The 105,151-nt window shown below is 46.0% G+C and overlaps 2 protein-coding genes and 1 pseudogene across 5 annotated transcripts; 1 reads left to right on the top strand and 2 right to left on the bottom strand.

The window, feature by feature from the left end:
- Positions 1 to 17,708: 17,708 nt before the first annotated feature.
- Positions 17,709 to 31,968, top strand: CLK3 (CDC like kinase 3). 2 transcript variants are annotated; one of them, XM_061159001.1, is made up of 13 exons: positions 17,709 to 18,020; positions 21,681 to 21,832; positions 22,508 to 22,724; positions 24,564 to 24,660; positions 24,937 to 25,003; positions 27,276 to 27,392; positions 28,001 to 28,167; positions 29,391 to 29,485; positions 29,581 to 29,710; positions 29,956 to 30,038; positions 30,578 to 30,657; positions 30,830 to 30,920; positions 31,557 to 31,968. In XM_061159001.1, exons 2-13 carry the CDS (start codon positions 21,681 to 21,683, stop codon positions 31,731 to 31,733), a joined length of 1,473 nt encoding a protein of 490 aa, XP_061014984.1. In that variant the 5' UTR covers positions 17,709 to 18,020; the 3' UTR covers positions 31,734 to 31,968. The 2 variants fall into 2 exon arrangements, with proteins under 2 accessions (XP_061014984.1, XP_061014985.1); XM_061159002.1 differs by having other exon boundaries at positions 17,988 to 18,063.
- Positions 31,969 to 32,408: 440 nt separating this feature from the next.
- EDC3 (enhancer of mRNA decapping 3) lies at positions 32,409 to 90,001 on the bottom strand. 3 transcript variants are annotated; one of them, XM_061158998.1, is made up of 7 exons: positions 89,866 to 90,001; positions 66,001 to 66,211; positions 63,051 to 63,370; positions 53,853 to 54,188; positions 42,535 to 42,688; positions 37,297 to 37,514; positions 32,409 to 34,875 (listed from the first exon to the last, which is right to left on the bottom strand). In XM_061158998.1, the coding sequence occupies exons 2-7, from the start codon at positions 66,162 to 66,164 to the stop codon at positions 34,541 to 34,543; spliced, it is 1,527 nt and encodes a 508-aa protein (XP_061014981.1). In that variant the 5' UTR covers positions 66,165 to 66,211; positions 89,866 to 90,001; the 3' UTR covers positions 32,409 to 34,540. The 3 variants fall into 3 exon arrangements, with proteins under 3 accessions (XP_061014981.1, XP_061014982.1, XP_061014983.1); XM_061158999.1 differs by having other exon boundaries at positions 89,963 to 89,981; XM_061159000.1 differs by lacking the exon at positions 89,866 to 90,001 and adding an exon at positions 35,745 to 35,860 and having other exon boundaries at positions 34,738 to 34,875.
- LOC133068680 (small nucleolar RNA SNORA70) lies at positions 50,022 to 50,163 on the bottom strand (annotated as a pseudogene).
- Positions 90,002 to 105,151: the final 15,150 nt, after the last annotated feature.

Here is a 105,151-nt window from a genome sequence, read left to right as displayed (position 1 = left end):
GTACACCCATGGCTGATTTATGTGAATGTATGGCAAAAACCACCACAATATTGTAATTAGCCTCCAATTAAAGTAAATTTTTTTAAAAAATTAATTTTAAAAAAAAGGAAATCAGCCCTGAATATTCATTGGAAGGACTGATGCTGAAGCTGAAACTCCCAATATTTTGGCCACCTGATGTGAAGAACTGACTCATTGGGAAAGACCCTGATGGTGGGAAAGATTGAAGGCAGGAGGAGAAGGGGATGACACAGGAAGAGATGGTTGGAAAGCATCACTGACTTGATGGAGATGAGTTTGAGCAAGCTTTGGGAGCGGGTGATAGACAGTGAAGCCTGGTGTGCTGCAGTTCATGGGGTCACAAAGAGTCAGATATGAATGAGCAACTGAACTGAAGACAAAAGCGAAAAAGAGATTGAGCAGAGGGGGGAAAGTCATAAACAGGTGTTCTGCAGAAGGGGAAATAAAATGACTGGACATCAGTGATCAGGGAAACATACAGAAAAAACATTAGCTGTCATCAGATTGTCACAAGCTGTAGTCTTAAAATAGCAGGACTTGGACTTCCCTGATGGTCCAGTGGTCCAAAACAAGGGACATTTGATCCCTGGTCTCGGAAGAGTACACACACTAAGGGACAATTAGACCTTTGCTCCACAACTATGGAGCCCTTATGCTATAAGAGTGTGAGCACTGCAATAAGAAAAGTCAGCGCGAGAGTAGCCTCTGATCGCTGCAACTAGAGAAATCCTGCCGGCAGCAAGGAAGACCTAGTATGGCAAAAAATAAAAATAAAAAATACACCAGGCCAAGATGGAGAGCTATGGGAGCTCTCAGATTGCTGAAGTGAAGTGAAGTCACTCAGTCGTGTCCAACTCTTTTGCGACCCCATGGACTGTAGCCCACCAGGTCCATGGGATTTTCTAGGTATGCATACTGGAGTGGGTTGCCGTTTCCTTCTCTAGGGGATCTTCCCAACCCAGGTATTGAACCCGGGTCTCCTGCATTGTATGCAGATGCTTTACAGTCTGAGCTGTTGCTGGGGGAGTGTAAATCAGCCTAACTCTGAAAGACACTTTGGCTTTTCCTAGTAAAGTGGAACATGAACATGCCGTGGGGCTCAGCAATTCAGCTACCAGGTTTGTACCCCAGAGGAAATCTGCATGTGTGCCCCAGAACGTGGGACGTGTGTAGCTGGCAGTGATAAGGAGGCTGTAAAAGTCCCAATTACTGAACACTGGTGTGAGCCAGGTGTGCTTTTAAGTTCTTTGCAGGAATTAACTCATTTGCTCCTCCACACGTTTATGATATGGGAGGTACAGAGAGGTTGAGTAACTAGCAATGAGGTCCCAGAGAGAAGAGAGGAGCAGTCAGTGGCAACGGAGCCCAGGGTCTGGGCCCTAACCACGAGCGAGGCAAAGCACTCTGTACTCAAGTGTCTCATGTAACACTAAACCCACAGACGTGTGAGACAGTGACTTTGTTCATTCTGCGGATGAAGAAACTAAAGAGCAGAAATGTACACGAGGTCACATGTAGTGAACGGCAGGCTGGGAACAGACTTTTAACGCAGCTGTCCCACCTCTCCCGCATGTGCCTTTTTTCACTTAGGGCCGGGGTGACCCAGCGCGGTGATGAGAAGGAAGCAGAGCGTACAGAGTGGCTCTGGCCACTGTATCGCTCTGGCCCAATGGTCCCCACGCCGCGCACAGCAGGGAATCACCCGAGGGACTCCAGCTTCCCGAGGACCAGCTTTCCTGCCCACCACCGCACCTCCCTCGCCTCATTGGTCAGGGCTGGGTATGTGCCTTCCGCACAGCCAATGGGGTGAGGGGGCGGGGCGACTGGGAAAGTCGCGCGGCGAGCGGAGGGAGCCCCCAGCGCAGACCGCGTCTCCGCCCGAGTCCCTGCGAAATGGAGAGCAAGTTACTGCCCCCAGAGGAGGAGCTGGTGGCCTGGGGCTTCTGGAAGAGAAGGTTTGTAACCACCACGGGAAGGAAGGGGAGAAGGAACCAACCAGACCGGCAGGACTGGAAAGCGTGGGGCCACTCGGCTGCGCTTGGAGACGGTGAGTGCGGGGCGCTGCGGCAGCTGGGACACGACACACAAGAAGGCCAAGGGTGGTGGGCTGGTCTGTGCGGAGGGAACAAGCCGGAGCCGGGTCTGAGATAAGCCAGTGGAGGGCAATGCTCGGCCTCCAGGGAGGACCTTTGGGACAGGGGGCAGTCCTCTGGTTTGGAGGCATTGATGGTGTTTTCCCTGGTAAGGGATCCAAACAGGTCCATGTGAGCAGAAAGGATGGGTATTTACTGTCCGACTCTAGAATGTGTGGAGGTGCCCTAGGGTAGTGGGCCCTCAGGCTGGCCCCAGGAAGGGTCTGGAACCCAGAAGCACTGCCCATGGAAGGTATTTTTGCCCTCCCAATGACCAGCCCAACCTGCTGCCTGAGCTACTGAACAAAATGAGAGGACCAAACCAAAGGTCAAGTTTATATCTTCGGCATGCATGAGACCGCCTGGTGTGTGCGCTTAGTCGCTAAGTCTCAACTCTGCAACCCCGTGGACTGTAGCCTGCCAGGCTCCTCTGTCCTTGGGGATTCTTCAGACAAGAATACTGGAGTGGGTTGCCATGCCTCCTCCAGGGGATCTTCCCAACCCAGGGATGGAACCCAGGTCTCCCACATTGCAGGGGGATTCTTTACCATCTGAACCACTAAGGAAGCCCGAGACCACTTGGGCTGAAGCAAAATCTGTCCCAATTTAACTTTCTGGGAATTGTCAGTTCCATTTGCTCTTACTGAAATCCAGCTTTTTCCACAGAGAAAAACAGGGTCCCCAGTTTTATGTGTCCAGTCTTCAGCCTTGGATGGATTACTCTTTTGTCCCAAGTCAAGTGACCCTAGGAAGGAGACCATTGATTCAGTTGGGTTCGGTACCCAGTGCTGGATCTCTCAATGGAGAATTTGGCAGCCCCCACAGTGGCCTGTATATGGCAGGGAGGGCAGAGAACATTTTGCAGAGGATGTTGCTGGGGAAACAATCCCAGAGATGTTCTGTCCTGTCACCCTGCCAGAGTCCTTCTTGGCAAAACCCTGCTTCACTTAAGGCGGTTGATGGAGGGAGTGTTAAGTGACAGCATCGAGGAAGGGTCTGGGGGCATGTGGCCAGCTGACAGAGCTCTGTGAGAGAAGGAAGCATCCAGGAATGTAGGGAGGGAAGGTCAGAAAAAGAACAGCCAGATGACCTCGAGGGGGATGTAACCTTAAGCGGCCTGGCCTGTGGGCATTGAAGGTGGCCCTGCTATCAAGCTCAGAATAGTGTGAAATAAGAAACCACCCTTCTGGGACAGGTTAGGGAACCAGGGGGCTGACCTGCTGTTTTGCTGTGTGACCTCAGGCAAGTTGCTGCCTTTCTCTGGGCAGTTTCTTGTCTGTGAAATGGACACTGTAGAGCACAAGTAAATGAAAATTCACTGTGAAAAGTCAAAAGCCCAGTGCCAAGGCAGTGAGACAGAGGGTCCTAACCATCACTCAGCCGGCACAGGGGCAATGAGTGAGCCACCCAAGCCCCACACAAGGATCCCAGTATCCCCACTGGCTACTCCCTGCCCAGTTCTACTCTGAACCACAGGGTCCCCATGGGAAAGGGCCACGAAGAGTCAGGAACCTTATGCCACATGAGCATTGCAGGCCCTGTGGCAGGTGGGGGACAAAGACAGCCTCTGACTGCAGCTACCTACAATAGGCTGACAGAGAGCTTGTCCTTGGGGGCTAAAGGCAAAGCCACAGGGGCCTCCTCTCTCCCCAAGAGTCCTTGCCCACCCCCCCCCACCCTTGGTTTCCTGGGGCCTGTCAGTCAGACCCTCTGTGCCAGGACGGCCCGGCTTACTGGGGTTGGGCTGGGGGCTGACCTCGGTCGTGAGCTGCAGGGCGAAGCTGTGAACCTGTCCCCTGGTGGCTCTGGGCCCGTCTCCACACCACTTTTCTTCCCCAGCCTGGGCACTAGCCCTGGCTGCCAGATGTTCTGAGATACTCCTTTCCTCTGTGGTTCCAGGGCTGTGGCTGGGGTCTAGGAGCGGATAAGGCAGAGGCTTCTCCCCACAGAGGTCAGGGCAGGTACCAGATATGGAGTAGCCCCAGCCCTGTCCAGAGAAGGGCAAACAGCTGAGGAAGCCAGGCGAACCACACAAGGCCCGCACTGAAAGGACCCTTCAGGCCCCTGTTTCTCCCTCCAGTTTGCAGACAGAGAGACAAGGGCAGAGAGAGAAACTGGGCCTGGGTCCCACAGAGAGGTAGGGGGTGCCCCTCTGGAGAATCCCCAAATGATGCCTTCAGCTGAGAGCTGGCTGGAGGTGTCTGTCCTCCCAGCACTGGAGCCCCTGATGGTCAGAGCTGCACCAGCTCCTGTTTCCTGAGGACACAGTTCCCAGCCTGAGGGTCCACTGATGGACCTGCCCCGCTTTGCTCAGGATCCCCAGAGAGCAGCTGAGGCAAAGGACGGGAGCCCCCACCCAGCTCCTCCAAGCAAAGTCATAAGGGTGAGGCCTGATCCCTGTTAGTGCGGTATCCAAGCATGAACAGTACATAAGCTCCAGGCCGTGGACATGCTACATTGTCTGTCATTGGTGGCTGCTCATTATATCTGATTGTTTCCTGAACTTAATAAGAAGTGGGAACAATGCCTTGTTGGTGGAACAATGGATAGATTATGTCACTAACGCCCCCCTACACAGTTGATCTTGGGTCTCTGGTTTTATGGCTTTAATACTGACACCTGAACTGGACCCCAGGTATAAATAAGCTCAGGGGCACCAGAAATAGGCACAGTGCCCCGGGTCTTGTTTGATCCTCACATCTTCCTTTGAGGTAGGTACTGTCAGTATCTCCACTTTGCAGATGACGAAACAGAGGTTTAGAGAAGGCAGACTTGTTCTTGCTAATCTAGTCAGTGAGTGGTGGTCAGTTTTCTTCCCCTCCAAATTTTTCAGTGACTAAAAATTTCCCTGAATCCAAAAGTATTGATGGGTGATACTCCCTCAGTGCTTCCTGTGTGACTGATTCCACCCCATCTGAGAGCTGCCTGAGGGCAAGCCCGAGCCCCTAAATCCCCTTCAATCTCCACATCCTCCCTCCCTCCCTGCACCCAGCCCCTGTGCACCCACAGGTGCGCCAGGTCGGGCCCACAGAGCCTTGACCCTGATGCATCTGCTTTGTCCTGGTGAGGACTGAGTGCCTGGTCCCCACCCAGGGCCACCCCGAGACGGAGCAAGGGCCCCAAGGCTCAGATCTTGGCCCTCAGTAGAGAAATCCTGATCCTGATTCACAAGCCTTCCCCTCCGCCCCTCCAGAGTTCACCCTACACTCACCTCCCAGGTAGCCTCGGCCTCTGTCCCAGACCCTCTGTTTCCTGAGCACAAGGACTCAGTGTAGTCCTAGAGGGCCCGGCCCACACCATTGCATCCTCTGTCTGGAAGGCCCTACTTCCAGCCCCATCCCCAGCCCTGAGAGAGGGCAGCCAGGACCAGTCAGGCCAGCTGTCACCTTCTGTGAGGGTGGGCGGGGGCCTGCTCCCAATTTCTCCCCTCTGTCTCTGGGGGGACCCACCCTGGACACTCCTTGGGTTCCGTTGTGGGCCTCGGCTCTGGCAGCACCTGGGGCCTGGTGGGGACAGCAGGACCCTGGCCCCTGGCCTTCACCCCATTCTGAACCTCATTAACCCAACCAAGGCCGGTGGGCCACTCCACTGGGAAGCAGGCCATAAAGAGTTAGAGAGAGCATGACCCAGGGACAGCGGCCCAATGGGTAAACCAAATAGGGTCATGGTATCACCAAGGGTCAGAACCCCTGAGTCCCGCCAGTCCACTCCCAGTGCACAGAGGGGGACCTGAGCCCAGAGTCAGCAGAGGGTTTGTCCAAGGCCAGCAGGTCACAACCCATCTCTATGTTCTTGAAAGCCTGCTGCCAGGAGACCCAGGGAGAGTTCCACAGCGGCTTGGCCCACAGACAGTGGACAGGAGGCTGAGGGGAGTGGGCATTTACCACTCAGTAAATGCCAGTCTGGTCCCCAAAGAGAAGCCAAGCTGGGCCCAGACCTCCCACAGGCCTGGAGCCCACCTTGCCTGCACATACTCTTGAAGAAAGCCTGGGCTATCTGCTGGGGCCTGCACCTGTGGGAAGGGGGCGGGTGCCGAAGACTTGGGAACACCTGGGCTGCTGGCCTCCCTTCTTGGCTGGCTGCACTATCCTGGTTCTCACATTTCCGTCCTTAGGTGTGGGCAGACCTAGGTAACGCTCACCTGAGGGCACGGACCCTTGCCCCTAGTAGCTCACATTGCAGCTTCCAAGGCCAGCTGCTCCCAGAGTCCCGCTCCTGCCCCTAGTCATCCCGTTCAGCCTGGAGTGCGAAGCCCTTGTCCATTTGTGAGCAGAAGGGCTGCCTCAGTCCAGGAGGCTCTACACTCTGGACCTGAGCCCCCAGCTCTGCAGAGGCCCAGACAGGGAGTTTGGGACCTATTATACAGACAGGAAATCTAAGGCCCCATGAGGGGAAGGGCCTAGTCCTTATTATACAGACAAGGAGTTTATGACCCATTATACAGACAGGGAAGCTGAGGCCCCCATGAGGGGAAGGGGCTAGTCCCTATGACAGAGCTGGGGCTGTCTGCTTTTTTGCACTAGGTCCCTGGTTTCTGGCTTGGGGAAGTCTCTAGGGTCTTCAAGAAGGGTTTCTTGGGGGTCCTGACTCCAGGTGGGCCCCTCTTCCCCCGACCCCAGAGAGCTCCCAGCTCCTTCCACCTTCCACCTGGATCCTGGCAGCCCTCTGGTTGTTTTTCTTCTTCAAAGCCTGCATCTTGCTCCTGTCACTAGCCAGGGCCAGGCAAGGAAGGACAGATTGCAGCCCCATCTGAGGAGAGCCCCACCCCCATCCTCTAATGCCAACAGACACCCCCACATAGGCTCCTCCATCTGGGCAGGGCCCAGCATGCAGAGAGAATCCCAATTTCCATCCTGGACCCCAATCTGCCTCCCCCACCCCTCTGTGGATGAGGTGTCTGGGGGCTCACCACGTGCCCCTCCTGTGGACCTGTCAGTCTCTGCAGTTGTGTCAGGGTCCTGGGATTAAAGGAGGGGAGAAACAAGACAAGGAACAGCTGGGTCCCCAAGATCCCAAGTCACACCCAGTCCACCCAACAAGAAGGCAGCAGGGGGACTTCCATGGTGGTCCAGGGCAAAGACTCCAAACTCCCAATGCATGGGGCCCGGGTTCCATCCCTGGTCAGGGCTCTGGATCCCACATGCTGCAACTAAGACCCAGCACAGCCAAATAAGCAATTTTTTTTTTAAATAAAAAAAAATTCTTGCCTGGAGAAACCCATAGACAGAGCCTGGTGGGCTATCATTCATAGGGTCACAAAGAGTCGGGCACAACTGAAGTGACTTAGGAGGGAGGGGTGTAGCCCTAACAGGCTAACCCAGAGGGTATGTAAGATCAAAGGTCCATGGCAGCTCTTTGGCCCTAAAGGGACCCTGATTCAGAAGGACTTTTGCCTCAAAGCGGCCAGGCCTGCAGTAGCATGAAATGTGTAACAAGAGCAGCTAACATTTTAGGACTATGTGCCACGTGTCCAGAACAACACTGAGCCTTTTACAGGCTTGTCCAGTTTAATCCTCACAGCCAGCTGCTGAGGGAGGAAAACTGTTACTCTTCTTGATTTTTACAGATGAGGCCCAAAGAGGCTTCCCTGATAGCTCAGTTGGTAAAGAATCCACCTGCAATGCAGGAGACCTGGGTTCGATCCCTGGGTTGGGAAGATCCCCTGGAGAAGGGAAAGGCTACCCACTCCAGTATTCTGGCCTGGAGAATTCCATGGACTCTATAGTCCATGGAGTTGCAAAGAGTCAGAGCGACTTTCACTTCACTTCCCAGAGAGGTGGAGTACATAATGTGGGCACACAATAGTGTAATGTGGGGTCAGGATTTAATGAGCTAGTGGTCAGATTCCATAGCCCACAGTCTTTTTTTTTTTTTGTCTACTTGGGATTTTATTGTTGTGGTGCACAGATTTAGTTGCCCTGTGGTATGTGGCATCATAGTTCCCCGACCAGGGACTGAACCCATGTCCCCTTCGTTGGAAGGTAGATTCTTTGAGAGTTCAGAGTCTTAACCACTGGACTACCAGGGAAGTCCCGGAAGGTAGATTCTTAAGCTCTATTTTGGGGACAGTGACACCCACAGAATCCTGGGATTGAAAAGGAAGACAGACTGAGGTAGAGACTCTGAGAAGAGGAGGGTGGAAGGAGGCTGAGGTGGCGGATGGGGCTAGAGGTGGAGAGTGCTGGAGGCCCCGGGTGCCCCTCGCACCCCCTGCAGCCCGTCGCTGGTGCAGCATCAGGCCCTGTCCAGCTGCTGCCTCCCTCTCTGCTGTGCTTGGCCCGTTGGCTGCTCCACACAGGACCCCCATGGGCTCACATTCGCTCACAGGCGAGTCCTTGGAGGGGCCCCCAGGGACTGGAGAGAGGGAGATACCGCAGGACATGGGCACGGGGCTGGGAGACCCTAGTGCCAGGGCCCACGTCTGGTTACAAGCCATCTGCATAGTGTTTGCACAGGGCTCCCCAGGGTCCACCTCCTTCCTTCCCGGAGCCTGCATCTGCCCCGAGGGCCCAGCCCTCGGTCCCTGTGTTCTCTCGGACATGGGCCACTGCACACCCCATAAAGAGGAGAGTCCCTCCAGGCCCCCACGGAGACTTCTCCGACCCTCAGTAGTCTGGGCTGAGAAACAGACAAAAGCAGAGATTTTTTTTTGTACACATGTGTGGTGGCAGAACTGGTACTGCAAATTTGCTTCCTTCAGGAACTGACAGCCCTCTCAGAGCCCAGCACTGGACCCCAGTTTGAGATCCATTGATTTAGACCAACTCCACCTTCTCTGGGGCTTCCCTGGTGGCTCAGATGGTAAAGAATCTGCCTGCAGTGCGGGATACCTGGGTTTGATCCCTGAGTTGGGAAGATCCCCTGGAAGAGGGTATGGCAACCCACTCCAGTATTCTTTTCTGGAGAACTCCATGGACAGAGGAGCCTGGCGGGCTACAGTCCACGGGGTTGCAAAGAGTCAGACACGGCTGAACGCTGAAGCACAGCACAGCACAGCCACCTTCTCTGGGGCCTGAGGCCAGCTCGGCGCTGCGGCTGAGACCCCGTCCCTCTGCTTCAGTCACAGCAGCCGAGCGACTCTGGTCAGGCTCCTGTTACACGGCACACACCCCGTCTGGGTCCTTACAGTGCTCCACCCCGTGGCTCTCAGCCGTCCCCTCAACGTCTGTATCTGTTACTCTGTGTCTGTGTGTGCACACATCTGGGAGGATGTATCTGTTACTCTGTGTCTGTGTGTGCACACATCTGGGAGGATGTGCGTGTGTGTGTGTGTGTCTCTGGGTGAGTGTCTGAGGTGTGTCTTGGTATGTGCGTGTGTCCCACTGTCTGTCTGCCTGTGCACATGTGCATTTGGCCAGGAGACTAAGGGAGGATGCTGGTCAGGAAGAGGCCCCCTCCAGGAGGAGCTGGAGTTGAAATCAGGTGGACAGGGCCTGGGACCCCCGAGCCCATGCTCTGGCCCCGTCCCACCCTTCACAGCAACTCCTCACCTACTCCACTTTTCATCTGGATCAGGGACTATTCACAACATGCCCAGCTCCATGTCTCTCCTCTCTGGGCCTTTTCAGTAGCTCTCCCCTCTTGTTGAAATACCCTTAAAAAGAAAAAAACGTTTTCTGGCCATGCTTGATAGCAGGTGGGCTCTTAATTCCCCGACCAGGGGTCAAACCCACACCCCCTGCATTGCACTCAGAGTCTTAACCCCTGGACCACCCTTTGAAGTCCTGAAATGCCCTTTTTTCTTTTGCTCCTTGAAGATGCTTAGTCATCCCTCAGTGAGGATTTTGAAGCCCAGAAGCCCCCTCTCTGGGGAAGACTTTGCTCTCTGCCGCCCCACCTGCAGCTCTCAGAGTGCCTCTCCCCTCATCAGGCACATTAAATTCTAACAGCCCACCTGATGTGTGCCCCCTCCCATACCAGAAGCTTTTGGGGGCAGGGAGTGGTCTGCTCTGACTTTGGTTCTTCTATGTGTGGAAGAGGGCAGGTGTGTAGTGGGTGGTTAGTGCATGCACGCTGCATGGGGGAGCAGAGAATGACAGCAAGAGCATGATGAGGAAGAGACAGAGGGAAAGAAGTGGAGGACAAAGCCAGGGGCATCCTGAGAAGGGGAAGAGATTTATTGGCATGCCGGGGGAGAGACAGGACAGCGGAGATGAGAATGGGGAGGGAGAGGAAAGGGGTGGACAGACTGCACGGATCTGGGGATGCCAGGCCTTATTCTGCCTCTGAAGCCTCTGTGGTTCTTCCTCTGTAAATTTCAGGACCACTACTACCTCTTGCCAGCATGCCCTCCACTATTCAGCCACCTTCTCATGAAGCCTGGGATGTGATTCTTCCTCCTCCAACTCTTTCCTGAGGGGCACGGGTCCCTGCTAGACCTTGAGTGTGCTAGTAGTAGGAATGGGGTGGTCTGGGCGCCGCATGGACCTGAGATCACCTTGTTTTCACCCATGTTCAATGATTCCTGTCCAAGTCGCATGGATGTCCTCACTGTGTCCTGATGGCGGGGATGGGGAGTGGGGCAGACAACTCCATCATGCTTCCCTGCACACACGAAGCCCTCTGTCCTGAGTGCTTCGACTCCCAAGCATCCTGACTTGAACTCAGCAGCTAAGGTTACCTCACCTCCCTCTGGCCTGGCCCTGGGCTGGCAGGTGGGGCTCAGCCATGAGGAGGGGAGCCAGGACCTGTTGGCACTGACAGATTTCCCACATGCTCCCAAGAATGATCCAGAATGTGATATCCAGGAGTATTGATACCCAGGAAAGTGCATCTGGCCTTGGCCACATGATTTGCAGTTTGGGGCTCTGGTCTCCTCTCCTTTACCCGTGGTGACAGAGGTTGGCCCACCTCCTGCCCACAGTCCATCCCACCAGTGTCAGAAGAGAACCCCCTACCCGAGCCCAGCTTGATACTGAGGGGTGAGCCAGCCTCCTGGCCCAGGGCTGCCCCCAGCACTGCTAGCAGCACCAACTTCTCCCCAAGCAGCCAGACACACTTTGCTTCCAGGGCCACACAAGGCTGTCTTTTCACCTTGCAGCTGCTCTAAGCAGGCCCCTAGCTGTTGGTGGCCCTGGCCCAGTTCCTCTGAGAGTCTCTTGTTTGCCTGTGAAGACCCCCACTCTGCCCAGAGTCATGATTTGGCCTCAGGGTGGGGGAGGGGCTCCCCTGCGTGGGGTCTGTCTGCTTAGGCTAGCCCTTGGGCCTTTACCCATGCAGCTCCCTCCTCCCGAGTTCCTGACCTCCACATCCTCTGAGACTCAGCCCTTCCCGGAGCCCTCCTCTGACCATCCCAGCCCACAGAGGCTTCTCAGAACTCCAGGCTTCAACTCTGGACCAAATGGTTTAAGGCTGGACAGTTCCTCGATGCCCACCAGCAGAGGGCGCTGTTTCTGTGGACCTACAATGTGAACCGTGCTCACCAGAGTAGAACTGTGGGGGGGCCCTGCTCCAAGCTGTCCCTCCTGATCATTCTCTTTCCCATGGTGTCCTTAGGGCCGCTCAACCTCAGGATCCCCAAGGACAGGGCCCAGGCCCCCCTGCTTCTCTGCCCCCGGCACAGGTGGCCACAGCCTGGCTGAGTTAGTACCTGGATTCCCTGCAGGGCTGACAGGTTCCCTGTTGTGGCCCCCCAGGGTGAGCATCAACAGCGGCTTCTGCAGGAAGGTTGAGCCTGTGCAGGCATCTCAGCTGTCCCCATCAAGACTCCGTCTGGGCCCTGAGGCCCTCCCACCACGGCTCCTGGCCTAGTACCAGCATCTCCTGCAGGTACGCTCAGTCTAGAGGCCCCTCCCAGTCTTCAGACCCACTGTTAGGACCCTGAACAAGCTCTTCTCTGCCCGCTCGACTGTTTTCCCATCTGAACCTGGAGAGGAGTCAGCTGGATGATGGCAAGTTCTTCCCCAATGTAGGGAGGAGGTGTCCCTCTTGGGCTGAACAGCATCTCCTGCACCGCCCTCCTTCCCCAGCTACTGCTCCAAGAATGAAGACCTGGGAATGAAGCACGTAGGAGGGCTAGTGTTCAGGGCCATACCAGGCTCCCACTTGAAGGGGGCCTCTGGTCATCCCTATCTCAGGGGCCCCCAGGGCCAGGGGACCGTCGGCTCATCCGGTCCAGACACAGCTGGGCCTTTTCCACTTCTGTCTGCAGTAGCAGGAAACTGGGAACAGAAGGGACTCTCTGCCCATCCTCTGCAACTCCACCCCTCTCCCATCTCCCGGCACCATCACTTGTATTCTGTGTCCTTGTCTGGCCTCCTCCACTCCTTCTGTCCCTGTGATTCCTACAGCTGGTGCCTCTCCTGCTCCAGGCAGGCCACAGAGCATTCCACCTGCTGGGTTGGTGGGGTGGGGGGGCCGAGGAGGAGGGCTGATGGCAGCACCAGCCCCTGGAGAGGGCGGGTCCAGCCTCATCACACACATCCCCCACCCAGGCAGGGCAGTGTCTAGCCCCTGATAAAGCAGATCCTGCCTACCCCACCAGCTGCGATAAGCTGAGCTGGGAGCCCAGTAGGGACCTGTGCCCTGAGGCTCTGAGGAGCTGCCCAGCCGTTGTCACTGCCGGCTCCAGATGTGAAACCCTCCACCTCCAGCTGGACTCAACACACATCCCCTTCTCCACCCAGCTCCTCATGGTTCTGGAGCTCCAGGAAAAGTACAGGGGATGCTGTTGTGGGATGCTGGAGAGTTGGCAGGCAGGTCAACTGGGTCTCCAGGGTCCCCCCTGGCCTGGTAGAGAGCCATGGTTCTAGAAGGGCCAGTTGTGGGCTGAGACCCCCAGGCCACTAAAGGCTTAGGCACCTAGGCCATCATAGGTGGCTCACATGGGGCGGGGTGCTGGATATCTCCTCTAGAAGCCTCAGTTTGCATAACCCTCTCTCCCTCCCTGGGGACTGAAGCTTCCCCAGGGGTGACTGGGCTTCTGAGGAAACTCTCCTGTCCACTGAGCTGAAACCAACTACCTCCCTCCCTCTTACTCTTCTTGGGAGGGGAGGGACAGAGGTTCCCTGGTCCATCCTTTGCGTCTGTCTGCTGCTCCCAGCCTCACCAGGCAATGCACCAGACACCTCCAACGGGTCCATTCACAGATGACACTTTCAACAGGTAGCCCTGTTGGGGACTCCATTTTCCTCTGTCTCCTTTGGATGCCCTAGACCCTGACAAGACTTCTTCCTGAGAACGTGACATCAGGCATGGGCCCCAGCCCTGAGCATTCTGGGGTTTTCAGTCTAGTAAGGGGAGTTTGTTTGCTCAGGCGACATCCTTGGGGCTCTGGACTAGCAAGGAGGATCAGGGGGAAAGGATCAGAGTTTTACTTTCTGCTTCAGAGCCAGCAGCTCACTGGGCCCTGCTGAGTCCCAGCTCTCATTCCCACCTCTGCAGCACCTGTGCTTGCTCAGACAGGGCCTCCAGTGCTGCCTGCAGGCAGCCAGCTAGCTAGGCCCACTGCCACCTGCTCTCTGCCAACCACACCCATCTCTGCCTCCAGTCTTGCTCAGGGGCCCTGTCTGAGCACCTGCCAGGAAAAGAGCAGCCAGGCTTCAGCAGGGGCCCCAGAGCCTGGAACACCACTTCCCCTACATTCACCTGCATCCTTCAGTGGGGCTCAGTGGCAAGCACACTCCAGTGGCCAGGGGCGATGGGTGTGATGGGGACAGCAGGCAAGGCCAGGCATCAGTTCATGGGGTCCTGCTTCCATGGGTCCTGACAGCAGGACAGAGGGGAGGCCCTTCCTCAGATGTGGAAACTGAGCCCTGGGGCTGAGCAGGCACTTAAACCCTTCAACCCTAACCTTTCACCCAGTATGCTCCCTGGTCATTCAGATTTCAAATAAACACCAGCCTCAACCTCACTGAACAGTTTTCAATTTCAACAGATTCTATGATCTGTGAGTGCTGACTATGGCCTGGCCAATGCTGAACAACTGTGGGTTCATTTGATCCTCCTGGGTTTGGGGTTGGGGGGCCGAAGTTCAGAGTTTGGGATTCATTTGCCCCAGGTCACACACAGTCCACTGGGACCTGGACCCACGTTCCCCCACTCTGCTGCTCTCCTTCCTAGTGTGGGAGTATAGCAGTGGCAGGGGGCAAGGGCACATTTGGGGAGATGCTGTATTTTAGCTCTGATATAGGGGGTCAGAAGCCCTCAGTTCAAGTCCCTGCTTCAGCACCTCTCCTGCTTTCATGGCTTCAACTGTAAGATGGGGGCCTCACCCACAACTGACCTGCCTACTCCTCACATACATGCCCAACCTGCCCCAGCTCGGGATGTACCTCCAACCACCAGGACCTCTCCCTTCTAGACACCTTGACTCTCCTCTCCCAACTCCAGGCTCAGGTTCCTATAGCTCCCTCCTCAGCTGTCCCCCTCGGGTTCACCATCACACAAATCATCGCCAAAGTGGACCATGAGGACCTGCTCCTGCCCCCACCTCCCCCTGGCACAGCACCCATAATTCCACCCTGGCTGGGTGCTCTGTCTTTCCCACTTAGAGGCAGGGACTCTCTACAGGCAGCCCCCAGCCCTTACTGAGACCTTGAGCTTGCCTGGCTTGGCTTGAGGGTGAGGACTGAGGATTTATCACAGTGGGGAGTGGCACAGGCCAGGCTGTTGAGCTTGTGTGGCCTGCGCAGAGGAAGCACAGCCACCAAGGGCTGTGGGAGCAGACAGAAGGGTGCTTGACCCTCCCTGGGAACTCCCAGGAAGGCTTTCCCGAGGTGACCCTTGGGCTAAGGCCTGAAGGTGAATTAACTGTCCTGGAAAGGGCAAAGATGGATGTGGCAGACAGCAAGAACAGCAGGACAAGGAGGGGATCAGAAAAGCTGGGGTCTGGAGAGAGAGGTAAGCTGAGCCAAGAGCCCAGGGGGGCACAAGGGAGATGAAAGGGGCTGGAGTTGCTGTGGGGCTCCGGTGGCTAGTGGCAGGGTGTGGGGCAGAGGCATCTCCTTGGTGGCACAGAAAAGACTTGGCGGGCACATGGGTTGAGGCTCTGAGAAAGAGCTTGGACCTAACGGGTGGAGGATGTGGAATAAACCTTCTCTGCAGGTGTCCCAGGCCCTGAGCTTCTCAGCCATCCATTGCCAAGGTCTCAGCCATCCAGGACTAGAGGAATGAGGGGTGTGGGGTGGGTGAACTAGGGGTGAAGGGGTTACCCATACTTTACTTTTTCCAAGTGCCTGATACTCTGCCTCTCTTTCTTCTAGGTTCGAGTTCTTTTAGGAACAAAGAAACAAAAGAATGAGGCTCTAAGGTAGAATTTCAGGCAGGACAGCTGCTGGACTTAAGATTTTAGAGAGGGAGTGAGCCCATGGACTAGCCCACCAGGCTCCTCTGTCCATGGGATTTTCCAGGCAAGAATACTGGAGTCGGTTGCCATTTCCTTCTCCGGAGGATCTTCCCAACCCAGGAATTGAACCCATGTTTCCTGCGTCTCTTGCATTGGCAGGCAGATTCTTTACAACTGAGTCACCTGGGAAGCCCTCCTTTAAGTTAATTGCCTTCAATACTGCTACCAGAAAAGCCACATTCTGTTTGGCTGGGAGAGAATAGATACATGTATATGTATGGCTGAATCCCTTGTTGTTCACCTGAAACTATCACAACATTGCTAATTGGCTATACCCCAATACAAAATAAAAAGTTTAAAAAAATAAATTATAATGCCAACCCTCTCCAAAAGTATAACCAGAAATTGAAAAGAGAAAAGAATTTTGTTATTTTTTAATTCTTTGGTTGCACTGGGTCTTCGTTGCTGCATTCAGGCTTTCTCTAGTTGTGAGTGGGGGCTACTCTTCCTTGGGGTGCACGGTCTTCTCGTTGCTTGGCTTCTCTTGTTGCAGAGCAAAGGCTCTAGGTGCACAGGTTTCTGTAGTTGCAGTTCTGGGGTTCTAGAGCTCTGGCTCTAGCTCCAAGACATGTGGAATCTTCCTGGACCAGGGATTGAACCTATGTCCCCTGCATTGGCAGACGGATTCTTATCCACTGTGCCACCAGGGAAGTCCTCTATTTTACTTTTGAAAAAGAAAGCTCTGCTTTTTTCCTGGGTTCTCCATGGTAGGAGGGCTAGTGGGAAGAGGGCCCAACTTACCCCCTCAGAGCCTGGTGCCCACAGCAGGGCTAGGGACAGGAACCTCTTTGAGCTGCTCCTCCCTCAGTTGCCAACGTGATCCCGGCTTCTAGGAGCCACAGGATCTGCGGGCAACACGAAGAGGTGGGAGGAGATATCAGAGTCCTCCCACCGCGACTGAATGGATGAAACCCTTAGATGAAACCTGGCTGCTGTGGCCACAGGCCACAGGCCAAGCTTCGAGGCCCAGGCAAAAATGGCAATTTGGACTCCTAAAGGCGCAGGATCTAGGCGCGCAGGCTTCCGGGCTCTCGGTCACCAACTGCACACTAGAAGCGGTTCCTGAATTTCTATACTGGGGAGTTGGGTGCAGTTGGTTGAAGAGGGGCCGGGAGCCGGTTTTCAGGCTGCAGTAGTGTAGCAAGCACCCCGTTTTTACTTCGGTTGCTTACTTCCAGTAGGGATGGTGGAACTAGTGGAGATTTTTGGGGTACTAAGCCCTCGCTCAAGCCACGCCACCAGACGCCAGTTTAAAGAAGAGCCAGAGGTTAGACACTGGAGAGCTTCGTAACTCCGAGGGGGCGGCTCCGCTCGTACCGAGCTAGGTTGGCGGGGAGGCAGCGCCTCGCGTCAGGGGCGTGCCCAGCTCTCTTTGGGGCGGGACCGGGACCGGGCGAGGGAGAAGGCTGGCGGGTACCGGGCTTCCGCTGTGGTCTCCCGGGGAGGGGCGGGGTCTGGAGGGATGCTCTGTCCCTGGCGTGGCGCGGTGACAATTAGAGGCCGCTTCGCTTAGCGACGCCAGCGAGAGCTCGGGGGCGGGGAGTGCACGCTCACAAACCCAAAAGACTCGACCTCACTTTTGTCATCTGGAAAACAGGGCCTCGTTAACCAGCCCTGGCCGAGAGCGGAACTGTAGGTGGGCGGGGCTTTGGTGAGTCGCGGGAGAGAGGTTCATCGAGTGACTTGGGGAGAAATTGCAGCCCAGTCTGGCCGCGGAGGGGCTAAGGGCTTTTCTTTGGTGAGGGCTTATGAACTGAGAAACAATGCTGGTCCGCTTACTGCCATCCTCCAAGGATGCTCTAGGAAAAGGACACACACACCACCACCCCCTTTCTTCCAGACCCCGTCCCATCAGAGACCCCGCATACAAGACTGTCCGGTATCGGCTCAAACTGCTGTGCACCTACACTGGGACTTGGGTGTGCAGCCACGGCTTAAAGAAAATAAAAAACCTGCACAAAGAATAAGGTCTTATTTGCTTCTTCCACATAACCGGTAGTTGGGACCGTCGGCTCGAATCTCCGTGATCTTTAGCGCCCTCCTGGGCCCCGGAGCCAGGCCTTGCGCTCAAGCCCCGCCTGGTTTTCACGGAGGCAACAGCGAAACAATGCCCTCCTCCCGGCGCGCAGGAAGGGACAGACGGGCACGGGCGGGGTTGGGGCTCCACCTTTTGGCTCTCGGCGCAGTCCGCCGCGGACCGAGCCCCCGTCGCGTCTTTAGGGCCTACGTGCGACGCGACACGGCGGGAGGGCGGACCGCGGTCAAGGACTTCCCCTCGACCCTACAGGAACCAGGTTCTCTCGCTGCCCTACGGAGCCGCACAGAGAAGACAGGTCCTCCAGAGCCTTCGAGTCGGGGGTTAGAGCGGCCGGGGCGGGGGGCCGAGCCAGGTCTAGCCCCAGGCTGAGGACGGCTGCGTCACGCGAGGGGCGGGGCTGCCACGGGCGGAGGCCGGAGCCGGAAGCGGAAGAGGCGCTCGGAGCGGGGAGTGGGGCCTAGCAGCAGCCTGAGCCTGGGAGACGGTGAGTGTGGGGCCCGGGCCCGCGACGAGAGCAGTGGCGGGCGGTGAGTCGGCAGGGAGGGCGCGCTAGGTGTGGGTCCCGGGGCTCTTGGTTCGGTCTCGGGCTTCTCCCTTTCGTTTTCTTCTCTGCCCACCTCAGGCCGCGGCCCCGACCTCTCACCCCTGACCCGCCGCTTCTTCCCCAGAGGGCGATCACCACAGACCCCGACCGCTCGCTCCCGCGTGTCGGCGTCCGAGCAGAAGAGGCCTCGGAGGCCCCTGCTGGGATCCATCCGGTTTTGGCCCTGCAGCCTGCCCGCGGAATGGGGTCGGGGCCCTACCTGGGATACCCTGGAGGGGCTTTCAGACCCTCCCCTCCCCCTGGCTCGAGGCTTAGTTCGCAGACACCTCTTCCCCGCGCGGCTTGGAGTTTGATTCCGGCCCAAGCTGGCCTGCCTCCCCCGCCCCCCACCCGCCCACCCCAGGTCTCCCCTCGCCTCCACTGGCGGCGGTTACGGGGGACTGGGCTCTGAGATTTCTGGGACCCGAGCGTCAGAAGGGGACGCGAGCGAGGGCCGCAGGCCCCCTGCTTGTTTTGTTGTGATGATGGATCCGCTCCAGCCCTGAGGAGGGGCCAGGCCAAGCTGACAGTACAAATGCCCGGGCTGCTCCTCGCTCCGGGAGTCTCTGTGCTTTAGTTCCGGGTGCGGGTGTCCTGGTGTGGAGCTGGGGTGGGAATCGCCTGAGCCAGGGCTCCGTCGAAGCAGAGTTGGCAGCCTTCCAGCTTCCCTCCTCCATGCCCTTGAAAAGGAGGAGCGTTTCACCCGGTGGTGGCGGCTTGCAAGGTGGCAGGTTTGAGGTTGCAGTGGTGGGGCAGCGTCAGCCAAAAATAACCGTGGGGCGCTGGGGTGGCAGGGATCCGGGAGGGCAGCCGCTGACCTGGCTGGCTGCTCTTCTTGTCAGCCCAGTTCTCTGGCCAGGAGCAGCAAATGAGATGTAAGCCTGTGCTCAGAAAAAAAAGCTGGCATCCTCTGCCTGGTTTTCTTCGCATTACCTTTTTCTTCATTGTGCAGAGCAGAGCCTTCCAGAGCATAATTGTGGCCCTACCTTCTTTTAACAACCTGTTTGCAGAGGTCTAAGAATTAGAGATAATTGATGAGAAATGGGCCCTAGAGCCCTAGCTGGAAATAATGAGCATCTGGTATTTCCAATATTTCAGCTGCCTAGAATGTGTTAAAGGAAGTTATATTCTCTATGATTGCCTTGTGTGTGGTGTTTTATATAGCTCTTACACTTGTCCTCTCCTTTGCCAAATTGGCTGGGAGGTCGTGTTATCTTCATTTTCCAGATATGGTAACCAAGGCCCAGAGTGACTTGTATAAGGTTAAGAGACCAGTAAACAGCAGCACTGGGATTTTGTTCAGGGTTTTCTACCCAGAGGTCTCTCCCCTCTGGTTCCTTGGAAGGGACTTTTAAAATGTCCTTAGGTGGCGCTAGTGGTAAAGAACCCTCCTGCCAATGCAGGAGATGTAAGAGATGCAGGTTCCATCCCGGGGTCGAGATCACCTGGAGAAGGGCATGGCAACCCACTCCAGTAGTCTTGCCTGGAGAATCCCATGGACAGAGGAGCCTGGCAGGCTACAGCCCAAAGGGTCACAGAGTCAGACATGACTGAATTGACTTAGCATGCATACACACAATGCTCTTAAGGCATTTAACACAGACCCAGAGGTGTTACCTGGAACCTTTTTAATGTTGTTAGTGAAAAGCTGCCTTCAGTACGTCTTGTGTGCCCAGACCTGTGCTAGGCATTTGACCTTAAGGCATGTACTAGGCATGTTACTTAAAGGGTGGCATAATTTAATCCTCACGGAGCCCTGTAAGAAATTACTATCCCCGTGTTGCAAGAGGAAGCTGAAGGTTGGAGTTGTTTAATAACTTGCCTAAAGGCACAAGCTGGAAGTGGCAGTGCCAGGATTCAGATTGACTTCTCTCTGACTCTGAAGCTGTGCTGTTTCCATTAACATGACCATGTCTGTACATGAACCTTGTAGGTCTCAGGAGGGAGTCTTTGGCCTCTTGTGGACTAGACCAGGTCTGATGCTTTGCCCAGTGAGGATGGGCAGTGCCTTTGTTCTGGTCACTGGAGCATCTTCGTGTCACTTAGTGAGATGTGAGATACTGCCTTCATTCCATTACTTGGGGACCTGACCCAGCCATAATGGCAGGGAAACAGTGAAACATTAATCTGCTGGTCACCAAAACAGAACTGCAGTCTGAGCTCTTGAGCTGTTAACAAAGTATTTATCTCCAAGGGTTGCTGGGGCCTAGACTTTCAGGTAGAGGGCAGAAGACAGCTGCTAGCCAGGAGATTGAGGGCAGTGACTTTCTTGGGATCCCAGGAAAGCTCCCAGGTGTTTTGTCAGATATGCTTTGGTGACCTGCTCATTCACGGAGAGCTGTTCCATCCTTTTCTCCTCCAGACCCTTCTCATGAGATGGGGCAACCTCAATGGATTTGTCTAAAATGTGCTTCATCAGGCAAGCCCAGGACTGACCATCATTGGTTGGCTATGGCCAAGTGAAGGATTGGGAGGGAGGCTAGCTATAGTCTCTGACCAAGCCCTCCCAAGGGAGTAGTGTCAGGTTTGGGGGTATGGGTGGAACAGGGAGCTGGCCTCACATAGCTCGTGGCTGAACCAACCTGGCAATTTCCTGTGGTGAACATAAATTCCCACTGAACTAGAAATAGTGAGGTGGGCCCCTTTTGGCCAGCCTCTGTGAACACAGAGCTTGCCAGACAGACAACCTTCTGGCTCCTCCTGAGATGGGCACAAAAGAGGGTACTGGATCAGGGGATTTAGAAGAGGGAACAGTAATGGTCCTGTGGGGGTGAGGCTCTGCCTGGGCATGGCACCAGTGGCAGTTGGTCTAAGGGTGCTAAATAGGCTTCAGGCAACTCACTTGGTTGCTCTGAAGACGCCTGGCATCTTTACTGATTCTGAGACTGAATTTAGACGAACAAGGACTGGATAGACCCCCATGTCTGCTTGACCAGACCCTTAGGTGGGCTCGGGAATGTTTTGGGGCCCCTCTTTGTCCGAGGGATGGTCTTCTCATTTCTGCCTGTGGCTCCTCACACTGATTTGTGGTCCTTGCTCCCTTGAGTGGGGTACAGTTCAGGGCCTCAACCAGGCAACTTGGCTTCTCAAACTCAAGGTCTTTTACCCCTTGCTCCTGCGTGTTGGCTCCCTGCCAGCAGCCTTTTGACTCTGACCTCTGGCTCAACAGAACAGGCCCTTCATAGGACCCTACAGACAAGCAGGAGGGAACTGAGCACGAGGCTCCCTTTCTTCTTGGGGGTCTTCTGTGGGGGTGCTCACCAGCCCCTTCCTGCATTCTGCCTCAACACCGGTCCTGGCTCACCTGGTTCCTTGAGTGCTCAGGCCACGAGGCCAGTGACGCTGTGCTGGGGAGGCAGCTGTTTGTTTGCTCACCAGCAGAGAAGGGTGTTACCCATTGTCTGCTGTTTGACCAGTGTGACCTCAGAGTTCTTCATCACTTCATAAACCCCTGGGAGGGGCTGCCCCTAAACAGAACAATGGGCCTCTTCTTCAGGAGCGCCTAGGCAGCCCAGTGGCTGGCTGCGTGTTCAGCAGGGCTTTCTATTTCTTGTGGCCTAGATGCATCACTGTAAGCGATACCGCTCCCCTGAGCCAGACCCATACCTGAGCTACCGATGGAAGAGGAGGAGGTCTTACAGTCGGGAGCACGAAGGGAGATTGCGATATCCGTCTCGAAGGGAGCCTCCACCCCGGAGATCTCGGTCTAGAAGGTGAGAGGGAATTAGGTCAGAAGAAAGGACTCCTTACCCCTTTGGGCTAGAGAGATAGTCTGGAGGCTTGTGGCACCCTGGGCCTCTTCAGGTGACTGCTGCCTCTGCCGGGCTGCACCTGGATCACTGCCCTGTCCTCTTCCGTCTCCTTCTCGGATCTCACCTGCACTCCCTGGCCTCAGTTCACCGCCATCCTTGCCACCCCTTCTTTCTCTCTCTCCTTGAGTCTTCCTTCTCCTAACATGTTCCCCCGTTTTGTAGGCCAGCATCTCCCCTGCTAACCTCTGAGCCTTCCTCAGTGTGGGTTAGGAACATAATCTCAGCCCTTTCCAGAGGTTGATCTCTGGTCTTATCTCAGCCCTTAGGCCAAAATTACAGTCTCAGCAGGCCACAGAGAGTTCTGTGATGGGGGAGCCCTCAGAGGCCCTCCGCCATGCCCACCTTCCCCGTGCTCTGCCTCCTGCGGCCCTGGAAGGATGCCGTCAGGAGCCCGGGGTCTGGAGACTGGAGTTCACATACATGTGCTCCCCTTCCCCACCTCCCGTAGTCTGGATGCCTCTGCTCCAACAGGCGACCCTTGTGAGCCCTTTGCAAGGACCCCACCACACAAGTCTTGCCTGGCAGCAGGAGCCTGCTTGAGGGGGGGAGGAAATTCTGACCAGTGACTCTTGGCAGCCATGACCGCCTGCCCTACCAGAGGAGATACCGGGAGCACCGTGACAGCGACACATACCGGTGTGAAGACCGGAGCCCATCCTTTGGAGAGGACTACTATGGATCTTCACGTTGCCATCATCGCCGGCGGTCACGGGAGAGGGAGCCGTACCGGGCCCGCAAGCATGCCCACCACTGCCACAAACGCCGCACCAGGTCTTGTAGCAGCGCCTCCTCGGTGAGTGGTGGCCAGAGTGTGCTGCTGGGGCTCGAAGGCCTCGTCTCTTTCTAGCCTTCTCTCAGGTGGCTGGTCTGGGTGAGTACTGCCAGCCGTATGCACGCGCATTTGGTGTGTGTGTGTGTGTGTTGTGTGTATGTGTTGTCTGGTCCAGTTGCAGGGCTGAGCAGGGGCCCAGCTCCTCTGTCTTCTGGCCCACTGGCAATGGCAACTTAGGGGTTCTGGTTCCGGCGCTGGCTGGCCCCTGGCCTCCCTGTCTCCACACTGCTCCAGGCACAGGCCACGTGTGCGAGTGGCCAGGGACACTTCTTCAGGATCCTTAATAGGGTTGCTGGTATGTGGTCTGGAGCTGTTTGACCTGGTCCTTCCCACCCAGAGATTGTCCCGCCACCCAACTGAGTGCTCTGACTGGTGTGGACTGCATCCACCTTTGCAGTCTCCTCTCCACACCCCTCACCAAAGGCCTGGAGGCTGGAGTGCCCATGGGTGGAGGGCGGGGTCCGTCTGTCAGTGAGCTTGGACTGGGACCTGCACTCTGACCTGCAGGCACGCCCTCTTCAGCCTCACCTCTTCATGTGAGGGGCAGTCTAGGCGAGGGGGATGAGCTGCCTGTGGGGTGGGGCCTGTGAAGAAATGGCAGAAAGGCCCCCAGCTCCCGGCCGTGTCCAGTTGCAGGTCACATGCCCAGAGCAGGGCCTTGGAAGCATTCTTATTGTGGAGTGTTGTACAGATCTCTGCTCAGACCGGGAACCTGCTCTGCGCTCAGCTGTCTGGGAAGGAAGGCCAGTTGTGTGTCTCGGAGGGTATATGCTGTCTTGTCTTCCCTTCCCAGCCCTCTGCCCTCCCTCACTGGCTCCCGGCCGCGAGGCCCCTGAGGAGTATGGTGCAGCGGTGGAGGGGAGCCAGGTGTCTTCTCTGCCGCGCTTTCCCGTAACTTCTCTGAGTGGCTGTGAGTTGAGGGTTGACCAGGCATCTGGCATGGCCTGGTACCCTCTCTGCACACTGCCACAGGTGTGTGGCTCCGCTTCTTCTCTTTTTGGTGCCCTTTGTTGTCATGAGGCTCAGGTTGGGCCTGGCCTGTGAGTCGCCTCGGTGCCAAGGCCAGGGCAGGAGCTGGCTTGGGGCCTGTGTGGGCCGTCGTGGTGGTAGGCCTTGGAGAGTCGACCAGCCCAGAGGATCCAGCGCTCCTTCTCTGTTTGAGGCTGGTGGTGCAAGGGCTGCCGACGAAAGACTGGTTCTGCTGGTGATGCTGAGTCTGGCCACAGATGCTGTCTAGGGGCAGGTGGCAGCTGTCGGGCGTGTGTAGGACCGCGTGGGCAGACAGACTGGGCATTCTGCAGCTGAACCAGAGTGGCCTCTGACCATTCTGGATGATCAGACCGAGGCTTGGCCCGCCGTCTTCTTGCACCCTTCTCACTGCGTCTTCACCCTGGCCGAAGCCGACACGGGAGGGCCGGGAGGGGGAGACTCAGTGGAGGTGGGAGTCAGGCCTGCGACTCTCTACGTGGCCCAGCCCCTTAGCAGCAGAGGCTGGGCGTCTTTCTGAGCATTTGCGGCGCCTTTCTCTTAGATAATGTCCGAGTTTTCTTTACATACCTGTAGCTGTTTTTACTTTTCTGTTTTTGAAGTCAGTTTGTGTCTTGACGTGTCCCTTGCAATATCCCTATCGTTATATATGCTGTGTGCCTTATGAAATGCTGGGATCTGGAAAATCCAATCAACCAACCCACCGGCTCCTCACCGTCTCCACCTCTGCCTTTGACTGACACCTCAATCTGTCAATCGGAACCGCCTACCATGCGATTGGTCGGATGGCGTTTCGGGGGGCGGTGCATGCAGAGAAGCCAACAGAGCAGTAAGCGCAGCAGCCGGAGTGTGGAAGATGACAAGGAGGGCCACCTGGTGTGCCGGATCGGCGATTGGCTCCAAGAGCGATGTACAGCCACCTTTCGTAAAACTTTACCTCTCTACTTTCTATCCCCCTTGTTAGACGAGACCTCTCCTGCCCGAGGGGCCTCTATTGCGCGTGGTGCCTTAGAGGGGCCACCAGTAATTGCCTGAATGACACAGACGCTAGCAACTTCTGTTTTTAAGAGTGTAGCAGTGAGAAAGAAACCTTTTATGTTTTTGAGAATTTGAATGCTGTGAACTTACAGGAGCTGCCAGCCCTCCGCCCTCCAGGTTCTCATGCCCTGTTTCTTTTCTCTCCTAGATGAGATCGTGGGGAACCTGGGTGAAGGCACCTTTGGCAAGGTGGTGGAGTGTTTGGACCATGCCAGGTAAGCTGTCTTCCTGGGGCCCGAGGTTCTTGAAGGTGGTGGCAGAGCTTAACCTTTTTCTCTTCGAAGAGTAGCACCAAAGCTCCTATGCATGTTGGGTTTTTGCTGATCCCCTAAAATAGGGAGAAATTCCTGGGATTCATGGCATGTGGCATCTCTGCCTAAGAACTGATGGTTATTGAATGGTGCTGTTCCAGTTTCCCCACTTCCTCAGGGCTGTGGTGGAGATCAGAACAGGGCAAGACCCTGGCCCCGCCATGGTCTGGATCTGCTTCCTGTGAGCTCTTTTAGGGGCCTGGCAGGGGTTTGAGCATACTGCTGAGCCCAACTCAAGCATGAGCCTCCACCCTCTGGAGGTCTGCCTGAGAGGCCACGTAGGCCCCCGTTGAGAGGAACAAGGCCCTGGGCTTTCTCATCAAGCAGGCTGCTGCCTTCTGCAGCGTGGCTAGGGGTTGGGCCCCTTTGAATGTGCTCAGGTAGAGCAGGGGTACACCTGTGTGTGTCGGGATCCTGCTGGGGGTCCCTTGCTCCCTTATAGGCTGAACAGTGAAAAACTTTTTTGTCCCTTGCCATTCCTTGAGACCAGAACCCTTGCCTCCTCTCCCTTAGGCTGGGAGGCTGCCGCCTGCGAACCCACTGCCTTTGAGCCTTAAATGGCCTCTCTTTGGTATGGCGCTTTGGCCAGAAAGTGCTTGTGTCCTTGCTGTCTTATTTGAGCCACGTGCTGCCTGTACGTGACTCTTGTATGATTTTAGGGATGAAGAAGCATGCTCAGGGTCTGCCTGTATCTATCCCCCAGCTCGAATGGAGGAGCTGGCCACTGCTCTACTTGGTGCTCCCATGTTGAGGGGTGCCTGGAGAGGACAGTTAAACCTAGCAATTCAGCCTGCCATGTGACCCCAATCTAAGGTAGTGATTATTACCAGCGAAGCCTCCCTGGGCACCCAGTTCCCATTTAAACACTCTTCAGACCCCATGTGGCCCAAGAAGTCAGGGCTGGGACCAGTGGGCTTAGGGACACGTAGACGAGACAGTGGTGAGAGGCGGCAGATCTGAGAGCTGTGGCACGTGAGGGCTCCCTGGGCTGCCACTCTGAGCAGCTAGATGGGAAGCGAGCCTTTGAAGTCACTAAAGGGCAGGCCCAGGGCTCAGGGAACCTTTAGGGAGTCCAGAGGGAGTTGGCCAGTGGGCTTGTTGTGAGAAGGCAGAATTCAGCTCCATGAAAGGAAGGGCCGCCCAACTCTGGCAGTAGCTGTGTGGAAGTGATGAATTCATCTCAAGGGTCGGAATGCTACTAAGGGATGCTGTTCCAGGAGTCTGGAGTTATGGCTTTTCCTCTGAGGTCCTTTCCTACTCTGAAAATCTGGGAAAATGGACTGAGAAAAATGCACAGTGTTCTAGAAGATGCCTCTGCCCTTCGACCTGTGAACCTTTCTGGCACCAAGGCCAGCTTCCCAGAGGCCTTAGGCCACACCCTTGTGGACCAGGGCTTATCACTCTAGTTTCCCACTGGGCATCTGAGCACTGGCTCTCCCTTCCTGAGAGTGTTGGGCCTGACAGCCTAACCTCCCCAGTAATTCTCTGCTGGGCACCTGCTCATGGCATACAGGGGTGGTGCTGGGGGTAAGGTGGGAGGTGTGGAGCAGGAATTATTAAAATGCTCATTGGATGCTGAATAAGGGTTCCTGGTGCTCGGGGGTCTCTGACAAATGCCATGGCTGGTATTGAGGCAGGTGGGGCCCGGAGGTGTGCTGAGGGATCGGTCCTGGGGTTCAGTGAGGGGAAGAGCCTCGGCTGGCACCTTTCCCTCCTGCCAGGCTCTCACTCCCTTCTGGAACCCCAGGAGGAACAGTTTGTGTAGAGTTGGTGATGTGCTCAGGGTCAGGAGGTGCTGCAGAGGGTTCTGAGTGGGATGGTCTGGCCAGGGTCAGGACTGACTGGCCTCCAGGTCAGGTAACTGAGCAAGCTCTAGGGCTGGTGCTGGTCAGCAGGATAGGGCTGTGCTCCTCTGCCCACTCCTCCTGGGAGCTGGCAGCAGCTGAGATCATAAAAACCTAAGACTGGCACGGTTGTCAACAGTAACTTCATATTGCACAGGTAGAGGTCTGGAGTTGTGTGGGGCAGACTGGGCATCAAGAATCTGCTGTCTTCAGGGCAGCCCTGTTCCTGGAGTCCTAAGGAGCATTTGCGAGGAGTTGCTGGGTTGGGGTGGAGGGTGGGGGAGGGACTGCATAGCTTCTCCTGAGGACTGCTGCTTCCTTCCCCGGTCCAGAGGGAAGTCTCAGGTTGCCCTGAAGATCATCCGCAATGTAGGCAAGTACCGGGAGGCCGCCCGGCTAGAAATCAACGTTCTCAAGAAGATCAAGGAGAAGGACAAAGAGAACAAATTGTGAGTGTCGGCAGGGAATGGGCGGGAAGCTTCCTAGGGGTCAGTGTCTGTCCAGCCCAGCGGCCCAGACTCAGTGGGGCCGAGCAGTGCCCTTTTGCTGGGTCGGCACCATGCCTTCTCCCGACAGCCAGAGCCGGGGGGGTCTGGAGAGTGAGTCTTGCTGGAAGGAACAGCTGGGTTTCAGTCTAGGCTCCACTGCAACCAACTCTATGTTCTGAGGTGGCCTCCTTGCCCTGCATTTGTGAATTAGAGGCTTCACTGGGTTGTGGTGGGCATTAGACAAGATATAAACCCCAAACTGTTTGGGATGCTCACGTAGTCAGAGATATCCAAAGGAGCACACAGACACGGAGCATTCACCTCCGCCAAGCACTGTGCTGAGCCCTGCAGACTCAGGAAGCTCGGCAGAGGGCGCTTGTCCTATGGAGTGGCCTGGTTACTCCACCTTTCTGAGAGCAGGGACTGTGCCCATAGTTTTCTTTTTTGTGAATCTGCATCCTGTTTGTGACCCAGCAGCCTGGGAGGGAGTGGGACTGTCTTCACCTGAGGGAGCAGGTGGGCAGCCAGCCCCGCAGCACAGACCCTGAGCCCCATCCGTCCTTCTCCAGCCTGTGCGTCTTGATGTCTGACTGGTTCAACTTCCACGGTCACATGTGCATCGCCTTTGAGCTCCTGGGCAAGAACACCTTTGAGTTCCTAAAGGAGAATAACTTCCAGCCTTACCCTCTGCCACATGTCCGGCACATGGCCTACCAGCTCTGCCACGCCCTTAGATGTAAGTTCCCACCCTCAAGTGGAGCAGGGGCAGCCTCCTGTCTGCAGCAAAGGCACCTGGGGGCCCTGCCCTCCCATCAGTTGCTCCAACACATTGCTGACTGTTCTGCTGGGCCTGAGACACTAGGGCCCCTTTGGCTGAAAGGCCTTCAAGTAGGCAGCTGTGACGATGGAGAGGCTGCCGTCCCCTCCAGGGGCCTCTGGACTGGCCTCTGACCCCAGGCTCTCCGGAAGAGAAAAAGGGAGAGAGATGCTCTAGGATTAGCCCCGTATCAGCCCCATTCCTACCTTCCTGCATAGGATGAAGAGGTCACAGACTGACCTGGTAGATCCCACCCACAGACCCCGTCTGTCTCACCATTATTTCCCATCTGTCTGCCAGCCTCTAAGGTGGCACCTATGTTCAGTGCTGCAGGATTTGTAGTGGTTGAAACAGGTAGGAAAGGCTCACTGGAGAGGAGGCGGCTAGACCTAGAGCTAGACTGGCAGGGTCTGCATGGGTGACGGGACTGGGGAGAGTGTTCCAAGCCAGGTGAGCCACCCAGTGCTGGCCCAGAGCCTGGCGTGTGCTGCAGCTCACTGTGGTGAAGAGAGGGCCCATGTCAAGAGAGATGGGCTACACCGTTGGGAGGGTCTTGAGTACCAGATGGGAAAAGAGATGAGTGGCAGGGTACAACCGTCGGTGGGACAGGGTTGGAGGGAAAAGGAGGGAAAAGACTTCCCCCTGCTCAGGGCGGGGGGTGAGGGGAGAAAGGCAGGACTGGCTTCATCGTTTCATAGGGGCCCTGTGCTTGGTTTAATGCTCTCCTACTACCATCTTGAGATTCTAAGTAACTTTTGAATAAGGACCTACATTTTCATTTTGCCCTGGGCCTTGCAAATTATGTAGCTGGTGCTTGGGAGAGGGAACCACTCCAAGATTGATAATGCAGCTTTGGTTAGAGACCTGGTCCCCTGCAGACAGGTAGGAGGAGGTTTTCTAAATGGAAGGCATCTCCCCTGCCCCCTCAAGAATAAGAACCCTCTGAGTTCATAAGTACAGAGAACCCTTGAGAGGGAAGAGCAGAGACAGTGTGGTCCTCTCCCTCTGCCACTGCTGAGGTTAGGGGCTGAGGGCTCTAGCAGGCTGGCTCTGGAAGAGGGAGCTGGCCTAGCACTGGCAGGTGGGCCAGAGAGGAAGCCCAGGTTTTCAGTGTCTGCTTCCCTCCTCTCCTGCTCCCCCAGTTCTACATGAGAACCAACTGACCCACACAGACTTGAAGCCAGAGAACATCCTGTTTGTGAATTCTGAGTTTGAAACCCTCTACAATGAGCACAAGGTATTTATTGGTGGGGTAATGGTCGAGGCCCTGTTCCAGGAGTCGGTTACCCACCAGTACAGACTCCTGACCTGGCTCCCTTCCCTGCCCCCTAGAGCTGTGAGGAGAAGTCCGTGAAGAACACCAGCATCCGAGTGGCTGACTTCGGCAGTGCCACGTTTGACCACGAGCATCACACGACCATCGTGGCCACCCGTCACTACCGTCCACCTGAGGTGATCCTCGGTGAGTGACTGCAGCTCCCAGCCCGATAAAGCAGGCAGTTGTTGGCAGGCTATGAAAACAGGGAGTGTGGTGCCTGTTCAGGGGCCAGTGTCCTGAGTCTCTGTGGCTGTTGACTTGGTCTTAAGAAAGGGACTTCTACTGGGTTTTGGCCAGGAGTCTTGCCAGACAGCGTGGTAGTTGCCCTGTGACCTCTGGGCTGGGAGCACAGAGCTGAGTCTCATAGCCCACCCCATTCTGGCTTTCAGAGCTGGGCTGGGCACAGCCCTGTGATGTCTGGAGCATCGGCTGCATTCTCTTTGAGTACTACCGGGGCTTCACACTCTTCCAGGTAAGGCCTCTCCCTCATCACCCCTCTACCCTAAGCTGCAGAGGCCTAGTGTGGGAGGGACCCCCCACCCACTCACCAGCATGTTGTGAGATTAGACTCCTGAGGGTTGTAGGTGCTTGGGAAGGAAGAGGTCAGTCAGGGTAGCTGGAACACTTGGGGACTCTTGCAGTCAGTCATCAGGGAAGGACTGGGGTTGGAGGAGTGTTCCAGCCAAGGGGCACAGTGTGAGTGAGGGCATGGAGATGGGCTGGGGCAGGGCACTTTCTGGGGAGAGAGAACTAGCCAGAATGAGCTGTGTCATCATGCAGTACGCTGCACGGGTTGGGAAGTCTCACCCTGAGGGAAGAGGCTGGCTTCCCCCCTGGTCCCAGGCTGCCACCAGGTCAGAGAGGCTGGGGCTGCTGTCCCATTGGTAGGTTTGCATCTCCTGGGGCCGGGAGAGACCTTGACCATCTTTCTTATCCCTTATTCTCCGAGGGACCTTGAGGGGGCGGAGGCTGTCATGATTCCCACTTGCTGTGTCCCTCACCCTTCCACAGACCCACGAGAACCGAGAGCATTTGGTGATGATGGAGAAGATCCTAGGGCCCATCCCATCACACATGATCCACCGGACAAGGTAAGGATTGCTCCCTCAGGGCTTTCCTGCCTCGGAGTGACCTGGCAAAGCTGTTGCCCAGACCTTCCTGCTGGATCAGGCCAGGGCCCCCTGCCTTGCTTCGCTGCTGTTCTCCACACTGCTGCTGTCTTTCCCACTTTAAGGTTCCACCCTTCCTGTCTTTTGTTTTCAGGAAGCAGAAATATTTCTACAAAGGGGGCCTGGTTTGGGATGAGAACAGCTCTGACGGCCGGTATGTGAAGGAGAACTGCAAACCTCTGAAGGTCAGTTTCTGGCTTCCCCCAGCTCAGCGCATGCAAGGAGCCCACAGGCACTGGGCAGACACAGCAGAGGCCAGGCAGCTAGAAACAGCCGCCTCGTGCCGGCTCTGGGAGGCTGTGCCCAAGGCTGTCGGGTGCTGGCAGTGAGGCTTCTTGCAAACTGTCCTAGAGGGGCCCTTAGCTCTTCCCCTTTCCCACAGGGTGGCTCTGATGTAATCGGGGGGCATCCGAAGAGCCAGATGTCCAAGACCCTGCTACTTCCTGCTCCTTTTCTCAGTAGGCAGGACTGAGGGGAGGGTGGGGGAAGACGTAGACATGGCCAGGAAGCCTCTGTCAACTGCATTTGGTGCTTGGACAAGGGAATTTCACAGAGGTGCTGTCTACCCACCTGTCAGAACTTTGCACTTGGGGGCAGAGGCATCAAGCCAGCAAGACACCCGGTAGCCTGACAAGTTCAGAGCAGACATGATTACAGGCGTGAAAAGCAAAGAGCTGCTCCTTGTCCAGGAGGGCAGAAGTAGTCCTTCGGGGGGCATCCTGCCTCCTCAGCCGTGCAGCAAGGCTTCCCAGAGGCAAGGGGACCGGCTGTGGCTTCCCCCGGCCTGCCATGACACTGAGGCACCTTGTGTCCCTGAGCAGAGTTATATGCTCCAAGACACTCTGGAGCACGTGCAGCTGTTTGACCTGATGAGGAGGATGTTAGAATTTGACCCTGCCCAGCGCATCACACTGGCGGAGGCCCTGCTGCACCCCTTCTTTGCTGGTCTGACCCCTGAGGAGCGGTCCTTCCACACCAGCCGCAACCCAAGCAGATGACAGGCGTGCGGCCACTGCACCAGAGATGGAGAGCGGGACTGGACTGCCTGGCCCCTTTCCTCCAACCTCTACCACCGGCCCCAGGGCCAGAGCCACCCAGTGAACAGTGCAATGTGAAGGAAGGCAGGAGCCTGCAGGGGAGGAGACCTGATGCCCAGCTGCCAGAAAGCACAGATTTGACCCAAGCTATTTATATGTTGTAAAGTTATAATAAAGTGTTTCTTACTGTTTGTAACCCCTGGTACCAGTGTGTCCATCTCCAGGCTCCTTGCCTTCTCCCCTCCCTACCTTATTAATAAAGTTTTTCTTAGCAGTGCCGCTTGTGGAGAGCTACGTGTGAACTGGGCCAGGCCCGGAAAGGCTAGCCAGAAGCTCAGGTGTCCCCCTGAGCCCAGAAGAGCAGCGGCAGGTCTGCTCAACAGTCCGGAAAGGCACCTGGGCCCTGTCCTGCGCCCGCGTCCCTGCTGGCCCCTATACCTCTCAGCCCCGAAGAATATACCAGGAATGGCCCACGGGTTTACCTCTCCTTCAGCCCTGTCTCTGGCTGAGACTTCAGGCTGTGTATGCCCAATAACTGGCTGGTTGAGGTCAGGTGAGGATCAAAGCAGGTTCCTAGGGCTGGGGACGCAGTATCTCACTGCAGCCCACGGAGCAATGTACCACAGCACACAAGACTCCCGTCATTCAGCTTTATTGTAGTGCTGGTTTTTGGTTCCCCAAGAGCTGCATGAATGAGTTTTGGCCACCTGACTGGGGACCCGTGGGGACTGGGCACTGTGGGTAGGATACCTCTGAAAAGAGGTGAAGATGGAAGAATCATGCTATCTTTACCACCACTGGGGAAGGCCCAGGCTGAGGGCAGCAAGAGGCTCCAGTGCCACCTGGGGAGAAAATAGAGGCTTGGGCACCAATTCCCAGTGGCCCCTCAACACAAGGCCATCACCCACAGGGTCACCATGACTCACTGGAGCAAGCAGAGTCTTGTGGACCAGGGTCCTAGCTCATTTTTCACTGGACCCAATGGGGAGACCTCACTGCATAAACAGGCAGCCAGAGCCTGCTGAATGGTTGCTTACTAAAATGCCTGTAACCCAGCATTGCTCCTCAAACCATGGGCCCACTTCTAGAGAGGGCCTCATTCAGGAGCTTCTCGGCCCTGAGAGTGAGCAGAGGTTCAGGAAGGATACACAGCGCGGGATTCACAGTCGCTGGCCGCCATCCACCGCTGGAGACAATTTAACATCTGAGGGAGGCTGGGAGGGGAGGAGGGACCAGCCCTCTCTGCCCTGCCTAATCTGCCCCAGCTATGCTCCGATAAGGAAAGTGATAAGCATCCTGAAACCCAGGGTACCAGGGCCTACCCTGCATCCATGATCCTTGGCAGGCCCTTCCACTCACCCCCTTAACCATACTGGGTGGGCACAGAGCAGAAGGAAGCCTGAAGCCCTGAAAAAGGCTTTAAAGCACAAGCCTCTGCAAGGGCCCCAATCGGGAACTTTAGGACATGGCTCCTGTTCTGCCAACTTCTGGGGCCTGTGAACATCTGGGGGCTCAGTGTCTTAGGATCTGAGCAGCACTGTGTTCCTAAGGCTGAGTCCCACCAGCTAGCTCATCCAGAACTAGCCTCATTTTGGCATCTTAGAGACAGGGTGCTGGCCCTGAGCCTACACATCTAGAGAGGACAATCAAAGGGTTGAAGGCCCAGACACTGTAAAAGTTGGGGGGCTGGGGGAGAGCCCACGTGGGAGGGACATGCACCCACAGCTGCAATGGACCATTTCAGGGGAAGGGCAGAAGGGGCAGAAGAGAGCACGGATATATGTGCAGGCAAGGAGGAGGGGGGAGTGGTGGCTTAGGACAGAAGCACCAGGGAGCCTCTTCTGGCTCAGCACCAGGCTCCCCCAGGGGCCTCCCCAATACTGAACATTAAAGCTGCACCCTGAGGGGTCTGGCCCCAGACCAGGCAAAGGCTCAGTCCCCAGCTATAGAGTATGGGGTTGGGGGGCACTGCTGGCAAGATGGGCACTGTGGTTCTACAGTAACATAAGCTTATACTACCTGGGCTGCAGACAACAGAAAAACAGTTAAAAAAAAAAAAAAAATCCCAATACAGTAACACCATTCAGATGCAACCCTGCCCCCCTTCCCTGCCTCTCAGAGTGATGGAGTGGAAAGGAGGAAGGACCCTTGGGGAAAAAAAAAAAAAAAAAACCCTAGCACAAAACTTGATCAGCTCAGGAGAAAGGGTCAAAGCCCCCAAATCATCTTGCGGTGGGGCTCAGGGAAGGCCTCAAAGCCCTCAAACTGAACCGAGAATGCAAGTCTGCCCCCTAGTGGACAGCGGCAGCACAGCCAGTTCTACATGATTAGAGGAGGGGCTGCTTGGCTGGAGGAAGCAGGGGAGACAAAGCCACAAGCTCTGAACCAGAGCAAGCAGAGAGCCCCCAACAGGACTGCCCCACCCCGCGAGGCGTGGGCGCAGGCCCAGTGGCTGTAAACCTGCGAGCTGCCTGTGTCTGTAAACGAAGCCCCACCTGACCACGCAGGGGGCTGAGTGCAGAGATGCCTGGAGCCACTGTGCGCTTAGCCTGCCACTAGCCCCGTGCCCCCGGTGGGAAAGCCTTCCCTGGCTCAGGGCACGTGACAGGTCAGTTTTAAATATGATCTGTTCTTTCAAAGAAACAAAATGAAAAGAGAAAAAATTTAACAACAAGGTCCATGAAGCTTCACATCCTTAAGGCGTTCGCTGTCAAATTCAGTGTCAGGAGCAGCAGGGGACTACGAGGTCCAGCCCGCCCAGAGCCCTTCTAGGCAGAGTGCAGTGGGATGACAAACTTGCAGCCGAAGGGCGAGTGGTAGTTGATGCCCACCTCCTGGAAGACCTGCTGGGGAATGCCGATGTCGCACAAATAGACGCGACCCGCGTGCTCCCCCAGAGGCAGAGGCAGGCCCAGAGCCAGTGACCACTTGGCATCAATGCCCTGTTCACCTTCATGCACAGGAGGGTCTATGCTGAGTACTGGCGCCCGGTTCTGGTTGGCCCAGGCCACAGCTGCCTTGTACCAGGGCTGATCCCGCAGGAAGGCATTCTCAGGGCAATCCAGACAGTTGATCACCAGGTCCACAGGGCTAGTGGGCAGATCTGCAGGTGGAAAGAGTGCCATCTGTAACCCCTATAAAGTAGAAAGCAGTCCAGGCTGGGACAAGAACCTCAGTGACCCCAAGAGTGTCTTGTTCAGACACCACTCCAATGCCTCTGCAGAGGCCAGGCTTTTCAAGGTTGGGCCGGGACCCAGGCTCCGGGAGTTCCAAGACCTGGTTGGGCTGGGTGCTAGAGACCAAGGGTACATCAGCCCGAAGGGACCACTGTCCTCGTGGAGCTCCCAGGCTGAAGCACTGTCGTGGTGGGTGAGCAGAGAGTCTCAGGACATGAGGCCCCTGCCTCCTCTGCACATCTAACTTCCTGGTAAATTATAAGCTCTGGGAAGGTGGGCTCTATTACCAAGTCAGCCTTCGGAGGGAGGATGTGACCAGGGCCCAGGAGAATTGGGCTGACTGCCATTTGCTGTCTGGCCCTAGAAGTGTGAACAGGCAAGAGCGTGCTCACTCTACACCAGGCTGGCCTGCTCCCACAGCCTGGCCTTGCTGGTCCCCTCACGATTATAGAAATGAGTCCTTCTTGCAGCCCAAACTTAAGAATGCCGAAGGAATCTCTCACTTCTCCCAGGTGTTTAAAAAGGCTTCTTTGCTCTCACCAGGCCTCTGGCACAGTGTAAGAACAGATGGCTCAATAAGCACATAAGTCCTGACCAGCCTAAGAGGTTAAACTGAGACTAGCGGAAGTCAGACCAAACTCAAGGGTGAACATCCTGGAGCAACTGGGATAGGAAGCCTTGTGGGTAGCTGAGGAAGAATAACTGCCTGGAAAAGGGCATCATATTACAGATCTTAAGAGGGGGAACCCACATATGAGAACCCCTTCCCAGGTCTCAGCCTTAAGTAGTGACATACCTCAATTAGAGTCTCAGGAACAGGCCACTACGAGTGGGGATGGGGGTGTCCATATGAGCCCCGAGGTTTGAGAGTAGGAATGGCACTTCCCTTCTTCATGCCCACAGGAGCCTGACCTGAGAGTTAAGAGACTGAGGTTCTGGCCCCATCTTGCCATCTGATCCCTGGCAAGGCCCTTTTTCTGGGCCACACTTGCATGCTCCACTTCTGCCCTGTTCTCATTTAAACCCACTCCTATCAGACCATGCTTCACCATACCACTTGAAACTGCTCCTGTCAAGATCACCAGGGGCTTCCACACTGCTGGATCCAGTAGTCAAGTCTCAATCTTCATCTGAACTCAACCTAGGAAGGCCTGCTGACACAGCTGCTCACACCCTCTTTTCTTTACTCGTCTTTCAGGTACCAGACTCTCCAGGCTTTCCTTCTCCTTCAATGACCACTCTTTCCCTGTCTCTTAGCTGGTCCCTTAAACTTCTATCCAAAGAACCCACTCTAACATCCTATCTATTCTCTCTTCCTAGAAGATACCTTATTCAGGCTCATTACGGCTTTAAATACCACCTCTCCACACTTGTAACTCCACACTGGATCCCTTCACTTAACTCCAGACTCATCTCCATCAATCAGCATTTCCACCTGCCTATCCAATGGGCATCTCCAACTGAGCTCCTGCTCTTCTTCCCCAAACCTCCCTCAGCTCTTCCCATCTCAGTGATGGCACCTCCATCCTTCCAGTTACTCAGGTCAAGAACCTTGGAGTCGTTCTTTACCCTTCTCTTTCTCTTATCCTTTACATCCAGTCTATAAATTCTTATCTTCAATATTGCTTCAGAAATTAACCACCTTTCATCACTTTCATGCTGTCTCAGCCACCATCACTTCTCGTTCCAATTATTACAATAGCCTTAATAAATCTGTGTAAGTCTATAGTCTGCGCTCAAACAACAGACGTAATGATCGTCTGGAACCCGAGCTGGATTATATCTTTCTGCTACTTATTCCTAAAGTGACTCTCCATCTCACTCAGACTAAAAGTTCAAACCTTACATAAAGATCCACAGGCCCTTTATAACTGGGCCCTAAAACATCTAAGTCTACTGCTACCCTCCACCCAACCCTCCAACATTCACAAGCTCCCTTCCCTGTTTTATTTGTCTGCATAACACTTACTACCATCTGACCTGAGAGAAATGTCACTTGTCATCTGTCCTAAGCAGAATGTAAGCTCCACAAATGCATGGATTAAGAAAAAAAAAAAAGAAAATCTATCACCATATTCCCAGTGTCAGGAACAGTGCCCATTCTGTACTTATCCGTGAAAAAACTAAATGGATCCCCACCTCTCCATCTGAGTGGTGGGAGAAGGAAGAAGGTGAAGGGATGGGATGTAGGCAAGGAAGGTATTTACTTCCTTAAGACTCTAAGACTACTCATGAGCAAAGTGCTCTTTACGCTTGTGGTGCTTTTCCACCTGTCACCACTGGGCGGCACCAGCAGACCATGAAAGCACTGAGGAGGGAGCGGGCCCCAACCCTGTGCAAGGGCTCACCTTTGAGGCTAGACACTTGTTGGCCCTGGGTCTTGCTGAAGAGAGACAGCTCATTGGTAATGGATTCCAGCATCTTCACAAAGTTGGGCAGAAAGAGGATGACCTGGACATCATGGTTGGCCAGGTGCCTTCCACAACTGATACCCTGAGCCCCCTTCACGTGAGGCCCACACAGCAGGGCCACTGTAGGCCTCTGGTGAACGTTTTTGGGATTCAGCCTGGAACAGAAGGTAAAGAAGCATCATCAGCCGAGACTTGCCAATCCTTTGCCCCATATACCGGACACCTCCAGGCACCTGCTGCTCTTAGGGCCCAGGTTCTAGAGGGGATGGACAAAATCTACAGGCCAGGTTCACAGGGTGGCCTTCCCACTGTCCCACACTTCATCTTTGGGTCCTCTTAGGTGTAGCTAGTGATAAAGAACCCACCTGCCAATTCAGGAGACATGAGACCTGGGTTCAATTCCCGGGTCAGGAACATCCCCTGGAGGGCATGGCAACCCACTCCAGTTTTCCTGCATGGAGAATCCCATGGACAGAAGAGCCTGGTGGGCTACAGTCCACAGAGTCGCAAAGAGTCAGACATGACTGAGGCAACTTAGCACGCACTAGGTAGTTTGCTTGACCTTGTTCCGTGCAACACCGCTGCCAGAACACTGCTTTCTAACTAAGAACACTTTCTGTTCTCACTGTAGGACCTATTACATCAAACACTTCTCAACAGAGGTTTTTCTACCTCTGCAGCCTTCTTGACTCTTCCCCAATGTGCCTGCTCTGCTGCAGCAAGACTGGTCTCATCACTCTCTCTTGCACCTGACGGTTCTTTCTTGCTTCTGCTCAAACTACTTCACCTGCCCAGAAAGCCTTTCACTTATGAATCTCTGACCCACTCCTTCTAGGATTACTCTGGCTCAACTCCTAAGAGACTCACAGCAAGTACCAAAGAGGGCAGTTGTAAATCATACTCAATTAGTTGCCAGTCCAAGTTCTCTTCTCTGAGCTGCCAGTAAGCTAATAAGGGCAATGCTGGAGCTACTGTATTTCCTAGACTGCTGGGTGGATGAATGGATGCAAAGCACTCTGAACAGGAACTGACACTGAAAGTACTCAATTGATGCTGCTATCATTACAGTTCTGGTCACAGAGAAGGCAGAAGGCTAAGGGCTTCCTGGTGGGGAGCTGCCTTGGACACTCACTTCTGATGAAGTCACTTTCAGCTTTATGCCATTCAAAGTGAAGCCACCCCCCCACCCCAAAAGAAAGGCTGAGACCCCTCTGGTCTCAGATAAGCCGTAAATAGGGGGGTTAAAATTAGCCCTAGAGCTATGCCCAACTGCCAGGCAGTGCCGTCTGCCCCCAGGCAGGAAGGCAGGGGAGATGAACAGTCAGAAAGAGGCTTAGGTCCCTGCTTGGGGTGGAGCAGGGACAGTCACTTATGGGTTTTCTCCAAAGAGAGAAGGACAGATGTTGTCAAGCCAAAGAGGAAATCCTCACTCTCCAAATAAATTCAGGGGAATTTGGTGATGTACTTTCATATACACCAAGTCGTTAATTTCTCCCCACCATGTTTGCATCGTAAGGAAATATAGTGAGTACTTCTCCCTGCTCACAGATAACTGCAGAGTTCACATCAGACTCGCCCGGGTTTATTCCCTAAATGAACTCTTCCTCTCACAGAGGCATCCCCCATCCGAGGACTCAAAGCAGACCACGACACCCACAGACCCAACAGCAGGGGTCAGAGTCCAGGCACTGGAGACTGAGCTTCACCGTGAACCACCAGGGCCACGTGCGCCAAGTCTTTCTGCTCTCTTGAGCTCTAGCTTGCTCATTTTAAAACCTGGTCTACTATTTACCTTCGAGGTGAAGCAATGAGCAGCAAATTAAATGCTAATATGAAGACACAGTGAAAAAATGCATGATACTTAACATACCATGGTACTTAACATCACTTAACAGATGATGATGTTAACGAGTTGCGCTCAATATGCCAGCAAATTTGGAAAACTCAGCAGTGGTCACAGGACTGGAAAAGGTCAAGTTTTCATTCCAATCCCAAAAAAAGGCAATGCCAAAGGATGCTCAAACTACCACACAATTGCACTCATCTCACACGCTAGCAAAGCAATACTCAAAATTCTCCAAGCAAGGCTTCAACAGTACGTGAACCGAGAACTTCCAGATGTTCAAGCTAGATTTAGAAAAGGCAGAGGAACCAGAGATCAAATCACCAACATCCCTTGGATCACAGAAAAAGCAAGAGAGTTCCAGAAAAATATCTACTTCTGCTTTATTGACTATGCCAAAGCCTTTGACTGTGTGGATCACAACAAACTGTGGAAAACTCTTAGAGATGGAAATACCAGACCACCTGACCTACCTCCTGAGAAATCTGTATGCAGGTCAAGAACCAACAGTTAGAACCAGACATGGAAGAACGGACTGGTTCCAAATTGGGAAAGGAGTACGTCAAGGCTGTATATTGTCACCCTGCTTATTTAACTTATAAGCAGGATACATCACGCGAAATGCTCGGTTGGTGACGTACAAGCTGGAATCAAGACTGCTGGGAGAAATATCGATAACCTCAGATATGCAGATGACACCACCCTTATGGCAGAAAGCAAAGAGGAACTGAAGAGCCTCTTGATGAATGTGAAAGAGGAGATTGAAAAAGCTGACTTAAAACTCAACATTCAAAAACCTAAGATCATGGCATCTGGTCCCATCATTTCATGGCAAATAGGTGGGGAAACAATGAAAACAGTGAGAGACTTTATTCTCTTGGGCTCCAAAATCACTGCAGATGATGAGTGCAGCCATGAAATTAAAAGACGGTTGCTCCTTGGAAGAAAAGCTATGACAGACCTAGACAGTGTATTAAAAAGCAGAGACATTACTTTGCCAACAAATGTCCATCTAGTCAAAGCTATGGTCTTTCCAGTAGTCATGTATGGATGTGAGAGTTGGACCATAAGGAAGGCGCCAAAGAACTCATGTTTTTGAACTGTGGTGTTGGAGAAGACTCTTGAGAGTCCCTTGGACTGCAAGGAGATCAAACCAGTCAATCCTAAAGGAAATCAACCCTGAATATTCATTGGAAGGACTGACGCTAAAGCTGAAGTTCCAATCGTTTGGCCACCTGCTGTGAACAGCCAACTCATTAGAAAAGACAGATGCTGGGAAAGATTGAATGCAGGAGGAGAAGGGGACAACAGAGGACAAGATAGTTGGATGGCATCACCAACTCAATGAACATGAGTTTGAGCAAGCTCCGGGAGTTGGTAAAGGACAGGGAAGCCTGGTGTGCTGCAGTCCATGGGGTCGCAAAGAGTCGGACATCACTGAACAACAATTAACATACATGAAAGTGATTACGGAGGTATCTTTCTCAAAGAAAAGCCAGCAACTGTTGCAAAGAACAGTACTGTTGGCCCTTCTGAGAGCTCAGACACTGAGAGAACAGACAGGCACAAGGACAATCAACCACAAGAAGCTGACCAAAAAGGAATGGACTTGAGAAGGACATTCAGGTCCTGCCCCCAAACTGCTATTTCTGGGAAGCCACTTAATGGCCTCAAATATTTGCAGGAAGAGCTTATTCCAAGGGTTGCCCCAGTGGCTGCTCTCGGAGGAGGTTCAACGGTCAGCAGACCCAAGGGCATGATATATTGCAGAGGGCAACTTGCACCATGTCCTCCTGTGCGGTCTCCATTGGCCCGTCCCCAGCACAGGCCAGGCCAGAGATCCGGGTGGGAAAGCAGGCCTAAGTCAAGGGGCAAGGCGGATGAACGCAACTCTACAGGGTGAGAGGAGTGGAGAAGCAAGGAGGGGAAACCTCACTGTCAGTGTGGGTCACCTTAGCCACCACTCTCCCACAAGACTAACAATGTCCTCCTCTTCGCTGATAAATCCAGCAGACACCTATCAACCTTAAATGTGCTTGCTCGCTCAGCATCACCACTGCCAACCATCCCTTTATTCCTCAAACACCATTTCTTTGGTTCTTAAACCGTGCCCTCTTGGTTCTCTTACCTCTCTGGCTTTAAACTTTCTTAGCTATTTTGGAAGGCTCATCTCTTAACTAGGCTTTAATGCTGATGTTCCCCAGAATTCCACCCTAGGCCCTTTCCTCTCCTCACACCTTCTCCTTAACAGAGCCTGCCTATTCTTACACCACGTACCAGCTGATGACTTCCATCTCTATCTTCTGCTCAGACCTTTCTCTAAACTTCAGATCCAGACTGCTAATAGTCCATCTGCATGTCTCACAGTCCTAAACTCAACATATCCAAAACAAAACCTACCACCTCCTCCATGCCTGCTCCTCTTCCCACGTTCCTTATCATGGTGACTGCTATCACTGTCCATCCCAGTGTCCAGGCTAGAACGCTTTAAAGTTCAGGGATCACTGACACTTTATTTTCAATCACCTTTCATATCCACTCAATACTCTGCCCTCTTAATTTTACCTTAAAAAGTTCCCTCATCTACCCACTTCTCTGATCCCCTCTTCCCTACTTGGGACCACCATCACCTGGCCCCTGGCTCAGTTTCCTGTTACAATTTTCTAACTGGTCTCATGGCCTCCAATCTTGTCTCTGCTAATCTACTCAGCCAAAGTTTTTAAAACACAAAACTAATCATGCCATAGCATTACTGAAGTGCCCTCAGCTGTACTGTCTGAGTTCCCTATCACTCAGCTGTACCAAAACTGGGTCTCTGGAGGTTCTTAGAAGGCAAGCCTCTGGTAGTTGGCAGCAGTCTTAGAGTCAACAGCGACCAGAAAGGAAGAATCAAAGAGTGGTTTGTTGAAGAAGAGGCTTCCCAGGTGGTGCCAGTGGTAAAAAATCCGCCTGCCAACAATGCAGGAGGCATAAGAGACGTGGGTTCAATCCCTGGGTTGGGAAGATCCCCGGAGGAGGGCATGGCAACCCACTCTAGTATTTTTGCCTGGAGAATCCCCATGGACAGAGGAGCCGGAGGGAGGGCTATAGTCCATGGAGTCACAAAGACTCAGACATGACTGAGCATGCATAAGCACTGGGAGAATAATGAGGACTCCCAGGACAGGGGTGAGAATGGCAAACAAAAGCTGTGTAGCGTCCAGGAAAGTGACTTCACAGAGACTCTGTTGAGGAGCAGAAACGGAACCCCTGTGTGTGTGAGGCACCATGGTGGTGCCAAGGCAGAGCAGCGTCATCCCACACTCAGCCCCCACCCACCTGGGGGCATTTACCTGTTGGGTCCTCCGAGCAGGGTCAATGCCATCTGACTGGCACACACGCCTGTCATCTCCAGTCTCCGCTCCAGAGTCAAGCCATGCTTCTCAGCCACAGCCAACAGCTTTTTATGCAGCTCATAGGAAATACTTGGGACAACCAGGCCAGAGTCTGCAGTTTGAAAGGAGGTGAGGAAAAAGGAAAAGTGATTACAGGAAACCAGTTCTTCAAATGGTGGAGTTGATCTGCGAAAGCCAAGACTTTAAGACTGACCCTCTTCAGCCCATCTGCATAGTCCAAGACAAAGGCATGCTATGCAGCTCTCCAGAGCTCAAGCAGTGGATATGGAACTACGTAACAACTTGTTCAGGCTACCACAGAGCAGGGGTGAACTGAACCTCTCTTACAAGTTTACCTTTAGACCATGAAGGCCAAATCCACCAACATGTACCCGGTACTATCAAGAAAAGGCTGCCAACCACATTAAAACATACTTTTCTCAAAGTAGGGGAAATGCCACTCCTGGCTGTGAGGTTTTCCTCATAAGCAGACCCCTTATTCTTGCCTAGAGTGGAACAGACACTAGCTAACCCTCCTGATCCTCTGGTCCCCGCTATTCAATTTTCAGGAGGATGACCTGTTCATCCCACCTGCTCCCCACATCCTCCTCCTCCTACTCTCCTCTACTTAGCCATTCCGTTTGGCCAAAGAAATTCAACTAAAAACTTGCTTTCTCAAATAATTTGTTGTTTTCTCCTCACTCTGGGTGACTGTAACCTAAAGCTCTTACCAAACAGAAAGAGAACATGGAAAGTAACTATGGTTTGCTTTAAGCTACTCAGAAGAAATCTTTTACTCACCATAAACAAACTGCAACTCTATAAAGGTTAGGGAGAATCACAGTCACTGAAAGTACACCATCAAAAACACTTGGTTTTACAAAGTCAAACTCTTCAGCAGCTCGGCACACTTGAGGAAGTCTATAGCATTACATGTCCAGTAGCAAGGTGCCGTTTCAGAGCCCAGAAAACCAGGACAGGAAAGAAACAGCAAAGTCAAAAATCGTGATCTTTTGCCTTGACATCCAATGCCACCTTACAAAGGTTAAAGCCACTGGGCTGGCCCCAAGTGAGCAAACTGCCCTGGCTCACTGGCAGACCAAGAAACAGGTTCCAATCAGCAAGTTATCAAGGGATTTTGCATATATCTAGTTTTGTCTGGATGGATCACATGCCCCCCCCCCCCCCCAATCACTTTAAAAATTTATTTGACTGCTGGCATGTGGGATCCAGTTCCTTCACCAGGGATGTACTCTGGGGTCCCTAGATTGGATGCATGGAGTCTTAACCACTGGACCCTCAGGGAAGTCCCTCAGGTGCCTTTTTAGATCCTGTGTCCTCATCTGTACTGGACTGTAAACCCCTCGAAGTAGGGAAATAAGCCTCTTCCTTCCTCGACCCCCACCTCAGTTCTGTCATCTCAGCTGTATTTATTTACCAACAGAGGCAAGATTTCACTAGGTACCCAAACATATAAATGATGCAAATCAACCATTTCTTGGGTGGCTGAACTCTAAGGCAGAAGTTTTCATCAGAAAGTTCACCACCATCCTGTTGGTTCCAGAGCCCTGTATAGAAAAATTTCTCTTCCTCACTGACAACTTCAGGAGAATTCTATCAGTTATCCAGTCCTGCCTACATAGATCTCTGAAACCACAGAGAATCAGGCTGTGGTTATACATTTTAACAACAGAAACCCAAGCATAAAGACTGAACTTACAGTACCCACATCTGTATTCTCTCAAAGAAAGGCAAAATAATAATGTAATAATAAAAGCCATGTGCATGTCAAAATGAACACTATCTTGTTGGTTAACTGAGCTCCTCCACCTGTCTGAGTCCTAATCCTGCTGGAGGCAGACACGACAGGCAGTGAGCCGAGCCTCACCCCTTCTGAAATGTGAGCCGTTGATACCCCAGATGCCGATGCTGGGGCTGTAGCCTGATTGCATGTCAACAGCTGATTAAACAGCCATTTTTTATGGTCGGCTTCAGACATGCACATATTATCAGGACTAATTGGGAACCACTGATAGCAGTGTGAAAAAGCTGAATGAATTCTCAGAAATCCTAAGACACTAACAACCCTAAACCTGTCAGACAAGTCACGCACCTGCCTACTTCAAACACCCTCTTCACCTGCAGAGTCACGCAAGGCGAGCTTTCCCTCCAGTCTGTGCAGTTCTTTACCTACTTATTCCTTTTCTGGTGAATCTGAAACAGGTCAGGGCAGTGAATCTTGTGCCTGCCACTCCACTAATCAAACTTTCTTTCTGGAACTAGGTCTTGTGCTACACGTGCAGGTGCCCCCTCTCTGGTTTTGAGGGCTCTCCGGGGGCAGGCTGAGCATTTGCTGCTTTCTCCTCACAGTTCTTAGAGGTACAAGACTGATGGTACAGCGGGAGGAGAGCCTACCCCACTCTGGATGGCTGGCTGCTGCAGCCGGAAACCGTGTCTATTACATTTCACTGATTTGTACCAGGGCAAGAGGCCCTGATGAACTGGCAGATTTTGTAGCCCAGGGAAAGATCTGGCCAGGAATCCTCTCTGTTCAGTCTACCAGTCACGGAGTCCAGGACTTCACTGTACTCTACTCTCTATCTCTGAAAGGAATATCTCAGCACCACAAAATGTTCCTTTTCAACATTTACTCACAAAGTCCAACAGGCAGACTGGCTTATCAGAAACAGGCAGAGGGAATAAAATAAACTCCAAAGGAAGGACACCAAGAACATAGCGTGTGAAGTGCAAACAATAACACTGCCGAAGCCTGAACATGGGCCAAACCCAATTATGTTTGGGTTGGAAGGTGGATGTTAATTGTTTGGGAACCAAGACAATAACATTAGTGGGTAGGGCTTCTCTTAATATTAATATGTTCTTTACAGCTGTCGGTAAAATAAGAGAGATATAATTATAGCCAGTTCGTGACAAGCAGAGCCCTTCTTAGGATCTGATTAACCTTAGGGTATCAAGGAAAATGGCTTAAGCACACCCAGTACAGGCTGGGAGAGAAGACGCTTCCTCCCCGCACACAGCTCGCCCCGCAGATGGAGGCAGGGCCGTGAAGCCCTGAGGCCCAGCACCATGTATGCTGCCCCTTCTTCATGTCTCTGTCCCTTTCACACTGCTCCTTCCAGCACACACCATCTGGGCCCTTCCCTCCCTTACGGACACACGGGCATGTCCTCACATCCTCCATTGCACCTCCCCACCCTCAGAAGCCTTCCAGTGCCATGTCCAAGTCTTCCTCCACAGCCTCTGCATGTACATCCCTCCCACTCCTTCAAAGCTCCCAGCCTTTCTGTTGTGTAACAAGGCTCCCACGGCAAAGTGTCCTCTCCAATCCAAACTCAATCCTCACACTGGCAGGGCCTTAAACTTGGAAAGGCTGTGTGTATCCCATGTCTTACAAATGAGAAGCAGAACTTAATTACGGGCACAGGGATTTCTCCAGGACTATGAATTCTTATTCCACCCTGTGGTGGTCACATAACTGGGTAGCAATATCGTGAGTTCTTTTTTAGAGTATAAAACCACTGGTAAATTCACACCTTCAGACCCACAATGTACAGACAGCCCCTGTAGACTTATATTAAGGCGGCCATAAAACGCAATTTGGTGTCAGGTGTATCTTTGAAAGAAGAATTTGTTACAAGAAAGCTAAATAGTCCTAATACTCTTTATAAGGGTCCACAAGGCCTCCCATGTTCTGGCCCCGCATACTACAGCTCCTTTACCTTGGAACTCAACCCCAGAGGCTCCAGGCATTTGGCTGCCTTCTGGGTCCTGAGTATGCCAGGTTCCTTACAGGCTTAAGAAGCTCGTCCCCTCACGTGCTTTCCCTCTTCTGTCATTGCCCTCTCTTGTTCAATGCTCCTCCACACCACACATGGCTGACTCCTCCTTCTTCAGGTCTCAGTTTAAATATCCCTCAGTCTCAGCATGTTGCTTACTTCTTTCATTGTGCTTTAATACAATTTGTAAATAACTCGTGCCTTCCTCTTGGATTACCGACTTTGCTAGCCTGTAAGCTCCACGAGGGCAGTAACTCTGCCTGCCTTGTTCACTGCCATATCCCCTTTTCCACTGTGCCTTCAGTGCTAGCACAGTGCCTAGCGCAGGGGCTACAGAAGGATGTGTTGAATTCATGAATGAATGGGAAGGAAACCTGTACAAGAGCCTCGGGGCATTCCATTCTGCAGCTGGATAAGAGTCCAGCTGTAACCAAAGGCAAGTGTGGGTAAGATGTTTCTGACTCCCCACTTGTTCCTTTCCCCATTAACAATGAGATCAACCTCCTAGCCTCACTGGACCTCATTCCTTCAGGTTAAAGCTCTAGTGGAACAAGCTTTGGATTCAAGAGGTAAAGGACTTCCTGACAAAGATGATTCATTGATTACAAAGGGGAAAGTATCTTTACAAAGAAGAAATCTGTTGGACAACACCTTACCAAGTGATCAAACTTGCCTTAGGGACAGGACAAACTGATGCTGTGTCCTCTTACGATGTGATACCCCACAAGAGACAAAGTGCCACCAAACTCTGGGGAAAATGTTTAACACAAAACACATCGAAAGGAAACAATCAATATATCAAAACTAAGGGGTATTCTACAAATCAACTGGTCTAGACTCTTCACAAATGTCAGTATCACAAAAGACAGCAAAAGTTGTGGGAACTGTCCTGATTAAAGGACATGAAAGAGACCTGACAAATAAATGTAACATGCAATGGTTGATTAAAAATACAACTATAAAGGATGTAATTGGGACAACAGGAAAGCTTTGCATATGAAATTAGATAATACATCTGTATTAATTTTAAGTTTTCTGAGAGCAATCTTGTAGTGTGACTGAAGAGAGCAACATCCTATTGAATACATACATAAGTAAGGGTGAAATGCAAAAAAAAAAATATAATGAGTTCAACTAAATCTCAAGTTGTTCAGGGGTGTGTGTTTATGTATTTCTATAAAGTAAATGTAGCAAAATGTTAACTGGTGAATCTAAATGAAGGACATACATTTGTTCATTATATTATTCTAGCAACTCTTCTGCAATTTTGAATTTTTTTCAATATAAAAGGTTGGGGAGGGACTTCCCTAGTGGTCCAGTGTGGCTGGGACTCCATGCTCCCAATGAGGAGGGCCCAGGTTCATTCCCTGGTCAGGGAACTAGATCCCACAGGGCCACAACCAAGATTCGACACAACCACAAATAAATAAAAAAATTTTTTTAAAGTTGGTGAGAAAACAGAAAGATCCAAATATGATCAACAAATGTTTACAAATGTAATAATACATCAAGCCAGTGGTAGGGTGGGGAATGGCAGGAAACAAAATAAATAAAAAGAATATGAGAACAAACCACATTCTTAGTCTTACAATCTAGCTGGAAGAAAAAAACATATATGTGCAAATAACAGAGAACACAAAACTGTGTTATCCTGACCACAAGTGTAAAATGTGATTTCAAGCCAGGAGTTGCAGGTAGTGTCAAATCCTTAGTCTGAACCACGCTTGAAAGACAGGCAGAATCCTTGTCACAATGATAAAGAAGACAGCACGGGGCGCGGGGCGGGGGGAGAGGCTATGAACAAAGCTCCAGGGGCTGGAATGGGTGTGACAGGAGCAGATGCCCGGAGCCCAAGGCCTACGGGAGAACTAGCTCAGAATGGTGGGCGGGCCAGACGTCAGAAGGCATTATAAGCCAGCTTGTTTCATACAGGATGATGTTATACAGAATTGATTTCAAGAGACAAAGGGAGCCTGCAGGGTAGCACCATAAACTAAAAGATCATGACAATTTCAAGGGCCACACATGAGCAAAAGAGAATCTGGAGTCAATGAATACTGAGGATAAAGGTAAACTCCTTGTCAAAACTGCTGCAGAAGGAATCAGTGTGCTATTAAATTAGAAAAAAATGGCCTCCAGGGTTCTTTCTAGTCATGAACTTTTATGAGAAGGAAGAGGCAAAGATGGCCACAAAGTTTCACGCTGGACACTTAAAAGAATAGTGATTCCACTGAAAGAAATGGGAATGCTAAGGAGTCAAAGATATGGGTGGGAGTGAATGACTAACTTAGCTTTGATATATTGAATTCAAGCAGGATGGTGGATACACTGAAATCAAACTCGTTCCTTGCTCTGGCTAGACACTTGTGGCCGTGAAAAGGTAAAGAGTGTATAATAGCAAAAAGGTCACATTTGCAGAGACTAATTCAGTTTTTAAAATGATGAACTGGTACCTTGATCAAAACTCAGGTGTCAGGCCATAATGTGATGGCTCCAGATCCCCTAGCCCTTAGTTTGAACTTAAACTCTTAAAACTCTGGGGCTTTCCTAGTGGCACAGGGGATAGAAATCTGCCTGCCAATGTTGGGGACATGGGTTCGATCCCTGGTCTGGGAAGATCCCACCTGCTGCAGAGTAACTAAGCCCGCAACTGTTGATGTCTGCACGCCTAGAGCCCCTGCTCCACAACGAGAAACCAGCCAATGAGAAGCTTGCACATCACAACAAAGAGTAGCCCCTGCTTGCCACAGCTAGAGAAGGCCTGCACACAGCAATGAAGACCCAGCGCAACCAAAAACAAATACATTTTAAATATATATACATAAAAAGAATACAACAGTGTAACCCCAGAGATGCTACGAAAACTGTGATAAGCATGTGAAGAGCTTAGAATGGTGCCCAGGATACAGTTGATATCCCCGAACATCGAATACTACGACATCGATCATAATGTTTCTCCTTCCCCTCCCCTTTCTGCCACCTCTAAATCTTGCATACACTTCCATAATTTACTTGTTTACACATCTGGTTACCCTATATTCTAAGGCCCCTGAGGTGACGGACAATGACTTACCCAGAGGATCCAGAATGGCGTCTAGTATAAATTTTATAAATGTTGATGCTTTGAAGTAACTTTACTGCGAATGTCTCTGCAATTCACTACTGACTGAACAATAATTATAAGCTGGGCACTACACTAGCTGCTTTCTACATGATCTCATTTTTTTTCCTCAACAGGAAAGCAGGATTTGCTGGTGAGCATGAGTAAAGAGGGGCAGTGCGAAGGCTCTCACAAGTGCAGGGCCCACCGTTTGTCCAGAGGCCACAGTGAGGGATGTATTTGACCCCACAACCATTCCAGAAGAGCCGCTTTTCTGCCACCACGTTTTCAAATTCATCCACATTAAACTTAGCAAGTCCCCAATTCTTGGAGATATGGATCTTCTGGCAGCCAAGGAACTTGAACTTGGTCCTGCAGAGGGCCTCCATCACATGCTCCTTGTTCTGAAGCCTGGTATGAATGGACATCATGACTTGGCCAGTGTGGACCCTGGTCACTGTGCCCTGGGGCTTTCCAAAGACACCTAACATACAAGTCTGGAGCCTAGACTGATGACGGCATGGCAGTCATGAGCATCCACTGCAAAGGGCTATCTCCAAGGCCCCTGAGGGCAACCTGTGCAGGCAACAGACTGCATACACTACCGAGGAGGGTGCTATTTGCAGCCACTGCGCACCAGGCCCCCGTGTGGAAGTGGGAAAAGAGCGCAGTCAGCGTAACTGGCTGCAATCACATAACCTCATTTAAATGACAAGCATTATCCCACTGTAGATAAGGAAATAGGTTCAGGAGTCCTCACGCAGCTGCATAACTCAATTCTCTGATCCTACAGAAGCCTCCGCATGGAAGCCTTTAATGATTAGTAGGTCCCTTAGTGTGGCAACACTACTATTTGCTTTCTTAGGGCTCAGCCAAAAAGCAATGCAGGAAGAAAATCATAAAACATATAGACTTGGCCTGTTCTGAATTCATGCAATCTAACTACAACTAGACACTCATTGCCATTCATGCCCCGCACATACTATGCCTTTTTCAGAATCCTTCAGTTGCTCTTCATGGTCATAAAACAGGGGACAACATTAGCACACAAGGCTCTGCTCTGGTCTAAAGCTGTTTTCAACTCCTACTCCTCCCTCCACCCCCCACAAAAATCTCTACCCTGGTCAAACCAGCCACAGCCAATCTCCCACACAGCCCTTTACTCACACTATGCACCAGCATCTGCCCAGCCTACCCATAAATATCTTCCTCTTCCTCTCTGATGAAATCTTGCCCATGTTTCAAGGCTTCTGTCCTGCTCCTTCTATGAAGCCTTCCCCGATCACCCCACCTTCAGGACCTCTCCTGCCTCTCAACACCCCATGGATTTAAAGTCCACATTCTCACTGGACTTCAGGCATATATGGTATCTTTCCATTTCCTAGTACATCTTAATAGTATGGGTGCAAGGACTGTCTTAGAGTGACTTACACATAATAAGAACAGCATTTTGACTGGCCCAAACTATCTTAAACACTACTTTTACAATATTATTAATGTTCAGCAAAGATTCTTCTGTGAAGACTTATCACTCTCCTAACGTGTTCTTTGGGGACCTCTCACCTCTGAACATAGACTGCTCACACACATCTTGCATTTTATAGCCAAACTTAACCAACACATCTGCAACTACTGGATACCATCATTTAGGTAGGTCCAAGCTGGAGGAATGTCCGACAATCTGCTGGAGACAGCAGCACGGTTAAAGGACCCAAAGGGGCTTTCCAGAGAGAAAAGATTTGGGTGAAACAAAGAGCTAAATTTAGTTGCTTCCTGAATGTGTTTTCCCAATCAATAGACCTTTCATAACTGCCCCCACCACACACACAGTTGGCAGACAGTCTTGCCAAGAGGAATATGAGCAATGAGAGAATAACAGCTTAGAGACTGTTGACACCACTTAGCATGCAGCCAATGTGTAGGATACCAGCAGCAAGCTGCCAGATTCCTGACACCCAAACCATTACCAAATGGGTAGTAAACATGCTGTTCTTTTGCAACTCTGGGTATTAGAGGAAAATAGGTTTGGAGTTCTAGGACATGAATGCCACAAGGCTAGACTGGGGAGCAAGCCAAGTCACTCTCCACAATTGTTGATCTAAGTTGGTCTACTTTTAAGGGAAGTAAAGAGAAAAGACTATATTATAATCTAAGTGCCATTAAACTATCCTTCTCATATCCTTCTTTCTCTTTAATTTACCTACATTCAGAAAAGGAAAAGAAAAGTGATAGATAAGGTTTGTAAGTACCTTTGCCTCTCTGGACCTCAATGTCCTCAACCTGCATAAATGATAAAATTACACTAGGTGATCAAGTAACCTAACTTTTTTGGTCCTAGCTTGTTTCCCCACATTTTCCATATAGTTTGCCTTATGATACTAACATTTGGATAGGAGATCCAACTAGAAAAGTGCCCCCAGCCAGGCACTACGTGAATAACACTGAGTAAAAACCTGCTTCAACGCTTGTGCCTTGAAGCTGGAGCAGACAAAATCACTTGTGGGAGAAGCTGCTCAGCAAGATAACTGCATGCCCGCTCTGTTTTCAGCAGAGATCCTGCCTGACAAAACGACTTTAATTCCACTCCTATCACTGCTGAGAACAAAGAGAAAAACCAGACAGATGACGCTATAGGACTTCTTCTCCCCTCACTGTCAATGCTCCAGTGAAATCCAGCTGGCTGAGACATACCACAAGCGGCCATACCCGAGTTCCTGGCCAACGTCTAGCACATGTGCTTTGTAGTATGTCTGTTAATCACAATTGTGATTAAAAAATATGAGAGGAGGGAACTTTCATTTCTTTCATTAAATTAAACAAAGTATGAAGACTAAGCTGGGAAAACGGAGTACATAGTAAAAAAAAAAGTTCCCACCTCTTCTGTTGTCTACTTTGGCAAATGTTTTTTTAGGGTCTTTTGGATTTGAGAATCTTTCCTGATTCTTGCTGCTACTGTCTCCCTTTAAGCCACTTCATTCTGAGGCAGGCCATAATCTCCCCAAGCTTAGGAACCTCCGGGAAGTCACAAACAGCATGAGCCAACCACCTCAGCTTCCAGGAAGTTACCAGTAGAAGCAGCTTATTTTGTCACTGAGGGTAGTAAAAAGGAGAGCAGTCAAAAGTGGATGGATGTCAAGATCTGAGTATACTACCAGCCTGCTGAATGACAGCTGCCTTTGAAAAGCTTAAAACCTGACAATTTAAATGAAGTCTGATTCTGAGTTACGTTATTTGCCTTAGCACAGGTGGTAAGAAAAAAAAAAAAAAAAAGAGTCCAGCAAGTCTACGTTAGCAAAGAGGCATGACTACCAGAGTCTGAAAGGTTAAGAAAGAATACTAATTTCTGTCTTCTACTGACAATCTGCTTATTTTCTTTTCACATGGAACCTTTTACACACAAGCAAAACCAAATACAACAGAGCCCCGCTGATGTCTACAAAAATGCCATGCCATATCTGATTTTCCCTAAAATGAAATTAAGCTGTCTCCATAAATCTCCCTGTAACTGCTACTATTTTTCAAGCTACTTCTACCCTATTTTCAAGACTTGAAGCCAAAACGATTATTATCCCTATTAAAATGATTATGATTCCCCCTTTAGCTCCTAAATCACTCAATAATGATAGTTTCTATTTGTATTCCAAGAAGCCCAGTCAATAAGTTTGGAGGGGAAGGGACAGAGACAGAGATGACACAGACCACCTGTCCCATGGCTGCCTCAAAGGCCACGTTTGAAGAAAAGATCCTTATGCTAAAAAAGAGAGAAAGAGTTTAAAATTACTGAGCTAACAGACTAGGCTATCATACATGGACGGTGACCTATACATAACTACCAAGGTACTACTGTCATTGAACTTTATGACTAGCTCCTTATTGACCACAGCTAGCAGGAGATGAGGACAGTACAGTAAACAAACGTAATTTATGTAATTTTAGCCAATGGTTTCAACCACTCAGCTCTGACTATTTCTTACCCCAGCAAACAACCAGTGCAACAGAGCTGAACCTCTGGTAAAATCTACAGGCAGTAATAGGAAAGCCAAAGTGAAAACAAATCTAACTATGTCAAGCTAGAGAGTTAGCCTCTATGCCTTTAGTTGTTAACCATAACCTTCTTAATAAACAGTAGACCAGATCCTGCCAGGCGCAGGATATAAATGGACATGTAGAAAAATCAGCCCCCATCCCAATCGAGTGGTAAGCAGGATGATAAACTGGCCACTATCTCTAAAAGACAATATAATGGGCCAACGACCATGCCACTTAAGCTACTTCCTACTACAAGACTCTGACTCAGAATCTGGATCATTCTGTTTCAAGTACCAAAAAAAAGTGTGTGTGGGGGGAGGGCATGCCAGTGGGATGTGGGGTTAACTCACCTGTGCAGAACTCCTTGCTCACACCGTGGGGCACTGTGATCCGACGGTAGACGATGGGCTCTGACTCCAGGATGTTCTCATCGTGGCGGTACCGAGCAGGCCTCTCACTTGGGATGCCCCGGGAGCGGGTACCGCCTCTCCTCTCATAGGTGTCAATCTCCTCGAACACAGCTGCCTTGTCAAAAAGGGCCAGGTTCCCTTCAAAATCAAAATCTGTGTCTGGGATCTCCTCAATATCATCCCCAAAACACTCATCATCTTTATTCTTCATCTGGCCATTCTTTAAGCCACTTTTCTTTGGAGTTGCCTGATTTGGGTGCCTGCTACTAGATGACCCTGCAGAAAAAAACAGGAACTAAAGTCAGTATACTCACAGAAAGTGCTCAGTGGGGAGCACAAATTACCACAAATCTCATGGAATAGTAGATTTCATAAAGTACCCAAGTAACAGTGAATATGAAATAAGCAGTACTCCTGAAAATCTGAAGCGCTGCCCTTCATAAGGGAATTGGTAAAGATTGAGGCTTTTTTGACAACTGACTATATCAAAAGAGTGGAGGGCAAGAACACAGCAGTCTCTCCACACAAGTCCAGGTGGTCTGATTCTGAATGTCCAGCTATTGATTAAGAGAGAAACCACCAGAGTAAAAGAAAGCCAAGTCCTCGTCACTTGAAGTTCAAAGAAAGATTCTGTCCAAGTGGCTCTGAATTCCATGCTTACCAAGCAAGTCATTTTCTGATTTAATTCAATCTCAGGCTAGACCTCAGTAGAAAGGGAATCCCTGGGTTTAGACAGATTCCAGATCTTGGGACGGATATACATCTGCCACTTTAAGTTGATATATTTTGACTTACAGGCCTGTTTTTAGATCTTCTGGTTAATGTGATCTCTTTTCTTAAAATTTTATCACTCTGGGTTAGCAATTCCTGAACCATCAGATGATGACAAGGACCATACTGACATAATTCTGTAGAGGCCACACCAAGGTGTGTATCAACACCATAGCACTCAAGTCACTCTCTGTCTCTGAGACTCTATCTGGCCACCACACGTCAGTCAACTACTCCTCCAGCAGCAGAGACCCCACAGAATTCTCCAAACCACGCCTTCCCAGAGAATCCTGAACTGAATTTATAGGTTGATCCCCATCTGACCACCCCGAAAGGATGAATCAGGTGACTGGTATGCCAAACGGAACCTTCAACACAGTCTGAATAAACATAATGTACTTCCTTTTGTGAAATTGAGCTCCTCAATTTTCAAAACACTCAAGCAGAGGTTAGGATGATCATGAGCAAACCCCCTCATACAGATTATCCCAACTATACTGCTCTAACTTCTCACAGCAACTCCTTTCTGTTCAGTGGACCATGAGTCAGGAGACCTAGGACCTAGTTTCAGTTCTGTTATTAACATGTTGATAATCTATCATCCAACTTCTCAATTTTCTTGTATGTAAAATGCTCACTGTGGTACCCCTAACAGGGTTTCTAGTACACAGCAGTCCGTCAATAAATATTTAACAGATAAATCAACATCAGCCAGATTAATTACAATAATTATTCTGAAAGATGTATACTATGCGTATGTAACTCATGTCTAAATCTTCCTCATGCCAAATACTGATATGGAAAAGGGCTATGCTGGCAGTAAAGATGAGATTTAGGCCTCAGAGAAAAATCTAAGGCTGACCAAAATTATAAAAGGAAGGAAGAGTTGGCTGATTCAGCTTTTTATAAAAAAAGTCAGCTTTTTTTTTTTTTATAAAAAGTCAGCTTTTTATAAAGCTGAGATTACGAACCACTGAGAAGCTTGTCGAAGTGTGGGTGAAGTTCTAGTTTCAATAATTTGACAAAAACATTTAATGAGAGCATTTTGTGTGCCACAGCTAAGTACCTGGAATACAGTACATAATCAAGACAAGTTACCCAAAAGGAAGGAGAGATATAATAGTTAAAATACAATATAATGAGAAGTTTATATAAAGTGCTATAGAAACACGGATGAGAAAACAGGGCTGGATTAGGAATGGGAGAACAAGCATGAAAATACATGGTCAGGATAACACCATTAGTAATACATGCAGGCAAGCAAAGAAACAGAGAAAAAGTCCAGTTTGCAAGGTTATCATTGTACTGCCTCAATATTAAGTCAATATTAAATCAATATTAGGAAATAAGTCTTTGGCCCAGTGGTCTCTCTCCAGTGGTTGTGTGCCCACCCAGGAGGGCAAAGGATGACCCACCGATGATCCACAAAGGATGATGTGGGGAAAAGATACTGAATATTTTATTTACTTTTTCTTCTAACAAAAAAAGGAAGAATTTAAGCCTTATGAACTTAAGGCACAGATGGAAATCAGCACCCTTAAGAAGTTTCATGCTACCCAGTCACTGGCAGTATTTGAGCTGCCTGAGGAATGAGTGACAGTCCATAACAACAAGTGGATTCACATCAAAATGTTTAAACTGTTGTAAAATATACATAACATACAATTTATCATTTAAACCATTTTGAGTGTACAGTTCAACAGCATTAAGTACATTCATATTGTACAACTATATACATTTTTAACTACTGAAGCACACAAAAATAAGTGGCTTTAAAAGATAACTTAAAAAAAAACCTGTAATAAAGATAATACCAATAATGCACTCACAAGTGAACAAAAGAATGGCAGAGGTAACACTTCCTCTATTCCTCTTACAGGCCTTCTTTAACCAGAGTGTTTTTAAAAGTTAACCAGACCTAAAAAGATAGCCTCCAAAATTAAAAAATAAACAAAGTTATTCCAAACATGAATCGATATGGATTACCACTTCACCCTAAGTGTATACTCTTTATCATAGTCCTGGGGCCAAATCCAGACCAAACATCACCTGCTTCTGTAAATAAAAGTTTTATGGGTACCTGGTCACATTCCTTTGTTTATATATTGTCTAAGGCTACAAAGTTAAATGTTTGAGACAGAGACCTTATGGCCTATAAACCCTAAAATATTTTATATCTCACCCTTTACAGAAGAAGTTTGCTCACTCTGCTCTACATCATGCCTCTCAGAGGTATTTTCTCCAGCTAAGACTGCCGTTAAAATTAAAAAGACAAAAATGTTTTTCCTGAAATTAACTGAACTTAACCAGAATTCTTTGAATCTCTGTTTTACTCAAGGTGTTAAGTCTGTCACTTGTCATTCAGATCTGCCAGCCAGCACCATGCCTACACGATAAGCATACAAAAAAAAAAAAAAAAAAAAACCTCTGATGAATTAAAAATTCACAACAGCCACATCAAAAAACAAAAACCCCCAAACAAACAAAAAAACTCTAAAGAGGTTATAAAAGAAAGGGCAACTTGAGACTAACTTATGAGAAAGAAAGGGAACCATTAAAAACTATGCCAGGCATGTTGCGTGACTGAAAAGGACAGAAAGATGAGTTGTCAACAATACAAGAGGGAGCATGAGGCAAGGACTTCAGAGGAAAGGAGTTCAGTCAAGTCCAGCGTGAACTGACAATAAACTGTCCTGAACCTATCCCAATGACAGATGAAGACAAGCAATTAATCAATGGGAAAGAAGACAGAGGAAAAGAAGCAAAAAGGGAGATCATTTGTGGCTTGACCACAAACTACAAACATAACTCACAAACCCACAGTTCTTACTTCAGAAAGTATCAGGTATTTTCTCATGTTGTCACTGAATACAGAACTTCCATTCGTTCATTTGACAAAGATACACTAAGGATCAGCTATGTTCCAAATACTTTTAAGAAAGCAGACAGCGAAAAAAAATTTCCTTCTAAGAGGAAATACTGACATCACATATCAGCAAGAAAAAGATAAAGAGAATGTAAGGTAAATTAAAGGCAGGCTAACATGCTTAGTTGTCTCTTATTCTTCCCTTTCCTCATAGTTTAAAAAAAATATTGGGAAGTCCTAGGTGAATAAGCTGTCTCAAAACTTGGCTTACTCACCGCAAAGGGCCTGGCTCTGCATTAAACTGGCCTTTGGCCCCTGGAAGAGAAAAGCACTTCCCTTGGAAAAGATAAACAGTGCTTCCCAGATTTCTTTACCTTTCAATTACCAGGGCCAAGTGTGTGTTAAGACTAGAGGCTGGCCGCCTTCCTGTGCCATTTTGCTGCCAGCCTTTGGCACAGAGGCTCTTTGGCCAGGATAACTTACAACAAACCCATTGTTGTGTAACACTCAGTGCTACTTATTTATTGGCGTTTGTCACACACATATTGTAAAGGGGAGCTCTGTCCTGCACTTAACATGCTAAAGGGCACTTGAAGGTCAAATTGCAAACGTTTTAGTGCCAGTCTCAATGGGCTTTATGAGGAGGTTCCTAAGAGTATCTAGTGCCTTCTTTTCAACTCCCAATTCTAGACCCTAGTAATCAATCAACCTCTTGGGTTCCAGCAAGAGCACCCGGGTTTTCAAGTTTGTTGGCTATATGAAGCACATCCAAGGAGGTAATGAAGTCACATTAGGACCTCAGAAGGACCATGAAAACTTAGCAAAAAATAATCTTAGGACCTGAGATGGTGGGATCACTGTTACATTAAACAGACCATATAAGAGGATTCAAGAGGCTTCCCTCTGTTCCCTGGAACTGATATTCCATTCACCTACTTGACAAATACTCTTTTGAGTGTTAGTTCAGTGACCAAGGTTATAGAAACTATTCTTTATAACCACCCTCCCAACTCCCAACCTAAAAGAAGAGATTAAAATCTGCCTGTGCTAAATCTCACATCAATGTTGGATCAGGTAACTAGAACCAACAAATCCTTCAACAACTCATTACTAACTTTGAAAGACAATTAAAAGCCAGAATTTGTGAGAAATTATATTCTTATAGCTTTATCAATCTACTAGTCTCAATATCAATCTACACACACCAGAGAAAATCTGATTTATAGCTCTCTAATGAAAAAAATACTTAATCTCCATTTCTCATCCATCAATGGAAAAAAACATTAATAATCTACATTACAACTGTGGTGGGAAGAAACCAATATACTTCCTTGGGGTCCTTAGAATGCTACATAAATGCTAATCAGTCAACTCTCAGCAGACCTTACTTCTTATTTTACAGGGTTCGCTGATCAAATAAATAAATTTACTCTGCTTTCCATCACAAACCAATTCTGAGTCACATCCAATCACCAAACTCCCAGGCCATGGCCATCTTCCACACAAATCTGGATTAAAGAGAAATTTTTGGAAAAAGAACCCAACATTTTACTGTCCATCATCTCTTAACCTTATTTACATGCAGTAATAATCTAGAAAATGAGAATTGATCAAATAGCAAAAGCAAAAGAAGCATCAACCAACCAGAGTATACTTCTGAGAGTGACCCCACTTTTTACTATATCAGAGTGACTTGTTAAAGATCAAATAAATTACTTGTTTTGAAGTTAACTGTACTCTTTCAAGAATTCCTATAACTGTTAGTATGGGGGGGGAGGAAACAAAGTGACAGTTTCACCATACATCCAGCAATCATACTCATGCGTGTTTACCCAACTCATCTAAAAAGTCTTGTCCACATAAAACCTGCACACAAATATTTACAGCAGCTTTGTTCATAATCATCAAAAGCTAGAAGCAACCAAGATGCCCTCTAAAAGGTAAATGGATAAACAGTTTTATACCCATACAATGGGATACTGTTCATCAATAAAAGGAAATGAGCTATCATGCCACAAAAAGACATGGATAAATCTTAAATAAATAATGTTAAGTGAAAGACGCTACTCTGAAAAGGCTATATACTGTGTGATTTTAATTATGTGATTAGAAAAGGCAAAACTACAGAGGAAGATGGTAAAAAGGTCAGTAGCTGTTTGGAGCGGGGTTGCGACAGGCAGTCAGGGAAGGAAAAAGGGAAGGACTAAATAGGTGAAACAGGGAAGTCTGCTTAGTATTGTAAAGATATTAGATATAAGATATATATTTGTTAAAACCCACAAAACTTTTTATAGAGTACAGAGTGAGCCTTAATGTATGCAAAAGAGTGAGGAGGTTGGAGGATCCCCAGATGGGATGCAGAATGCAAGGAAACAATCTTTTATAAATACATGAAACAAATCAATGAAGGGAATGGGTTATACCTTAGGGTTAGTACTGTAATTCTGATATGTATACTGGAATTGAATAATTTAAGTCAGGTGGCAGATAGTATGGGTTTCTCACAGCTGGAGGGAGAGGTCACAGATGAGGAGGAGGCTAGAATGATCCATGTGGTAATGGATTAGACTTGGTCACATCATGAACTCATTTAGCTTAATATAGTAGTGATGGTTACATATAGAAGTATTTATAGATATATGTATCTACACTGTTAAGTATATACATATATATTTCCTTGCTCTGTCAGCTTTTGAAAGGGTGACACCCAGTAGCAAGGAACACATCTAGTACCTAGACAGCGGTTTGTAATACCATTCTCCAATAAAAGGAGACAGGACCCCTTGGAGACATGGCTGAGTCTAGAGCTGGAGCAGGAAATACAGAAGATAAACCTGGAGCATCTTGTAGTGCTAGATAGTAAGGAAGTACTGGGGGAGGGGGAACCCATCCACAATGATGGGAGCATGTCCAAGGGACACAAGAGCCAACTGAAAGAGCTCACAGTGGCCAAAGTTGAAACAATTTGATTACCAAAATAAAGTGGTATTGAATTATAAACCAAAGTATAAAATAAACACTTGTAAGTCCATGTGTTGTAGTTCAGTTGCTAAGTCGTGTCCGACTCTTAGCCACCCAAAAAACTGCAGTCAGCCAGGCTCCTTCCGACCATGGATTTCCCAGGCAAGAACACTAGAGTGGATTACAGTTTCCTTCTCCAGGGGACCTTCTCCACCCAGGGATCGAACCTACATCTCTGGCATTGCAGGTGGATTCTTTACCACTTAGCCACTAGAGAAGCCCTTTAAGTCCATACTGATAAAAATAAATAACTGAACAAATAAATGAGAAAGAAGAGACCTATCTCTAGTAGAGAAGGATTCCAAGTAACTTATGTAGACACTCTGCGTAACTCTCCACTCCTTACGTGTGGCTGCACATACTGACTTCAGAAGAGAAATCTGACACACACCACCTCAGTCAGGCGATCATTGTTAATGTCAAAAGAAATACAATGTGGGACTTTCCTGGTGGTCCAGTGATTAAGAATCCACCTGGCAATGCAGGGCACACCAGTTCTACCCCTGGTCCAGGAAGATCCCACAAGCCATGGGGAAACTAAGGCCATGAGCAGCAACTACAAGCCCATGTGCTGCAGCTACTGAAGTCTGCATGCCCAAGAGCCTGTGCTTCACAAGAGAAGCCACCACAATAAGAAGCCTGCACAAAGAAACAAGAGAGTAGCCCCCATGCTCTGCAACTAGAGAAAGCCTCCATGCAGCAACAAGACTGAGGGCAGCCAAGAAAAAAGGCACACCATGCTGACAGTACACACTACTGATACAACGCAATGAAAACGACACTTTATCTCTGTGTGTCTTCCTCCCCAAAATACATAACCCCAGTCTAATCATGAGAAAAAAAACATCAAATACCAACTGAGGAATATGCTGCAAAATATCTAACCAGTACTCATCAAAACTGTCTAGATCATCAAAAACAGTGAAAGTCTGAGAAACCCTAAGAGCCAAGAGAAGACATGACTACTAAATGTAACGTGGCATGCTGGATGAAAGCCTGTAACAAGGACATTAGGTAAAAACTAAGGGAAGCTGAATAAAATATAGACTTTGGTTAATGTATCAAAACTGGCTCATTAAATGTAACAAATGTACCACAGTAATGTAAGATATTACTAATGGGGAAAATATGTAGGAAGAAATAATTTGCAAATTGCTAATGAAGATTATCTTCCTCCATGAGAGATTATAAACTGCTTGGACATTCAAACTTTTAACAAACAAGTCAATTTTCTAGTAAAGAAAAAAGGTGTCTTTTTGTTTGTTTGTTTTGTTTTAAAGTATAAAGCAACACAGAGAAGGTTAAAGTCTAAATGGAAAAAGTCATTTTCCATCCAAGCATTATACAGTTTTTCAAAGGAAAGAGAAGAACTAACAATTCAGTTTCAGTCTCAGGTCAATTCAGATAGTTATGTAAGAAGCACTGAAGGCAAAAAGTGCCTTGAAATACTTTATTTTTTTAAATTTTTTTTCCCAAAATTTCAATAGTTTATACTTATGGAAATCAGGCATCTTCAAAACTTTAAAAATGTTGGCTTCTGAAGGGCCACATAAATTTCTAGTGAATGTTATAATTCACTACTATAACATTATTCTAGTAAATGTTAAACAGCATACCTGACTCTGGTGAATTAACTACAGTTCTGTAATAAGCAAACGGCACTCGACAATTTGTCAGTAACACACAGAACTGAGCATCAACACACATCAGTGTAATGCTCTCCTTGGTGGGCTGGCAGGGATAGTGAACACAGTAAATTTAAAACTGTCAGTCTGTCAGAAACTGTAAGATCACAGAGATGTCTAGGCCCATCCCATCCTCTCCTCTAACTGAGGATGGGAGTTAAACCACAAGAACAAAACTTATTCAAGAACCCCCTAGAAATGTTCTGAGAGAATAGCTTTGAAACAAGTATACTATCAAGGGTGAAAGAGATCACCAGCCCAGGCTGGATGCATGAGACAAGTGCTCAGGGCTGGTGCACTGGGAAGACCCAGAGGGATGGGATGGGGAACACATGTAAATCCATGGCTGATTCATGTCAATGTATGGCAGAAACCACTACAATACTGTAAAGTAGTTAGCCTCCAACTAATAAAAATAAATGGAAAAAAAAAAAAAAAAGAACCCCCTAGAACAGCTTGAATGCTGGTTCAACTTAGACATCATTACTACCACCATTTACCAGATCAAAACCAACATCACTTTTGTCTACGTGAACTGGAGCCGATCACAGACATTTTCTGAAGGAGAGGAAGCAGTGGGAGAGGGATCGGGTGTGAGTCTCAAACAGCTTATTTCCTTTCCCTTTAACATCTTGAGGAAACAGCACCGGAATAAAAGAACCATGCTATATTTCTGCGAAATCCTGCCAACATCTTTTTTTATTAGGGTAATAAAGGACTTATTTAAAGAACAGCAGTGGATAAGTGGACATGAGACATCAAGTTAAGAAAAAACATTAACTTAATCCAACTTACAAGAGTTGTGCCGACGACGGAAACTTTTGGACTGACTCAAGGATTCCACGTGCCTGTCCACATAGCTCTTTGAGCACTGTTGCTGCTGGGGAGAGATGGCAACATCTTGGCTCTTCACATCTGTCCTCTTGGGGATGTTCTGAGGGGCACTGCTCGAAGAGGCTGGCTTCCTGACCAACTTGCCTGTGCCATTTTGATTGATACCAACTTGGCAACCAATACCAGAGGAGCCTAATTCTGTCTGATGAAGGTCTCCAAAATGTTGGGTTTCTCCAGGGCCTGGTATCTCCAGAATTTTTAATTCTGTAATGTCGCCTGCCCTGAAATACATAAAAAAGTCCAAGTCTCAAAACTATAATAGTGATAACAGTGATGAAACTGAGATCAACAGCAACAAGCCACACCTTTGGAGGGCTTCATTTCCGTGAGTCATCAGAGGCAAAACCTAAAAAAGATGGTGGCATACTTAAAGACAAGACTTAGCCACCAACATTCAATGGACACAGCACTGACCTTTAAAAGAGACCTACTCTTATATCGTATACCAATGCATGTATATGGAGTCTAGAAAGATGGTACTGATGAACCTATCTGCAGAGCAGCAACAGAGACACGGACATTGAGAACAGGCATATGGACACAGCTGAGGTGGGGAGGAAGGACAGGGTGGGATGTGTGGAGAGAGTAACATGGAAACATGTATTACCACATGTAAAACAGACAAAATGGGAATCTGCCGTGTGGCTCAGGGAACTCAAACCGGGGCTCTGTAACAACCTAGAGGGGTGGGGGGGGGGGGGGAGGTCGGCGGGAGGTTCAAGCGGGAGGGGACATAGGTAAACCTATGGCTGATTTATGGTGACATTTGGTAGAAACCAATACAATACTGCAAAGCAATTATCCTTCGATTAAAAATAAATAAAAAATAAATAAATAAATTTTTAAAAAAGAAACAAAGAATAAATTAAAAACTTAGAAAAGGAAAACAAAAAAGAGACCTATTGTTAAGGGAGTAGGAGACAGATGGACTGGGCATTTGGGGTTAGTAGACACAAACTATTACATATAGATGGATGGACAAGATCCTATTGTATAGCACAGGGAACTATAGTCAATATCCTGGGATAAACCATACTAGAAAACATTAAAAAGAATTTGTGTGTGTAACTGAGTCACTTTGCTGTACAGCAGAAATTAATACAACATTGAAAATCAACTATACTTCAATAAAGAATAAAGAGACCTATTGTTAATCATAAAACCATCATTAATATCTTAGATTTCTAGAATGCATAATGGCTTTTTTCATTCATTTACCTACCTGCTCACTCAATAGGTATACACAGATTACTTACTATGTGGTAACCCCTGCAGTAGGAGTGGGGTATATAAAGATGAAAAGCAATACATGCTCACACAGGACTCAGGACTCAAAGTCTGGTCGGCAGAAAATTCAAGTAGGTAATCAAAAGTGTTCAATACTATGACAGAGGTGTGTACTGGGGACTACAGCCCCCCAAAGCAAAATACATGTTAGTTTGGTAGAGATGGATGAAGCACTTAAGCTAAGTCTGGTTGGAGAGGGAAAATAAGAGCTGGCCAAGCAGAGTATGGGAGGGAGAGGAGCACCTTAAGCCAAGGCTCAGAGGCCGAGGCCATGTGAGGAACTGCAAATGTTACTGTTGTTACTGTAAATGTTGTAGTGTTACTAAAGAGACAAATGCTTGTAGCGGGCCATCAAGAGGTGAGGCTGTAGAGAAAATCAGGGATCAGATCATAATCACACTGGATTTTTCTGGTGGCTGTAAGAACAGTGAAGAAACTAGAGGCAGGGGCAGCAGTCAGGAGAGGAGGCAGAAATAAGAGGGGGTGTATATAGCAAATGACAATGCAAAGAGAGAAAGGAGGATGAAACCAAAAAACATTTGGAATCCAACGAATTTGGTGACTAACTCAACATGAAGATCAAGAGAATGAAGAATTCATTATGATTCCTAAGTTTCTAACGGGTGAAAGGTGTCATTAGTCAGGGCAATACCTAGTGGCAAATGCAAGGTGTGTGCAGTGAGGGGAGGAGTGTTTTTACTATGGGGGGGCCTGGGGAAGTTAGAAAGTGACGAGAAGAGAGACAGTCTAAAGGTTGAAAGTGAAGACACAAAAGAAAAGGGGTAGGGTCTCAAAGGATATAGAAAACAATAATACATAAAGCATATGTGATAAGGTTAGCCCTGAACATAAAGGGTATATCTTCTGTGAAGACTTCAGAGGAGGTAAGCAATAAGATGGATACACACCTACAGAAATGGTTAGGTCTGGGTGTTGTTTACGAAGTCAGGGAAGCTCTTGCCAGAAAGTCTTTTTTTAAAAAAACATTAAGAAAGGAAGGTTTCTGTGAAACTTGTGAAAAGAGGGATGTGAAGACAACATCTAAGCTTGAGATTTGTTGGCAAACACTAAAGAAAAATACATTCCTATAGCTAAGGACTTTAGCTACTAGCTAGAGTGTGTCTCTGGAGATAAATTATACTACAAAGATTTGTATTATATCTTTGTATTATAGCAAAGAGAAACAGTTATGTGGGGGGATGGGCGGGGGGGAATCAATAAAGGCCTTAGATATAAGAAAACACAAATAATACAAAACTGTGAGAAAGGAAATCTGAAACCATAAAAGAAAACAGAAAGATGATTCTAAATTTGACATATTTAAATATAATATTGCATGTCTGACAGAGATAAGAAAAATGTTTCACAAACCCTGAATCATCAGCTGAAAGCTAATTACTACACAAAGTCTCTGCTAAAACAGCAGTAGAACTAGAAGATCTAAGGTTGTAAAATCTCCCCCCTGACAAAAGTAGTCCTATGCAAGAGAATACTGGCAGTGAGACCTAGGTCAAGCTCCACAGATCACCAGACTGGATTTGAAGAAATCAGTTAGGACGCTCACCTGAAAGTGACTTCTGGCACAAGGCACTTCACTCCATTGTGGAAAGGCCGGGTGAGAGAAATGGTCTGGCTGACCTGATCCACTGCTGACACTCTTCCCTGATACACACCCAAGCTATCTCCACAGTTGATGGACACAATACTGCCCAGCCAATCTGTAGCCATGTTTCAGATGTGAGATTACCGTGGAAAGAAGCAATCATGCAGTGTACCTTGAGAAACAGACAAATCTTCAGTTAAATTTAGCAAACATTATATCAGGTTATATAATAGGTGCTACTTAATAACAAATCTTCTATCATAACCTTAACTGAGGTAATAAACCATTAAAAATAAAGCTTTTTTTTCCCCACTAGGAGTAAGCATACTGATGAATAAGCAATATCGTTATGTATACAGTTCTTTTAAGTACTTTCAACCATTATGTACCAGATATTTACCAAGACATCACTTAAAAGATAATGAAAAATCCTGGACACAGTTTTTTTTGAAAAGCTGACTGAAGACATTACAGAACACTAAACCTACCAACTACGGGAATACATTCTTTTCAAGTTCACCAACATATGCTGGGTCTTAAACTAGTATCAGTTCATTTCCAAGACTGAGATCTGACAGAGTATACTTTTTGTCCATAACCAGAATTAAATTTGAATTCAATAGTAAGATTTTTCAAATGTCTCCAAATAACTGTAAATTAAGCAAAGTATCTCTATATAACCAATGAGTCAAAGAAGAAATCAAAAGGACAGTTAGAAAATAGTCCAAAGTCAATAAAAATGAAAATAGAACATATCAACATTTGTGGGATGTGCTTAAAAAAGTATTTGAAAAGAAATTTATATATTTATATTTTCTAATATAAATGCTTATATCAGAAAGGAAGAAAGGTTTAACACCAATGATTGAAGCTTCCCTCTTAAGAAGCTAGGCAAAAAGGAGAAAATTAACCAAAGTTATTAGAAAGAGACCAAAGAGTAGAAGTCAATGAAATAAGAAACAAGAAATATACAAAAAACCAAAAATCAGTTCTCTTGAAAATATCAATGAGGCTGATAAATCCCTAGCTAGACTAACCAAGAAAAAGAGAGAGAACATATATTTTCAATATCGGGAATGAACAACAGGACATCACAGGCATTAAAAAGATAATTTTATGCCAGTAAATTTGACAACTCAGACAAAACAAAGAAATTCCTTGAAAAACAAGTTGCCAAAAGTGATACAAGTGTAAGATAGATACAATCACTAGAACAAAAAAAGCCAGAAATAGACCCACACAAATATGCCTAACTGATTTTTGACAAAGTGGAAAAGTAATTCAAAGGAGGTAATGCAGCTTTTCACAACAAATGGTACATGGACAAAAACTACTAGAACTGATAAAACAAATTCAGCAGGGTGACAGGACACAGTTAACATACAAAAACTGGCTGCATTTCTTTACACTAACAGTGAAGTATCAGAAAGGGATGTAAACAGACAATCCTTTTAAAAAAATCACATCAAAAAAGATTAAAAATAAAAACTTAGGAATAAACCTCATCAAGGAAGTGAAAGACGCTGAGAACTACAGAACACTAATAAAGTAACTGAAGATGATTCAAAGAAATGGAAAGATATCCCATGCTCTTAGACTAAGAGAATTCATACTGTTAAAACGGCCATAATTATCCAAAACAAACTACAGATTTAACATGATACCTAGCAAGTTACTCACGACATTTTTCAAAGAATTAGAATAAATAATCCTAAAACGTATATGGAACCATAAGAGACCCCAAATTGCCAAAGCAATCCTGAGGAATAAGAAGAAAGGAGGAAGCATAACCTCCCAGACTTCAGATAATACCATGAAGCTACAGTAAGCAAAACGGTGTGGTACTGGCACAAAAACAGACATATGGATCAATGGGAAAAAAGACAGCCCAGAAAAAAAGCCCACACACCTATACTCAATTAATCTTTGACAAAGGAGGCAAGAATATACAACAAGGAAAAAACAATCTCTTTGGAAAGTGGTGTTGGAAAAGTTGGATCAGTTCAGTTCAGTCACTCAGTCGTGTCTGACTCTTTGTGACCCCATGAATCGCAGCACGCCAGGCCTCCCTGTCCATCACCAACTCCCGGAGTTTACTCAAACTCATGCCCATCGAGTCGGTGATACCATCCAGCCATCTCATCCTCTGTCGTCCCCTTCCCCTCCTGCCCCCAATCCCTCCCAGCATCAGGGTCTTTTCCAATGAGTCAACTCTTCGCATCAGGTGGCCAAAGTACTGGAGTTTCAGCTTCAACATCAGTCCTTCCAATGAACACTCAGGACTGATCTCCTTTAGGATGAACTGGTTGGATCTCCTTGCAGTCCAAGGGACTCTCAAGAGTCTTCTCCAACACCATAGTTCAAAGGCATCAATTTTTTGGCGCTCAGCTTTCCTCACAGTCCAATTCTCACATCCATACGTCTGACCACTGGAAAAACCATAGCCTTGACCAGACGGACCTTTGTTGGCAAAGTAATGTCTCTGCTTTTTAATATGCTATCTAGGTTGGTCATAACTTTCCTTCCAAGGAGTAAGTATCTTTTAATTTCATGGCTGCAGTCACCATCTGCAGTGATTTTGGAGCCCCCAAAAATAAAGTCTGACACTGTTTCCACTGTCTTCCCATCTATTTCCCATGAAGTGATGGGACCAGATGCAATGATCTTAGTTTTCTGAATGTTGAACTTTAAGCCAACTTTTTCACTCTCCTCTTTCACTTTCATCAAGAGGCTTTTTAGTTCCTCTTCACTTTCTGCCATAAAGGTGGTGTCATCTGCATATCTGAGGTTATTGATATTTCTCCTGGCAATCTTCATTCCAGCTTGTGCTTCTTCCAGCCCAGCGTTTCTCATGATGGACTCTGCATATAAGTTAAATAAGCAGGGTGACAATACACAGCCTTGACATACTCCTTTCCCAATTTGGAACTAGTCTGTTGGTCCATGTCCAGTTCTAACTGTTGCTTCCTGACCTGCATACAGGTTTCTCAAGAGGCAGATCAGATGGCCTGGTATTCCCATCTCTTTCAGAATTTTCCACAGTTTATTGTGATCCACACAGTCAAAGGCTTTGGCATAGTCAATAAAGCAGAAATAGATGTTTTTCTGGAACTCTCTTGCTTTTTCTGTGATCCAGCGGATGTTGGCAATTTCATCTCTGGTTCCTCTGCCTTTTCTAAAACCAGCTTGAACATCTGGAAGTTCATGGTTCACGTATTGCTGAAACCTGGCTTGGAGAATGTTGAGCACTACTTTACTAGCATGTGAGATGAGTGCAATTGTGCGGTAGTTTGAGCATTCTTTGAGATTGCCTTTCTTAGGGATTGGAATGAAAACTGACTTTTTCCAGTCCTGTGGCCACTGTTGAGTTTTCCAAATTTGCTGGCATATTGAGTGCAGCACTTTCACAGCATCATCTTTCAGGATTTGAAATAGCTCAACTGGAATTCCATCACATCCACTAGCTTTGTTAGTAGTAATGCTAAGGCCCACCTGATTTCACATTCCAGGATGTCTGGCTCTAGGTGAGTGATCACATCATCATGATTATCTGGGTCATGAAGATCGTTTTTGTACAGTTCTTCTGTGTATTCTTGCCACCTCTTCTTAATATCTTCTGCTTCTGTTAGGTCCATACCATTTCTGTCCTTTATCGAACCCATCTTTGCATGAAATGTTCCCTTGGTATCTCTAATTTTCTTGAAGAGATCTCTAGTTTTTCCCACTTTGTTGTTTTCCTCTATTTCTTTGCATTGATCGCTGAGGAAGGCTTTCTTATCTCTCCTGGCTATTCTTTGGAACTCTGCATTCAAATGGGAATATCTTTCCCTTTCTTTTTGCTTCTCTTCTTTTCACAACTATTTGTAAGGCCTTCTCAGACAACCATTTTGCCTTTTTGCATTTCTTTTCCACGGGGATGGTCTTGATCCCTGTCTCCTGTACAGTGTCACGAACCTCTGTCCATAATTCATCAGGCTCTCTGTCTATCAGATCTAGTCCCTTAAATCTATTTCTCACTTCCACTGTATAGTCAAAGGGGATTTGATTTAGGTCATACGTGAATGGTCTTGTGGTTTCCCCTACTTTCTTCAGTTTAAGTCTGAATTTAGCAACAAGGAGTTCATGATCTGAGCCACAGTCAGCTCCCAGTCTTGTTTTTGCTGACTGTATAGAGCTTCTCCATCTTTGGCTGCAAAGAATATAATCAATCTGATTTTGTTGTCGACCATCTGGTGATGTCCATGTGTAGAGTCTTCTCTTGTGTTGTTGGAAGAGGGTGTTTGCTATGACCAAAGTTGGCTGTGGAAAAGTTGGATAGCCACATGTAAATCAATGAAGTTAGAACAAACCCTCACATCATACACAAAAATAAACTCGAAATGGCTTGAAGACTTAAACCTAAGACATGACACCATAAAACTTCTAGAAGAGAACACAGGCAAAACATCCTGACATAAATCATACATTCTTAGGTCAGTCTTCAAGGCAACAGAAATAAAAGCAAAAATGTACGACAAAGGAAACCATAAACAAAACAAAAAAGACGACCTACAGACTGGGAGAAAATATTTGCAAATAATGTGACTGATAACAGCTTAATTTCCAAAATATACAGACAGTTCATACAACTCAATAACAAAAAACAAACAACCCAATAAAAAAAAAAATGGGCAGAAGACCTAAATAGACATTTATCCAAAGAAGAAAGAGATAACCAACAGACACATTGAAAAGATACCATCACTAACTGAGACATGCAAATCAGAACTACAAGAGGTACTGCTTCACATCAGACAGAATGGTCATCTTCAAAAAATCCACAAACAATAAATCCTGGAGAGGGTGTGGAGAGACAGTAACCCTCCTATACTGTTGGTGGGAATGTGCATTAGTACAGCCACTATGGAGAACAGTATGGAGGTTCCTTAAAAAACTAAAACTAGAGCTACTGTATGACTCTGCAATCCCACTCCTAGGCATATAACTGGAGAAAAACATGATCTGAAAAGAAGCATGCACCCCAATGTTCATCACAGCACTGTTTACAATAGCCAAGACGTGGAAGTAACCTAAATGTCCATCGACAGAGGAATGGATAAAGAAGATGTGGTACAAAAATACAATATATTAATCAGCCATAAAAAAATAAAATAATGCAATTTGCAGCAACATGGATGGCCCTGGAGAGTGCCATACTGAGTGAAGTAAGTCACACAGAGAAGGAGAAATATCATATGACATCACTTGTATGTGGAATCTGAAAAGAAATGATACAGATAAACCTACTTAAAAAACAGAAACAGACTCACAGACTTCAAGAATGAGCTTATGACTGCCAAGGGGAAGGACGAGGGGAAGGGATAGTTAGGGAGTGTGAGGTGGGCATGTATACACTGCTATTTTTAAATGGATAACCAACAAGGACCCATTGTATAGCACATGGAACCCTGTTCAAAGTTATGTGATGGCCTGGATGGGGGGCCATCTGGGGAAGAATGGATACATGTATATGTGTGGCTGAGTCTGGTCGCTGTTCACTGGAGACATCACAACATTGTTTGTTAATCCACTATACTCCAATACAAAATAAAAAGTTAAAAAACCCAGTTGAAAAATGGGCAGAAGACCTAAATAGACATTTCTCCAAAGAAGAAACAGAGATGGCCAACAGGCACATGAAAAGATGCTCAACATCACTAATTAGAGAAATGCAAATCAAAACTACACTGAGGTACCACCTCATATTAGTCAGAATGGCCATCAGTTAAAAGTTAACAAAAAATAAATGCTGGAGAGGACATGGGGAAAAGGGAACCCTCTTGCACTATTAGTGGGAACTTAGGTTGATACAGACACTATACAGAACAGTATGGCGATTTCTTTAAAAACTAAGACTAAAACTACCATATGACTCAGCAATCCCACTACTGGGTATATACCCTGAGAAAACCATAATTCAAAAACACACATGTACCCCAATTTTCACTTCAGCACTATTTACAATAGCCAAGACATGGAAGCAACCTAGATCCATCGACAGATGAATGGATAAAGAAGTTGTGGTACATATACACAATGGAATATTACTCAGCCATTAAAAGGAATGAATTTGAGTCCATTGAACTGAGGCAGACAAACCTAGAGCCTATTCTACAGAGTCAAGTAAAACAGAAAGAGAAAAACAAATATTTTATATTAATACATATCTGTATGGAATCCTGAACATGAAAGAGGAGAGTGAAAAGGTTGGCTTAAAGTTCAACATTCAGAAAACTAAGATCATGGCATATGGTCCCATCACTTCATGGCAAATAGATGGGAAAACTGTGGAAACAGTGGCTGACTTTATTTTTCTGGGCTCCAAAATCACTGCAGATGGTGACTGCAGCCATGAAATTAAAAGACGCTTGCTCCTTGGGAGAAAAGTTATGACCAACCTAGACAGAATATTGAAAAGCAGAGACATTACTTTGTCAACAAAGGTCCATCTAGTCAAGGCTATGGTTTTTCCAGTCGTCATGTATGGATGTGAGAGTTGGACTATAAAAAAAGCTGAGCACCGAAGAATTGATGCTTCTGAACTGTGGTGTTGGAGAAGACTCTTGAGAGTCCCTTGGACTGCAAGGAGATCCAACCAGTCCATCCTAAAGGAAATCAGTCCTGAATATTCACTGGAAGGACTGATGTTGAAGCTGAAACTCAAATACTTTGGCCACCTGATACAAAGAGCTGACTCATTTGAAAAGACCCTGATGCTGGGAAAGAGTGAAGGCAGGAGGAGAAGGGGATGACAGAGGATGAGATGGCTGGATGGCATCAACGACTCAATGGACATGGGTTTGGGTGGACTCCAGGAGTTGGTGATGGACAGGGAAGTCTGGTGTGCTGCAGTTCATGGGGTCACAAAGAGTCAGACATAACTGAGTGACTGAACTAAACTGATATGGAATCCAGAAAAATAGTACTAATGAACCTACATGCAGGGCAGGAACAGAGACACAAACATAAGAGAACAGACTTGTGGACACAGGAGGGGAAGGAGATGGTGGGAATTGAGAGAGAAGCAGTGAAACATACACATTACCATATGTAAAATAGTGGAAACTTGCTGTGTAACACAGGGAGCTTAACCTGGTTCAGTTCAGTCGCTCAGTCCTGTCCGACTCGTGGCAACCCCATGGACTGCAGCACGCCAGGCCTCGGTGTCCGTCACCAACTCCCAGAGTTTACTCAAATTCATTTCCATTGTGTCTGTGATGCCATCCAACCACCTCATCCTGTTGTCCCCTTCTCCTCCCGCCTTCAGTCTTTGCCAGGATCAGGGTCTTTTCCAATGAGTCAGCTCTTCACATCAGGTGGCCAAAGTACTGGAGCATCAGCTTCAGCATCAGTCCTTCCAATGAATATTCAGGACTGATCTCCTTTAGGATGGACTGGTTGGATCTCCTCGCTGTCCAAGGGACTCTCAAGAGTCCTCTCCAACACCACAGTTCAAAGCATCAATTCTGTGCTCAGCTTTCTTTATAGTCCAACTCTCACATCCATACATGACTACCGGAAAAACCACAGCTTTGACTAGACCGACCTTTGTTGGCAAAGTAATGTCTCTGCTTTTTAATATGCTGTCTAGGTTGGTCATAACTTTTCTCCCAAGGAGCAAGCGTCTTTTAATTTCATGGCTGCACTCACCATCTGCAGTGATTTTGGAGTCCAAGAAAATAAAGTCTGTCACTGTTTCCATTGGTTCCCCATCTATTTGCCATGAAGTGATGGGACCAGATGCCATGATCTTAAGTTTTCTGAATGTTGAGTTTTAAGCCAACTTTTTCACTCTCCTCTTTCATTTTCATCAAGAGGCTCTTTAGTTCTTCTTTGCTTTCTGCCATAAGGGTGGTGTCATCTGCATCTCTGAGGTTACTGATATTTCACCCAGCAATCTTGATTCCACCTTTTGCTTCATCCAGTCTGGCATTTCGCATGATGTACTCTGCATGTACGTTAAATAAGCAGGCAATTGCAGCCTTGACATACTCCTCTCCCAATTTGGAACCAGTCTGTTGTTCCACCTCCAGTTCTAACTGTTGCTTCCTGACCTGCATACAGATTTCTCAGGAGGTAGGTCAGGTGGTCTGGTAATTTTCCACAGTTTGTTGTGATCCACACAGTCAAAGGCTTTGGCATAGTCAATAAAGCAGTAGATGTTTTTCTGGAACTCTCTTGGTTTCTTGATGATCCAACAGACATTGGTGATTTGATCTCTGGTTCCTCTGCCTTTTCTAAATCCTGCTTGAACATCTGGAAGTTCACAGTTCACATACTGTTGAAGCCTGCCTGGCTTGGAGAATTCTGAGCATTACTTTGCTAGTGTGCGAGATGAGTGCAATTGTGCACTCTTTGGCATTGCCTTTCTTTGGGATTGGAATGAAAACTGACTTTTCCCAGTCCTCTGGCCACTGCCGAGTTTTCCAAATTTGCTGGCATATTGAGTGCAGTACTTTCACAGCATCATCTTTTAGGGTTTGAAATAACTCAACTGGAATTCCATCACCTCCACTAGCTTTGTTTGTAGCGATGCTTCCTAAGGCCCACCTGACTTCACATTCCAGGATGTCTGGCTCTAGGTGAGTGATCCCACCATTGTGGTTATCTAGGTCATGAAGATCTTTTTTGTATAGTTGTGTATTCTTGCCACCTTTTCTTAATATCTTCTGCTTCTGTTAGGTCCATACCATTTCTGTCCTTATCGTACCCATCTTTGCATGAAATGTTCCCTTGGTATCTCTAGTTTTCTTGAAGAGATCTCTAGTCTTTCCCATTCTATTATTTGCCTCTATTTCTTTGCTTTGATAGCTGAGGAAGGCTTTCTTATCTCTCCTGCTATTCTTTGGAACTCTGCATTCAAATGGGTTTATCTTTCCTTTTCTCCTTTGCCTTTAGCTTCTCTTCTTTTCTCAGCTATTTATAATGCCTCCTCAGACAACCATTTTGCCTTTTTGCATTTCTTTTTCTTGGGGATGGTCTTGATCACTGTCTCTTGTACAATGTCACGAATGTTAGATCCATGAATCAAGGCAAGTTGGAAGTGGTCAAATAGGAGATGGCAAAAGCAAACATCAATATTTTAGGAATCAGAACTAAAATGAACTGGAATGGGTGAATTTAACTCAGATGACCATTATATCTACTAGTGTGGGCAAGAATCCCTTAGAAGAAATGGAATAGCCATCATAGAAACAAGAGTCCAAAATGCAGTACTTGGTTGCAATCTCAAAAATGACAGAATGATCTCCGTTCGTGTTCAAGGCTTAACCTGGTACTCTGTCACAACAGGCAGGGTGGGGGTGGTGGCATGTTCAAGAGGCAGGAGACATTTTGGGAGCTTAACCTGGTACTCTGTCACAAATAGTGGGGTGGGGGTGGGCAGGAGTTTCAAGAGGGAGGGGATACATGTATAACAGATGATTTACGCTGTTGTACGGCAGAAACCAACACAACATTGTAAAGCAATTATCCTCCAATTAAAAACAAATTTTTTTAAAAGTACTTCCAATATTATCTCCTAGAAACAGTATTATCACTATTAGATTACTTATCACATTTTCTTTATTGATTGCTTTTTGTTCCCATCTGCCCACTGCACACATCATCTCCCAATGTGAGATGATGTATGAGAAACTCCTTTAATAAGAACTCTTAATGTTATTACTAATGTGAATGACTAAATTTCTGATTATTTTGTTAAAATGTTATGAGTAATAACCAAATTATCCACATTATCTTTGGGTATAAAATGCACATTTGTGCCCCATCTGTGTTTCTACTTTTTTACATTAAAATCTCAAAAGAAAAAAACAGATGTTAAAATGTATGTGTATATACACAAACACACACATACACATTACTCATATACAGCTGAATGTCACTCAGCCATAAAAAGAATGGGATAATGACATTTGCAGCTACATGTATGGACCTAGAGATGATCAGACTAAGCAAAATAAGTCAGAGAGAAAGACAAATACCACGTGATATCACTTGAATGTGAAATCTAAAATACGCTACAAATGAACATATCTGTGAAACAGAAATAAACTCACAGATACAGAGAACAGACTTGTTGCCAAGGAGGAGAGGAGGTGAGGCAGGGAAGAACTGGGAATTTAGGATTAGCAGATGCAAACTATTAGATATAACAAAGATAAACAGCACAAGGAACTATATTCAATACCCTGTGATAAACCATAATAGAAGAGAAAATTAAAGAGAATGTATAATATGACTGGATCACTTTGCTGTACAGCAAACATCAACACAGCACTCTAAATCAACTGTAAATAAAATGCTTTTAAGTTGAACAAATTATGTAAATAAAAGAAATGAAAGGGTTGCAGTAAAAACATCAGATAAAAGATTAAGGCAAAAACATTAAAAGAGTTAATTCATGCCTAAACAATATATATTATTACTGAGGATACAACTCACTAATAATATATATTGCTATAATTTTCCACTTAGGCAATTTGATTATGTCAAAACATAATGTAGAATACAAACAAGTATATAAAATATTCAAAAATAAATTTTTAGAAAGTCAGTAGAAGAGAATTAATACAATCTTCTGCAATGAACCAAGCAAACAAATATTTTTAAAAATAAAATAATATAGATACTGAGTTTAATAATCTTATCAGGCTTTGTATCTCCAGTTAAAGAATACAAATACTGCATACCTTGCTTCAGTTGTTAAGACAAGTGGTAATGGATATTCATCAGTAGAAAGTCAACCCTGATCTAAGTTTCATAATTTATATACTTGTTTACTCAAAATGGGTCATAGACTTAAATGTAAAATGTCAAACTATAAAACTTTCAGGAAAAACGTAAGAGAAGCCTTCAGGATCTAAGGTGAGGCAATGAATTCTTCAACTGGACACCAAAAGCACGACCTATTAAGGAGAAACTGATCAGACTTCTTGAAAATTAAAAACTTTCATTCTGCAAAAGGATCCTGATTAGGAGGATTTAAAAAAAAAAAGTTACAGACTGGGAAAAAATATTTACAAATCACACATATGACAAAGACTAACGACCAGTATCTAGAATACATAAAGAACTCCCAAAATTCAGTGATGGAAAAAAAAAAAATCCAATCCATAGTGGGCAAAAGACACAAAAGACATTTCAACAAAGAGCTATACAGATGGCGAATAAGTACATGAAAAGATGTTCAACATCATTACATTAACCACTAGGGAAATGTAAGCTAAAACCACAATGATACACTACTAATGCCCACTAGAACAGCTAAAATAAAGAACGCTGACACACCACCTACAAGCTAAGGATGTGGAAAAACTGAATAACTCACACATTCATGCACTGCTGACGGAACTACTAAACGGTGCGGCCATTTTTTAACTTAAAAAAAAAAAAGAAGTCTAAACATGCAGACATCTCTGGTGGTCCAGTGGTTAAGAATCTGCCTGCCAATGCAGGGGACACGGGTTTGATCCCTGGTCCGGGAAGATTCCACATGCTGTGGGGCAACTAAACTCATCTCCACAACTCCTAAGCCAGCACAGTGCAACCACAGAAAGCCTGCACGCAGCCAACAAAGATCCAGTGCAGCCAAAAATAAATAAATAGCCAAAACGGAGGCTATTAAAAAAAACAACAACTAAACACGCAACTCTTACATGACCCAGCAGTTGCACGACTAGTCATTTATCTCAGAGAATGGAAGACATAACTCACGAAAAAACCTGTGCTTGAATGTGTCTATCGGGTTTACTTCTAATAGCCTCAAACTGGAACAGGCTAGATGACTTTCCACGTGTCAAAGGTTAAACACAAACCGTGGTATGGAGAAAAAGTGAAAAAAGCCAACCCCAAAAGATTACATTCTTTATGATTCCATTTGTGTAATACTCTTGAAATGACAGCTATAGAAATGGAGAAAAGAAGAGTGGTTCCCAGGAGTGATAGAAGAGGCAGAGACACAGGGAAACAGGGATGGCTATAAATGAGCAACATGAGGGATGCCTGTGGTAAGGGAACATTCTGCATCTTGACCATATGATGTCAATATCCTGGTAGTGACACCATACTATTGTTTTGCAAGATGTTACCAATAGGGAAAATCAGTCACGGTATAAGGAATCTCTCTGTATTATTTCTTATAAGTACATATGGATCTACAGCTATCTCAAACAAAAAGGTCAATAAAAAAAAAATCAATGTCTTCTACCACATTAACAAAACAAATGGGAAATCATGTATGATCATGTCAACAAATGCAGAAAGATAATCTGACAAAATTCAACATCATCCATGATATAAAAAGGGAGCAGTGGCATCTATAAAACAATTATAGATAACATCATATTAATGGTGAAACAATGAATTCTTTCCCCTGAAGACTGGGACAAGGCAAGAATATCTACTCTCACCAGTTCTACTTCTTATTCAACATTACATTATAGGTGTTAGCTACTGCAATAAGAAAAAGAAATAAAAAGCATAAATATTGGAAATGAAGATGTAAATTTATTTTTATTTGTAAATTTTATTGCTGACTGTGCATGTAGAAAACCCTAAGGAATGCACCCCCTCCCCCCCAAAAAAAATCCTACTAGTATGAAACTTTAGCAGGGCTTCCCAGCTGGCACTAATGGTAAAGAACTGCCTGCCAATGCAGGAAACATAAGAGACATGGGTTCGATCCCTGGGTCGGGAAGATCCCCTGGAGGAGGATATGGCAACCCACTCCAGTATTCTTGCCTGAAGAATCCCATGGACAGATGAGCCTGGCAGGCTGCAGTCCACGGGGTCACAAAGAGTCGGACACGAAACAACTGAGCATGACTTTAGCAAGATCACAGGATACATGCTCAATATAAAATAAACAACTGTATTTTATACAATAGCAACAAACAACCAAAAATGAAACTTCAAAACACTATTTAAAATAGTACTAAAAAACACAAAAACTTAGGAACATATCTAATGAAAACTGTGCTGGACCTCTATGATAAAAACTACAAAAGATTGCTGAGAAACATTAAAAGAAGATCTAAATAAATGGAGAGATGTACACACTCACAGACTGAAGAGCTTAACGTTATCAATTCTCCTCAAGTTGATCTGCAGATCAAATATAAATAAAGATCCCAGTTGGCCTTTTTGGAGAAACTGGAAAACTGGTCCTAAAATCTATATGGAAATGCAAAATACTTAGAATAGCCAAAACAATCATATAAAAGAAAAACAAAGGCCGTTGTTTTACACTACCGTATTTCAAGTTTTACTATAAAGCTATAGAAATCAATGTGGTATTGGTGCGAGGAGATAACCAGATGAACCAGAGTTTAGAAGCAGACGTGTACACACATGGTTAACTGACTTCTGATCACAAGGTATCAAGATAAATCAATGGAAAAATCAAAAAGGATTTTTCAATAAATGGTGCTAGAACAACCGGATATATACGAGAAAAAAATATCTTTCTATTCCTATCCCATATCAGATACAAAAAATTAATTCAAAATAAACTAAACATAAAAGTTAAAACTAAAACTACTAGGGGGAAAAAAAAACAGAATATCTAAGTGACCTTAGAGTAGAGAAAGATTTTTTAGACAAAACAGAAAAAAGTACTAATCATAAAAGAAAAAAATTTGATGAGTTCGATTTCATCAAAATTTAAAAGTCCTGTTCATCAAAAATCATCATTAAAGAATACAAATTGGAAGAGGTGTTAAAAAACAAGACGCTGGGAGGCAACTAGAGCAGCCTATTTAAGAGATAGTGGCAAGATGGAAGAGGTAGAAGCAATGGAGAAGGGAAAAAGTTGAGATTCAAGACCAAGACTGATACAGGTGATGGTCTGAATTTGGTAATGATTTAATACAGTAATAGGTAACAGAAAGGGCGGGGGGGGGGGGGAGGGCGGGGGGGGGGGGGAGGGCGGGGGAATCACCATTAAGAAAATAAAAAGTGAATGGAACACATGTAATCCCACAGCCTTTACACACATACTATTATACTGTGTAACAATAGCAGCAGCTAGTAATTTATTGCTCATTTTACTATGTCTCAGGACTGAGTTAAAACTTTAGGGGCCTTCTTTAAGGGCCTTCAATCTTCATAACAACCCTATGAGACAGCTACTCTACTAACCCATTTTACAGATGGGGAATTTACAGCAGAGATTATAATGGATATTTACATACTTGTAATCAGAGCATAAAGGCAGCTTCTTAGTAAAATAGCATATTTTCCATGTGTATGTGCTATTCCATTGCATTCACATATCATTTTTTTCCTCAGTGGACATTTAGATAACTCAATTTTTCACAATTATAGTTAATGCAGCAATGTTCAATTTCATTCTGTGCTTATCTTGAATAATTTTCTCAAGATAAAGCCTCAGTCAGTCAAAAGGTAAAACCATCTAGCTTTGATTACAATACACCATAGTAGAAAACTATCTTTTTTCCAAAACAAATCATTTTCAATTTTTTTTCAAACCAAATCATGCTCTAGATGGGTTAAGATAATCATACATTTAAAACAAAGGTACTGTTAAAAAAAAAATATTTAGGGAGGTATTCCATATAATCTAGCCCCATCTCAACATCATCCCAGTGAAGGCTACCTCCAAGGATCAAGCATTTCAAGAAAACTCCCAGATTTATGATGGCAAAAAGATGTTTCTGCCCTCTATTATAAGCACACCAAAACAAGAAAAGAAAAAAAAAAAGAAAAGGAAAGCCACAATTAAGGAGAAAATATTCACAAGAGATAGAATCCAGAATACTTACAAATAAGAAATAGGGAGGGGGGGATCGGGATTGGGAATACATGTAAATCCATGGCTGATTCATATCAGTGTATGACAAAACCCACTGGAAAAAAAAAATAATAATAATAAAAAAATAAAATAAAAAAAAAAACAAATAAGAAATAAAAAGAAAACATCAGTTTTTTAAAGCAGGCAAAAGAAGTTATATGAATAGTCAATAAACATATGAAAAGCTGTTCAACATCATTAATTAACAGGGAAATGTGAACTGAAACACAATGAGACACCCAAAAGTCCAGGATGGATGAATGCACAAACACTCCATAAAAATGCAGTATCATTCAGTCTTAAAAAAAGGAAGGTTTAGATATATGTTACAACATAGATGAACCTTGAAGACATTAAGTGAAAGTGAAATAAGACACAGAAGGATGTAACTTGTATGATTCCACTCACATGAGGTATCTAGAATAGTCAACCTCACAAGGGCAGAAAGTAGAATGGTGGTTTCCAGGGGCTGGAAGAGCAGGAAATGAGGTGTTACTATTTAACAGGTACAAAGTTTCAGTTTGATATGATAAAAAAGTTCATGATAGTGATGGTTGCATGACAATGTGAGTGAACTCAATGCCACTGAACTGTACACTTAGAAACTGTTAAAATGATACATTTTATCATTTTGTATGATAAAATGTATACTTTACCACATTTAAAAAATTATTAGCTTGTGAAAAGACCGCCATAGACACTATATCCACACTACAGACCAAAAATGAAAGCACCAAATGTCTGTGACAATGGAAGCACTGAAACAACCTGTAACTGCTGACAGTGTAAAATGATACATGCACTCTGGAAAAGAGGTTGGCAGTTTCTTATAATATCAAATATATATCTGTGACCCAAAATTTCCTTTCTAGGATTTACCCAGGAGAAATAAAAACATATATTAACAAAAAGACTTGTACACAAGTGTACAAAGTACCTTTATAACAACAGTCAAAAACTGGAAACAAGGAGAAGAGAGGAAACAAATCATGGTATTAATTATACCATAGAACACCACTTAACAATAAAAAATAACAAACTACTTATGCTACTAATACAACAGAGATGATACTCAAAAACTGAAAGTCACACAGATACATTTATATGAGTCTATTTATAAGAATTTCTACAAGAGTAACTATAGTGAGAAAAATCAGAAGTCTTCCACCTTTAGGGAGGAAAACTGACTAGAAAGAGGCAGAGGGACTTGAGGAGTAATGAAAATGTTCTTTGTTTTTACTGATGCTGTAGTTACAAGGTTATACACATCTAGCAAAATTTACTGAATTGGGCATTTAACATCTATGCATTATTACTGTATGCAAGCTATATCTTAATTTTTTTTTAAAAAAAGGAGGAAAACTATATGCAGCCAACATAACCAGTATAGCATGACACAGAATATTGTCATTCTTTCAATAAGAAGAGATTGATTTCCCAGAAAGGTTTTCCATAAAACATAAAGATGAAAACTCACACACTGGACAATCCCCGCAAAGATTAGGCATCTCATAAATGTCCAAAACAGAATTCTTAATTTTTTCAGCCTAACACTCAACATCCCCCAATTTGTTCCTTCCCAAGCTTTTCTCACAGCTTTTCAGGTGGCTCAGAAGTAAAGAATCCACCTGCCAAGGCAGAATATGTGGGTTAGATCTCTGGGTTGGGAAGAGCCCCTGGAGGAAATAGTTACCCACTCCAGCATTCTTGCCTGGAAAAATCCCATGGACAGAGGAGCCTGGCCGGCTACAGTCCTTGGGGTCACAAAAAGTTGGACACAACTCAGCGACTGAGCCTCAAGCTTTTCCCATCTCAATAAATGGCATCAACATACACTATACTGCTTAGACAAAGGGGAAAAAAAGTCAGGAGTCTTCTTGAGTCCTTTCTTGTCCTTCATCCCATACATTCAATTCATCAATAAGCCCTATTGTCACTACTTCAAAGGTATGTCCATTTCTCTCCATCTCCCCTACCACTTACCTACTCTAAGTCACTATCATCTCATAATTGCAGCAGTCCCCTGTTACATCTCTGCTTCAATTTCTGCCCCTTCAATTCTTTCTCTACACTGCAGCCAGAGCAAATTTTAAAATGTAAATCAGTTGTCATGATTCTGCTTAACTTCCTTTCCATGGACTGCAGGCCCTACAAAATCTCATTTCTACTAACCTCTACAGACAACTTCATCTCTTACCACTCCTCTTCCTGTTCTCCAGACAAACTGACCTTGTTACTGTTCCTCAAATACATCAAGCTTGTTCTCTCCAAAATTCTGCACCATGTATTTTCAGAACACTTTTTCTGCAGTTATAAGAACGGCTAGTACTATCTTGTCTTTCAGTTACCTTCGAAAATGTCACCACACCAGAGGCCTTCCCTGGCTACCCAATTTAATGCAGCTAACTCCCTATCACTCTCCAACACTTTCTGTTATAATTTCAAAATGACTCACCATATGAATTATCTTATTTATATTGTATGTGTCACCCCAATAGAATGTAAGCTCCACGAGGGCAAGGGACCTTGTCTGTTTTGTTCAGCCAATAAGATTGCCTAGGATGTAAGAGGAACTCAGTAAATATTAATTCAATCAAAGGAGACATAATAAACTTGACAGAAGTTAATCCCTCAAAATCTAGAGTTATCTAAATATTTATATATAAATGCCTTAGCTCTCCTTGGAAATGGTTCCAAAAACACAATATCCCTAAGCATATTCTATGTGAAATTCTATGTAAGACATGAAATCTAACACTGTTCTACACGCAAAAGGAAGTCAGCAAACAGCAGGTGACATAGGGGCTTCCCTGGTGGCTCAGCGGTAAGGAATCCCCCTGCCAATGCACCAGACCAGAGTTTGACCCCTACATCAGGAAGATCCCCTGGAGAAGGAAATGGCAACTCACTCGAGTATTCTTGCCTGGGAAATCCCATGGACAAAGGAGCCTGAGAGGATACAGTCCATGGGGTTGCAAACAGTCAGACACAACTTAGCGACTAAACAACAATAACTTATAATACTAAGCAAAAAATGAAACACTGGCTTAGTGTTTCCCACAAAAAATAGAAAAGAAATAGAACAGCATTTTAAACAGTTTTCAAATATTAATTTCAGAAATATATCTACATAAAACATAAGTCTAAAAAAGGAAAAACAGCAAAAATATATTTAAAGGAGCACAAAAAGCACTCCTTCAGTTTAAAAAAAAAAAAAAAGAGGAGTGTCTCATTAGAAACACAAAAACCTAAGGACAAACTCCAGTAATTCTCTATTATTTAACTGAGCAAGTATCACAAAACTATGCTGACAGAACAGACAATAAAAGAAACAATGCATTAGCAGGCTCATCCATAATTTTTTTTTTTTTTTTTTTACTACAGAGTATTTCAAACATATACAAAGGTAGACAGAACAGCATAATGAACCCCACACACCCATCACTGAGTTGCAACAATTATCAATATATCTCAAAGAATTTAAGAAATCAAGTGAATTTCCAATGCCACACAAATTCCACAACACTGATGATGGAAAAAAGGCACAAAATACACATGATTTTATGCTTATTTTCCCCTTCCTGATTGACCTTTGTCTACTTAATGTGACAAAATTATGAAGTTCCTTTCCTATCATTTATACTCCATCATAATCCTACTCTGATGCTGAGATTGATGCAAAATGAAAAGCTGTAATAGGAATTTTAGAAATGCCAGAAATCAATCAGATGGGAAAAGACTTTTACTTCTCCATTCAACATATATCTTTAAGGCACTGATATTACACATACAAGTTTATATTATGTTAATAATAACTAATAAGTAGGATTTTTAATAGTTTCAAAGAAAATTTCTTTATTAACTGAAAACAGTAAATCTAAAACAAGTGGAGTGCCAACATATGGATTTCTAGTCAGATGAACACACTAAGGGAGGACACACCCAAATCAAGACACAGTATTGTGAATACCCCAGAAGGTCCCACTGTGTTCCCACAAAGGCAGCCACTATTCTGATATCTATCACAAAAGGTTCATTTTCCCTGTTTTTGAACTTCATATAAATGGAATCTTAAAAGTTCTCTTTTAAAGTATTTGGCTTCTTTTGCTCAATGTTACATCTGTGAGATTCACCCTTGTTGCATGTAGCAGCAGTTCATTCTCTCTCATGGCTATATAGTATTCTATTACATAACTATGCCTCAATGTATTTATCCATCCTACTCCTGATAGACTATTTCCAGTTTGGGGGCTATTATGAATAGAGAATTAAACAGTTTTGTATATGCCTTTGTAGTGGACAAATATACCCATTTATGCTGGGCATATTACATAGGAGTAGACACAGGTTCAATCCCTGGGTTAGGAAGATCCCCTGGAGGAGGAAACAGCAACCCACTCCAGCATTCTCGCCTGGAAAAGTCCATGGACAGAGGAGCCTAGCGGGCTACAGTCCATGGATTGCTATGAGTTGGACGCGACTGAGCAACTGAGCACACATGCTAGACACAGGATGATTTTGCTCAAATGCTAATAGGACTTCCAGACTACCAAATGCCACACTATGAGACTCTGGTGAATCATTTCTCTTGTAAGAAGCCTTTAGATAACAAAGTCAGGAAGACCTAAATGGTCTTCCACTCATCATGCAGTTAAGGTAGTCATCAGAAATGATTCAAAAACAATTAGCCAATTACAGAGCTACAAACTTCCATCTCATCCACATCAGACAGAACTCTCAGCATTCAGATCCAATAGTTTGATATGCTAAGGACAATTAAATCAATAATTATGGATGAGTGGTTAGTTATGGATTTCTGAAAAACTAGATATTTTCCTATATATCTATATAGAAACATGTCTGTAGAATCAAAAGCTTGGAAATGACAAAGATCTTGAAAGAAAACAGCTACTAGTACAATCCTAGTACTAAGTCCCTATCTTCTACAAAAGGCAGCGTAGTGAAAAGGGCATGGACTTCTGAAGTCAGACATCAAAGGCCAGAATTATGAGCAAATTATTCTAATCTGAGTCTCAACTGTCTCAATTATAATGGGAATTAGAGTTGACTCTCAAACAACATGGGCTTGAATGGCGCAGGTCCACTTAAAACACCCATTTCCTTCACTAAATACAGCAGTACTACATGATGGGCAGTTGCCTGAATGTGAGATGCAGAACTGCAGATACAGAAGAACCATGTATATGGAGGGCTGACTATAGGTTATTCTCAGATTTTCAACTTTGCAGATGGTTGGAGGCCCTGGCCCCCAACTGTTCAAGAGTCAACTGTATACCAATTAAACGATCTCATAGAACCATTGTGAAGATTAAATGAGATAATCTATATAATTTCTACCATGTAACAAATTTTATTTCAAATGTCTCTCTCTTTTTTTTTTGGTGCAGCTTGCAGGATTTTTATTCCCTGATCAGGGATTGAACCCATGCCCCCTACAGTGAAAGAGCAGAGTCTTAACCACTGGGCAACCAGGGAAGTCCTACAAACACCTCCTTTTCACAGAAGGAATACTGGCCAAATAGGGGATTCGAGTTATGGCCCTAGAAAATTATACTACGAGGGTCACCTTCTGTCTCACCTGAACAAAACTATAAAAATGCCTAAATTACCTTTACAACATCTTGGAAATGAAGTCTCAATCTTCAAATTGGAATACACACATCCTTAGGAGTACACAAAGATATGCAAGCAAGGGAATCAACTTCCACCCCACTCTATCATAAACCTGATCTGCCTAGATAACAAATAGACTTTTAACCATAAAATGTATTACCTTAAAACAGGAGTCAGAAAACTACACCCATGTACCAAATCTGGCCCACTATTAACAAAGCAGTATTGGAAGAGAACCTCGTACAGCTCTCTGCTTACTGTCTGTGGCTGTTTCTGCACTTCAGTGAGAGAGCTGAGTAGTACTAATGGAGACCACATGGCCCACAAAGCCTACCATCAAGCCCTTTACAGAAAAAGTTTGTGGACTCCTGTTTTAGGATACAATTCTGTGGGCTGGATACAAGCTCAAAAAGAAAAAAGAAAAATAAGAAATGGACAAATTCCCAGAAGGATAAAATTATCAAAACTTATAAAAAATTATCATAAAGTAAAAGAAAACCCAGATAGACCTATATCAAGTAAAGAAACTGAATGAGTAATTTAAAATCTTCCCACAAAGAAAAGTCCAGGCCCAGAGGACTTTGCTGGTAAACTCTATCAAATGTAAAGAAAGAAATAATTACCAATCCTACATAAACTCTTTCAAAAAACAGCAGAGTAACGTTTTCCAACTCATTTTATGAGGGTAATTTTACTCTTGATACTGAGTCCAGTCCAAAGACATCACAAGAAAAGGAAACCTCAGACCAATATTCCTCACAAAAATTTTTAATATCAGCAAATTGAAAACAGCAATATATAGAAAGTAGGATACACCACTACTCAACAGAATCCATTCTAGGAACACAAGATTGGCTTAACATCTGAAAATCAGGTAATGTAATACACCATTTATACATAGCCATATCTTCAAGGGCTTTTTTTTTTTTACTATAAGAAAGGTTATCTATATACTTTTAAAGCATCAAATTGCTATTAGATTTATAAAACTTTGTATTTATTTTTTAAAAGTCAATATTTACAACCTAACAGAAATTACACACTAAACCATTTTCAATTAAATATTTAAATTACTAAAATTTATGATGACCCTTCCATTTCATTAAACTACACTGGGCAAATCTTGAGATTAACCAGATGATACTTTCTCTCTTCACTTCATTAGGCAACAAATTTGATAAGAACACTCTTCAGACAAGGCTTCAAATACACACTGCATATAAGAAAGTGACAGACCCTCAATAAGTTCCCAGCTGTACCTGAATCCATAAATCAAATTCCTACAGACACAGACGCCCAAAGTCATGACGTCACCTAATTTAACCACAATAGGGCAAATCTCCCACCCCATCTCACCCACCAGGTCATCAGAAAAGACTCAAATGCCTTGCCAAAATTCAGACACATTATCAATACAGATACTGTACTCCTTTGGGATACTAATATGGACGTCCTGTCCTGTTGTTCTGATTGAAGAATTCTAATAACCCTGTTCCTGTGGTTCATAAGAACAGAAAAATGCCATATTTTCCACCTTGCATTACTTACAAATCTCAGACTCTCAAGCATCTTAATTAAACATTTTCCAGTCGAACCTTTTTCAAACTACAGGTCTTTAGCAGTCAGATCCAATATAGGTGAGAATCAGTTTAGTGAGTTACAATCAACTTTTTTTTTTTCTTCAATCAAATAGAAAATGTTTAGAGGGTACCACACACATAGAAGGCAAACTTCTGTTTCCTGTGTACACACTTTACGCATGCAGGCGTCACAAAGAGTCAGCATGCAAAATACATTAACTGTGGGTCACAGGTCACAAAGGTTAGAGACACTATTAGTCCCACAGTCCTCAAGAAGGCTTCAACAAAAAATTCTTAGCAAATACATCTGAATCAGTTCTAATGAGGTGGATGAAACTGGAGCCTATTATACAGAGTGAAGTAAGCCAGAAAGAAAAACACCAATACGGTATACTAACGCATATATATGGAATCCAGAAAGATGGTAACAATAACCCTGTATGCGAGACAGCAAGAGACACAGATGTATAGAACAGTCTTTTGGACTCTGAGGGAGAGGGCTAGGGTGGGATGATTTGGGAGAATGGCATTGAAACATGTATATTATCATATGTGAAACGAATCGCCAGTCCAGGTTCCATGCATGATACAGGGTGCTGGGGGCTGGTGCACTGGGATGACCCAGAGGGATGGGAGGGGGAGGGAGGTGGGAGGGGGGTTCAGGATGGGGAATACATGTACACCCGTGGTGGATTCATGTCAATGTATGGCAAAACCAATACAATATTGTAAAGTAATTAGCCTCCAATTAAAATAAATAAATTTATATTTAAAAAAAAACAAAAAATTCTTAGCAATCAAAAAGCTATTTTTTTGTAACCATTTCCATTTCATAAAGAGAAACCAAAAAATAAGAATTCTGTGCTCAGTACACTTAATCTTCCATTAATAAATAAAAGACTAGAATCCATCTGAAGTTTCCAGTTGAAACAGTGACCTGCTCAGAGGCAGTCACTTAAGTTTTGATGGGATTAAGACCTCTATTTGACAGACCAGAAATCAGTTTAGTCTGTGGCTAGGAAAGAGAACAAAAACCAATCTGGGTCTCGAGATCCTCATCTGTAACGGCAGGAGTGGGCTGTCTGGACTCCTACCTCTGGAACTGGGAGGTTTGTTGACAACCTACTGCCCAAGCAGGTGAGGACTATACCTCCCCCACACCACAACACTTGAACCATTCAACAAGTCAATTACTGATCAATTCAACCAATATCACACAAAGTGTACTGATAATAAAAAACTAAGACGTACACCAACAACAGTAAAGAATCAAGGGGGAGTCTCCAGGAATAGCAGAAGCTGACCCCTGTCAGGTATCACTAATTTCTCAGCCACCCTTCCCTCTCAGACTCCAATTCATCTCCGTCCCCCAGCTATCTGTCATGGATGTGGCACTAGCGTTCTTCCCTGCCACCGTACTCCACTGTGCAAAAGGAAACTGAGGCAGGGAGCAATGAGGGGGTGGGCTGCAGGAGCCATTAACAGGCTAAGCTAAGAGCCTAGGCCGCTAATGCCTCACACCTCCCACAATTCCTCCACTGTTGAGAGTCCCGCTCACTCGACCTCCACCTCAAACCATATCCCGGAGGCAAGTCCTAATAATGGGCCCCCGCGCACCCGAAGCGGCCCCCATCTCGAACCCACCGCTCTAGAAGTCTGCAAGGCCTGGAACCACGAAGCCTAAAAGCAAACTCTCCCAGCAACCCCGGAAGACCCCTCCCACGAGCGCCCACCAGCCACCCGCCTCCCCGTCGGGCCTACCTCTACGCGACCGAGCCTGCGCCTCCTCGGTTCACTACATCAAGCCTGCCCCGAAGCCCCGCAAGACCCTGAGACTAAAGGTCTTCTTCACACCCACCCCCACAGCCGCGGCCGCCGCCGGAAGCGCCCTGCGTCTCCACGCCACCGTCGTGAGGTCACTTCCGGCGCGACGCTTCGGAACCCGGGGGCGGGGCGCCCGGGAAATTTGAGAATTTGGAAACAATAACTTTTGAGACCAGCTGTGTGGCGTTCCAGAACAGCGCCTGCTAGGCCTGGTTCCCCGTGCCCCGGCTACCTATATCGGGTGGAGTCTGGGTTCGAGTTGGAGTCTTGCCTGCGTCCCAGGCGCGGTTGCTGGGGAGCTCTCTTCCCTCTTGTAGTACTGATGGAAAGCTCCGACTTCCCTTCCAGTTCCTGTTATGCTAATCGCCGAACCAGAGCGGAAGACTTTGGCTAGGAGGCTGCCTCTGTTCTCGTGGCCCCTCTCCTCGATCAGTTGCAGCTGTGGGATGCAATTAGTAGGCTCCCATGATGGATTAAAGGGGGGGAAATTTCCTTCGTGGTTGATCTTCAAAGTTTAGCAGCTTCAGCTCGTTTTGGGCATAGTGTCAGCTAATCTGTGCTTGAATACCTTTCCCCACTCCCACCCCTAGTTTTCAGCACACGGGAAAGTGCCGCTCTCCTTCCTGTGGCATTTTAGAGTCTCGTCGTCTTGATTTTGAAAAAAGCAGCCATTTAGGATCAAGACTGAATGTAATGAGGAAGTTTATAGTTTGCAAGGTCATCTTGAAGCCTGAAGCCTGACAGTGGTTTAGGAACCACTGCTTGAGCAGGCAGCATAGAGGAGGGCAGGGGTTCCAAATTTGGCTCGGCAAAATAAGTTGAAGAACTTTAAATTTTTTTCTGGTTTCATGAACTGTCCCTTTCCTTCCTCCAACACTAAAGATTCTGTTTTAGTAGGTCTGGAGAGGCCATGGCATCTGTTATTTTAAAGGTTTCTTCCAGTCAATTCTTAGCAAACCAAGGTTTGGGAACCTCTGCTGTATCAGACTCAGAGTTGAATCTTTGCTCTACCTTTTCTTTTTAATTATTATTATCCCTTTACAAAGGAGCTGTGCCTCTCTGGAGATAATAGCTAACAGTTACTGTGAAGTTAATGAGATTCGCTGACCATGATTGATATTCCACACACATACACACACACAAAAAGGTTGTTAATTCTCTTGTGCCTCCCTTTGGTTATGGTTCTATGCATGTGTGCTACATCACTTCAGTATAGTCAACTCCAAATTATTTTTTAAACTCACAGGAGAATCAACCTTTCATCTTGTTCTCTGTAGCAAACACTGCTGTAACCCCAGAGGTCAGTTGGATCCTACTCTTGCATCCCCATCACCTTGCACAGTGCCTGCCAAATAGTAGGTGCTAAAATAAGTGTGTATTGAATGAATGAAAGGATTGTCCAGAGACCCTCTATATATACTTTCCCTGGAGCTCAAACTGGGAGTCTCTATTCAGATCTGAAGTCTGAGTTGGTCAGCCACTAAACTTTGGAAAAGAGATCAACAACTGCCTTAATTCTACTAAATGAATTGCTCTGCTTAGAGAATTCTGCTGTATTGTTTTGGAACTTTGACCTCATTAAAAGATCAATCACCCAGACTTTTAAGTTTCTTAAAGCTTTTAAGCATTATTGAGTTTCTCCTTTGATCTACAGAGAATGGCAAATACATTCAGAATTGGAACAGAGAATCATTGTTTCACACAGTTTTACACAAGTGGTATGTTCTCTCAAAAGAATTGGGGATGTTCATTAATTGCACAAAAAATTCAGATTAAAGATCAGCATCTTATAGAGTTAGGGAAGCCGGGGAGTCCTGCTATAATGTTGTTCCAAACTCCTTGTCTTTGCTACAACCACCGTATATACAGACTGACTCAGTGTGTTAAAACTGAACACTAACTGGGACAAGGAATACCCACTATGTGCCTGAAACATACTGTTGTACAAAGTAGCAAAGAAGCTATCAAAGACTGCTACATTTTTGTTAAAATAACTCAGATGCTAACTTGAGGCTCCCACTGGTCAAAAGTAGGACAGTTTGGGCATCAATAATAACAAAAGAAATTCATCAAATATATTAAGATCCATGTGTCACTAATGATAATTTTTGAAAACTTAATTGGAAACATATTTAACCGTACACCTAGTGCTCTCACTCCTATTCAAGAGAAATGAAAATCTATATTTTTAAAAAAACAGTACATGAATATGCATGGCAGCCTGAGACTAGCAGTAGGCATTACCATCCCAGGACAACATTTTGGCATCCAGAAAAAGTTACATAGAGTTTGGAAGAGGGGGAATCCAGGCTGATTACAACAGAGGCACTTTTTATGGTTACACCCATTTAAGGATTGTCATCAGCAAAAACCGTATTAGAAATTGATTTCAGAACTCCTCTACCTTATAGCAATTGATAGTATATAAAATTGCTTATTAATAGCATAGAGAAACAGGATTTTTTTTTTAAAGTTCAGAGACTTTCCTGGTGGTCCAGTGGTTAAGAATCTGCCTGCCAATTCAGGAGATAAGGGCTCGAACAATTCCAGGGAAGATTCCACATGCTGTGGGACAACTAAGCCCATGCACCACAACTACTGAACCCACACTATAGAGCCTCATGCTCCACCACAAGAGAACCCCCGCAATAAGAAGCCCCCGAAATGAGAAGCCCACGCACCGCCACTGCAGAGTAGCCCCCACTTGCCACAGCCAGAGAAAGCCCACACACAGCAATGAGGACCCAGCACAACCAAAACTAAAATTAAAATTAAATTTTAAAATGTAAATAAAATTTTCATTCCATAGTTCTTTGATTGGTTCAGTAAACATTTGTAGAGGAGCTATGTACTAAGTGCCCTGCACTGTGCTAGGTACTGGGATAGGAATAAAGCCCTGCTTTCAAGGTGCTTCCATTCTAGAAGGAAAAACAAAGAATTACAGATAAGCATGGTACAAAAGCACAGAGCACCATGAAAGCACATATGATGAGGAAGTGGGAGAAGCAGACACAGACAGGGGAGCACAGGGGTTCCTAGATGTGACATCTAAGCTGATGTACAAAAGACGAACAGGGATTCATTAGGTGAAACCTGGAGAAAGATCATTTCAGCAAAGGGAGAGTTACACAGAAGGCCAAGGGAATGTGTGTTAGCACAGCCCACCCAGGGAAACACAGGGAGTTCAGCTTGGAAGGAGCATAAATGGGGGGATGCATAAAAGGGGGGAAGTGATGATAGATAGATCCAGAAAGTTAGGCAGGAGCCAGATCCCAGAGAGCCTTCCATGCCATCAGGAGCTTGGGTTTATGCCAAGGGCAATGGGAAACAAATGCAGAGTTTTAAGCAAGGAAATGTCCTGGTCAGACTGATGTTATGGAGAATGGACTTAAGAGAAACAAAACTGGTGGGAGTGAGATCAGATGAGAAATGGCAATAATTCACACTAAGGCATTAGCAAGTCAGGCTGATAAGGAGAAGACAGTTTATAAAGATGTTTAGGTGAAGTAGAATCAATGCCTAGGTTTATGGCTAAGACTGAAGATTGTTTGATGGTGCTGTTTGCTCAGATATGGAATAGAAGAGGATGAATGTCTTATAGATAAGCAGTAAGATGGTAAATTCTGGTCTGCTTATGTTGAGTTTAACGTACTGTGGGAGCAGTTAAAATCCTTAGATTTGGGACACTGGTGGCCTTGCCTTTGACTCACTCTGTAGGTAGTTTCCACTCCTTAAACTCCTTGAACCAAGACTTTTCTGTGGTGTTCAAGTGACCAACTGCTCAGAGCTCACACCCCTCCTTCCATTTTGCCTTCCTAGGATTCCCTGTCTCCCAAATGGCTCCAAGCCCACCTGCAGCCTGTAGACAAGGCTCTTCCCCAGGCCTGTCCTCCTGATGGTGAACCTCACCATCATACAATGCCCCCAAGCCCAAGGAGGAGCCAAAAATAGGACTGCTTGGGAGGAGTGAGACTGAAGAGTGGGAATTCAGGCTGAGGGGAACACACGTGTGAACCTGTGAAACCCCTCACCATAGAAGGGAGCGGGAAGGAAAGAGGAGGGGGATAGGGATCTCCGTGTGTCCTCTGACCCTGGCCATGCACATGCCAGGAGTAGGTCATTTTATAGTCTGGAACGTGTGGCCATCTGGTGGGAAACTGGATATATAGATCTGGAGCTCAGGAGAGAGATATGAGGTTTAGAATTCATCAATACTCAGGCATTAATTGAATTTCCAATAATGGAGTATCCAAGGATAACACATAGCATAAGAAGGGTCAAAGGCCAAAGACAGAACTTTGAAGGACACCAACATTTACAGGATACACACAGGAAGTAAATGTTTTGTAGATAATGTTTTGTAGGTAAAACCACCCACTTGCCTTTCCTGACTATAGGAAGGAGCAATTGTTTTAACAAGACTTGCTTCTGCCTTAATGTGCTTTTGGCCACCCTAACAGTCTCTATTAAGGATATCAACCATCAAAGAATCAAACAAAGTCTTAGGTCAGTAACAGCACAATACTCCTCTATAGTTCTTGACTTGACAGTACCTGTCATGGAGTTCTAGAATGGCAGAGATGAAAGGAAACCTTTGAAATTATCTACTTCACCCCCCATTGTATGGGTAAGGGCTTAGCAAATTAATGGTGGATTCAACACTGGGACTCGGGTCTCCATGACTTATATGTAGGCAGAATATGTCCCAGTCTGCCTAAAACAGTCCCAGTTCACACCTATTACTCATAATAATTATTATCACCTACCTTTATCCTTAAATATGTTCAGCTTAGACAAAAAATTCCATAGTCACCTTATTTATATAGCATAAATTTTAGGGCCAGGCAAGCATTGCTATTTATTTATATGATTATTTATCTTTTATGTGATCTCAAACGTTTAAGTGTCTTAAACTCTTACACATCATTTTATAAGTGAGGTAACTAACATGTGAAAACAGGTTCCAGACCATAAAATGCTAAACAAAGATCAAGATTAAAAATAATAACCTTAGATTAGGCAAGAGTTTCTTAAATATGATACCAAAAGCCCAACAACAAAAGTCAGTCAGTTCAGTCACTCAGTTACATCCAACTCTTTGATTGCAGCACGCTAGGCTTCCCTGTCTATCACCAACTCCCAGAGCTTGCTCAAACTCATTCCCATCGAGTTGATGATGCCATCCAACCATTTCATTCTCTGTCGTCCCCTTTTCCTCCCACCTTCAATCTTTCCCAGCATCAATGTCTTTTCCAATGAGTCAGTTCTTTGCATCAGGTGGCCAAAGTATTGGAGCTTCAACTTCAGCATCAGTCCCTCCAATGAATAGTCAAGGTTGATTTCCTTTAGGATTGATTGGTTTGATTTCCTTGCAGTCCAAGGGACTCTCAAGAGTCTTCTCCAATACCACAGTTGAAGAGCATCAATTCTTTGGCTCTCAGTTTTCTTTATGGTCCAACAATAAAAGTAAAAATAGATAAGTTGTACTTCATCAGAATGTAAAAAGATGTCCCACAGAATAGGGGAAATATTTGGAAATCATATATCTGACAGGGATATAGTGTCCGGAATAAATAACTCTCACACTTTAACAACAAGAAAATGAACAACTCAATTTAAAAATGGGCAAAGTACTTGATAGACACCATCAAGTCTATCATGGAAGTTAATGGGGAAATGGATTTATCTTATAGGACTTTATCTCACCCTCAAACTTGTTGTAATTTCCTCACTTCATTAAACAAGAACCCCCCAAAGAAATGAATCCAGATTTGTCAAGGGATAGTTTTGCATTTTGGCTGAAATCATCTGAGAATTGCCTTCCCCTTCTATTTCATTTTGATGAAATCAACCTAAATAGGAATCACTGCAAATGAGGTTGGACTTGGAGGATCATCCCAAGGAGTCTGTGGTCCACCCCCACAGCTAGAAACCTCTCTCCCTCAATGCAATGTCCTCTCTCCTCCTACACCTCTCCCACCACACCCTGTAATCCTTACCATGTCCTTAGTTTTCTCTTTTAAGCTTCTTTCCCAGTGTCTAAGCTAGAAAGAATTATCTTAATTTTTTTAATGGAGCAGGGATAGATATTAAGCAAAGAACAGAGGGCATCTAGAACTGTGCTGGATAATAGGGGAAGGTGTGTTGCCCATCTGAAAGATGTTCAAGAAGAGAACAGACAGCAACAGTCACTGGCCAGGCAGCAGCTTTACCAGAGGCCCCTCCCAGCTCCAGCCCTCAGCCTCTGTGTCCTCCCCTTTCTTCCGTTTCTGGGATCCTCAGAGAGAAACCAGCTCAGCAACAATTGGCCTTTTCAGATGCTGCCACTGAGTTGCCACTTCTTCCTCCAGTCCTGGGGCTTTAAATAGTTTCAGGAACATCAGCTTCACAACTCTCAGGTTCCCAGGCAAGATTGAAGGGTTGCGTGCCGACACACTCCTGATTTTTCTCACCTGGTCCTATAAGCCAGCTATTAAAATGTTCAGGGGAGGCAATTCCACTGTGCAGACACACAGGTGGACCCAACAGAAATGTTGGTAGGGAGGGGGTTGAATGGGAAAGCCTCCCAGCTCACCAGGTCTAACAGTCCACAGTCTGGGCATGCTTCCAGGTTTGTTGTGCTCCTGGGGACTTAGAAGCTAGGTGTCCTCCCCAAGCATATTTCAAGAGTCAGACTACTGTGCAGAATGTTTAGGAGTTCAGGACACTTGCGCATGTCCCCCATGTCCCAAATAAGTGAACACTGCAAGCTGGCTGTTTCTTGCTCTCTTGCTCCCCTCCTGACTACCACTCACCTCACAGCCGTATCCTGACACATCTGATGCTCCCCTTGCAAAGGAAATGCTAGGAAAAGCGGGAAGTAGATGAATAATTTCACATACAGGGTAAAAACACTTGCAAAAAGTGATAAACCCAAGAATGCTCTGGGCTGTTTCACAAGTTTGCATTTTCTTTTTTGAAAAATGTATTCATTTATTTATTTGGCCGTGCCAAGTCTCAGTTGCAGCATGTGGAATCTTCAACCTTTGTTGCAGTATGTGGGAATTTTTTTAGTTGTGGCATGGGAACTTCAATGGCAGCATGTGGGGTCTAGTTCCCTGACCAGAGATCAAGCCCAGGCCCCCTGCATTGGGAGCTTGGAGTCTTAGCCACTGGACCACCAGGGAAGTTCTTCTTTCTTTCTTTTCTTTTTCTAAAGTAGATTGAGAGTATTCTGTGAAGGAACCACCAAGAGATGCTCAGGAAAAGTCCCAACAGGGAAATATATCTTTACTCAACACCCAGTCCTTTGGAAAGATCAGATAGAGGTGTGAACAAGAGAAAAGTAAGCCCAGAGAGGAAAACAAGATGCTCCAAGTCACCCATAAAGTTATCAGAGAGGGTCTGACTAATGAACAAGTATTTATGGTATGCCAACCATGTGCTCAGCCCCAGAGCTAGAAGCTGGGATGGAGGCAACAAAGAAATAGGCCTGCCCTGAGGAAGCTTATTGTTGAACAAGGGAAACAAAATTAACATAGTGTATCAGTTATTCATTGCTGTGTAACAAACTCCCCCAAAATTTAATGACTTGAAATAACAATCACTTATTTAGCTCATTACTCTTTGAGTTAGTTGGGTTATTCTGCTAATTAGACTAGGCCTGGTTGGTCTTGGCTGGATTCACTCAAGGAAGGTTGACTAGGGTCTGGCTGCTTTAAGGTGGCCTTTACTTGGTTAACTTCCTGTTTCATATAGTCTGTTATCCTCTGGCCAACTAACCTGGATTTGTTCTCATGGTGGTGGCAGGATTCCAAGAGAGGACAGACATGTTCAAAGTTTATTGAGGCTGGGCTCAGAACTAGCATACCATCACTTACAATGCATTCTGTTGACCAAAGCTGGTCATGAGGCCAGCCTAGATTCAAGCGCTGGGGAAATAGACTATACCTCTTTACAAAAGGAGATATAGAAAGTCACTTTGCAAGGGACATAGATATAGGAAGGAAAGAAAAATTGGGCCACCATTAACTGACCACTCCTAAGAAGTAACAAGAGAAGCAAAATAGTAAATGGCTAAGGGCTACTCTGTGCTTAGGGGTAGTTGACCAGGTCCCAGGCCTGGGACATGGACACGGCTTTTAGATGGAAGTAGCAAACCACTAAAGTTCAGTTTCACACTACTGTGTGGACAGGGTCTTATTGCTATTGGTTTGGGTACTTTCAGTGATTTATAACCCAGAAGCCCAAGCCAATCATTGTTGCAACCAAATTTGTTAAAATGCTAAGACACACTTTTCAAGTGGCTATGCACTTGGAAAGGATACCCCAAGTTCTACATCCCAGACAACACTGGCCTGGCTTGTAAGCTCACTGCTGGAGGTGACATCACCCCAATCCAAGGCCTTCCTTGAAGTTGGAGATGTCTTTACCCCTGTGCCCAAGACAGCTTCACCCCAGATGCTAAAACCTCCACCCCAGCAGAGTTTATGGACTGCCTCTCCTAAAACACATACTGGACACAGGACATTTCTGCTTTTCTTTGGTACTAAGGATTTCTATTATATTCCTCAAGTCTTCTGTCTGCTTAGCCCATGATCCTGGTATATTCCTTGCCAAAACATAGACCTCGTGTACTCTCAAGCTTAAAGAGAAATCTGATAGAGGTTAATACTGTCTGTGCCATTCTAAAGCTTAGTGGACATTATGGAGGCAGCTGTCTTAGGTCAGTCAACTCCAGGGCCCCGCTGGGAAGAGAAGCATTCACTCCCCAGTGCCTCCTCCTGCTATTCTCCTCCAGCTTTCCACCACAACTTTCTGTCTTATGTCTCTGACACTACAACTATTCCTACCCCTCCTTATATACAATACCACTAACCTTTATGTTTACTTTGCTAATTTATCAGATCATATCCTCCAACAACATGACTTTCAGACCTACCATCTTGAACTGAGCATATTTCTAATATACTCCACAATTCCACCAAGATATTGCTACAAACTCCAAAAAGTTCAGATCTGTGTTTGGCTAATGCCATATAAATGGGAAACTCAGTTATGGCCAACCCACAAGGATTCCTTATAGTTCTACCTGTGTTCCTCCTCTCTTATCCCCATAATAATAGGCTTTCTGTGCTACTTAGGCAACTCATGTCCTGTTCTCTAAGTTCTCTATTATCATTACTACAATGTTGCCTTAAAATGATGACAAAAAGCCACAGAATCAGTTGTTCTGCATTTTCTTAGATTCCATATCTTTCTATTTGGCATCCATTGGTTAATTACATTAACTATATTTTCTTATATTCTGTATTATTGATGCTCTGTCATTTATGAGCCTTATAGACCCTGGGAAAGACTGCACCTCCTAAGGATAATCAATTCTTACAGATAGAAAAGGGCTTGACCAAAGCACATTTTTCACATACAGACTAACCAATCCAGGGTCCATATCCCACAACTATTTTCTTATCTAACTCTCACACACCAAGGAAATATATCTCCAGCCCTAAAACACTCCAGGACCAGGTACGAAGCAATTAGAGACCACCCTATGCCTTGAAGCCTGCTGGAATTATTCAAAGGAGCCAGTCTTAAGACATTTAATTTGTCCAGCCCTGTGTTTTCCCTGGAAACCAAAATAAAGACTCTGGCCTAGGCTTCTGTGTTTCTGTCTTCTGCACCTGGACAAAGCCTAGCACTTCCCCTGTGGCCCTGAGGGACCTCCTCTCTGGGACCCATGGGGGGAGAAAAAGCTTGTTTCTTTCAAGTCTTGTTATTGAATAGTCTTATGGCCTCACCAGCTTTACCATAATATAGCCACATTCTTAGAATAAGTAAGAAGCATCTCATTTTGTAGTTAAGAAAATGTAACATGAGGGGACTTAAGTCACTTACTGAGGATCATACAGTAAGTGAAGGAGCAGAGGTTTGACCTCAATTCTCAGGACTTGGTCTTGGAAAAACCTTAAATTGTAGTTTAGAGGTATTTCCCAAACCCTCCTTATAGTACCAATTGATATTTTTACCTCAGAGTCTTAAAAGCTACTGTACAACCACTATTTTGAAAACTTATTCATCAAATGACATTGCAGACGTATCAAAAAGATCAGTTATGGGATCATCTCAATATAAATACACCTGATGACACCTGGACACAAAGAAGGAATATACAGAGCTGTGAAGATCTGGGGACCTAAAGCAGAATATTGTGGTCTTTTCTTCTGTTAGATTAAAAAGGTTCAAAAGGGAGATTTTAAGAGAATTCCCTGATGGTCCAGTGATTAGGATTCTGCACTTCCACTGCCAGGGGCCAGGGTTTGATCCCTAATTGAGGAACTAAGATGCCACAAGCCACATATGGAAAAAAAAAAGGGGGGGGGGGTGAAATGGACAAACATGGTGCTTCTTCAGTTATCAGTATCAAGGGTATGATATTAGAAATCATGTTCATTGGAATTATATCAACATCAAGTACAGTGCTAAGGAATATTGTTCTTTTAAATAATAAGACCCTGAGAAATTTTGCTGTTGGAAGAGATGGTTGGATGGCATCACTGACTCAAACTTGAGTTTGAGCAAACTATGGGAGATGGTGAAGGACAGGGAAACCTGGCATGCTGCTGTCCATGGGGTTGCAAAGAGTTGGACACAACTGAGCAACTGAACAAAAGCAAAATCCTATCAGGGAAAGAGAAAAATAAAGTTGGAGGAATTACACTTTCCAATTTCAGTACTTGCTATAAAACCACAATAGTCAAAACAGTGTGTGCTGCCATAAAGACAGACATATAGGTCAATGGACTACACTTGATAGTCCAGAAATGAGTCCCTACATCTCTTGTCAATGGATTTTCAACAAGGAAAGGGGAATGACTACTTAACACAAGCCATGTATCTATGTGATACATTATATAAAGCAATGTAATGCTTTCACCTTACATTTCTATTGACTTCTCTAATGCTGTACGGACAGGTGGATTCGACAGTACAGATCAAAAACAATCCTTATGGACATCATCGGTATCTAAATATGCCCGACCAAATACAAGTATCAAAATTAATGGTAAAAGATTTTCTGGCCTCCTTGACACTGGGTCTAATATTACTATTATATCCAAACATTTATGGCCCAAATCCTGGCCTATACAAAAAATCTCTTGCCAAATTGCAGAAATTTCTCAAACCAAAGTACAAGAGGTTTATCAGAGTACTCAAATTTATCCATGTGAGGGGCCAGAAGGCCAACCTGCAACATTAAGACCTTATGTGATAGATACACCCCTTAATCTAATAAAAAAAGATTTACTTATGCAATAACAAACTCATATATACATTCCACATTTTTCTTAGGGGCCACTGCTCATTTAACAAACAAAACAATTATTAAAATAACTTTAAAAAATGATGAGCCTATTTAGACAGAACAATGGCCCCTTACAAAAGAGAAATTACACACTGCTAAAAAACTTATAATTTACTGACTTTCTTGTTATTCATTATATAGATGATATATTATTTTCAGCTCCATCTGTTTTAAAAACTCAACACATGTTTGATATAGCTCAACAACACTTTAAAAACTTTGGGTTAATCATTGCCCCTGAAAAAATTCAAACCTACGCCTTACCATTACTCAGGATTTGTTGTTAATAGGCAATATATTACTCCCCAACTAACACAGATTTGTACTGATAAATTATCCACCTTAAATGATTTTCAAAAACTTTTAGGTGATATAAATTAGATTAGGCCCTCATTGGATATTGCTAATTATCAACTAACTAATCTATTTAATACTTCAAAAGGAGATCCTAATCTAAATAGCCCTCGATCACTTTCTCAAGAGGCACGAGAAAAACTCTATTTAGTGCAAAATAAACTACAAAAACATTTTCTTACCTGCATTAGACTACATTTACCTTTAAAATTATTTGTACTCCCCTCTCTTCATTCTCCCATGAGAATTCTTGCCCAAATGAAATGGATCTATACCCATTTTAGAAAAATAAAGTCACTTTCACCCTAACTTGACTTAATTGCTCTAATCATTGTCAATGAAAAAATTAAGACTAAAACTCTAATTGGCTCCGATCCCCATAAAATTATAATACCTATTAATAAATCTCAATTCAAAAATACATTACAAACTTCTACCGATTTCCAAATAGCTTTTCTAAAATATTTCGGGAAATTTTCATTTCATTATCCCTCTAACAAGCTATAAAATTTCTTCAAAAATACTAAATTTATTATTTCCTGCATCATCAGCCTACAGCCTATACTTCAAGCTAAAATTTTCTATACAGATGAGACTAAAAATGCCAAAGCCTCATTCTGGCCTCTCAAAAAATATAAAGTCTTTTACACTAAATTCCATTCTGCTCAACAAAGCAAATTATATGCCCTTATTCGTTATTTGCCTACATCGCTACCCCATTAATATAGTCTCTGATTCCTTATATTCAGTTTTGTATTAAAAAATATAAAAACCTCCACCATAAACTCCAATCAACCTATTATTCAACAACTTTTTTTTGGAACTACAATTCATTATTAAAAACCACACTTCTCCCACTTATATTACACATATTCGAACACATTCCTGTCTTCCTGGTCCTGTGACTCATGGTAATGAACAGGCTGATAAACTTGTTTCCTTTGCTACTCCAAAAAAACAACATGCTCTGGTGCACAACAATGCTGACTCTCTACACCAGCTATGAAAAATCCCATACCGCCAGGCTAAAAAAATTATTAATAATTGCTCTACTTGTAGACCCCTACCTCTTTGACCCATTGCACAAGATATTAATCCTCGGAGATTACAACCTAATGAACTATGACAGATGGATGTAAATCATCGCCCTAAGCTTTCTCCTTCTTCTTTCCTACACGTCTGTATTGACACAAATTCTTCTTTTATCTGGGCCACACCTCTTCATGGTGAAGCTATACAACACATTATAACTCACCTATTAGCTTGTTTTGCTATAATGGAAACTCCTAGTTCTATAAAAACAGAAAATGGCCCTGCCTATACTTCAAGTTATTTCAAACAATTTTTACAAACTTTTCTATTAAACATATTACAGGTATTCCTTATAATCCACAGACACAAGACATAGTCAAACGAACACATTACACATTAAAACTACAAATAAAAAAATTTAAAAAGAGAAAATACACAGGAACACTACTATCTTCCTTATCTAAAACAGACTTTACTAGATTCCAACGTAAGCTATTCCTTGAACCTAAAGCTATTGTTAATACAGCTTTATTTGTTTTAAATTTTTTAAACTTACTGCAGGGAGATATCTTGACAAGAGCAGAAAAGCATTTTGAGGAACTGAAGGACACCTCTCTTCCTCTGCCCATTTGGTACCAAGACGGATTAACTAATCAATGGAAACCTGGGAAACTAATCTTACAGGGAAAGGGGCATGCTTATATTTCTCCAGATGGATCCAATGAAGTCAGTTGGCTCCTTCTTCGGAAGATCCGCCCCCAGGAAACCATCAGCGTTCAAGATAGAGAGGAAACGGCCAAATTCTTGGAAAGAGGAAATTCCAGTACAAGTCATGGAGGCTTTAGAGATTTCCAAAAAACACTGCACTCAACGTCATCTACCTCATGATCTCCCTACTTGGGGGCAGATAAAAACCCTTACTAATCAAGCTGAAAATCTGATTTCTCAACAGGGAATGCCTCAGAGTCCTGAAAATATTTTTGTTGCTATGCTTGCTTTGCTTGCTTTCGCTCCCCCCACCCCCGACCCCCGCTGGAGCTGAACTAACTAATCATACTTACTGGGCTTACATACCCAACCCACCTTTATTACAGGTTGTAGAATGGACAGAAAAGGGGCCAATCGTATCAACCAATGATTCCATACATATGCCTTCTCCCTGGAGCATGAAAGGGCCCCCACACCCTGAGGAGGAGGGAAGACTAATTAATATTTCTCTAGGTTATGAAGTCCTTCCTTTGTGCTTGGGCCCGATGGAATTATGCATTAACTTTAGCCAACAAACTTGGGCTTTTGTCCTGACTCCAAAAAAGGACTTTTGGACATTGCTTGGATTATTTACTGCCTTTTCTTTTTATGAGAACCATGTCAACACTACTGAAACTCTAGGGAAAGGGCAAAAAAACATTATGCAAAAGGTTTACTTATAAGAACTTTAAGTATATTCCTGTTCACTGGGACAGGTGTCAAGCCAAATCAGGAAAATTAATGTTTGTGGCTAAGCACACCATTGTCAATTGGGGACCCCATGGTATGTGGTTATCTAACTGCTCAGATGATATTAACAGTACTGTGTGTGACTATGCTACCCAAGTACCATCATTTCAGTTCAGTTCAGTCGCTCAGTCGTGTCCGACTCTTTGTGACCCCATGAATCACAGCACGCCAGGCCTCCCTGTCTATCACCAACTCCCGGAGTTTACTCAAACTCATGACCATCGAGTCGTGATGCCATCCAGCCATCTCATCCTCTGTCGCCCCCTTCTCCTCCTGCCCACAATCCCTCCCAGCATCAGGGTCTTTTCCAATGAATCAACTCTTCGCATCAGGTGGCCAAAGTATTGGAGTTTCAGCTTCAGCATCAGTCCTTCCAATGAACACCCAGGACTGATCTCCTTTAGGATGGACTGGTTGGAACTCCTTGCAGTCCAAGGGACTCTCAAGAGTCTTCTCCAACACCACAGTTCAAAAGCATCAGTTCTTCAGTGCTCAGCTTTCCTCACAGTCCAACTCTCACATCCATACATGACCACTGGAAAAACCATAGCCTTGACCAGACGGACCTTTGTTGGCAAAGTAATGTCTCTGCTTTTTAATATGCTATCTAGGTTGGTCATAACTTTCCTTCCAAGGAGCAAGCGTCTTTTAATTTCATGGCTGCACTCATCATCTGCAGTGATTTTGGAGCCCCCAAAAATAAAGTCTGACACTGTTTCCACTGTCTCCCCATCTATTTCCCATGAAGTGATGGGACCAGATGCCATGATCTTAGTTTTCTGAATGTTGAGCTTTAAGCCAGCTTTTTCACTCTCCTCTTTCACGTTCAAGAGGCTTTTTAGTTTCTCTTCACTTTCTGCCATAAGGGTGGTGTCATCTACATATCTGAGGTTATTGATATTTCTCCCAGCAATCTTAATTCCAGCTTGTGCTTCTTCCAGCCCAGCATTTCTCATGATGTATTCTGCATAGAAAGTTAGTAATACTACGATGGAA

The sequence above is a fragment of the Dama dama genome, chromosome 13, assembly GCF_033118175.1.
Source record: "Dama dama isolate Ldn47 chromosome 13, ASM3311817v1, whole genome shotgun sequence".
NCBI lineage: Eukaryota > Metazoa > Chordata > Mammalia > Artiodactyla > Cervidae > Dama > Dama dama.
This window is presented reverse-complemented; position numbering and strand designations above follow the sequence as displayed.

Coding starts and splice junctions, on each gene's coding strand:
- CLK3 (XM_061159001.1), top strand. CDS start 21,681: ATGCATCACTGTAAGCGATACCGCTCCCCTGAGCCAGACCCATACCTG. Junction 22,725..24,563: donor CTTGTAGCAGCGCCTCCTCG/GTGAGTGGTGGC, acceptor CGGTGCATGCAG/AGAAGCCAACAGAGCAGTAA. Junction 29,486..29,580: donor CCCTCTACAATGAGCACAAG/GTATTTATTGGT, acceptor CCTGCCCCCTAG/AGCTGTGAGGAGAAGTCCGT.
- EDC3 (XM_061158998.1), bottom strand. CDS start 66,164: ATGGCTACAGATTGGCTGGGCAGTATTGTGTCCATCAACTGTGGAGAT. Junction 63,371..66,000: donor GTGCCAGAAGTCACTTTCAG/GTGAGCGTCCTA, acceptor TATGTATTTCAG/GGCAGGCGACATTACAGAAT. Junction 54,189..63,050: donor CCGTCGTCGGCACAACTCTT/GTAAGTTGGATT, acceptor TTTTTTCTGCAG/GGTCATCTAGTAGCAGGCAC.